At 40.5% G+C, this 121,896-nt stretch overlaps 1 protein-coding gene across 1 annotated transcript; it reads left to right on the top strand.

Moving 5' to 3' along the window:
• Positions 1–745: 745 nt before the first annotated feature.
• On the top strand, positions 746–68,441 carry NETO2 (neuropilin and tolloid like 2). Its single transcript, XM_065898795.1, has 10 exons — positions 746–751; positions 916–986; positions 12,726–12,782; positions 15,598–15,738; positions 16,400–16,648; positions 21,438–21,482; positions 21,566–21,693; positions 44,528–44,756; positions 66,603–66,716; positions 67,861–68,441. The coding sequence occupies exons 5-10, from the start codon at positions 16,576–16,578 to the stop codon at positions 68,439–68,441; spliced, it is 1,170 nt and encodes a 389-aa protein (XP_065754867.1). The 5' UTR covers positions 746–751; positions 916–986; positions 12,726–12,782; positions 15,598–15,738; positions 16,400–16,575.
• The last annotated feature ends 53,455 nt before the right edge of the window (positions 68,442–121,896 follow it).

The raw sequence follows: 121,896 nt of genomic DNA, 5'->3' as shown, positions 1-121,896 counted from the left end.
CAGGCATAAATATTCTGTTATGATAGGGCCTTAATCACGGATATTTCCCCAGCACCCATCACTGTTTTCTGCACATAATTAATGCTCAATAAGTATGTGTTGAGGGGATATATGAATGTAGCCTCCTTGCCCTCAAGCAACTTATATTTTAATAGTGGGGGTAAATGAGATACAGGTGATGAACAAAAATAAACAAGTAGATAGGCAAGGTAATTTCAGAGCGTGATAATCACTATAGAGAAAATAAAACAGAATACCACATACTACGCAGTTGTTTGCAAATTTGGAGATTTGCTATCAGCGGCGTCAGGCGACCCCATCAGCATGGCTTGCTGGTAAGGAGGACAGTCTCTGGAGGCAGATTTCTTGGGTTTACAGCCCTGCCTCCCTCTTTCACTGTGTGGCTCTGGACAAATGACTTAACCTTCCTGGCCTCCTTTTTCCCATCCTCCAACAGTACCTATCCCGCAGGAAGTGAATCGAGGATTACAGAATTGATATGGAAAGTGTTTGGTGCAGTGCCTGGCAATCTGGGAAGTGGTCCGTAAATCTTCGTAATCATTACCGTTGGTCAGGTTAACTCACTTGGCGCTAAACAGACCCGCTCTGCCCTGAGCCCCGCCCAGATCCGCGCCCCCTGCCGAGGCAGGTAGTAGAGAATGGCTGAGCAGGGCAGAGTTTTGACCTTGAATTGAGGTCTTAAGAGGCCATGGGGTCGGTGCCCCCCTTCCGTCTGCGAGGGCGGACGGAGGTGGGCAGGCGGACTAGGGCCGCCGAACCGGGTGGGCGGCGGGCCCCAGCCCTCCCTCAGGCGGCAGGCCTCGAGGGCTCGGACCCGCCCACCCCGCGGCCCGGGGCTGCGGGGCGCAGGGCGGGCTCTCCCTCTGCGCCGGCCTCTCGGGGTGCGAGTGAGAGGGCGGCGCCCCGAACCTTCTCGCCCCGTCCCCAACACAACGGTCGCCAGAGGGGAGCACCGCCCACCCAGGGTGCGAGGCCGCGGGCGGGCTCGCCAGGCGATTGGCCGGGAGGGTTGCGAGGGGCACGCGGGCGGGGGCGGGGGGCGGGCACATGCGCGCCGGCGGTGCGGCCGGCACGCGGCGCTAGCGCTCTCTGCTTAAATGAGCGTGGGCTCGCCGCGCCCGCCACTTCAGCGGGGCCTGCGCCGCGGCTGCAGGCGGACGGGCCCGCGGAGGTCCGATCCCTCGCGTCCGCGCTCCCCGGCAGCGAGGCGGTCGATGGGACGGAGCGCCGCGGAGCAGGAGGCGGCGCCCGTCGGGGGGCTGGGGCAGCGCGAGAGCCCGCCTGGAGGCTCGGGTATGGCGGGCCGCAGGACCTGAGTCCTACCCTGCGGGTAGCAACCTGGTGGCGGGCGATGGGGACGGAGCGAGGCTGCCGCCGCGCTGAGCCGTGAACGCCGCGCTTCCGCCGCCGCCTCTTCGTCGCCGCCTTGGCCCCTCGCGAAGCGCCGGGCAGCTCGGGAACATGGCCCTGGAGCAGCTCTGCTCGGTCCTCAAAGGTAAGCGCCCAGAGCTGCGGACTGCGCCCCCTGCGGGCGAAGCCGGCGTCTTCGTGTCCCTGCCCGGCGCCGGGCGTCCGACGCGCCCCTTTGTGTGGCGCGAGCGGATCGCGGAGCCCCCGCTCCCGCCGGGATCGACTCGCTCCGCGAGCGCTTCTCCCCAGCCTTCTGCGTGCCGTGGCGGGGGGAACCGGGGAGCTCAACGGGACGCGGCGGCTCGGCCGGCCCTCCGAGCTGTGCCCTCGCGCCTCTTCCTCGGAATTCCGCACATCGCTTTGCAAAGTTGTGGGGTTTGTGTGAGTGGAGCATAGGCCGCTCTTTTTCAGCATTAGTAACAAAGTCATTCCGAGCAAACAATAAAAACCCCAGCTGAGGCGTCGCGGAGCTGCTCTTGAAAAGCCCCGCGGTGGCGTGCGGCGGAACGGCCTCCCCGCCGGCCGGGTCCCACCTGCTGCGGCCGCGGAGGATGCGGCACCACTGCGGGCGCCGCTGCTCGGGGCTGTGCTTTGGCGCTTCCCGGGACCTCAGGATACCCTGCCGCCGGTATCTGGTTCTTTATGATTTGTTGTGCCGGGAATTAAAACCGTCGGCTTGCCAAGTACACAAAGCTCCAAAACGTACTACAGCTGTTTTGAATTTTCCAGGAGGTGTTATTTTAGATTAAAATTTATATACATAGATAATTAATATGGTGATAGAAAGTTGTTTCTGAAAATCGGAATGAATAAATCCTGTTTTCGGTCCTCGGAGGAAAAACACCACCACCAATAAAGGGCTTCCCTTTTCCGCTACTGACTTCGATTGAAAACTGAATAGCTGTGTGTTTGTAATGTTATGAAATATTCCCGTTTTTTAAATATTGGGTATGGAGTTAAGGCATTGATTAGAGCTTTTCATTGTATCTTGATATTTGTACAGTGAAAAATGTTGGGTTTTTTCCCACTCCATATTAACACTTTTCAAATTTGTTTTACTGGAAAATTCTGTATAATTTTGCTTTAAATTTTAATTTCACAAATTATCTACTGTTAAGATATTCCTAAATTCATAATTGATATTTCAGCAATTTAACTACCCACTGTATACTTATATGTACAGTTCGTGCTAAGGTAACCTAAGACTTTCTATCTGGTGATTGTTTCGCAGTCACCCCATAAATTATTAATGATTTCCTCATTGTATTAAAATTTTATATCTCTGAAATCAATTTCTGTAGTCTTTCCTTTCTGTAACTCTCAATTTATATCGCCATTCCTTGGAAATTAAGATTTTGTTTTACTTTTTCAAAATAAATTCTGTGCATAGTAGGGTTTCTGACAGTGCTCCTTATCTGAATTGCTTCGTTGTCCTCTTTGCCTTAGGGTGTTCAATAATAATGACATTCCATCTGAGTAGCCCCCTCTGGGGAGAAATCACGTAGATCTATTATACAGCTTTACCTGCAGAACTTGAAATTGAGCTGGATAGGACGGAATCTCTGATACTCCTGGAATGGTGAAGGGTTTTGCAGTTTTTCTGCCTTTGCCTTTGTCGTTGGTACACACTGCCCTCTCTGGCCACCGTGGTGAAGCATTTAGTTGTTGCACCTTTCAGGAAAGGATTCTGTGGTTGATGGCAGAGCTACAGTGAAAACAATGTAGTATCTGGCTTTTCTTTTTTTAATTTTACCCAACCTACACTATTTTTACATGCTGGCGTATTTTTAAAAGCTCAAGCTAACTTGTTACTGTTAGGCTTACTAGAGAGAAAGCCAGCTATTTTTAAGTCTTCTAAAGTTTATGTATATGTGCTTATAAATATGGGGAATTGGTCTGGAAAGATTCAAGAAATTAACAAAAGTTGATTCTGAGAAAGGGATCTGGGAGACTGAGAAGCAAGAGTAAAGGGAAGACTTCTGTTTCACTGCACACCCATTTGTATCACTTGATTTTTTTTAAACCAAATGCATTTGTTACCTATATAAACATTGGTGTTTTTAATTTTTAAAAATCACCTTTTAAAAAATATTGGCTTTTCCCAGTGCTACCATTCATTGTGTGCACCAGTGCATGAAAGAGTAGCCCTTAAGTATCCTGTAAGGTGTAAATTGTTTCAACATTGAAGAGGTTCTTATCAGAAGCAGTTATTTAACATTTACATAATTATGGATATTACCTACCAAAAGCCGCCTTTGGAATATTATGGTCAGTTTCTACTAAAACAAATCAGCCATAATGACTGTGTGAAATTTTAAGTAGAAGGTAACTTTAAGATGCCATTGATTCTTTGTTTTACTTCCAGCAGTGAGAACAAAAGGATAACTCTGCTGGGCTTTTAAACCTTTCATATATTGTTAAATCTGAATAATTCACTTTTAACTGTTTATGATCACTCCAGGTCTTATAAAATTTGATTTGCCTTCTATCAAAGTTAAGTATCATAGTCACATGAAAATATTACATTAGTTTTATAAACCCGTTTCTCACTGTTCATATTCATTCTGCACACTCGCTTCGGGAGGATCCTATTAGACGCAGTTACATTTAAATCTGTATAAGCTGTGGTTAATTTTATGGCGTTACACTGCATAACTATCCCTTGGCACTATATTTTAAAAATCTTATCTGAGACTGTGACAAATATTAACTCCTGTCCTTCATCCTTAAGCCTCTTACAAGAAATTAAACCATACAGAAATAAGTACCATAATGAGAAGTTATCCCTTTAATAGGGAAGTTTTTAAACATAGCCTTGGGAAAAATTAACTTTTTGACTTTTTCCCCCCCGAGTTGGAGAAAATATTTTAATACTGACAGTTGAAAAGTTATCTGTGTTTTGAAGCCAAACTCACCTTTTAGGAAAAACATGCAGCCCTGTAATACATGTGCATTACAAAACAAGTTCAAATCAAAGCCATTTTCAGTCCTTTTAGGAATAAGATAGAAAAAAGATAAACTATAAGTAAAGTTCATATCTAAAATTCTAAAAAATAATCCAAGTTCTGCCCTTGGTTACTACCCATTCAGCACAATCTCCTGTCATTTTAAAATTTATGATCCTGCACAGTAATTTTTTTTTTTGCCTGTGGCACGTGGGATCTTAGTTCCCCGACCAGGGATCGAACCCATGTCCCCTGCATTGGGAACGTGGAGTCTTAACCACTGGACCTCCAGGGAAGTCCCTGTTGGTTTTGGGGTTTTCTTACTGTGTCCCTGGGGCCCTTTGAGATCCTAGTTATTGTGGTGTTTGAGTTAGAAAGGGGAATCCTAAAAGGTGATCTAATCCAGTGGGTTTCCAAACTTTCCTTAACAGAACTCCCTCAGAGGAACTCTTATGAGTGGGTACTTAAAAACTAAACAAAGAACAGATAAGAGCAAGGTTGCTCTGATTGCTGAGGGCCCTCACCCTCTCAGTCGCTAATCAGAGTGGCCCCCAAAGAACTTAACAGTTTTTAGCATCTTTGTTCTCAAAATTACAGGGTGTACTAATCTGAAAGTTCAATTCGTCCAAAATGACATTAAAACATGTTGGTTTAAATATGCCTAGAGTAATGTATTGGAAGTTATAGCCTTAGTGGGTGAGAAGATATCAAATACTCTTCAAAATGTGACCTGGTCGTGTTAAAGTCTGATGGTAGTTGTTGTGGATGTCTGAGGATTCCTGTATAATTAGAACATACAAAACTGCCATCTCAAGAGCATTTGACTAACAAGAAGGTTGTCACATTCTGCAGGAAAGAGAAAGCACTTCTGCAGTTACTCTTTCTTATAAGTGATTGGCAATGTGATTAGCACGTGGAGGGTGGAGTGATCCCAAAGTTCACCAAGATCCATCTTCTTTCTTAACTACAAAGTAAAATGGAGTTTGATTAAATTAGGGTACTTTTCTGTTCTTTGGAACATAGCTAATGGAAAACAAGTTACTACTACCTCAAGTAGTATATGGACTCTAATTGAACTCCATTTTGCTTTCATTATAGAAAATAGGAGCAGGGAGACCAGTTAGGCAGTTCTTAAGTTATGGAGTCTCATGATAGGTTTACCAAACCTTATGTTTACTGCTTAGATGCTAAAAATAGGAAGGCTGAGAAAGAGGTACATTTAATTACTAACAAAGGTAAATTGAGTATTGAGTCAGCTTGAGAAAAGTAAGAGTAGTAGCATATCTGAAAAAGAAAAAAAAATCAATTCTTTTTCTGTCCCCTGATTTATGCTCAAATAAGCTGGGTCATCTCTGTGCCTGCTGTTAACCAAGATGTGTACTTGTTAATTTGTTAGTGGGGCTCTGTACTATATGTTATAGTTACAAAGAAAGTATAATCAGGATTTTGCTTAGTCACTTCATGTATTCATCTAATTTTTGTTGAGTGCTGTTATGGGCCAGCCAGTCTTCTAGTCGCTAGAGATGCATCAGTGGTTCAGAGAGACAAGTCCCTCTTTCTAGTAGGAAGAGACAGATAATAAGCAAGAAAATAGCAGGTAATATAAGTAATAATTAAAATATTACTTGTATAATAAAACAAGATGAAGAAGAAAATGTAGAGCTTCTTTAGCAGTCGGAGAGGCCTCAGAAGACCTGAATAACAGGAAGGAACCATCCATGCACAGAGAGTCTAGGCAGAAGGAATAACTAGTCCCTATGGCTAGAATTAGCTTGGTGTGTTAAAGTAATGGGAAGAAGAGCTGTGTAGCCATAGATGGTCAGGTGCCACACCACATAGGACCTCTGAAGTCAGAATAAGGAGTATGGATTTATTCTAGATGTAATGGGACTCTGTTGGAAGATTTTATGAAAGGCTGTGATGTGATCTGATTTATGTTTTGAAAGGATCTCTGGCTGCCGGGGACAGAGTAGGCTATAGGGGACTATGGCAGAAATAGCCAGTTTTCTTCCAGTATCCATTTTACCTTTCAGTGATTCTCTGAATTTTAACTAAGCACACAATCACCCAAAATAAATACTAGATTTTCCAGCTTTCCTTAGGATTAAGTGTGGCCATGTGACTAAATAAGGCTGACCAGTTAGATGTGGGTTCAACTTCGGGGAAGTGGTGGTATATCTGTTGTTCAGTTAAAATTTTTATTTTGAGATCATTGTGGATTCTGGGCAAAAGTTTTTAAAGGAAGGAGGAATGCCCTGTGTCATTTCTTCATTCTTGCTGACTGTAATGCAGACATGGTAGCTGTAAAGAAGATATGGAACCTGGCACTCTAGCATCTACATTGGACCATAAGATGAGCCTGGAAATGAAAGTCACGCACAACTGAGCAATAAGACAGAAGGAGCTTAGGTCCCTAGTAATGGTATAGCCACCACTCTAGCCCTTTACTACTTACCTGCACAGTTTGTTTACTTGTCAGAGAAATATATTCTATCTTGTTTAAACTACTAGTTTGGGTTTTTTATTACTCATGCCAGACCTTATGCTAACATAATAGGAGTGTGCAAAATCAGTGAAAGAAACAAAACCATACAGAGATAGAGAGTTACAGAAGTGAAAAGTATGAATGCTGTCTAATAAAATTAATCTTGGGAGAGTTCCTAGAAAAAGCAGGTTTTTAGCAGTGTGAACATTATTTTGTAGAAGCAGAGGGAGGTCCGTGGCAAGTGCAGATGTTCAGAAACAAGAGATATTTGTAGGGACATTATGAGAATACACACATGTATACATACATATATGTAGTAGAGCATTCACCAACATTTCCAAAATCAACTCATCAACTCCTTGTGCCCACCCTGTGCCCCGCCCCATCCATCTTGGCCCACACATGCTCCTACTGTCACCAAAGGAGAAAACAGGCAACTTCTTTCTGTTTCTTTCAGTGTACTGTCACTCTCCTGTTGTAGTGGTCTTCAAAGTGTTGTGCCAGGGCCAACAGCTTCAGCATCACTAGGGAATTTGTTAAAATGCAAGTTTTCAAGCCCCACCCCAGACCTACTGGATCAAAATCTCTGGAAGTAACCCCCCACCAAGTCTATTTTAATAAGCCCTCCAGATGAACGTGATGCACACTAAAGTTTGAGAACTACTGTCCCAATGATTCATTTCTCAAATCTGGAAGAACTGCTGAGTAGGATTTGTACATTTTTAAGCCTTGATATATATTACCAGATTAACCTCCCAAAAGCTGTGCCAGTTTACAATCCAGTGTCAGAATAAGTCAGTTTCCTATATCCTGACCAACACTAGAATCTACATTCTTTTTAATATTAGTAAGGCAGAATTTCTGCATTTTTTTGGGCACATTTTCCTGGTGGCATAATCTTTTATCCCATCTGTTTGTAGTTTTTATTTATGTTCCTGTCTTTTGTAAATGAAGGTGTTCTCCCAAAAGTATAAATATAATGTTTTTCTCAATCTGCTATTTATTTTCCTACTTATTGATAGCTTGAAGTAGGGACCTACTTTTTTTTTTCCAAATAATTAACAAGTTATGCCAGAACCATTTATTAAAACTGTCTTCTCACCAAGTGTTTCAAATATCACATATATTTTAATAAATTCTGGGATATGTATGTCTGTTTCTGAGCTTTTCCTCTTCCATTTTCTTATCTAAAGGCCCCTTGAGAATAAGGACCATGTCTTCTTGGTTCATTGTAGTTCCAGGGACTGACTCACTGCCTGAAATACAGTGGACGCTAGTAATGTTTGTTGACAGATCATCTATTTCTTCCTCTACCGTGGCTACATTTTATAATTACTGTAGCTTTATAGTAAGTATATTATTTTTATGTATTTTAGTCTTTTATTTTTATATTTTCCTTGGCCACTATAAAAAAGTATTTAAGATGACCATCAGAAGCATTTTAAGTACCAAAAAAACACACTAAGATTTTTATTAAAACATCATTAATATTGTATGACTTACTGGGAAGAAATGTTACTTTTACATTGTTTTATTATCCAAAACATAGTCTCCATTGTATTAAATTTATTTACTTACTTGTTTGTTTAATTTATTTTGGTCTTACTCTCTTCCTTTAATAGGTGTAATCATTTTCCAAGTAATTCTCTTGGGACTTCTAGGTTTTAAAATAACATTGTCTATAAATAATAATTTTGTCTCCTTTCCAGTATTTATTGCATTGGCCAGAGTTGCCACTATTAAGTAACAGTGGAAAGAATAAACCTGACCTTGATTTTTAGTTGATTGGAAAGTACGGCCTTAAACTGGAAGGTCTGGGGACAGGATCGCAGTAGAGAACTCTGATAACCGTGATTCAGGGTTAAAAGGAGTAGCTTGGAGGATTTGTATTTAATACCTTGAATAGCACCTGTCTTTATCATTTAAGCCTTCATTTTTAAGTCAGATCTGTACACTGGTTATTAAACTACACTACATTAAACTCCAGAACCAGAGGTGAGGTCATAAGTGGTGGACAGTACCTTTTTCCAAGTATCAGATCACAAGCGGTTCTCTGCATAACCAAACTCTGTGGTTGTGGAGTTTAGAATTTTTATTTTGGCATGGATTTCTGCCTTAAAGAATTAGTGCCTTCCTGGGTACGTTGTCTTTGAATTCAAAGTGTGAGGTATCTCTGGATTTGAGAAATTATTGATCCTTTTGGTAAGAGAAAGAAGGGAACAAGTGGCACATAGATTGGGATTAAGGACAGAACAGAGCACAACAGCACTGCTTCATGTACTAGATAATTCCAATGTTTGGCATCAGTAGAGTTTGTTTTACTGTCTCAGCCTGATTATAGCAAGCAGCTTACAAAGATCCTGTTATACAACTAAGCGAAAACTGTTTCTTATGATACCGAATTTAGAATGATTAATAGTCACCACTATATCACCACAGCTATCACTAAATATTTCTGTCCCTAACTGTTGTGCAAATTTGCCTTATTTATATATCATTTTTTTAAATTCAGTGGCAACAGTTCATTTGGTTGATAAGAGTTGTGAATAGCTGTTTTAAACATTTGGCAGGGGGAAATTGTGAGCAACACCCTAAATAAAGTAGAGAAGATTAATAGGGTTATTTGGTCTTGTAATTTTATTTTTAATGTGATTTTTTCTACCTCAGTTGTATATTCTGTGCAAATTCCATAAATCAAGTGTTTTACAAAGCCAAATTTTTATTAGTCATTATGTAGAATAATTTTCTAGGCACAATTCATCTTTTTACCATAGTTTTACTGTTGCTCTCCTGGTTTCAGTTTGTTGATTTCTTACTTTCCCTTTCTGCCTGGTTTTGTATTAGTTGCTTAAATACTGTGAATTATAAATTTAAAAATTGGTAAATTGTTACGCCCGTGAATCAGGAGGAAAGGTATAATCACAAAATTTTGACCAGTTCTGTATCACCTGACTGGGATGATATGCCTTGGGGAATAGTGTCCTCTATCAAGATACATTGGTACAGATGGTTGTCATATTTGCTGAATTGTCAAATATCTAACGTTACCCTAGATTTTTGTTGTTGTTGTTGTTGTTTTTGCGGTACGCGGGCCTCTCACTGTTGTGGCCTCTCCCGTTGCAGCGCACAGGCTCCGGACTTGCAGACTCAGCGGCCATGGCTCACGGGCCTAGCCGCTCTGCGGCACGTGGGGTCTTCCCGGACCGGGGCACGAACCTGTGTCCCCTGCATCGTCAGGCGGACTCTTAACCACTGCGCCACCAGGGAAGCCCCCCTTTTTTTTTTTTGGCTGTGCCTCATGGCTTGCAGGATCTTAGTTCCCCAACCAGGGATTGAACCCAGGCCCTTGGCAGTGAAAGCACAGAGTCCTAACCATTGGACTGCCAGGGAATTCCCTAGTTTTTCTTTTCTTTTTTTTAATGTATTTTATTTATTTTTATTTTTGGCTGTGTTGGGTCTTCATTGCTGTGGGCAGGCTTTCTCTAGTTGTGACGGGCGGGGGCTACTCTTTGTTGCGGTGCGTGGGCTTCTCATTGCTGTGGCTTCTCTTGTTGCAGAGCATGGGCTCTAGATGCGCAGGCTTCAGTAGTTGTGGCTTGTAGGCTCAGTAGTTATGGCTCACAGGCTCCAGAGCGCAGGCTCAGTAGTTGTGGCACACGGGCTTAGTTGCTCCACGTCATGTAGGATCTTCCTGAACCAGGGCTCGAACCCGTGTCCCCTGTACTAGCAGGTGGATTCCCAACCACTGCGCCACCAGAGAAGGCCCTAATTTTTCTTTTTGATCAGAAATCTTCTGGGTTTTTTGTTTTTTAAAAACGGTTCAAAATCCATTCCTCTAACTCTGATCCAGTGCCAGGATGTTAAGAGTTTGAAGGAAGGATTGTTCCTACATAGCATGAGATCTTCAACACTGCCAGCAACCAAAGAAAGGGAGGGGAAATTAAAGTTGTTGAGAGAAGACAGAGGAAACAAAGGTCAACAAGGATACGGGAAACCAAAGATGAAGATGTATGATTAGATTATAAGATGTAAACAGCGTAAGATGACAAGAACTCTTTGTATGTTGGTGACTTTGGGTAGTAGATGCTGGGTACATGCTACTGAGTGAACAATGGCTTGACCATCTACCAGTCACTTAATAGCAATCTCTTCAGTGCCTCCATCTCCCTCACCCCTAGACATCCTTTAAGTCACCAATTGCAGTTGACTCTATATCTGAATCATGTTATAAATATCTCCTCCTTCCCATTTACACTACCACTGCTCTGCTTCAAGACCGTATCATCTTTGCTTCCTAAATGACCTCTCTTTTTAAAAATTTAGACTCCACACAGCCATCAAGATTAGTGGTCTGAAACACAGATGTGATAATGTCACTCTCTAGTTTAAAAACTCACAGTGATTTCTCCTTGTAGTCAAAGGTCCAGACTCTTTAGCATGGTATTCAAGGCTTTTTACAGTTGGATCTCATCCTACTATTTCTAACCTGATGTACCGCTTTCCCCTCCACATGCTAACTGTACTACTGTACTCAGAATTTCACTAATATCGCCTATAGATAAGTGCTCATGGCTCCATGTTTTTGTCTAAGCTGTTTCTTTCTCCCTCTCCTGGGTAGAAGTTCTATCCAGTCCCACTAGAACATACCTTTTTTTTCTAAAGCTTTCCTCTATTCCTCTTAACCCCCAGCTGAATGAATGGTTCCCTTTTCTGCTTCAATTGTGCTTTCTGTTATGACCCCTGTTAAACTCCTTTCACCTTGTATTGTGGATTGTCTTTGACAATAGGTTGACTCCTTAAGGATGGCAGTTTGTCCTAAAATCTATCATTTATTTAGCAGAATGCCTGGCACATATAAAGGGCTTTGTGCAATGTGCATCACCTCATTTAATCTTCGCAACAACCTTGTGATGTTGGTGTTATTAGCACAACATCCCCGTTTTACAAATAAGTAAACTGAGTTGGAAAGGCGTTACAGCTGGTACAGAGCAAAACTTGAACCCCAACCTGGATCCACCAAACTCCTGAAGTCCATTCTCTTTTAACTGTTTTGCTGTATTTCTCCCCTGCCTCAATCTGTGTATCCTCGGTGCCTGGTATCCAGTAGGTACTCTGTTTGTGCTTGCTGACCGAATGAATAATAAAAACTCCAGTTTACACAGGAGGCTGATAGTGTGGTTTCCATTGAAAGGGAGAGTAAAAGATATCAGTGCATCATTCTTAAAAATAACATGTTATCTTCAAAACACAAACATATACAAAACAATATATTGTTCATTGGGTATCAGAAATGTTAAACTTGGGGGCGGGGGGTGGGGAGAAGCTCCATTTTCTAAATAATGCTAGCTTTCGTAATGCAGGACACAGCGCTGTACCGCACAGCTATAGAGTGTCTTAAATTGATTTCTAGGAAACTGCTGCCCCCTTACTTCTGTCTTTATTATGAGTGTTCTCACAAGTCAAATAATCTAATTGAACTTTTACTGGCATAATACATTGCAAAGCTAGCCATTATGCATGTAAAGTCTTTGAGGAGACAGTAAAATAAATACAGGATAATTGGGGTCAGCTTAGTTTGTTGTTAAAAAAAAAGTATGTGTTTTTTAATCCATCATAAATTGAAAATGTACTATTAGTGCTTGTATAAATGAGTATAATACCAATTACATTTTTTCTTGGGTTCTCTTAAGTGTCAAATAGTAACTCAACATAACATTTAACACTTAAAAATCTTGAGAGTGAATGTTAGTAAGAAATAGGGAGTTTTAGTTCATCTTTTTTTTGTCACCTGATTTTTCTTATAAACTTGGTAAAATCTAATGTAGATTCAACTTTTTAACTTCTCTTCTCTTTTATTTCTCTAGTGTTGTTAATAACAATACTTGTAGTGGAAGGGATTGCTGTGGCCCAAAAGACCCAAGGTAAAAGACCTTACAGTGCTAATTTACTGCATGTTCAGGACAGTGGGATGGCTTATTTGGAAGAATTTCAACTTTTGAGTACTATTTCCATAATCCCTCTGGGGTGTTCCAGTGACCTAAGGCTTTCCATCAACCTGTCAGCCTCAGTTCGGCTAGGTTCAGCTGCAGTTAGCTAGAGTAAATTGTTAACATAAAGTCTTGCATTGATAAATTTAAAAAATTGGCATAACTAGTGACTCCTAGAACACTATGGATTATGTCCAAAAATCAAATGAGATTCATGCTTTATCACTAAGCAAAAATAAAAATCCCTTTTTCCAGTGTAGACAAATGAAACATTTCCATCAATAGCTTATTCAAAGCCCTGGGGACCTGTTCTAATTGTCCTTGTTTATGAAAGAGGATTAGCTAGTGTGAGTTTTGAGTCAGATATTCATGTCAGAGTTTAGTACATTTCCTAAATAACCTGACTTATTTTTATTTTCATCAAAGTTATACATACACATGACAAAAGTCAAAGCATTCTAAAAAGTTAATTAGGAAAAATCAGTCCCCCAGCCTATCACCCCATTTCTCCATGGAGATAGCCACTCTTAGCTGATTCTTTTGGTATTTTCCTGCATACTTCTATTCTTCTATACTTCTATACTTCTATATACCATACAGCTCTTCTTGGTTATTTCAGTTTCAGGTAGTAGAAAATAATTTTCCCACCATGTGGGATGAGAATTGATCTGTTTCATGCACCTCCTCTTCACCACCTACCACATACAAGTGTTCTTTTAACTTTGTGCCACAGCACCCGCATCAGTATTGTTATAATTCTGGTTACATCTCTTCAGGGTTTACGTCAAGTCACCCGTTGGGCTTTTTCAATATGAAAATTTTGTCTTTGGATGTAGGAAATTTTTCTTTCCCTTTTTTCTTGTTTAATTTTTAAAATTCCCTTTTCTCCATTTTTCTCTCTTCTGTCTTCAAGGAGCTCTTATTATTAAGTTACTTTTTTAAAAAATCTTTTCTGTTTTCCATTTCTCTTTTAACTGTTTTCTTCTCAGTAGTCTACACTGAGACTTCCTCAACTTTATCTGCTAAACCAAGAATTGGAAAACTTTTTTCTATAAAGGGCCAGATAGTAATCATTTAAGGTTTTGAAGACCTTTGTAGTCGAAGGAGCACCTATTCAGATCTGCAGTTGCAGGGTGAAAACAGCCATAGACAGTACAGTACGCATGGGTACAGTATGAATGGGCATAGATATAGTCCAGTGAGCTTGATTTACAATAACAGGCAGCAGGCCAGATTTGGTCCAGGGCCATAGTTTATGGACCTCTGCTCCAAACGTGATATTTTTTCATTTCTTCTATTTTTAAAAGCTTTCATTTGTTTTCTAAATGTTCTGTTTTTTAGAGTATGCCTTGTACTTGTCTTATTGATACACATTTGACCCTTGAACAATGCAGGGGTGAGCGGTGTTGATCCCCACATAGTCAAAACCTGCCTCTGTATTCGCGGTTCCGCATCCTCACATTCAGCTGACTGCAGACCAACTAGTGAGCGCACCCACGCGGTTCAATCCCATGTTGTTCAAGGGTCAACTGTACTCTCTTGTTCTCTGAGGAGATTAAATGATCGTTTTGTTTAGTGCTTTTTTTTAATATTCTATAATCTTTGTATCCTCAGAGTTGCTTTTTTGTTTGTTTTTAATCTGTTTTTCATATTAGAGGCTTTCCTCAAATGTCTGGTGCTCCTTGCATGCCTTTCATAGTTATGAGAGGAGCATGCAGATCTTCTCGTTAGCTGTCTGCAAGTGTAGACAGGGCTTCTTTACTGCCACCCTCCCTGGTGAGTGACCAAGTCCACATCCTTGAGTCTTTTTCTTTGGGCTTATTAGATTCCCCAGAAAAGATTAAGATTCCATTTCCTGCTTAGAGGCTCTACATCTGATCAAGAGGCCTTTGGGAAGTTGAGTGGGGGAAGAGACGGGAGGTGTGGTTCAGCATGTTAACATTCACCTCATCTCCCTGTTTTCAGGTTGGTATTTTTACCCTCAGCTGTGCCTGGTGTCTCCTGGTCCAGCAACCCTGTTGTACCTTCTCCAAAGAAATAGTCTCATTTTCTGATATGGTGATAGAGCAGCAGCTACTTAGATTTGTGGAGTAGGGGAGGGTATTAGAAATCAGATTGATTCCAAAGAGACTTTTAACCAAGCCTCATGTTTTTAAAAAGCCCAGCTTCACCACCTCCTCGCCCACTGCCAGAGATACCTAGTGCTGCCAGTTGTTATTATTGCATCCACCTCTTTGTACTTATGGGTTTATGCCCTTAAAAAAATTGTTTACTGTCGTTTAAGTGGACTTTGAAGAAGGAGCAGAGCCAAATGCATGTGTTCAATCTACAACCTTTAACTAAAATAAAATCCCTTGGTAATCTTTGAATCTTATTTGACTTCGTGCTAAACTAAATGTAGAGGTACCACACCAGAGATAAATTCCTGGGGTCCTTTTATTTTTATGTCAGAATTGAATTTTATAGAGTTTTACTGATATATCAGATTCTCCCACATGGTTTTGCCCTTGTAAAATCTACGCATTTTATTTCCCCGTTCTTATACATGGCAAACTTGTCCTCTAGAGCAAATGCTTCTAGCCAGCACAGCATACCATCTTCACCTTCATTTCACTTCTATATTCAATTTGTTATGCTGAATTTGTCAGTGGTTCTTAAAAATTATATATATGTGTGTGTAACAGAGTGGGCAGTTGTTTGGGGAAGCTGTGGGGGGAACTATAAGTGATGTTTTACATGTTTCCCTAAGATGGACAAAATATTGGAATCAAGCACATTCCTGCAACCCAGTGTGGCATTTGGGTTCGAACCAGCAATGGAGGTCATTTTGCTTCACCAAATTATCCTGACTCATATCCACCAAACAAGGAATGTATCTACATTTTGGAAGGTATTTGACCAATTTCTGTCTTTCGTTGGATGAATTTTTACTTATTGTAAAACTAAATATATTGGTTAAGTGCCCTGGTTAAACCAGTTTGAACAAAATTTAAATATGTATTTTAATTAAACTGTAGTCATTATAAATATTTCTTAATACTGACATTAAGAAAATAATGGTTGAAATTTTATAGGAATTTTGGATCTCCTAAAATATAATTTAACTAGATGCATCAGTATATAGGAGAAACTTCTCTGATAAGAAACCTAAGCTTACTGGTATCTCTTATTAGCCTTTCTGCAAATTTATGTCCATAGTTACATTATATGTTTCTTTCATTTCTTCTGTTTTTCTATTCATCATGGTACATTGTATCTCATGAACTAAGCATTAACTTCTCAACTCTAATTTTAATCAATTAAGTACATTCAATTTAATAAATAACATATGCCAAAGGGAAAGATTACTGTAGTTCTACGGAGTAGCATTATTATTATATTATTAATATACAATATAACATTTATCATGAATTTTATATATAACAGTTCTCATTATGATCCTCATCTATGAAACAGTAGCAGAGCAGTTGTTGTGCTTTTCTCACTTGTGTCAGGCCATTTTTACTTTTTCTTGTTTGCGTTGCCCTAATTTGCTTACTCTTATTTTCTAGCTGCTCCACGTCAAAGAATAGAGTTGACCTTTGATGAACATTATTATATAGAACCATCATTTGAATGTCGGTTTGATAACTTGGAAGTTCGAGATGGGCCGTTTGGTTTCTCTCCACTTGTAGATCGTTACTGTGGTGTGAAAAGCCCTCCATTAATTAGATCAACAGGGAGATTCATGTGGATTAAGTTCAGTTCTGATGAAGAACTTGAAGGACTAGGATTTCGAGCAAAATATTCGTTTATTCCAGGTAAAGAAGTTATTGTTTCAGTGGCTAGGTCTCACTCTGGTTTTAGAATCTTAAGGCTAGAAAAGAGATAATTCAGTCAAGGTAATCAAATCAAGGCTTTAAAGAAGTTAGAAAGGTCAAAGGGAAATCAGTCCATGAATAAATAAAAACTTAACAAAAAATTAGAAATAAAACTATGTCACTTGAATTTTGAAGTATATCATAGATGGTGTCTCATTATTTCTTAGATTTCTATATGTTTTATAGCATATATCAAATGCCAAAGATATCACAAATAAATACATTTAAAAAATAAGTCAACAAATTGTCTTATTTTCATGATCTATACCAAAAATTATTTTGGCAGGTTTTTTCCATTGGAAAGATTCAATTACTCATTTGAATAAACAGTCTCTAGAAAATACTGAGGAATAGAAAGAATAGCACTCTGCACTTGGAGGCAAAAGATCTGGGTGTGAATCCTTTCTCTGCCACCTACTAGCTATAAAATTTACTATTAAGCACAGAGCTGTGCCTAAGAGTTGCTGTTGCTAAGATGGGAATATCTTCCTGAGGCCACCATAACTAATTCCCAGAAACTTGGCAGCTGAAGACAACAGTAGTTTATTTTCTCAGAGTTCTGGAGGCCAGAATCCAGCAGGGTCATCTTCCCTGTGGGAACTCCAGGGGAGAATCCATTCCTAGCCTCTTGCTTCTTGTGGCTGCCCCAGCATTCCTGGACGTGTGGCCTCATCACTCCAATCTCTGCCTCCATCTTCACATCCCCTGTCTTCTCAGAATCCTTAGCTTAATCACATCCTTTGCCTTAAAATGTAATATTCACTTTTTTTAATCTTATAAGGTAGTATTCATAGGTTATGATGATTAGGATGTGGACATATATTTGGGTGGTGGGAGAGCACGCCCACCTATCAGCATACTCTATCTTACCTACCACACGGTTATGTGGGAACACTTTATAGTCCTCAAAGCCTGTCTTCTGTAAAGATATGCATATCCCTAATGTGACAGCACAAAGATACACTAGTTATTGCTCCTGTCTTCCAAGAGTTTACAAACTTAATAAGATGAAAAAGTAACTTAAAATTATATAATCTTTTTGCTTTTATTTATGTTTTCGTGCAAGAAATTTGCTAACTTAAAAAAATTAAATCATATCCAAATGAAAATATCCATAACCTTATCACCCTGTAAATAAAAAACCGGTATTAACAATATGGTGTGTATCCCTTCAGATGTTTTTCTATATCTGTTTATTTTGTTTATTTTCTATAACAGAGATCATGCTGTTCTTTCAGCTAGATTACCAGCTTTTTTGCCTGAACAATGTAGTCACCTTTTTTTTCCCTGTTAGTAAATGTGTCAATGGTATTTTTAAGTGTCACTTCAGTATTTATGTCCTCAATGTCAAAACGATAACATTTTCAAAAAGTAAAATTTATGCTTTTTTTTTTTTAGAACAGTTTTTAGGCTCACAGCAAAACTGAGCAGAAAGTACAGAGTTACCATATACCTCCTAACCACCCACACACACACACAGCTACCTCCAAAACCTAAAATGAACATCCTGCACTAGGGGTACATTTGTTACAACTGATGAACCTGCATTGACACATCATCACCGAAGTCCATAAACAGAGGGTTCACTCTGTTTTTTGATTTTTTTTTTTTTCCAGCCATCCGTATACATATATCCCCTCCTTTTTGGATTTCCTTCCCATTTGGGTCACCACAGAGCATTGAGTAGAGTTCCCTGTACTATACAGCAGGCTCTCATTAGTTATCTATTTTACACATAGTATCAATAATGTATATATGTCAATCCCCATCTCCCAATTCATCCCACCACCCTCCCCCCTTGGTATCCATACCTCTGTTCTCTAGGGTTCACTCTTAGTGTCGTACATTCTGTGGGTTTGGACAAATGTATAGTGACATATGTCTGCCATTACAGTATTATACAGAGTATTCCCACTGCTCTAAAAATCCTGTGGGCTCCACCTATTCATCCCTCCCACCCCAACCCCTGACAACCACTGATCTTTTTACTGTCTCCATAGTTTTGCCCTTTCCAGAACGTCATACGGTTGGAATCATACAGTATGTAGGCTTTTCAGATTGGCTTCTTTCACTTAATAATATTTACTTAACGTTCCTCCATGTTTTTTCATGGCTTGGTAGCTTGTTTCTTTTTAGTGCAGAATAATATTTCGTTGTATGGATGTACTACAGTTTGTTTATCCATTCTGTTGAAGGATATCTTGGCTGCTTCCAGGTTTTAGCAACCACAGATAAACCTGCTGTAGACATCCATATGCAGGTATTTGTGTGGACAAGTTTTTAACTCATTTGGCTAAGTACCATGGCGTGCAATTGCTGGATCATATTAAAATTTGTCTTTAGTTTTTATTTAAATGGATTGTGCTGGTGGTGGCACAACATTGTGAATGTACTTAATGCCACTGAATTTTACACTTAAAAATGAGTAAAAGGATAAATATTATGTTATATGTTTTACTACAATAAAAATAAATTTTAAAAATTACAAACAGGAGTCTAAAAAAGCTTAATTTGAAAATTCAGATAGAAGACATATATATCAACCCACCAGAATGAAAAAATTGCTAGTCTAAAAGATCTCAGAATTTTTAATTAGCCTGTTTAAACCTATTTTAATTCACAGTTTATTGTATGTAACTGGTTGCTCAATTCTTGTTAAAATTGTTTTCTTTGTTGTTTTGGCCATGCCATGTGGCATGCGGGATCTTCCCAACCAGGGATCGAACCTGTGTCCCCTGCAGTGGAAGCGCAGAATCTTAACCACTGACTTTCTGCATGGTTATCAAAGTACATGTTGAAAAAAAGTAAGAGTAAAATTTTTAGCTTAATCTAGGATACGTCACAGAGACTGTTCTTTTTTAACTTAATAATCTAAACCCAACCTCCCTAAATAAAAGGGAGTGACAGCACTTCAGCAATTTTGCAGAGGAATGTCAAAGAGAAATCTAAATTTAAACAGCATTAGAGTAGAAAGTCATAGCAACTATCTGGCAGGTGAATCAGAATTTCTTCACAGGTAGGAAAGAATTCTAGGACATTGTCATTATTGCACTAAAATTTCCAGAATTATCCCAGTTACTTCCGGGACGTAGCAATCCATTAAGAGCCTCTCCCTCAACAAATATCACCAGTAGCTCAGATAATTTCATTTATTTAGAAGATACTAATTTCTCATCATCGTTAGTAAGTTTCATCCGTATTTACAAATACTTAGACAAAATTTACTTTATATGACTTTAAATAACTAGACAGCTATGATTTAGCTATTTATGAATTGTCTATTTATTTTGACTTTTTTTTTTCTTTTAGTGGTAAAATTGTGGTATCATCAGCCACACTATAAAGGCAAGAAAGAGTAAGAAAGAAAAATGTTACAGTAAGAAAAACTGTCTAGAGAATTAGAATCTAGTCCTGATGTTGCCATTATATGGTCTAAAAAAGTCATAATCTCTCTGATTCAGTTTCCTCATCTATAAAACAGAATAGTACATGATCTTCTTGATGTTATTGTCATTAGCATAATATTAAACATAAGGTCTGTAGAAACTCTGAAGTACTATAAAATGCAAATATAAGGTAATATAGTATAGAAATCCTTAGCATTTTATTATAATTTATATTTTAACCATAAGCCATATGAAGTTGCTCTCATGATACATAAAACTAATAGAAGAAAAAGAACTGCATTTCTTCAAAGAATCTTTACATATAAAGTTGCCTGGCTTTGTTTTTTAATATTTTTAAAAGCATTATTCAAATGATTAAGATGTTTGTTTTTTCTTTCAGGCAGTCTAAACTTATTTGCAAAAATCTGACTCTATATAGGACTTTGTAATGTCTTTTGATACTAAAGTGTCAATCAGTTCAGTTAATTGATTTAGTTCATAAAAATCAAATACCTGGCCAGCTTAATTAAATCAGTTATTTTGATATAAACTATTGGTTGTCAGTTTTCTATGAACTATTTCATAGGGCAGACTATCCTATATATCATCTAGTCATCTCTCTTTTTCCTGCCATTGTGAAAAAAACAACTTACTAGCTGCTACTGTGGTGGGATAAATTATATGTAACATAAAATTCACTATCATATACCTTTTAAGTGTACAAGTCAGTGGCATTAAGTACACTTAACAATGTTGTGCAACCATCACACCGTGCATTTCCAGAACTTTTTTTGTCATCCCAAGCTGAAACTCTGTCCCCATTAAACACTTAACTCCCTATCCCTCCCTCCCTACAGTCTCTGAATTCGACTAATCTAGGGACCTCAATTAAGGGAATCATATAGTGTCCTTAACTGTCTGGCTTATTTTACTTAGCATCATGTTTCCACAGACATCCATGTTGTAGCGTGTGTCAGAATTTCATTCCTTTTTAAGGTTGGATAATATTCCATTGTATTATTTATACTACATTTTGTTTACTCATTCATCCATCAATGGACTAGCTACTGCAGTTGACATAGAGTTGTGAGTTTTCAGGTAGCATAAATAAGTTTTTAGTTCATAATTGGATCAAAAGTATAAAGGTTATCATTTTTAAAATATCGATCCTATAAGTGAGCACCTCAGTATGCTCATAAATAGCCAGTGGTCTGTAGTTTACACAAATGAAAGCTTTCTCTTGCTTTGTTAAGTATAGCATTAGATATAACGTAAGACATTAATCCTTAAAGTAACGCTAAACTACCTCAATGCCAATGACTTTCTTCTTTTCTCTGTTACAGATCCAGACTTTACTTACCTAGGAGGTATTTTAAATCCCATCCCAGGTTTAGTATATTACCTCTTTTTCCTCATGGCATCTTTGATCAGTCTTATTTTCCTTTGAACATCATTCATCTGTTCTTTCTAGATTGCCAGTTTGAGCTGTCAGGAGCTGACGGAATAATACGTTCTAGTCAGGTAGAACAAGAGGAAAAAACAAAACCTGGCCAAGCAGTTGATTGCATCTGGACGATTAAAGCTACTCCAAAAGCTAAGGTAGTATTAAGTATGCAGTCACTTCGAAGAAGAACATAATAAGATGTGATTTGTATAATGTATTATTTTGGTTCATGCAGATACTTATTATTTAAACTGACGTTACAACTTTTTAAAAATTTTATTTCAGTCACATTATTGAACACCTAGCATCTCAGCATTGTTGTAGTTAAATAAACTACAACATAAACTTCAGGAATGTCACGCATACATTAATATTCTTATTTTAAGATTCTTAAAATCTGTGTGTTCCTAATTGGAGAGTATAGGTATTGATCAGTGTGATCATAGATTCATAAACACCTCTATGAGGAGGTAAAATAGGCCATAGACGTTAAAGTTAAGTATCATCTTAGTTCTCTTCTTACCATGCTGTCCTCTGCTAATCATATAGAGTTTTTATTGGAAAGTACCACAGGGAAGGATGTTTTTAAATAACTGACAGGTTGAGACTGGTTGCTGACTACTGCTTTTTTGCTTTTAGTTTGTACTTCTAGGAATAGTAACAGTTAAAATTATATTTATTGTTTATATATGTAACCAGAAAAGAAAGAGGGTAGGAGAATTTAAAGAATTAAGAAAATCAAATTTAAAGTTTCTGGTAATATGATGGATGAGATAACCTGAAAACCTACCTATTACAAAACACTTAGAAACATTGGATAAAATATAACAGATATCCTTTTAAAACCATAGATAAGCTCCAAAAAAGAAGATAATTCTTATGAACTAGAGTGAAAGAGCTATAAATCAGAGCAGTAAACTGAAATCGATGGTACAAATGCCCCTTGCTGATTTCAGTAACCTATGACTACTCAAGGGTAGATATTGCAGGAGCTTGGCATCACCCACACTGAGACAAATAAAAGGCCTAGGGTTCGTGTGGCCTTTGAGAGGACTGCCACATGAAGCTGGAGCCCTCAAAGGGAGATTATTGCCATGAAATGGTAGATTAGAAAAACTCTTCCACTAGCGCAAATTGGTAAAAAAGAAGCTTATCCTGGGCTCAGTCTTAAGATGCGGGTGAGGCTGAGGTCTCCCCTAACCAGTTTATACCTATATCTTTATTACAGTTTGGGATGTGAACTTACATTCCATGCTCAGCCCAGGAACCACTTAGCCCCAAAATGAACAAAATGGTCCTGGACTTATTAAACCTTTTGAGGCACCTGAAAAGATAAATACAAAATAACCATGTAGGCTACAGGATTGCTATAGCTAAAACACTGCTGAAGTAAGCTTACAACCTAAAATTAGAAAACATAGGTGAACAACCCACCATGAGTGAGTTAACAGGCATAACAGCAAGAAGTTTCTTAGATCCCCAAGAACTGAAGTCTTAAATATCCTACATTAGTAATCAAAAGAATGAGAAAGAAAAGTACCAAGTATGCTTTAAAAATAACCAAATGGAACTTACTCAAGTAAAAATTATAGTATTGAAAGACAAATTTGAGAAAATTACCCAGAAAGTAGTTTGAGGATGGGAGACAGTGGCAATTTATTAAGAAACTTGGAAGAAATGACAATAGAATTACGTTTTCAAAGTGCTAAGGAAAAAAAATTAACTGGCAATCTAAAATTCAAAAATTCCATGTCCAACTAATCTGTCTTTCAAGAATGAGGGCAAGGGTTCAAAATGGCGGAGTAAAAGGGCGTGCTCTCACTCCCTCTTTTGAGAGCACCAGAATCACAACTAACTGCTGAACAGTCATCGACAGGAAGACACTGGAACTCACCAAAAAAGATACCCCACATCGAAAGACAAAGGAGAAGCTGCACTGAGATGGTTGGAGGGGCGCAATCACAATAAAATCAAATCCCATAACTGCTGGGTGGGTGACTCAGAAACTGGAGAACACTTACACCTCAGAAGTCCACCCACTGGAGTGAAGGTTCTGAGCCCCACGTCAGGCTTCCTAACCTGGGGGTCTGGCAATGGGAGGAGGAATTCCTAGAGAATCAGATTTTGAAGGCTAGCACGATTTGATTGCAGGACTTCAGCAGGACTGGGGGAAACAGAGACGCCACTCTTGGAGGGCACACACAAAGTAGTGTACACGTCGGGACCCAGGGGAAGGAGCAGTGACCCCATAAGAGACTGAACCACACCTACCTGCTAGTGTTGGAGGGTCTCCTGCAGAGGCGGGGGGTAGCAGTGTCTCACAGTGACACAAGGACACTGGCAGCCGAAGTTCTGGGAAGTATTCCATGGCGTAAGCCCTCCCAGAGTCCACCATTAGCCCCACCAAGGAGCCTGGGTAGGCTCCAGTGTTGGGTCACCTCAGGCAAAACAACCAACAGGAAAGGAGCCCAGACGGAACCATCAGCAGACAAGTGGATTAAAGTTTTATTGAGCTCTGCCCACCAGAGCAACAGAGAGCTCTACCCACCACCAGTCCCTCCCAGCAGGAAACTTCCACAAGCCTCTTAGATAGCCTCATCCACCAGAGGGCAGATACCAGAAACAAGAAGAACTACAATCCTGCAGCTTGTGGAACAAAAACCACATTCACAGAAAGATAGACAAGACAAAAAGGCAGAGGGCTATGTACCAGATGAAGGAACAAGATAAAACCCCAGAAAAACAACTAAATGAAGTGGAGATAGGCAACCTCCCAGAAAAAGAATTCAGAATAATGGTAGTGAAGATGATCCAGGACCTCAGAAAAAGAATGGAGGCAAAGATCGAGAAGATGCAATAAATGTTTAACAAAGACCTAGAAGAATTAAAGAACAAACACCTAGAAGAATTAAAGAACAAACCAACAGAGATGAACAGTACAATAACTGAAATGAAAAATACACTAGAAGGAATCAATACCAGAATAACTGAGGCAGAAGAACAGATAAGTGACCTGGAAGACAGAATGGTGGAATTCACTGCTGCAGGAGAAAATAAAGAAAAAAGAATGAAAAAAATGAAGACAGCCTAAGAGACCTCTGGGACAACATTAAATGCAACAACATTCACATCATAGGGGTCCAAGAAGGAGAAGAGAGAGAGAAAGGACCCGATAAAGTATTTGAAGAGATTATAGTTGAAAACTTCCCTAACATGGGAAGAGAAATAGCCATCCAAGTCCACGAAATGCAGAGAGTCCCAGGCAGGATAAACCCAAGGAGAAACGCCGAGACACATAGTAATCAAATTGGCAAAAATTAAAGACAAAGAAAAATTATTGAAAGCAGCAAGGGAAAAACGACAAATAACATACAAGAGAACTCCCATAAGGTTAACAGCTGATTTCTCAGCAGAAACTCTACAAGCCAGAAGGGAGTAGCATGACATATTTAAAGCAATGAAAGGGAAGAACCTACAACCAAGATTACCCAGCAAGGATCTCATTCAGATTCGATGGAGAAAGCAGAAGCTTTACAGACAAGCAAAAGCTAAGAGAATTCAGCACCACCAAACCAGCTAAAGGAACATTTAAACAGATGCTAAAGGAACTTCTCTACGTGGGAAACACAAGAGAAGAAAAGGACCTACAAAAACAAACCCATAACAAGAAAATGGTAATAGGAACATACATATCGATAATTACCTTAAACGTGAATGGATTAAATGATCCAACAAAAAGACACAGGCTCGCTGAATGGATACAAAAACAAGACCCATATATATGCTGTCTACAAGAGACCCACTTCAGACCAAGGGACACATACAGACTGAAAGTGTCTACAAGAGACCCACTTCAGACCAAGGGACACATACAGACTGAAAGTGAGTGGATGGAAAAATACTCCATGGAAATGGAAATCAAAAGAAAGCTGGAGTAGCAGTACTCATATCAGATAAAATAGACCTAAAGAATGTTATAAGAGACAAGGAAGGACACTACATAATGATGAAGGGACCAATCCAAGAAGATTATAAATATATATGCACCCAACATAGGAGCACCACAATGCATAAGGCAGATGCTAACAACTATAAAACAGGAAATTGACAGTAACACAATAATACTAAAGGACTTTAACACCTCACTTACACCAATGGACAGATCATCAAAACAGAAAATTAATAAGGAAACCCAAACTTTAAATGACACAATAGACCAGATAGATTTACTTGATATTTATAGGACTTTCCGTCCAAAAACAGCAGACTACACTTTCTTCTCAAGTTCAGATGGAACATTCTCCAGGAAAGATCACATCTTGCGTCACAAATCAAGCCTTGGTAAATGTAAGAAAGTTGAGATCATATCAGTCATCTTTTCTGACCACAGCACCATGAGATTAGAAATCAGTTACAGGGGAAAAAAACTTTAAAAACACAAACACGTGGAGGCTAAACAATACGTTACTACATAACCAATAGATCACTGAAGAAATCAAAGAGGAAATCAAAAAATACCTAGAGACAAATGACAATGAAAACATGACGATCCAAAGCCTATGGGATGCAACACAAGCAGTTCTAAGAGGGAGGTTTATAGCAATACAAGCCTATCTCAAGAAACAAGAAAAATCTCAAATCTAAGCTTACACCTAAAGGAACCAGAGAAAGAAGAAGAAACAAAACCCAAAGTTAGTAGAAGGAAAGAAGTCATAAAGATCAGAGCAGAAATAAATGAAATAGAAAAAAAGAAAACAATAAAACTAAAAGGTCAATAAAACTAAAACCTGGTTCTTTGAGAAGATAAACAAAATTGATAAAACATTAGCCAGACTCATCAAGAAAAAGAGGGAGAGGACTCAAATCAATAAAACTAGAAATGAAAAAAGAGAAGTTACAACAGACACCATCAAAATACAAAGCATCCTAAGAGACTACTACAAGCAATGCTATGCCAATAAAGTGGACAACCTGGAAGAAATGGAAAAATGCTTAGAAACGTATAACCTTCCAAGACAGAACCAGGAAGAAATAGAAAATATGAACAGTCCAATCACAAGTAATGAAATTAAAACTGTGATTAAAAATCTCCCAGGAGGGCTTCCCTGGTGGCGCAGTGGTTGAGAGTCCGCCTGCCGATGCAGTGGACACGAGTTCGTGCCCCAGTCCGGGAAGATCCCACATGCCGCAGAGCGGCTGGGCCCGTGAGCCATGGCTGCTGGGCCTGCGCGTCCGGAGCCTGTGCTCCTCAACGGGAGAGGCCACAACAGTGAGAGGCCCGCCTACCACAAAAAAAAAAAAAAAAATCCCCCAGGAAACAAAAGTCCAGGACCAGATGGCTTCACAGGTGAATTCTATCAAACATTTGGAGAAGAGCTAATACCCATCCTTCTCAAACTCATCCAAAAAATTGCAGAGGAAGGAACACTCCCAAACTCATTCTACGAGGCCACCATCACCCTGATACCAAAAGCAGACAAAGATGTCACAAAGAAAGAAAACTACAGGCCAATATCACTGATGAACATAGATGCAAAAATCCTCAACAAAATACTAGCAAACAGAATCCAACATACACATTAAAAGGATCATATGCAATGATCAAGTGAGATTTATCCCAGGGATGCAAAGATTCTTCATTATACACAAATCAATCAGTGTGATACACCATATTAACAAATTGAAGAATAAGAACCATATGATCATCTCAATAGATGCAGAAAAAGCTTTTGACAAAATTCAACACCCATTTATGATAAAAACTCTCCTGGAAGTGGGCATAGAGGGAACCTATCTCAACATAATAAAGCCCATATATGACAAACCTACAGCAAACCTCATTCTCAAGGGTGAAAAACTGAAAGCATTTCCTCTAAGATCACAAACAAGACAAGGATGTCCACTCTCGCCACTGTTATTCAACATAGTTTTGGAAGTCCTAGCTGTGGCAATCAGAGAAGAAAAACAAATAAAAGGAATACAAATCGGGGAAGAAGTAAAACTGTCACTGTTTTCAGATGACATGATGCTACACATAGAGAATCCTAAAGATGCCACCAGAAAAGTACTAGAGCTAATCAATGAATTTGGTGAAACTACAAGGTACAAAATTAATGCACAGAAATCTCTTGCATTCCTATACACTAATGATGAAAAATCTGAAAGAAATTCTCCCATTTACCATTGCAACAAAAAGAATAAAACACCTAGGAGTAAACCTACCTAGGGAGACAAAAGACCTGTATGCAGAAAACTATAATACACTGATGAAAGAAATTAAAGATGATACAAACAGATGGAGCGATGTGTACCATGTTCTTGGGTTGGAAGAAACAGTATTGTGAAAATGACTGTACTACCCAAAACAATCTGCAGATTCAGTGCAATCCCTATCAAATTACCAATGGCATTTTTTATAGAACTAGAACAAAAAATCTTAAAATATGTATGGAGACACAAAAGACCCCGAATAGCCACAGCAGTATTGAGGGAAAGAAATGAGCTGGAGGAATCAGACTCCCTGACTTCAGACTATACTACAAAGCTATAGTAATCAAGAGAGTATGGTACTGGCATAAAAACAGAAATACAGATCAATGGATCAGGATAGAAAGCCCAGAGATAAGCCCACGCACCTGTGGTCATCTGATCTATGACAAAGGATGCAAGGATATACAATGGAGAAAAGACAGTCTCTTCAATAAGTGGTGCTGGGAAAACTGGACAGCTACATGTAAAAGAATGAAATTAGAACACTTCCTAACACCATACACAAAAATAAACTCAAATGGATTAGAGAACTAAATGTAAGACTGGAAACTATAAAGCTCTTAGAAGAAAACGTAGGAAGAACACTCTGACGTAAATCACAGCAAGATCTTTTTTTGACCCACCTCTTAGAGTAATGGAAATAAAAACAAAAATAAACATATGGAACCTAATGAAAGTTAAAAGCTTTTGCACAGTAAAGGAAACTACAAACAAGACGAAAAGACAACCCTCAGAATGGGAGAAAATATTTGCAAATGAATCAATGGACAAAGGATTAATCTCCAAAATATGTAAACAGCTCATGAAGCTCAATATTAAAAAAACAAACAAGACAATCAAAAAATGGGCAGAAGGCCTAAATAGACATTTCTCCAAAGAAGACATACAGATGGCAAAGAAGCACATGAAAAGCTGCTCAACATCACTAATTATTAGAGAAATGCAAATCAAAACTACAATGAGGTATCACCTCACACCAGTCAGAATGGGCATCATCAGAAAATCTACAGACAACAAATGCTGGAGAGGGTGCAGAGAAAAGGGAACCCTCTTTCACTGTTGGTGGGAATATAAATTCATACAGCCACTATGGAGAACGGTTTGGAGGTTCCTTAAAGAACTAAAAATAGAATTACCATATGACCCAGCAATCCCACTACTGGGCATATAGCCAGAGAAAACCATAATTCAAAAACACACATGCACCCTAATGTTCATTGCAGCACTATTTACAATAGCCAGGTCATGGAAGCAACCTAAATGCCCATTGACAGACGAATGGATCAAGAAGTTGTGGTACATATATACAATGGAATATTCCTCAGCCATAATAAGGAACGAAATTGGGTCATTTGGAGAGATGTGGATGGATCTAGAGACTGTCATACAGAATGAAGTAAGGCAAAGAGAGAAAAACAAATATCATATATTAACACATATATGTGGAATCTAAAAAAATGGTACAGATGAACTGGTTTGCAGGGTAGAAATTGAGACACAGATGTAGAGAACAAAAGTATGGACACCAATGGTGGAAAGTGGGGTGGAGGGATGGTGTGATGAATTGGGAATTGGGATTGACATATATACACTAATATGTGTAAAATGGATGACTAAGAAGAACCTGCTGTGTAAAAAAATAAATAATATTCAAATAAAATGAATAAAATTCAAAAAAGAAACAATTAAAATGCTTCAACAATGACAGTGTAACATTCAAAAGGTCATTTACATATATCCAAATATGTATCACAAAATTATGTTAAAATTTGAGGAGTTATGGTTCCCTCACAGAAAAGCATTAATACAGCCATAAAACATAATTTATTCCAAAATAAATGTTTCAAATGGTAAAATTGAAATAAAAACTGGAAACAGTGTGTGGATTAAAAAAAAAATGAGGGCAAAATTAAGGTATTTGGGGGCAAAAATAATAATTGGACCAACTGCTATATTTAAAATCCAAGTAAATCCTGTTTTAGGTTAACTAAAGGAAATTTTGAAAATACAGAAATAGGAATAAAATAGATACTAAAAGAGCTGATACAGCTATTAAAATTGAAATCAAGATTGTCACGAATTCACAAGGAAGATATATTTTAAATTTTATGTATTAATATAGCCTCAAAATGTACAAAACATGAATTGACAGTTTCTGAGGAAAACTGACAAATCCACAATTATAGCATGTAATTTTTTTTGCCTCTCAGTAATTAATCAAGCATGCAAAAAAAAAAAATGTCAAGGCTTAGAAGATTTAAACAACACAGTTTGCCTAATGGAACATGATATTTTGACTTGCAACATCCAGAGAATTTTCATTCTCTACAAGCATGCCTGAAACATTTATGGAAACTGATCCATACACTGAATGGAAAAAGGAAGTCTGCCGTACATACCAGTGCTTGGTATCATGCAGAGCATCCTCTGACAAAAATGCAATTAAATTAGGAACCAGCAACCAAACAATAACTTTAAAACCCCATATGTTGCTAGGAAAGTTGGGCAGCTGCTTGTAAATCAGTGACGTTAGAACACACCCTCACACCATACATACACACAAAAAAAGCTCAAAATGGCTTAAAGACTGAAACATAAGACATGACTCCATGGAACGACTAGAAGACATCATAGGCAAAGCGTTGTGTGACATAAATCATATGAATGTGTTCTCAGGTCAGTCTCCCAAGGCAATAGAAATAAAAACAAAAATAAACAAATGGGACCTAATCAAACTTACAAGCTTTTTCACAGCAAAGGAAACCATAAACAAAATGAAAAGACAACCTACAGAATAGAAGAAAATCTGTGCAAACGAAGCAACTGACAAGGGCTTAATTTCCAAAATATACGAACAGCTCATACAACTCAACAAAAAAACAAGCAACCCAATTGAAAAATGAGCAGAACACATAAATAGACATTTCTCTAAAGAAGAAATACAGGTGGCCAATAGGCATATGAAAAGATGCTCAACATTGCTAATTATTGGAGAAATGCCAAGCAAAACTACAATGAGGTACCACCTCACACTGGTCAGAATGGCCAACAAAATGTCTACAAATAACAAAGGCTGAATAGGATGTGGAGGAAATGGAACTCTCCTACACTGTTGGTGGGAATGTGAGTTGGTACAGCCACTATGGAGAACAGTATGGAGATTCCTCAAAAAACTAAGAATTACCATATGATCCAGCAGCCCCACTCCTGGGCATATATCCAGGCAAAGCTGTAGTCTGAAAAGATACATGCATTCCTATGTTCATAGTAGCACTATTTACAATAACGAAGACATGGAAATAACCTAAATGTCAGTCAACAGATGAATGGTTAAAGAATATGTGGTACATATGTACAATGGACTACTACTCAGCCATAAAGAAGAATAGGATAATGCCATTTGCAGCAACATGAATGGAACTAGAGCTTATCATACTAAGGGAAGTAAGTCAGAAAAAGACAAGTACCATATGATATCACTTTTATGTGGAATCTAAAATATGACACAATAAACCTATCTACGAAACAGAAACATACAGACATAGAGAAAGACTTGTGGTTGCCAAGGGGGAGGTAGGGTGGGGGAGGGATGGATTGGGAGTTTGGGATTAACAGATGCAAACTATTACATATAGAATGGATAAACAACAAGGTCCTACTCTATACCACAGGGAACTATATGCAATGTCCTGAGATAAACCATAATGGAAAAGAATATATTTTTCTTTATTTTAATATTTTAGGTTTATTTAGATTTTCAATCTCTTTTTGAGTTTAAAGTTATTTTTCTAGAATATTGCTCATGCTTTCTGGTTCCACATTTATTGGTATAATATTTTACACGGTATTCTTTTACAGTTTTTAAAACCTCAGTTCTATTTGCCATTTTAAATTTGTGCCTTTGCTCTTTTTTTTTCTTTATCAGTTTGCCAGAGGTTTGTTTTCAAGAACTGCTTTTTTAAAAAATCAACTCTCGTTTCTTTGCTTCCCATTTTCTCAATTTGTGCTTTTATTTCTTCTGCTTTCTTCGGATTTACCTTGTGATTCTTTTTGCAGCTTCTTGTATTGAATTCTTTGGTAATTAATTTTCAAATGTTCTTCTTTCTCTAACAGGTACTTAGGGCTATCAGTATGCTACGAAGTATTTCCTTAGATGTTTCATGAGTTTTGATATGTAGTGTCTTCATTGTTGTTGATATCTAACTATTTTACAATTTAAAACCGTTTTAAACATTTTTTATCTTTTTGTTTTTAACATCTTTTTGGACTATAATTGCTTTACAACGGTGTGTTAGTTTCTGCTGTATAACAAAATGAGTCAGCTATACATATACATATATCCCCATATCTCCTCCCTCTTGCATCTCCCTCCCACACACATATAACTGAATCACTTTGCTCTACAGCAGAAATTAACATTATAAATCAACTAAACTTCAACTTTAAAAAACCCATATGTTTAGAAATTTAATAATATACCACCTTGTAATTGATAGGTCACATAAAAAAATCAGGATGGAAATTTGTACACATTTATAAAAAACTTAGCAATAGTGAAAATACTACATATCAAAACTTGTGGGATACTCCTAAAAGTACTTTAGGGAATTTATGATCATAAATGCTTCTTTTAGGAGAAGAAAAAGATTTAAACTTAATGAGCTAAAATTCAACTCAAGAAGCTAAAAGAATGACCAAAATATCCAAAGAATGGGCAGTAATAAAAGAGCAGAAATAAGTGAAATTAAAAATTCACAAAAAGAGGGCTTCCCTGGGGGCACAGTGGTTGAGAGTCCGCCTGCCGGTGCAGGAGACACGGGTTCGTGCCCCACGCTGGGAAGATCCCACATGCTGCAGAGCAGCTGGGCCCGTGCGCCATGGCCACTGAGCCTGCGCGTCCAGAACCTGTGCTCCGCAATGGGAGAGGCTGCAACAGTGAGAGGCCCGTGTACCACAAAAAAAAAAAAAAATTCACAAAAAGAGTCAACAAAAGCTAAAGCTGGCCCTTTGTTTAAAAATAATAATAACAATGGACATACTTCTGGCAAGATTGACCTAGAAAAAAAAGACATAAATTATGTTAGAAGTGGAAAAGGTGGTAAATCAACTACAGCTGAGATTAGAAACCATTATAAGACAAACTATGAAGAAGACCTGCTGAACAAAAGAAAAAAAAAAAAAGCATTTCCTCAATAAATAAATTACAAAGGGAAAAAGAAAACCAGCAGGGGACCCTACAGATTAAGAAATGTAAGTCAAATGATTAAAAAATGTAAGTCGAATGAGTGAGTTTGGACTCAAACTAGAAAAGGGTGGGAACATTAAGAGACAATTAGAAGTCTGAACACTGGTATTTTATATTAGGAAATTATTCATTTGTTTGGTGTGATAATATGAGGTTATTTTTTAAAGTCATCTTTAACAGTACATATGGAACTATTTAACATGTGAAATGATATCTCTGGAATTTGTCCCAAAATAATACATGAGAGGCAGAAGTGGGGAGAGGTATAGATAAAGCTAAAGTTAGGGGATGGGAAATGGGTTTATGATACTCTTTTTTCTGCTTATGCATGTTTGAAATTTTCCATAATCAAAGTGCTTCAGACTGTTCTTTGTTAATACATTTGTAAACAGTCTAAGTGGACAATTTCCTGAAATATATAATGTATGTGTATATATATACAATTTATCAAAATTAAATCAAAGAAATAGAAAACCTAAATAAACTCTTACCAAATTGATGAAATTGATTTTGTACTTAAAGTATGTTAACAGAAAAACTAGCCAAATTAGATTTTACCAGATACTCAAGGAACATGTTATATAAACTGTTTTAGAAAACTGAAGAAGAAAGAACTTTCCCCAGCCTGTTTTATCAAAACTAAATAAATAGAATGAGAGAATTTTAAGCCAGAGAATTATAAAATGAAGGAGGGAAAAAAAAAGACTAAACAGTAACAAACTAAACCTACCAAATTTTTTTTAGAAATCATAACCGAAGATGGGCTTATCTTAGAAATTTTTGGACAGTTTAATATGAGAAAATCAAATGATGTAGTTTACCACATATGTAATTCCAACATAGGATGTATCTTCAGCATGATGAGAAATATCTACTAAAATCCTTAAAGCAAACATCATAGTTGATGGTGAAACCTTAAAATCATTTTCTTTAGACTTATGTCTATTGCTAGTATTTTATTGGTGGTGGTCAATGCAACAAGATGAGAGAAAGAAAAAATGTTCATGAGCTAGAAAAATAAATTGGTTTTCTGTACTACAGCCAAAAGCAGTTTGAAAGTAAAACTTAAAAAAAAAACTGAAAAGAACAAATCATAAGGTACCAGGAAGTAAATTTTTAAATTATATTGAAATACACAAAAGAAGGCCTACAGAAATGGGGGAAGAGAGAGACATGCACCATTTTCATGGATGGGAAGATGGAAATGTTTTTTGTTCCCTAATTAATCTATCAATTTAAAATTCCAGTCCAGATCCCAGCACGGCTTTCTGGGGAACTTGGCAAGCTAATTCTAAAATTCACAAAGAAGAGGAAAGGGTCCAGAAGAACCATGACAATTTTGAATAAAAACAAAGTGGAGTACTTACCCTTCGAGATAAAGTTGGGGTAGTTGGACAGAATGCATTTATCATTGGGCTATGCAAACTGATAAAACTGAGTAAGATTTCTAAAAGTAGGACTACACACGTATGGAAGCTTGGTATATAATATATAGCATGCCGGATCAAAAGGAGACACTTGATAATTGATGTTACAACAATTGACTATTGATGTGAGATCTCTGTCTTGCACTTGACATAAAATTCATTCCTAAATGTTAAAACTAAAACGTTTAGAAGAAAATACAGGAGTATAGTTCTAAATATAACCTTTGGTTAGGAAACGTTTTATTAAAAACAAAGAAGACACAAAGTGTAAACCATAAAGATAAGATTTATCAATTATACTACATTAAAATAAATGACTTCCAGAACCAGCCAAGATAGAGTAAGCCCACTATAGCTTATTGCTCTTAACTTATTATAACTGAGAACTCTGGATAGAACACTAAAAGCAATTGCATAAGGATTCTGAAAAGTAACCATTAGAAGATGGGTTTGGGAAGGAAGTAAAAACTTTAATAATCACCCCAAAAGGGTGAGAATCACAGTTTTTTTTCCTTCTCCTTTGTCTTTTGGGCTGATTTGTGGAACTGAAAGCAGGTACAGACAGAAGAAAGCGCTCTAGCCAGAAGACTGAGAAAGGGGCCCTTACAAACTGAGGGCAGAGGGGCGTCCCTGGTTTGTTTTTTCCCCTTTACTAGCTCTGCCCAAGGTCAGCACCAGTCACAGCAGCTACAGCAGCAACTGAAACCCCATCTCCTTAACCAGTAGAACTTGGAAAAGTATATGGTGATGTCTGGAGAGTATGGAGGGGATCCCCATTATTTTTTTTTCTCTTTGTTCTTAGTCACTCAGAACTCATAACAGGTTAAGAGATTAAAAACTGAGGAAAACTTATCTTTCTGGCCACCAGAGGAACCGAGAAGAGGAAACTGTGTTACCCAGAGAATGAGAAGTCTTGGAGAACAGGGAGGTAGAGACAGGTGCTAATTCTGGCTTCCTCCTGAGCTGCATATGCATGGAACAGGCCCACAGAAACATGGCAAAGGTGTTGAGGACCAAATTACATTATAAACACTATCCAAATGCCTGAGTAGGGCATGCCCTGGGCAAGTCTACATAGCACAGCAAAGGCCTTGAAAACTGAACCAACACTGGAACCCACACCCACAAAAAGAGGCAGTACATGCAGTCTGAACGTTTCTGGGTAGGTTGCCTGATAAAACAAGCAACAGAACTCGGCATTGTCCACAGATTTTTAAGAGGACCCAGAGTTTCAGTGTTATATCCAAAATGTGCAGGATATAATTTTAAAATTACCGGCAATATAAAGAACCAGGGAAATGTGATTAATTCTGAAAGGAGAAAGCAGCAGATCCCAACCCTAACAGGACTCAGATGAATTGTAGATTTTATAGCAACAATATAACCATGTTCCATAAGGTAAAGATAAACATTCCTGAAATGAGTGAAAAGATAGATCTTTTTTTCTTTTTCTTTTTGCGGTATGCGGGCCTTCACTGCTGTGGCCTCTCCCATTGCGGAGCACAGGCTCCGGACGCGCAGGCTCAGCAGCCATGGCTCATAGGCTCAGCTGCTCCGCGCCATGTGGGATCTTCCTGGACTGGGGCACGAACCCTTGTCCCCTGCATCGGCAGGTGGACTCTCAACCACTGCACCACCAGGGAAGCCTGAAAAGATAGATCTTAGCAGAGAAATAGAAACTATAAAAATGAACCAAGTGAAAATTTTAGAATGGAAAAAATATATCTTAAACTTCTAAAATATATTCACTGTATGGGCCAATAGGAGAGTGGAGATTATAGAGGAAAGTCAGTAAACTTGAAGGTGACTCAGTAGAAACGACCTAATTTGAAGTACTGAGAAAAAAAAATTGAAAACAAATTATACTAAAGTCTCAGGGACCTGTGGAACAGTTTCTAAAGGCCTAAAATTTATGTCACTTAAGTACCAGAAAGAGAAAAGTTTGTTGTAGAAAAAAAATTCGAAGAAATAACTACAAAAAAATTGCTGAGAGACAAATTTACAGATTCAAGAAGCATAGCAAACACCAAACAGGATAAAAACAAACATAAAACAAAGCCTACTCATATCAAATCAAGCTACTTGAAACCTAAGATCGAAAGCTTTGAGCTGTGACACAGAAAAATGATGTATTTTGTATAAAGAAACAATTTGAATGACTGGATTTCTCTTCAGAAATCATAAAAGCCAAGCATCAAAACCTTTAAGTGCTGAAAAAAGGAACTATGAACTTAAGAATTTTTGTGTGTGTGTGTGTGTGGTATGTGGGCCTGTCACTGTTGTGGCCTCTCCTGTTGCGGAGCACAGGCTCCGGACGTGCAGGCCCAGCGGCCATGGCTCACGGGCCCAGCCACTCCGCGGCATGTGGGATCTTCCCGGACCGGGGCACGAACCCGTGTTCCCTGCATTGGCAGGCGGACTCTCAACCACTGCACCACCAGGGAAGCCCTGAACTTAAGAATTTTATATCCAGCAAAAATATCGTTTCAGGAATGAGGGCAAAGTAAGTACATACCCTAATAAAAACAAACAAAGAATTCATTTCCTGCAGACCTGCTATAAAAAAATGCTAAGGAAGTTCTTTAGATAAAAGAGAAATGGCACTAGAAAGAATCTTGGAATTTCATGAAAGGGTACAGAAATGGTAAATATCTGGATGAATATAAACCATTTTACCAACGTCAGGAACAAAACAGAGGACCTCGCTATAGACCCTCCAGTAAAACAGTGGACCTTTCTGTGCCCCAAAATCAGATGACTCAAACGAACTGGACAAATTTCTTAAAAACCACAAGCTGCCCAAACACATCTAAGAAGAAATATGTAACCTGAACGGCCATATATTTATGAAATAAATTGAATTCATAGTTAAAAACCTTCTTACAAAGAAAGCTCCTAAATGGATACACTGACAAATTACAACAAACATTTAAAGGGGAAATAATGCCAGTTCTTTGCAATCTCTTCCAGGAAGTACAAGGGGAGGAACACTTCTAAACTCAAGACAAGCATCACCCTGATACCACCGAACACATTATAAGGAAATTACTGATCAATATTCCCCCTGTGAGGTTTTGCTCTGTAATAAGAAATATATATATATTTGGTCTTCATGCACATTTCTGGCTCAGAGCTCGCAAAACCCTTGGAATTTCCTGAGTGATAAGAGCAATGAGAGCATCTATTGTTACAATATTTGGTCTCTTGTTCCCAGTTCCTGAAAATGTTTCAGTGCCATAAAGTTGATATGGGTGTCTTGTTATTCATAACAAGCCCCTTTCAACCACAAGTGAGTTTATGTTAATGAGGTGACTTCTGGAAATCCCCAAGAGTTGGAGGCTTATTACCAGGGTAACAAATAATCTAGTAAGTAAACTGGTTTTCTGAGTCCTGTAAGCCACCTAGCAAATTAAAGGAACCCAAGAATGAGATCTTAGGAACATCAGATTTATAGCCAGTCAGTCAGAATCATGTGACAACCTGGACTCGTGTTTGGCATCTGAAGTGGAGGCCAGTCCCCTGGGAGCCCTCAACCTTCAGAATCGGATGATGTCTCTGGGTAGATGGTGTCATAATTGAGTTCAATTGTAGGACACCCAGCTGATGTTTGAGAATTACTGGTGGGGGGGGGGCAAAAAAGACCCACATGTTGGAATTGGTATCATAATTGTTATTCCAGAAAATAGTTGCAGGGGACTTCCCTGGTGGTCCAGTGGTTAAGACTTTGCCTTCCAATGCATGCGGTGCAGGTTTGATCCCTGGTCGGGGAGCTAAGATCCCACGTGTCTTGCAGCCAAAAGAACAAAACATAAAGCAGAAGCAATATTGTAACAAATTCAATAAAGACTTTAAAAATGGTCCACGTCAAAAAAAATTTTTGATAAGAAAATAGATGCAAAAATCCTTCAAGTATTAGCCAGTCTAATCCAGCAATATATGAAAAGTATAATACACCTAAGTAATCACAGCCAAGTGTGGTTTATCCCAGGAATGCAAGGCCAATTCAACATTTGAAAAATCAATGTAATTCATTATATAAATTAAGAAGGAAAGCTACATGATTATCTCAATCTTAAAAACTCAACACCCAGGGGCTTCCCTGGTGGCGCAGTGGTTGAGAGTCTGTCTGCCGATGCAGGGGACACGGATTCATGCCCCGGTCCGAGAGGATCCCACATGCCACGGAGCAGCTGGGCCCGTGAGCCATGGCCGCTGAGCCTGTGCATCCGGAGCCTGTGCTCCGCAACGGGAGAGGCCACAGCGGTGAAAGGCCTGCATACTGCAAAAAAAAAAAAATTTGAACTATACTTATATCTTAATATCTTACATAAAAACAAGTATATTGCAAAACTTTTAGAAGAAAACATAGGCAAAATCTCTGACTTTGGGTTAGGGAAAGAGTTTTTAGGTATGACATCAAAGGAGAATCCATAAAAGAAAATCTTATAAATTGGACTTCATTAAAATTAAAGATTTTTCTCTGTGAAGGACATTGTTGAGTGAAAAAAAAAAGGCACTAAGAGAAAATATTTGTAAATCATTTGTCAAAAGACTTCTTTAACCCAGAACTCAAAACGCAACCATAAGAAAAGTACCCAGTTTAAAAATGGGCAGAAGGTTGGAACAGACACCTCACCAAAGAAGATTTAGACATTTCAAAACTGAAAATTAAAACCACAGTGGGATAGCTCTATACCTCTATTAAAATAACTAATTTTTAAAAACAATACCAGGTGCTAGGAACTATGTAGAGCAACTGGGAATCTAATAACATTCCTGGTAGGAATGCAAAATGATATAGCCATTTTGGAAAACAGCTTGATGGTTTCCTATAAAGTTACCATGTTATTCAGCAGTCTCCTGACTGGGTACCCAGGAGAAGGAAAAATATGTTTACACACAAAGAACATGAATGTGAATGTTTATGGTAGCTTTATCCATAATGAACAAAAACTGGGAACAGTGTTAAGTGTTCCTCAGTTGTTAATAAGGTTTGGTACATCTATGTAGTGAAATGTATTCAGGAATAAAAAGAGACGAACTATTGGTGATGCAGTAGCATAGAAGAATCTCAAATGCATTGTGCTAATCAAAGAATCCAGACTCAGAATACTGTGATTTTATTTGTATAAAACTTTTACTTAGGACTTCCCTGGTGGTCCAGTGGTTAAGAATCTGCCTGCCAATGCAGGGGACATGGGTTTGATCCCTGGTCCGGGAAGATCCCACATGCTGCAGGGCAACTAAGCCTGTGTGCCACAACTACTGAGCCTGTGCTCTAGAGCCCACGAGCCACTACTGAGCCCACACGCCACAACTACTGAAGCCTGTGCACTCTGGGGCCCACAACAAGAGAAGCCATCGCGATGAGAAGCCCATGCATCACAACGAAGAGTAGCCCCTGCTCACCGCAACTAGAGAAAAGCCCATGTGCAGCAATGAAGACCCAGCACAGCCAAAAAAAAATTTTTTTGTTTATATGGGAAAGGTGGAACGACAGCAAAAGGTCATTGGTTGCCAGGAAACAAGATTGAAGATGGATTTTGACTGCTGAGGAGCAGCAGGAGGGAATTTGGGGGGTGATGGAACTTCTTGATTATGGTGGCTGTCGCTTGACTCTGCATTTGTCAGAGGATTTTATTATATATTACTTGAGACTTGACTGAATGTCTTGTGACCAAGTGTCAGCAAGGATTGAGGAACTGAAATTCTCTTAACTTACTTTGGAAGAATAAATTGCTACAGCCACCTTGGAAAGTCATTTGGTATGCTCAGGTAAAGCTGAAAATTGTTATGTCCTACAATACAGCAACCCTGCTTCTAGATAAATACCCAGATACTCATCATATGAGAGCATAACGAGAATACAAGAATGTTTACAGCAGTATTTAATATTTTAAAAAGTGGAAGCAAGCTAAATGTCCAAAAGGAAAATGGATAGTGACTCATTTCTACAGTTGATCCAAGATTTTAAAATACACAAAAAAGTAAATAAAATATACAAAAAATACTATATATTTTTACAGATACATAAATTTAAAAATCTAAAACTGTACATAGGAATTATAAAAATTATACTTAGGATGGGATGTGTAGGAAAGATAATGGGAACATAGAAGGCTTTAGCTGTACAGTTGACACTTGAACAACACAGGGGATAGGGCTACCAACCTGCTTGCAGTTGAAATTCTGAGTATAGCTGTATAGTCAGCCCTCTGTATCTGAGGTTCCGCATCCTCAGATTCAACCAACTACAGACTGTGTAGTACTGTAGTATATATTTATTGAATAAAATCCATATAAGTGGACCTGCACAGTTCAAACCCACGTTGTTCAAGGGTCAGTTGTGCACAGAATTGAACTGCACAGGTTCACTTATATACTGATTTTTTTCAATAAATATTATAGTGCTACACAATCTGCAGTTGGTTGGATCTATAGATGCAGAAGCACAAATACAGAGGGCTGACTATAGGACTTGAGCATCTGCAGATTTTGGTATCCAGATCAGGTCCTTTCTAGGACCAGTTCCCCATGGATACTGAGGGATGAATGTACAGAGGTGGGGGTTTTTGACCATATTTAATAGTTAAGTATTTAAATGCTTAAGTGAAATTAATACTTTAGATCTTGCTCTTTCTTGAAATACTTCATGAAGAAATGATTCTATATTCATAAGTTTTTTAGGAGTGTGACCTAGAATGTTGAATAGTGGAGAATGTTACTTTTTATTAATAAAAGTAAGTCGATTTTTTAAAGTTAACATAAAAAGTACTGTTCACAGTTGACATGGAAAGTGGATCAAGGGACTTCCCTGGTGGTGAAGTGGTTAAGAATCTGCCTGCCAGTGCAGGGGATACGGGTCGAGCCCTGGTCTGGGAAGATCCCACATGCCACAGAGCAACTAAGCCCGTGTGCCACAACTACTGAGCCTGCGCTCTAGAGCCCACAAGCCACAATTACTGAGCCCGCATGTTCTAGGGCCCGTGAGCCACAACTGCTGAGCCTGTGTGCCACAACTACTGAAGCCCACACACCTAGACCCTGTGCTCTGCAACAAGAGAAGCCACTGCAGTGAGAAGCCCTCGCACCGCAACGAAGAGTAGCCCCCACTCACTGCAACTAGAGGATGCCCACGTGCTGCAACGAAGACCCAATGCAGCCAAAAATAAATAAATTTATTTTGTAAAAAGTGGGTCAGATTTTAAAAATTGTGTTAAATAAGAAAGTAAGCAGATGATTTTATTTGAGTACCTTAAAAGAAAAAATATGAAACACCACCATAACCCTTGAGTACTCAAAATGGGGTAAAGTACTTAATGGGTGATGTTGAAGAAATATTCACTTATATATACAAAAGAAGTCATTGGTGTTGAGTATGTAAGTAGTGTTTTAGTCTATTTTTATCAGTGGCCTTTCCATAAAAATAACAGCTTTCTGAGGATTTCATTGCATTTCTTTTGGGGGCTCTAGTAAAAAGCGTTTTTTTCCCCACTGGAGTTACGAACCAGTTGAGAACATGAAGATTCAGACTAGCCCCTTTATTACACTAAAGGCTAGGGGAAGCAACTTAGTGAAAGAATCAAACTAGATTTGCTTATTCCCTACCCACTAGGTCCACCTACCTCAGTCTAGACTGGACCGTCCCATCCAGGGAAAGTGCATCTGCAGAAGAGACCCACTTACCCAGGTCACTGTTTCTCGTACTCGCTGGTCCAGGGAAAGAGGGAAGGAAAAAGGGACCAAATTTCCCCCCATCCAAGTGACTCTCTCCACTTCCCTGGGGAGGGTATAGGAGTGGGTAAGAGGCCAAGAGTGTTTGTGTTTACTAAAAGATCTCGTCTCCTGTAATTTAGGTGAGAGAAGAGTAGTTTGTGTACCCCTTCACCCATTGCAATTGGTCAGCCTCATATTGTTAGAAATATTTTCTGAAGATCAGTTGAATTAAACTATTAACCAGTATTTATCTGTATTCACAATAGAAAAGAATGTCATTCTTGTCATATGACTTGCCTTAAAACCTTGACTTTTAAAAGTTATATATTTAAAGAGCATTTACTATGGCCTTATACAAGTACCATGTTTCTTCAGTTAAAAAAAAAAAAAAAGTAAATACTTCAAACTTCCTGATTATTTTTCTGGTATTTAGCTCTACCAAACTAGGTTTTATAAACCTAGTCACTTTTTCATTAATTGCTGTCAGCAAGAATTGTACTGGATAGAATTAGCATGTGATACGCTCATTAGAAGACCGTACAATCTAATGGAGAAGACAAATAATTACAGTAGTAGTGATACTGCCAGAGAACCATGGGCAGTATGTTTTGGTTATATGAATGATGAAGAAAGTAATGAAAACAAATGATATATTTTAAGCAAACACATTGCTTCTGTGTTAAAATATATTTTTGGAGGTTTTATGAAATTTTGAAATGGAAATCCATTACTGGTGATTTTCCACCAGTCTCTTGAAAGTGGCTAATTGGTCATTTCAAATAAGCCAAAGTTACTAGTCAAAATTTAACTCTGAGCTGTATTTTTGAGTTTTTGTTCTTAGTTTTATGTCCTCAAGGTATTTTAGGGGGAAAAATATCTGACATTTTTGTTTTATGAAGCCCTTTAAAATAAAGAATGGGTGTGGCATCATACTGCTACCTCCAGGATAGCAACCAGCAGGTGAATACCCACTAGATGTCTCCAAAGGCAATCAAAGAAGTCTTCATTCTTCATTCACTAAAATATTATTTTAATTGTAGAGTTACCTATGAACAAGTAGAGCCAAAAGGTGAACTGTGTATGAGAGAGTGTGTGTGTGTGTGTGTGCCTGCACACATAGAAGGCATCCCAGGGAATGGGAAGAACGTACAGTTTAAGAGTCAGAGCAACCTAGGTTCAAATCCTCGCCCTAAGTAACCTTGGGCAAATTCCTTAATCCCTGTGAGCCTTAATTTCCTTCCAGCCCATAAAGAATAATACCTATTTCATTCTGTTCTTTTGGAGATTATGCTCAAGGTCTTTCTAAGCCTACAATCTAATGGAACTCTTCAAATAAGAATGGGTCAGGCACATTTTAAGAATAACTTAGTGCCAGGTAGCAAGCTGCCTATAAAATTTGAGGAAGGGGGATACTAAGCAAAATAGAAAACTATAATAGTGTGTATTTTGAAACTCCAGTTTAAATCTTTCTGACTGAAAATAGAAATTGTTAATTTATGGAGTAAAATCTTAAAACCACTTAAATGTGCAACAGTGAGATAGTGGGTAAATAAATGACAAGACATGGGCATGATTACAGTTATGAAGAGTATAGGTAGGTTTTGATGTGTTACAGCAAAAGCAGGATGTGTGTATCTTACAATTAAACTTAGGTTTTGAAAATGTGAAGAGCGACTTCCCTGGTGGTGCAGTGGTTAAGAATCCACCTGCCAATGCAGGGGACGTGGGTTCGATACCTGGTGCGGGAAGATCCCACATGCCGCGGAGCAGCTAAGCCCATGCACCACAACTGCTGAAGCCCACACACCTAGAGCCCATGCTCCGCAACAAGAGAAGCCACCACAATGAGAAGCACGGGCCCTGCAACGAGAGTAGACCCTGCTCGCCACAACTAGAGAAAGCGCGCGCAGCAACGAAGACCCAACACAGCCAAAAATAAATTTTTTTTTAGATGTGAAGAAAAAAAAGTTTATCACAATAATTGTTAGAGTAATAGAATTATGTTTCTTTTATTTTCCCAGTTTCTCAGTACCACGAGTTTGCTTTTATAACAAGGAAAACATGTAAGATAGTCATGGAGCAAAAAATTTCTCTTTACAGACACAACACAAACTAGGTTCCTTAATGCTTGGTTTCATTAGTAAGACAACCAAAGAAACAGACCATTAGTCTTAGTTCTTTTACTTACTTAGGCATCATCCTTTTAGTTATTGTTTTTCTGTCAGGTGTTATAACTCAATGCAGTTTTAACTTACATATTGATTGGATAATAGAACTAGAAATTTTAATGTATCTTTAAAAGCACTGTTTTTCTTTGTTTTCATGTTACAGATTTATTTGAGGTTCCTAGATTATCAGATGGAGCACTCAAATGAATGCAAGAGAAATTTCGTTGCAGTCTACGATGGGAGCAGTTCTATTGAAAATCTGAAGGCCAAGTTTTGCAGCACTGTGGCCAACGATGTAACGCTTAAAACAGGAGTTGGGGTGATACGGATGTGGGCTGATGAAGGTAGTCGGCTTAGCAGGTTCAGAATGCTCTTTACTTCCTTTGTGGAGCGTAAGTAAATAATTCCTATAGCATTGAGATCTTTTACTTAATCATTTATTCAGAATACAATTACAGAGCATTTCCTTTAGACAAAGACTGCTAGTCACAGAATGTAAAAGTAACTAGGTCTTAGTATGTATTCTTAAGGAACTGTCAGGCGTGAAAAAAGACATGGTAATGCATAAGTTGAAACACTACCTATTATAAAGATATAAACATGTGATAGTGCAAAAAGTGGAGACTTCTCAAGATTTTCAAAATTGAAAATAATTATCAGTAGTATGAATTCAGCTTGGTGAATAATGTGAATCCACCAAACCATGTTCCCCAAAGATTTAGATCGACTGTTTTTTTAAAAACTTTTAAAGTAATTTTAAGCTTATAGAAAGTTGTAAAAATAGTAGAGTTCTCCTGTGCCCTTCACTCAGATTCCCTTAATGTTAACATCTTACAAAACCGTTGGAAAACTGAATATTAACACTGATGGAATATTATTAACCAATATAGAGATCTTACTGAGAAATCAGTAGTTTTCTCATTAATGTCCCTTTCTGATTCAAGATCCCACATTGCCTTTAATTGTCATGTCTCCTTTAGTCTCTTCCATTTGTGACACTTCCTCAGTCTTTAATGACCTGGATGCATTTGAAGAGCACTGGCCAGCTACTTAGAATGCCCATTGATTTAGGTTTGTCCGATGTTCTCTCATGGATTCAATTGAGGTTATGCATTTCTGTCAAGAATACCATAGAAATCACATTCCACCTTTTTCAGTACATCATACCAGTGAGATGGGGTATGTAATGTGGTTTGCCTTACACTAACTTGGATCACTTCCTTAAGGTACTGTCTGCCACATTTCTCCACTATAAATAATAATTTTTCCTTTCTAATTAATAAGTTTCTTTGAGAGTATGCACATATCCTTTTGCTCACTAGTTTTAGCATCTGTTAATGATTTCTGCCTGTAATAGTTATTGCTTCAGTATTTACCTAATCGTGGTTTTCTGTTTCCATCATTCCTTCTACACTTAATTATAATTCTGTGAAGAAGAGCTGTTCTTTTTCCTTCATTGATTTATTCAGTTGTTTGTGTCAGTATGAGCTCATTTTACTCTATTATTTTATATATAATATATATATGTTACTCTATAATAAAAGTTACTTTATTGCTCAAAGTCCCGGCTTTGGCCATTGGGAGCTCCTTCAGGTTGCCTCCTGTACGCTTTGGATAATAAGCCCATTATTTTTTTTAATCACTTCCTTACTTTCTGTTCCGCAGGCTGAACCAGGCTCAACTTGTGTTTTCCTTGCCCAAGCCTTAGAACCAACCATGTTTCCAAAAAGCCCTTTCCTTCTCTTCTAGTGAGAAATCTGGCTCTAATTATCCATGGTATATTTATTTGTTCAATCCTAGGATACACATAAAGTAATTTTAGGATTGCTAACCCATATCCCTGTTAGAAATTTCCTAACAGAGTACACTATTTGTGTGCAGTTCTTTTTATCTTGAGCCATGCTGTCAAAATATGGTGTTCCATTTACTTAGGTTAGTTGTCTTCCTCTCTCCTTTGCGTGTGGTTCATCTGTAGTACACTTAGGTTCATTTGTGATTGTTGTGACTGTTTATATTTTGTTTTGTGTCCCCCCCACCCTCATCATGGTTACTTTAAATTGTTTTTATTTTCAGAGTACCTGGAATATTGCCATTATTCAAAGAGTGCTCTACAAAAAGATACACTCAAATATTGTTCCTTTCTCACCTCTCCTGTGCCAGTCCCACCCCCAATTCTTTGCACTCCATTCCTACCAACTCTCTACTGGTAACTAATCACATTAGTCCCTGGTGTATCCATCATGCATTTCTTTTTACACAAAAGAGCTGATACATGTGTATTTTCTCATAGCTTCTTTTTTCTTACATGACAAGCATATTATACTCTTTGCACTTTGCTTCTTTCACTTAACAGTATATCCTGGAAATCACTCCATATCAGTTCATAGAGATCACCTTTATTATTTACAACTCCATAGTTATTGGGTTGGCCAAAAAGTGCCTTTGGTTTTTAAGTAAAAATAAAAGACATATTTTTCATTTTCACCAAGAACTTTATTGAACAACATATTCATCCTTTTGTTCCACGACCTTCTGCCATTTTTCAGGCAACTTCATACTTCCATCTTCCCAAAATTTTTATCTTTTTGAGCAAAGAACTGTACCTGCTGCCTTTTACAGTCTTCCAGGGAATTGAAAGTTTTTCTATTAAGAGAATTTTGTAAAGACCTAAATAAATGGAAATCCGAAGGTGCAATGTCTGATGAATGCGGTGGATGAATCAGAACTTCCTAGCCAGGCTGTAACAGTTTTTGCCTGGTCATCAAAGAAACACGTGGCCTTGCGTAATCCTGATGGAAGATTATGCATTTTCTGTTGACTAATTCTGGATGCTTTTCGTCGAGTGCTGCTTTCATTTGCTCTAATTGGGAGCAGTACTTGTTGGAATTAATGGTTTGGTTTTCTGGAAGAAGTTCATAATAGAGGACTCCCTTCCAATCCTACCATATACTCAACATCACCCTCTTTGGATGAAGACCAGCCTTTGCTGTGGTTGGTAGTGGTTCATTTCTCTTGCCCCACGATCTCTTCTGTTCCACATTATTGCGCAGTATCCACTTTTCATCACCCATCACAATTTGTTTTAAAAACAGAACGTTTTCATTACATTCAAGTACAGAATCACATGTGGAAATACAGTCAAGAAGGGTTTTTTCACTTAGCTTATGTAGAACCGAAATGTCAAAGAAATTAACATAACCAGGCTGGTGCAAATGATATTCAGTGCTTGATTTAGATATTTTGAATATGTTGGCTATCTCCCGCGTTGTATAACGTTGATTGTTCTCAGTTAATCTCTCAATTTGATCACTACAACTGGTCTACCGACTGTGGAGCATCGTCCAGTGAGAAATCTCCAGCACAAAACTTCACAAACCGCTTTTGACATGTTCGATCAGTCACAGCACCTTCTCCATACACTGGCACAAATCTTTTTTTGCGTTTCAGTTGCGTTTTTACATTTCTTGAAATAATAAAGCATAATATGCCGAAAATGTTGCTTTTTTTCTTTCATCTTCAATATTAAAATGGCTACACAAAAATTCACCAATTTTGTTAAGTCTTTTTTTAAATGCACACTGATATGACAGATGTCACAATCTAACAAAATTGTTTCAAATGAAGTTAAAGACAACTAAGTGCTACTAGAGCCATCTTACAGAAAAAAATGAACCTTTTGGCCAACCCTGTAGTACATTGTATGTACATACTTTATTCAGTCTTTCAGTTTATGGGCATATGGGTTATTTACAGTATTTTGCAATTACAAGCATACTGTTACAATCAATAATGTTATGCATATGTATTTTCATATTCTTGGAGGTATATCCTCTGGATAGATTCCTAGAAGTGGGATTACTGATGTAAAAGGATGTAAATCTTTCATAGTTTGCCAAATACCCTTCCAGAATGGTTGTATATTTTTTTAAGTTATGATAAAATGTACCCTCAGCCATTTTTAAGTGTACAATTCAGTGGCACTAAGTACATTCACAACATCATACAACCATCACCGCTATTCATCTCTGGAACTTATGTAACATCCGAAATTGAAACTCCATACCCATTAAATAATAATTCCCATGCCCCTATTCCCCCACCCCCAGGTAACCTCTAGTCTGCTTTCTATCTCCATGAATTTCCCTATTCTGGGTACCTCATATAAATGGAATATTTGTCCTTTTGTATCTGACTTATTTTACTTAGCATAACGTTTCTAATAATTTCAGTCCTTTTCAAGGCTGAATAATATTCCATATGCGTATAATACCACATTTTTGTTTATCCTTTCATCTGTTGATGAACATTTGAGTTGTTTCTACTTTTAGGCTATTATGAATAAAGCTGCTGTGAACATTAGTATACAGTTACCTCTTTGAGTCTCTGCTTTCAGTTCTTTGCTGTATATACTGTGCCTAGAAGTAGAATTGCTAGATCATATGGATATTCTATATTTAAATTTTTAAGGACCACCAACCGTTTTCACAGCTGTGCCATTTTACATTCCCTCCAGCAATGCAGCAGGGTTGGTCCCCATCCTCACCAAAACTTTATTTTTTGTTTTTTTGATAATAACCATCCTAATGGCTATAAAGTATGATTTTTTTTTTCATTGTGATTCCAATTTGTATTTCCCTAATGATGAGTGATGTTGAGCATCTTTTCACGCTTCTTGGCCACTTGTATACCTTCTTTGGTGAAATGTCTACAGGCATACTTCATTTTATTGCACTTCACAGATACTACAGTTTCTACACGTTGAAGGTCTGTGGGTACCCTGCGTTGAGCAAGTCTATCAATGCCATTTTTTCAACAGCATTTTCTCACTTCATGTTTGTTTCTGTGTTACATTTTAGTAATTCTCATAACATTACAAACTTTCATTATTATGTTTATTATGGTGATCTGTGATCAGTGATCTTTGATGTTACTGTTGCCAAAAGATTATGACTTGCTAAAGGATCAGATTAACATTTTTTAGCAATAAAATATTTCTAATTAAGGTATGTACATTGTTTTCTTAGACATAATGCTATTACATAGTATAATACAGCATAGTGTAAAAATAACTTTTATATGCAGTGGGAAACCAAAAACTTAATATAACTTGCTTTATTGCAATATTTGCTTTATTGTGGTGGTCTGGAAGTGTGGTATGCCTGTATTTAGTCCTTTACTCAGTTTTTGACTTGGTGGGTTTTTTTTGTTAAGTTGTAGAAGTTCTTTATGTATTCTGATTATTAATCTCTCATCAGATACATGATTAGCAAGTATTTTTTCACATTCTGTGCATTATCTTTTCACTGTCTTGATTGTGTACTTTGAGATACAAAAGTTTGATGTAGTTTGTCTATTTTTTCTTTTTTTGTCTGTGCTTTGAGTGTCATAATCCAGAAATCATTGCCAAAGACAACGTTATGAAGCTTTTCCTCTATGTTTTTTAATTTGGTAACAATTTTTTTATTGATTTATAACATACGTTTCATGTGTACAGTGTTATATTTTGATTTCTGTATACCCTACAGCATGCTCAGCACCAAAGTTTAGTTTGCATCTGTCACCATACAGTTGACCCCCTTTACCCATTTGCCCTCCCCACCCCCCATTAACTACTACTCTGTTCTCTGTATCTGTGGTTTTGGTTTGGTTTGGTTTGATCTGTTCTTTGTGTGTTTCTTTGTTTCTTTGTTTTTAATCCACATATGAGTGAAATCATATGGTATTTGTCTTTCTTCATCTGACTTATTTCACTTAGCATAATACCCTCAAGGTCTATCCATGTTGTTGCAAATGCAAATATATATATATACCACATCTTCTTTATCCATTCATCCATCAGTAGGGCTTTAGGTTCTTTCCATATCTTGGCTATTGTAAATAATGACGCGATGAACACAGGTGCATAAATCTTTTCAAATTAGTCTTATTCTTTGGATAAATACCCAGAAGTGGAATAGCTGGATCATATGGTAGTTCTGGTTCTTAATTTTTTGACAAATCTCCATACTTTTTTCCATAATGGCTGCAACAATTTACATTTCTTCCAACACTGTATGAGGGTTCCCTTTTCTTCACATCCTCTCTAACATTTATTATCTCTTGTCTTTTTGATAATAGCCATTCTGATTGGTGTGAGTGATATCTCATTGTTTTGATTTGCATTTCCCTAATAATTAGTAATGTTGAGCATTTTTCATGTGCCTGTTGGCCATTTGTATATCTTCTTTGAGAAAATGTCTGTTCAATACCTCTGCCCATTTTTTAAATCCAGTTGTTTGTTTTTTGTTGAGTTGTATGAGTTATTTCTATTATTTTGGATATTAACCCCTTCTTGGATATATGATTTGCAAATATCTTCTATTCAGTAAGTTGTATTTTCATGTTGTTGATGGTTTTCTCTCCTGTACAAAAGCTTTTTAGTTTGATTTAGTCTCACTTTATATATTTATTTATTTATTTTTATTTTTATTTTTTTAAGGTACGCGGGCCCCTCACTGCTGTGGCCTCTCCCATTGCGGAGCGCAGGCTCAGCAGCCATGGCTCACGGGCCCAGCCGCTCCACGGCATGTGGGATCCTCCTGGACCGGGGCACGAACCCGTGTCCCCTGCATCAGCAGGCGGACTCTCAACCACTGCACCACCAGGGAAGCCCTCACTTTATATTTTTGCTTTTATTTCCCTTGCCTGAGGAGACATATCCAGAAAAACGTTGCTAAGACCAGGATCAAAGAGTGTACTGCTTATTTTCATCAAGGAGTTTTATGGTTTCAGGTCTTACATTCAAGTATTTAATCCATTTGGAGTTGATTTGTGTGTGTGGTGTGAGGTAGTGGTCTAGTTTCATTCTTTTGCATATGGCTGTCCAGTTTACCCAGTGCCATTTATTGAAGAGACTATTCTTTCTCCATTGTGTGGTCTTTGCTTCTTTGTTGTAAATTACTTGTTCGTATATGTGTGGGTTTATTTCTGGGCTCTCAGTTCTGTTCCATTAATCTCTGTGTCTGTTTTCTACAAGTAACATGCTATTTTGAATACTACAGCTTTGTAATATAATTTGAAATCAGGGAGTGTGATACCTCCAGTTGTTCTTTTTTCTCAGCATAGCTTTGACTATTCAGGGTCTTCTATGTTTCCATATAAATTTTAGAATTTTTTGTTCCGTTTCTGTGAAAATGTTCTTGGGGCATTTGATAGGGATTGCAGTGAATCTGTAGCTTGCTTTATGTAATGTGGACATTTTAACAATATTAATTCTTCCAGTCCATGAGCACAGAGTATATTTCCATTTATTTGTGTCTTCAGTTTCTTTCAACAGGTCTTATGGTTTTCACTGTAGAGGTCTTACACCTCCTTAGTTAAGTTTACGCTTAAGTATTATATTCTTTTTGTTGTGATTGTAAATGGGATTCTTTTCTTAACTGCTCTGTTAGTTTGTTATTAGTGTATAGAAATGCACCAGATGGTTGAATATTAATTTTATACCCTGAAACTTCACTGTATTCATTTATTATTTCCAAAAGTTTTTGGTGAATTTTTAAAAATATATATTTTTTTATTTGATTGCACTGGGTCTTAGTTGTGGCTTGCCAGCTCCTTAGTTGCAGCATGCATGTGGGATCTAGTTCCCTGACCAGGGATCGAACGCAGGCCCCATGCTTGGGAGCGTGGAGTCTTAATCCCTGTGCCACCAGGGAAGTCCCTGAATTTTATTTATTTATTTGTTTGGCTGCATTGGGCCTTCGTTGCTGTATGTGGGCTTTCTCTAGTTGCGGTGAGCAGGGGCTACTCTTCGTTGAGGTGCATGGACTTATTGCCGTGGCTTCCCTTGTTGCGGAGCATGGACTCTAGGCACACAGGCTTCAGTAGTTGCAGCATGCGGGCTCAGTAGTTGTGGCACATGGGCCCTAGAGCATATGGGCTCAGTAGTTGTGACTTATGGGCTCTAGAGTGCACGGGCCTCAGTAGTTGCAGTGCATGGGCTCTAGGGCATGTGGGTTTCAGTAGTTGTGGCGCGTGGGCTCAGTAGTTGTGGCTCATGGGCTCTAGAGTGCAGGCTCAGTAGTTGCGGTGCACGGGCTTAGTTGCTCTACGGCATGTGGGATCTTCCCAGACCAGGGCTCGAACCCATGTCCCCTGCATTGGCAGGTGGATTCTTAACCACTGTGCCACCAGGGAAGTCCCTAGTGAATTTTTTGGAGTATTCTATATATAAAATAATGTCATCCACAAATAGTTACAGTTTTACCTCTTCTTTTCCAATATGGGTACCTTTTATTTCTTTTTCTTGACTAATTGCTCTGGCTAGGACTTCCAATACTATGTTGAATAAGAGTAGCGAGATTGGGCATCCTTGCCTTGTTCCTGATATTAGAGGAGTAGCTTTAAGTTTTCATCATTGAGCATGATGTTAGATGTGCATTTGTCATATATGGCCTTTATTATGTTTTCGGTACATGCCTTCTGTACCTATTTTATTGAGAGATTTTTGTCATAAATGGGTAGTAAATCTTGTCAGATGCTTCTTCATCTATTGAGATAATCATGGTTTTTATCCTTCATTTTGTTCATGAGGTGTATCACATTGATTAATTTATGGATGCATCCCTAGGGTAAATCCCACTTGATCATGGTATATGATCCTTTTAATGTATGGTTTGCTAATATTTTATTGAGTATTTTTGCATCTGTGTTCATCAGAGATGAACCTATAATTTTTTTGTGGTGTCCTTGCCTGGTTTTGATATCAGGGTAATGCTGACCTAGTAGAATGAGTAGGAAGTATTCCCTCTTCTTTAATTTGTTAGAAGAGATTGAGAGATAGGTATTAAATCTTTGAATGATTGGTAGAATTCACATTGTAAAGCCGTCTCGTCCTGGACTTCTGTTTTGGGGGAATTTTTGTTTACTGTTTCAACCACTTTACTGGAGATGAGTCTATTAAAATTTTCTATTTCTTTATGGTTCAGTCTTGGAAGGTTGGATATTCTAAGAATTTGTCCATTTCTTCTAGGTTGTCCAATTTGTTGTCATACAGCTATTCATAATATTCTCTTACAATCCTTTATATTTCTGTGGTATCCTTGTTATTTCTCATTTTATCAGAGTCTTCTCTCTTTTTTTCGTAGTCTAGCAAACAGTTTGTCAATTTTATCTTTTCAAAAGACAAGCTGTTAGTTTCATTGATCTTTTCTATTGTCTTTTTGGTCTCTGTTTCACTTATTTCTGCCTTGATCTTCATTAGTTCTTTCCTTCTACTGACTTTGGGCTTTGGTCATTCTTCTTTTTCTAGTTCCTTTAGATGTAAGTTTAGATTTATTTGAGATTTTTCATGTTTCTCAGGGCAGGCCTGTATCACTATAACCTTCCCTCTTAGTATTGCTTTTGCTGCATCCCTATAGATTTGGTATGTCATATTTTCATTTTCACTTATTTTCAGGTATTTTTAAATTTTTCCTTTGATTTTTTTTGCTGATCTTGTTCAGTAGCATTTGTTCTTCACAAATTTATGATTTTTCCAGCTTTCTTCTTCTGGTTGATATCTAATTTCATAGTGTTGTGCTCAGAAAAGATACTTGATATGATTTCACTCTTAAATTTGCTGAGATTTGTTTGTGTCCCAGCATATGGTCTATCCTTGAGAATATTTCATGTGCACTTGAGAAGAATGCATTTGGATAGAATGTTTTGTACAAATCTATCAAGTCCTTCTGGTCTAACTTTTCATTTACGTGTACTTTTCCTTGTTGACTTTTTGTCTGGATGACCTATCCTTTGATGTATGTGAGGTGTTAAAATCCCCTATTATGGTGTTGCTGTCAGTTTCTCGCTTTAGCTCTGTTAATTGCTTTATATAATTTGGTGCTCCTATGTTAGCATATATATGAATAACTTACATCTTGATGAATTGTCCCCTTTATCATTATATAATGTCCATCTTTGTGTCTTGTTACCTTTTTTGGCTTGAAGTCTGTTTTATCTGATATGAGTATGGCTACACCTGATTTCCATGGCTGTCATTTGCTTGGAGTATCATCTTCTATCCCTTCACTTTGAGCCTATGTTTGTCTTTAAAGCTGAGTGAGTCTCCTGGAGGCAGCATATCGTTGGGTCTTGCTTTTTAATCCGTGCAGCCACTCTGTGCTTTTTGATTGGTGAATTCAGTCCATTTACATTTAGGGTGATTATTGATAAATCAGGACATAGTACTGCCATTTTATTTTTTGTTTTCTGGTTGGTCTGTGTCTCCATTGTGGGTTTTTTCCTTGTGTTTCTGTCTGCTATTTCAGTTTGGTCATTTTCTAGTATGTTTTCTCAGTTTCCTCTGTTTTTATGTTTTGTTGTTCCTATAAGGTTTGTATAAAATATCACATAGTTAAAATACTTTTTTTCTGTTGATAACATCTTGTTTTCATTTGCCTATATGAGTCCTGACCTTTTCCTTCTCCCCTTTTGTGTTTTAGATGTCCCAATTATTTCTTTTTATGTTGTGAGTTTGTTACCAAATTGAAGTAGCTATAGTTATTTTTACAGTTTTTTTTCCTTTAAGCCTTATGTTATGATCAAGTGTTTAACAACCTATTCTGATACAGAGTTGCAATTTTCTGATTCTGTCTATCACCTTACTCAAAGTTTTGTATACTTTTGCCTTTTCATTTCAGGTAGAAGAGTTCCTTTCAACATTTTTGTAAAGCATGTCTAGAGTTGATCAACTCCCTTAGGTTTTGTTTGTCTGGGGAAAAGCCTATATTTCTCCTTCATATCTGAATGATAATTTTGCTAGAAAGACTATTCTTGGCTGACAGTTTTTGTCTTTCAATATTTTGAGTGGGTCATAACACCCTCCTGGCCTGTAGAGTTTCTACTGAGAAATCTGCTGATAGCTTGCTTAATGGGGGTTCCTTTGTAGGTTACCATCTTTTTTTCCCTTTGGCTGCCTTTAAAATTCTTTCTTTGTCATTGAGTTTCAACAGTTTTAATATAATGTGTCTTGGAGAAGATCTTTCTGTATTGAGGTAATTAGATGTTCTCTTAGCTTCATGGACTTGTATGTACAGTTCCTTACCCAGGTTTGGGAAGTTCTCAGCTATTATTTAAATAAACTCTCTGACGCCTTCTCCTTCTGGGATACCCATTAGTTGCCCTTCCTAATAGAGTGAGATAGGTCTCATAGAATTTCCTCGTTTTTTGGTCTTAATTCTCTCCTTTTCTACCTGTTTCATTTCTAGATTTCTATCTTCGAGCTTCCATATGGTCTGCTCTCTTTCCAGTGCTTTCTTCATCTGATTTATTAAGTTCTTCAACTCCAGAATTTCTGTTTGGTTTTTTTTAGCGTTTCAGTCACTTTGATACAGTATTACCTCTGTTCATTACGTTTATTCCTGAGTACATTGAGCTGCCTTTCTGAGTTTTCTTGTAGCTGGTTGAGTTTCTTTGTGACGGCTAATTTGGATCCTCTGTCAGATCACATTATTTTGATACTTTAAGTTTGGTTTCTGGAGGACTTTAGTTTTCTTTTTGTGATATGGTGTTACCGTGATTCGTCATTGTGCTTGATGAGTTGTTCCTCTGATCGCACATTTGAAGTAACAAAGCTTTTTCCCCCCCGACTTTATTCTTTTTTTTTTTTTTAATATTTATTTATTTAGGCTGCACCGGGTCTTAGTTGCAGCACGCAGGACCCTCGTTGCTGCATGTGGGATCTTTTAGTTGCGGCATGCAGGCTTTTTTGCGGACTTCTTAGTTGAGGCATGCGGACTCCGAGTTGCAGTGTGCATGCAGGATCCAGCTCCCTGACCAGGGATCAAACCCGGGCCTCCTGCATTGGGAGTGCAGAGCCTTACCCACTGGACCCCGCCCCCCGCCCCACTTGATTCTAAGGGTTCAACAGGTTAGTAATTTGAGGCCTTTCTTTAGTTTTCCAGTAGGTGGCACTATAACACAAGTTTTTGGTTTCTTTTACTGGAGCTGCCTCCGGTTATACATTTGAGGATCGGCACTTTGTTCGTTGTCATCTTCTTTATTGTCATCGCTTGTGCCTCCAGGGTTGTTGGTGCCTTGCTGCTGTTGGCATCGCCACCTGGGGCACTGAGATTGCAGGCACCTCCACCACGTCCAGGGTCTACTGAGTTGCAGGCTCTGATACCATGGGAGTAGGGGGAGGGGAAGAAGGGAGCTGGGATTGCAGGTCCCAGTAACTTTGGTTCCCTGTGGCTGCAGGTACCACTGCAGCCAGGAGGCTGGTGTTGTATGGCCGCCTCCCCTGCCGCTACCAGGTTCTCGGGTTGCAGGCTCAGCCATAGAAACAAAGTGGCAGAGATCACAGGCAGTGACTCTGCTGTTCCCTGAGTGCTGCCTCCTCTTTGTGTTCCAGTCCACCCACCTTTACATATACAGATGTCTGCAATTCACCAGCATCCTGGTCTATTGGGCAGAGTTGAGTTATGGATGTTTTACTGGTTGTAGACTGAAGGGGAGAGACAAAGGGAGCACTTGCACCATCATCTTGCTGACATCACTCCTTTTCTCTATGTTTTCTTTTAAAAGCTTTATAGTTTTCACTCTTACATTTAGGACTTTGATCCATTTCATGTTAATTTTTAAATATGGTATAAGATAAGGGCCCAGCTTCATTCTTTTGCATGTGAATATACAGTTTTCCCAGGACCATTTCTTGAAAAGACTGTTCTTTCCCCTTTTAATAGTCTTGTTATCCTTGTCAAAAATCAATTGACTGTAAATATGTGAGGGTTTATTTGAGGGGCTCTTTATTCCGTTGGTCTATTTGTCTATTCTAATGCCAGTACCACCTGTTTTGATTACTGTAGCTTTGTAGTAAGTTTTGAAATTAGGAAGAGTCTTCCAAATTTGTTCTTTTTCAAGACTGTTTTGACTATTCAGTGTCCTTTGAGATTCCATGAATCTTAGAATAAGTTTTTCTATTCTGCAAAAAATACTTTTGAAATTTTGATGGGAATCACAATGAATCTGTGGATTGCTTTGAGTAGTACTGTCGTCTTAACAATATTAAGTCTTCAATCCATGAACCCAGGATGTCTTCCCATTTATTTGTCTTCTTTAATTTCTTTTAGCAACATTTTGTACTTTTCATCGTACATCTTATATCTCCCTGGTTAAATTTATTCCTAAGAATTTTCTTCTTTTCAATGTGTTGTAAATGTTCCATTTGTTCCTTGTTAGTGTGTAGAGATGTAACTAATTTTTGTTGATTTTGTATCCTACAACTTTGCTAAATTAGTTTATGTGCTCTGAATCTGTGTATGTGTGTGTGTGTGTGTGTGTGTGTGTGTGTGTGGTCTTTTAGGGTTTTCTACTTGTAAGATCATATCATCTGCAAATGGAGATAACTTTATCATTTGGATTTCCAATTCCAATTTCCAATTTGGATGCTTTTTATTTCCTTTTCTTGCCTAATTGTTCTGGCTAGCACTTCTAGTACACTATATTGAATAGAAGTGAAAGTGGACATTTTTGTCTTGTTCCTAATCTTAGGGAGATAGCTTTCAACCTTTCACCATTGAGTATGTTACTAGCTGTGGGGTTTTCATATATAGCCTTTATCATGTTGAAGAAGTGTTCTTCTATTCCTACTTTATTGAGTGTTTTTATCATGAAATGGTGTTCAGTTTTGTCAAATGCTTTTTCTGATTCACTTGAGACGATCATGTGGATTTTTCCCCTTCATTCTGTTATTGCAGTGTATTACATTGATTGATTTTTGTATGTTGAACCATCCTTATATCCCACTTGGTTATCATATTAAAATGTTGCTGAATTCAGTGCCAGTATTTTGTTGAGTATTTTTGCATTGATATTCATAAGGGATATTGGTCTACAGTTTTATTTTCTTCTAGTATCTTTGTCTGGCTTTGATATCAGAGTAATGCTGGCCAATAAGTGAGTAAGAACTGATCTCTCCTCCAACTTTTTGGAAGAGTTTGAGGATTGGTGTTAATTTTTCTAATGTGTCTGGTAGAATTCACCAGAGAAGCCATCTGGTCCAGGGCTTTTCTTTGTTGAAAGGTTTTTGATTACTGATTCAGTCTCCTTGCTAGTTAGAGATCTATTGAGATTCTTTTCTTTTTGTTCAGTTTCAGTAGTTTGTGTGTTTCTAGGAATTTGTTTCATCTAGGTTAGCCTTTTTTTTTTTTTGGTATACAAATTGTTCTTAGTATTCTTTTCTAATCCTTTGTATATGTGTAAAATGTACACTAATGTCCCAACTTACATGTCTGATTTTAGTAATTTGAGTCTTTTTAATCTCTTTTTCGTAGTCATTGTATCTAAAAGTCTGCCTATTTTGTTGATCTTTTCAAAGAACCAAGTTTGGTGGTTTTTATTTTCTCTGGTGTCTTTTTTCCGCTGTTTTATTTATCTCTGCTCTAATCTTTATTATTTTAATGCTTCTGACAAAGGCATGGAACTTTTAATTTAGTTTGCTCTTGTTTTTCTAGTTCTTTAAGTTATTGATTTGAGGTCTTTCTCCCTTTTTTGTCTCCTTTTTTTAGTGTAGGCATTTATAGCTATAAATTTCCTTCTTAGCACTGCTTTTGCTGCTTCCTGTAAGTTTTGGTATGTTGTGTTTTCATTTTCATTTGTCTCAAGGTGTTTTCTAATTTCCCTTGTGATATATTCTTTGACCTATTGGTTGGTTAAGAGTGTGTAGTTTATTTTCCACATATTTGAATTTTCCAGTTTTCCTTCTGTTATTAATTTCTAGTTTCATTTCATTGTTATTGGAAAAGACATTTTGTATTATGTCCATCTTTTACAATTAAGATTTTCTTTTTTTTTTTTTTTTTTTTGGTCTAACATGGTCTGTCCTGGAGAATGTTTGATGCGCACTTGAGAAAAATATATTCTGTTGTTGTTGGGTGGGGTTTTCTATACATGTCTGTTAGGTCCAATTGGTTTATGTATTGTTCAAGTCCTTTATTTCCTTACTGGTCTTTTTTTTTTTTGCCATCCTGCTTGGCTTGTGGGATCTTAGTTCCCCGACCAGGGATTGAACCCAGGCCCTTGGCAGTGAGAGTGCGGAGTCCTAACCACTGGACCACCAGGGAATTCCATCCTTATTGATCTTCTGTGTAGTTTTATTCATTATTGAAAGTGGAGTATTGATGTCTCCAACTGTTATCATAGAACTGTCTAATTTTCCCTTAAATTCTAACAATGTTTGCTTCTTATATTTTGGGACTCTGATTTTTGGCCCATATACATTTATAATTATTATATCTTCTTGGTGAATTGACCCTTTTATCAATGTACAGTGTCCTTTGTCACTTGTAACGGTTTTGACTTAAAGTCTGTTTTTGTCTGATAATAGGCATACCTTGTTTTATTGCACGGCACTTTATTGCACTTTATAGGTACTGTATTTTTCACAAATTGAAGGTTTGTGGCAACCCTGTGTTGAACAAGTCTATTGGCACCATTTTTCTAACATTTGCTCACTTTGTTTCTCTCTGTCATGTTTTGATAATTCTCACAATATTTCAAATATTTTCATTATTATTGCATTTGTTATGGTCATCAGTGATCTTTGATGTTACTATTGCAAAAAGACTTGTTCAGATGGTGGTTAGCATTTTTTAGCAATAAAGTGTTTTTTAATTAAGGTATGTACATTGTGTTTTTTAGATATAATGCTACTTGTGCACTTAACAGACTACAGTAAAATGTAAATGTAACTTTTATATGCACTAGGAAACAAAAAAATTCATGTGAGTACTTGAATACCTGCTTCATTGTAGTAGCCTGTAGCCAAACCAGCAATATCTCCAACATGTGCCTATATTTGTATCACCAGCCCAGCTCTCTTTTGGTAACTATATGTATGGAATATCTTTCTCCATCCTTTTACTTTCAACTTAATTATGTCTCTGGATCTAAAGTGAATCTCTTATAGAATATCATATAGTTGGATCTTGGTTTTTTTAATCTTTTCTGCTAATCTCTGCCTTTTGAATGGAGAGTTTAATCCATTTACATTTAAAGTAATTACTAATAAGGAAGGACTTCTGCAATTTTGCTGTTTGATTTCTATATGTCTTAACAGCTTTGTTATGCCTTATTTCCTTCATCACAGCCTTCTTTTGTGCTTGGTTGATTTTTTGTAGTGACACATTTAGATTTCCTTCTGTGCATATCCTTTAGACATCTTCCTTGTGGTTACAATGGGGATTTTGTCTTTTTCTGATTGCCTAAGTCTTTAAAGGTATCTTTACTGTTTTATGAGCATGTGGGAACTTTTTCATATTAAAGGATGTTGTAGCTCATGTGTAGACACACTGACCCAGCTTATAAGTGGAGAAACTTTGAGAACAGATTTTAGAATTCTTCCCTTAAACTCCTGGTAATTCAAGTGAACAAATCCTCACAAGGCAAAATGGTTCACTGCTTTTGTCTCTCCTATAAAAGTACAAGTGACTTGTCAGTGTTTCCTAATAATTATTTTGTTGATTTTGCTTATTGTAAGTGCAGATCATATTGCATTAGCTTGACAAAAAACTGCTTTTACACCATCATGTTTTTGACTTGGTTTTGAATGGCCCTTAACTTTAATCTACATTTGGGTAGGGCTGATTAGCCTGTTTAATGGGTTCCTTTCCTCACAGTCATCTCCTATATGAAAAAAACTACCATTTAAGGACTCACCCAGACTTCCTGGATACACTTGCATGTGTATGTTCCCATCACATATATTTGAAAAAATAAGTGGTATATAATATCTATTGTCCTCATGAGACAAATGTTTTAGCTTTTATGTCCTGACTGATGAGTATGGTATAATGGTAAGCTATATGATTTTTGCAAATCCAAAGTTAGTAAATATTTCAGTATAACAGTAAGATATTATCAGATATTTTTCTTGAGAAATTTGGGAATTACTAATTTTACCCTTTACTTATAATTTCAAAGTATTATATTATTATTCCTTGGATTCTATATTAAAATCATGGTTGTATGTGACCATATACAGTCTTTACTGTAGCTGAACTCTTCTATTTTTAATTTTAAAGATCTTTTTGAATTGCCAGATGGTCAGTTGGGTTATGAAGTTAATTTTAGCCAACCAGTCTTCCTACCTGCCTTCCATTCATTTATTTAACTTTTACAATATGAAGTGTTTGCTATAAAGATACAAAAATGGATGATACAGTCCCTGTCCTAAAGGATCTTACAGTCACTTAAGTGAGGTGGCATATATGCAAATGAAGTAAATACAGGATTGACTATGACAAAGACCATTTAAGACAGAAAACAAAGTGCTTTCTTATTAAATATCAAAGTTACTTCTAGTGGGCAGCATTGTTTATGAAGAAAGTAGTCCTTGAAGGAAGGTCCTTTGGGTTTATCCTTGAGGGTAGGTAGATTTTAGAAGGTAGAAATGTTAATTGAGGTTATTATTCCAACAGAGGTACTATAATGAAAAAGGTATAGAATCAGAGTTAATTTGGCCCACAAGAAATAGTGGAAAGGAGAACAAAGAGAAATGAACTGGGAAGGGTAGATTAAAGCTAGAATTTGAAGGCCTTTAAACTAAAGGCTTTATTTAGACAGGCATTGGGGAGTTTTGAAGCATGTTATACTACAAAAAGATATAATCAGAGCTGTACTTTTATTGGGGCATGGAGGCTACTTAGGAGGTTACTTCCATGATTGAGGTGGGAAACCAAGAAGGTCTGAACCAAAGAAGTGACAGTGAGGAGAAAGAAGAGTTGTGGAGACAGACTCCACAAGGATGCAAAGTGACAGTCACTTTCTGACTTGGAAAATGAAAACTGAATGGATAAAAGAAAGTGTTGAGTTATTTTGGGTGTAGTGAATTCCTCGAGCATTGGGAAATGTCAAGAGTTCAGCAGTGGTATTTGCCACAAGTAGACTGTGCTGTTGCTTTTTATCGATCTATAGATATAACCTCAGTTTGTTTCTAAAAATTGTTTTATTTTGAAAACTTTTCAAACTTGAAAAATAAGAAACAACCCTACAAAGGCTGTTTTACTGTTTCAAATAATTCAAATCAGTGCTTGATACAAAGATGCAGTTAGCAAGAAAGCCTTTTAGCCTTCTTACTTTTTCCTCAGTACATTTACTCCCAACATCTGTACTACCCATGCTGTCCAGTACAGGGTCCATCAGCCACATGTAGCTGGTGAGCACTTAACAATGCAGCCAGTCTACATTGAAATGTGCTATAATTACAAAAATAGATCCCAGAGTTCAAAGACTTGGTATGAAATAAAGAATGTAAACTATCTCATTAATAATGTTTTATATTGATTACATGTTAAAATGATAACATTTTGGATATTGTTTCAGGGCTCCCCAACACCACCCGCATGATGGGTGATTTGCTAGGCCCAAAGTACATTCGTCCTAACAGCGAAGATCATTACACTGAAAGGATCGGTAAGGGAAAAAGATTGTCTGAATCTGGAGAAGTCCTTTCACAGGCTTCATTATGCTCTCTCCTTCCCAAGTGGGGCACACTGAGTATGTTCATTTCTCCAGCAACCAGAAAATGCAGTAATATGTAAAATGTTTCTGCCCAGAAAAGCCCATTTAGAGATTCAGCACCCAAGGTTTTATATTGGGGGCTGTTCACATCGGCACTGTCTGCCTTGCGTATACCGAAATTCTAGATTCACAGAAGGAAAGCAAGTATTTGGCATAGATGACATTGTTAACACAAACTCTAGGCACCGTGAACCACCTTATCAGTCAGGTAATAGAGGAAAGCCAAGTTCCCAGATGCCAGCTAAGGGCCAGCCTTGCACACAGACCCTTCTAAAGGTAGCAGCCTTGGTCCTGCTGCGTTAACTTTTTGCACAGATATATTAGGTTAAGTAAACTATCAGCAGAATTAATTCCACCAGTTTATTTTTAAAGACTTTTAAATATGGCTACTTGTTCACATCCTTAACTCACATAATATTTATTTTGGCAGTGGTCTAAACTTATATGTAAAATTCTTCTCTAACGTGTTTTAGCTGTTTTCTCTATAAACACTAATGATTTCTCTTTAATACAAATCTGATAAGTAAACAGGTGACAAGCCTCCTTCAAGTGATATCTTTACACTAGTCACTAAAGGTCAGACTAATTGAAGGCTGCAGTAGACTTAGCTCCATATCCTAAATGTAGCTTTATTACCCAAGAAGAAAAAGAAAACCTCCCCTCCAAAAAAAGTGTGTGATCAAAATAAAGGATTTTGTGAATTTTTATAAAACAAAAGTCCCAGTTTAAGAACGTCCATTTGATAAGCACATTTGAGAGCTCCAAACAGTACATTTTTACATGCTTATTAATTCAAATTGTTAAACTCTTTTGTTCTCTAAAATGTTAATGATTTGTAATTATTATTAATCCATCCATGAAAATATTTATGAGGAGGTTTATATAAATGGACTAATTCTACGTGAGAGATTCGCTTCATTTCTATTCATTGTAGATTGCAGATGTGACTAAAATAGTATAACTTGGCTAAAATGAATGATACAGAATAGCGACCAGGATATGTTTGACTTCTTCCCAAGCACTGAATACTAATACATACCTCACTCTTTAAGAAAGGGAATGGTTTTAGGAAAGTAATTTCCAGGACTAGAACTGTGAAAGCAGCAGAAGATATTTTTGTTAGAATAAATCCATAGTGTGATTTTCAGTGACATACTGCCCTACGGGTCCCCTGCAGACCTAATTGAAGGAGAGAACCATCTTTCACCATCATTGCCACATCTCATCAGAAGTAGAGGGAAGCTAAAATCCTAACCCCCTCTTCTCTCCCACACCATGACCCATAGTGAGTAAAGGGGAAAGGAGAAAGTCCTCAGGCTGTAAGTAGAAGGTAGTTCATAACAGCAGTATTTTTGCTGTTACCTTTGTCCCTTATTTATAAAGACTTATAATTCAGCCATTTTATATAGTTTTGAATTGAAGCATGTCATTAGCAACCCATGTCAATAACTCATACATTGATTCTCATTATAAACAGCTATGCTTGTCCTTTGAAAATCCATAAAGCTTAATACATTTGTAATTTTAAATATACTTCACATTTCTGCAAAACGAAATCTGACAATATCAGTGCTGCTCTCTAATTGCTTTAAATAATGTGGAGAACAGTTATAAAGAACTCTATGGGGGCTTCCCTGGTGGCGCAGTGGTTGAGAGTCCGCCTGCCGATGCAGAGGACACGGGTTCGTGCCCCGGTCCGGGAAGATCCCACGTGCCGCGGAGCCCCTGGGCCCGTGAGCCGTGGCCGCTGAGCCTGCGCGTCCGGAGCCTGTGCTCTTCAACGGGAGAGGCCACAACAGTGAGAGGCCCGCGTACCGAAAAAAAAAAAAAAAAAAGAACTCTATGATAAAAAACTAAGGGTATTTTCCACTCACTGTTCAATCAATAAGAAACACTACAGAAAACCTGTCTTTTTTGCCACTTTTGGAACTATGAAGAGCCATCAAAGTACTGTCATATAATGTTCTGTTGATAAACGTTAAGAGCTGATGATAGTTTCACTCAGAAAATCAGAATACCTAGAAGCCACAGTGCTGTTTATACCTTCACTCACCCTGTCTTGAAAATAGCTTCTCTTCCCTGTATCCCCATTTGTGAACTGGATAAAATAGGTAAAATAAGAATTCAACATGTAATATGATATAGTATATAATAGAATTATGGTATGATATATAAACAAAAAACAAAACTCCAGTTTTTAGAAATGAGGAATTCAAAAATGTTATACGTTCTCTAGGACACTTGTTCTATTTTAAAGTACACACATTTGTGTAATATGATTTTATGATATATATGACACAACAGAAGTGGGTACACTAGCTAATTTTGTACTTGAATAAAATACCACCATACATCTTCATTGGCTTTTCTATCCTTAATCTAACAGCTTATGTATGTAACTAATACTTATTGTCCTTATGATGAGCTTTGAGACCATTAAGGTTTTTTTAAGAATTATATCAAATATGAAATTCAATGGCATATATTCCATATATCTGTACTGTTTAAAACATTTTTTTTTGAAATTCCAAAGAGTGCTTTTTTTCCTTTTTGTCTGTGGTGATCCATTCATCCGTCAACAGACATTTGGGTTGCTTTAACCTTTTGGCTCTTGTGTATAATGCTGCTATGAACAGCAAGTATCTGTTCGAGTCTCTGCCTTCAATTCTTAAGAGTATATACCTAGAAGGAGAATTGCTGGAGCTTATGGTAACCTATATGAACTTTTGAGGAACTGCCATACTATTTGCCACAGCAGCTGCACCATTTTACATTTCTACCAGCAATGCACAAGGGTTCAGTGTCTCCACGTCTTTGCTAACATTTTCTTTTAACTTTTTGAAAAACTGTACCAGGCTATGGCGCGGTGGTTGAGAATCCACCTGCCAGTACAGGGGACACGGGTTCGAGCCCTGGTCTGGGAAGATCCCACATGCCATGGAGCAACTAAGCCCGTGCGCCACAACTACTGAGCCTGCACTCTATAGCCCACAAGCCACAACTACTGAGCCCACGTGCCGCAACTACTGAAGCCTGAGCGCCTAGAGCCCGTGCTCCACAAGAGAAGCCACCACAATGAGAAGCCTGCACACCGCAAAGAAGAGTAGCCCTCGCTCGCCACAGCTAGTTAAAGCCCATGCACAGCAACAAAGACCCAACACAGCCAAAAAAAAAAAAAAATATATATATATATATACCGGGCTATATACTAGTTTCATAAGAACCATGGGAAATACAGTTGACCCCTGAGTAACAGAGGTTTGAACTGTGCCGGTCCACTTATACGTGGATTTTTTTCAGTAGCAAATACTATAGTACTACATGATCTATGGTTGGTTGAATCTACAGATGAGGAACTGGATATGGAGAGGCCTACTATGGGACATGAGCATCTGCACGTTTTGGTGTCTGCAGTGGGTTCTGGAACCAATCCCCCTCAGATACCAAGGGATGACCATATATTCATATTGTCATTACACTAAAAACAGTCTTTTGGTGCCCAAACTAAGTTCAGGTTTACATGAGTCAGCAACAGAGAATATTGGCCTTTGTCTTATTGTTTGTGTAGTACAGAGTGTGTTCACAAAAAAGCCTTTGAGGTAAGTTATTGACTTTATAAGAGTAAATGTAAAATAAATCAGGATGAGTTGTAATCTGTATGCTTTCAGTTCTTAGCAACAAAGTTTCCTTTTTTCCTACAGCTCCCTGCACAGGCAGCACTTTCTTTTGCCATAGCAACATGTGCATCAATAATTCTTTAGTCTGTAATGGGGTTCAAAACTGTGCATACCCTTGGGATGAAAATCATTGTAAAGGTGAGTCTACTGGCAAAGGCCAGCCTTTTTGAGAGAGGAGTATCCATTGCCTTTCATTAAGAAAAAATTAGAATGTCTTTTTCTACAACTGTGCTTGGCATAACTGCTTTGGCTGGAATAAACACATATAAAATAAATGTTCTCCTTAATGGATCATAGACCTCTGGGATGTGGTAAAAGTGAAGAAAAATATTTATTCTCACCAAAAGCATTTTTTTTATAGACTATGTTTTTTACCTTAAAGTTGTTCAAAAGTCATTCATGGTATTTCCTGCCCTTATTTTCTTGGTCATTTCTATTGTAAAGATACCTTATTCTCATAATAATTTAGATTGTAACCTAGAGTATTCTTATTTTTTAAATTAAATGAAAATACTATTTAATAAAAATCAACTGATGGATTCAGTCTTACAATGTAAAAACAGAATCATTATAAGGACTGCTTTTTTTATTCCATGAATTTCCTATACTATATTTCCAGTATATACTCCCTGGAAGATAAATATGGCTTGTGGTAATACTAGTTGAATGTCTAAAAACTGGTTATCAAATCACTGTTTCAGTACTAAAGTTTATCTCCCTTTTATTCTCCCAAGAGTTCAATAAATATCTTACTATGGAAAGTTAATGTAATCTGATATGGCTATCTTAAGTATTTGAGAGAAAGTATTTTCAGGTAATCATTCAAAAACAGTAGACCATGATAACATACCTGAGTGGGTTAGTCAGATCATTTTCGTTCTCTCTTGCTTATGGCCATCAGTAGAAAAACTATGGGTATACTCAAAACTACCATAGAACAGAAAGCTAAACTTGATAGAACAAGGGTATTTTGTTTTGGCGTTTTCTGTATTCATGTATTACTTTGATCTGCAAGCTATGTATTCATGTACCTTCTGAGTAAAGAACCAAGTCCTTTTCCTTTTTCGTAGTCTGTCTAGCTGCGTTACGATTGGTTAGTTTAACCAGAAGTCGTAATGGGATTATTTTGTTTAAAAACCTAATTTTAAATTGCATTTTCTGTGTTGTATTTGAAAAAGAATACAGAAGTGTTCTGCTTTACTTAAAAATACTTTACCAATTTGTGACAGGACTCATGAACGAATTTTAAAAGCCTCATCGTTTTTCTTTCTCTTTTCTGCAGAAAAGAAAAAAGCAGGACTGTTTGAACAAATCACTAAAACTCACGGAACAATTATTGGCATAACGTCAGGGATTGTCTTGGTCCTTCTCATTATTTCTATTTTAGTACAAGTGAAACAGCCTCGAAAAAAGGTCATGGCTTGCAAAACTGCTTTTAATAAAACTGGATTCCAAGAAGTGTTTGATCCTCCTCATTATGAACTGTTTTCACTGAGAGACAAGGAGATGTCTGCGGACCTGGCCGACCTGTCGGAGGAACTGGACAGCTACCAGAAGGCGCGGTGCTCCTCCACGGCGTCGCGGTGCATCCACGACCATCACTGTGGATCGCAGGCACCCAGCGTCAAACAAAGCAGGACCAACCTCAGTTCCATGGAACTTCCCTTCCGAAATGATTTTGCACAACCGCAGCCAATGAAAACATTTAATAGCACCTTCAAAAAGAGTAGCTACACTTTCAAGCAGGCACACGAGTGCCCTGAACAGGCCCTAGAAGACAGAGTAATGGAAGAGATTCCCTGTGAAATTTATGTCAGAGGGCGGGAAGATTCTGCACAAGCATCCATATCCATCGATTTTTAATCTTCTACTGAAGGTGACATTAATTATTAAGTATGTACGTATGTAGCCTACAGAGCACCCATACTGATTTCAGCAGCCAACCCTTTTCTCCTGTCAGAGCCAGGAAGATCTTCATTTCCCATTAACCTAATTAATGGTGAAGTTTTTATTATCTCAGGCAGTCTATATATGTTAACCCAACCTGGGAACTTACTCCATTCAGTAAAAAACAAAAAATAAGCCTCTATTGCTCAGTGTCCTACAAACAAAGCACCAGTTACATAGTAGCATTTGGAGAGATGAGGGGTGGTGTTGCGCCAGGCTCAGCTGCCTGCGGGTCTTAGCAGCAGGAAGACCGCTCCTGATTGATACAGCTCTGTCAATGTTTTGATCCCACAATGTTTAAAAGTAAGATTTTTCTTCACATTCCTTTTATTTTTTTCTTTTCTCTAAATTTAATTTGTTTTGTAAGCCAGTAATTTTACCCTTTCAGTTTCTTATATAAGTGGTTCATGTATCACACGTATTTCAATATAGGCATTTGTTCTAGAATTTGTCAAAATATAACTAGTTACTGTGATAAGTGCCAATTAAGACACAGAGTTGTGTTTTGTCCATCTGTTTCTTCTTGACTAGTTTCTATACTGCTGCCTTTTAATTACTGGATCCTTAGTCTTTATTTTCTGTGATATGATTTAGCACCTTTAAGTCATATTTTGTCTTAGTTATACGAAAAAGTTTCATAATCCTGGGATGTATGCACCATTGCCAGTTATACCTAAAAACTTGACAAAGATTAAAATTTTTAGAAATGCTTTGAAATTTCCCAAGTTTTATTACATTCAGTGATAGCCCATTCATTCCTGTGAGCAAAAAGTCATTTACTGCATTTTGGGGGAGGCCTATCATTATATTTATTTCCAGTGTTTCTCATTACTAGATCTGTGTTTTGTATTATTTTTATAAAAAGATTATTTTACTCCCTTTGTATTGGTTTTCTTGTAGGATATGGTAACCAAGGTTGTTTGAGAGTTAAAGGAAAATGCCTAAGAAACTGTATAAGCCTTTAGATTGCTTCTTACTTGGGACAGTACGTTTTTCTAGTTCTTACCAAGAATAACAATTTCCACTTTTTTTTAAACTGCACTTTTGACCTTATTTTTTTTTAATGGTATATAAACAATAATTTATAAACATGATATAAAAACTCATTGTGTTTTTTTAGACTTTTGATATTATTTGATACTGTACAAACTTTATTAAATCAAGATTAAAGAGCTACATGACAGATTTCTTTCAGTGTTTGCATTAGTGACTTTGTATACAAATATGCTGTGATGGAACTGTACACTATAATTTATTGTAAAGACCTTGGTAATGTGTACATAAGCGTTTGTTTCCTCTTGTTATTGCATTTAGTTTATGATAAATTTTTCACTGTGTGATATTTATTGTTCTAAATCACTACACAAATCTGATATTAAAATATACATTGTTACATGATTCTTCAATCATGTTATTTATGGCACTGAGATTTTCTATCTTAAGATATATATGGAAAGGAATCCATTTATTGAATTATAACTAAAAGATAAATTCTCATTTTTAATATTTTTTGTAGTTAAATTCTCAATGAAATGAGAAATTAAAGTTTCACTGGATTTCATTGATTTTTTTAAAGTATCACATCTGTATGTTTTCTCAGATTAATGAAAACTGTGACCTTAAACATGATACATGTATAATACTCCTTCAAAATGCTTATTATATCACATTTTTTATTTTTAAAAAAGTATATACTATCCAGAAGATAGGAAAGCCTACAAATAGTATTGTCTTGATTTAAGTTTTTTTTAAGTCAGCATAATTTCCTGTTTTAAAAATATAACTTGGGAAGGTAAAAAGACTTACCAAGACTTACCGAATGTAGTATTCAATGAACTAATGAACCAGAGCCAGATTAGGTAGCTAAATTCTTTCAGTAGCTGAAAAGGCATTTTAGTAGGTAACACACCAGACAATATTCAGTAAATCCTTAATAAAATAATAACTGTGATCTCATTCTTAATGAAAGGAAAATTATCATATTTTCTATGTAAAATTATATCCATTAAAAAAAACTATTAAATCCTCTTTAACATCTATAGTAGAAAATAATACAATATGCTTAACTAGTCACTTGTAACTGTATTTTTTTTTTTTTTTTTTTTTTTTAGTGGTACGCGGGCCCCTCACTGTTGTGGCCTCTCCCGCTGCGGAGCACAGGCTCCGGATGCGCAGGCCCAGCGTCCACGGCTCACGGGCCCAGCCGCTCCGCAGCATGCGGGATCCTCCCAGACCGGGGCACCAACCCGCGTCCCCTGCATCAGCAGGCGGACCCTCAACCACTGCACCACCAAGGAAGCCCCTGTATTTTTATTTTTGAAATTTGTATCTTGCTGTCTCTTAAAAGGGTATGAAGAGGCCTACAAAATACAAAGCCTTTAAAGAAGATATTTAACATTTAAAAAAGCACAGAAGTACATGATTTCAGGCAACTCAGCAAAGCTTGGACAACAAATTTGATTCTAAATTTTCTTGCTGCTAAAACAAATGAAATCTTTGTTTTTCATGGTAGAAAACTCAAACTTATATGCAAGAGGCTAGTTTTCTCTTAAACTAAAGAAAGGAGGGTCTTCATATTGAACGACATTTCCTCGTAATTTAAAGAAAATGCAAAATACAGAGAGAGGCCATAATGGTAAATCTTAACCCAGTGAAGACACATCATCTCAGTGTAGTCTAGGAACTAAAGAACCAGACGATCAATAGCTAAGCTAGCCTGAGACTGGCTTATTATTTTATGTTATTTTGAATTCTATTTTATTTTTTTATACAGCAGGTTCTTATCAGTTATCTATTTTATACACATCAGTGTATACATGTCAATCCCAATCTCCCAGTTCATCACACCACCACCACCCCCGCCTCCACTTTCTCACTTTGGCGTCCATATGTTAGTTCTCTACATCTGTGAGACTGGCTTATTATTATTCATTGAACTATAGGTGGGTATTAGATCTCATTTATTTCTTAGTTAAACATTTGGCAGTATATGATATGAAGAGAAGAGAATGAAACTAATAAATTTTAGGCATTATTTCCAGAATAATGCTAATTGCTGTATATATAGTCTTTCATCTTTGAGGTAATGAGAAAACTTTGCAAATTGTTTACTAATGTGAAAGCCATAAATTTTAGTAATTTAAGAAGAAATTTAGCCATCTTGTGGAAGTTATTACACCCTTCACAGAGAATATAATACCCAGTGTTAAACATAGAACAAAAAAGGCAAATCTGGAGGAGAGAATATCTTCAATTCAGAAGCAGCATTAGGTGCACTTGTACAGCACTGTCATTTGTGACACCACTGATCCCAAATTTAACACAAGGTATTAATCCCCAAGTGCCCTCAAATTTCAGGAAACTTACTAATCCCAACATCTGAAGTATGTAGGAATAAAGTATGATGTATCTTTTGTGAGGGGAGATGTTCACCCCAAAGGTTTAACAAAAAGCAAAGGATTTTCCACATTTCAAATCACAAAAGAGATCAAAAACACTCCTTTTATTTTGACTTGTTAATAGCTTGTGTCAGTGTCTTTGTCACTTTTCATATGATTATTAGGCATTAAAAGAACCTCCTAAATGCCTGAACATTTTTATAGTTCTGCTATTGTCTGGTGAGGACGCTTCCTTGTTTCAGGAGTGTGTCAACTGATGAACAGCATAGGAGAAGCCTAGTTGTGACTACAGGAATAATTCCCAATCAGAGAAGAGTATGCTCTCTTACGGAATGGTGTCTGCTGTATTGTTCATGATCAGAAGGAACCTTGAGATTTTGTTTTTTTTTGAAGATCCAAGAAAGATTATCTGCTCCAACTTTATTAATGAGAAGACTGAAGCACAGAGAAGAGAAGGCAGTGCCCACATCTCAGAGCTAGTCCAGCACCCTTTCCTTGCTTTCTGCTCTCTCCCTGCTTTAGCTGGCTATATGTTTTAAAAGCCACTCTAAACAGCAGCCCAGATGTTTCATGTAAGGCTGTCAATTACTCTGATTTAAAATGTAATTTATTCTACAACAATTTCTTTCAAAGCATTATATTTTACTTTTATTTTTCCTTATGTAGCACTTTGTTATTCTGCAATTTTGTTGCCACGATTTCTTGGCACCTGCAAATTCTACAAGACAATTACTGTGAATTCTTAATAAACAATGTTTGTTAACAATTTATATCCTTGACACTGGACAGAAAGAGCTTTCAGTGTTTTGCTTTTGTGATCTTTTTAAATCTAAAGGAAAAAAGTATACTCTAGAAATTAAAACACTTGTGTGTGCTGTATCTCTTGAGTTTGGAGAATGATTTGAGTTCTGAGCTAAATAATATGACAAGTTGACCTCGGATATCTTTTTTTTAGCTTTCTGCAAAATCAGTTGTCCATGTTTTATATACCTCTACTAATAACAAACTCGTAATTCTGAATTTGCTTTTTTTAAAGCAACTTTTCCATGTATTTCTGTGATTGGTTTAATGACTATAAAAGCCCAGGAAGCTAATGACTGGGGTGCATGTTTAGTTTGTACTGTCTTGAGTATATTCTTTTGAAGCAATGATTTTTCTTTTAGAAGTGAACTTCCAGACCATATAAGACTTCTCATATGCTTAATACTCGATTTGATACATCACAGTAAAGAATTTGACCCTTGAACTGGGAATAAAACTTGTGTTTTGATTTCCTGGCTTGCCTCAATTTCCAAAGTCTCTAGAAGTCGCAAAGAATCCTAAATTCCTTCCCAGGCAAAGTTGGCATTTCCTATCTGGTCGCTTCCAAACTAAAATAATCATAGTTACGATAAAAAATAAAAGCTTCCTCAGGTTATTACACCATTTTAAGTTTTCAAATAAATCTTCAAGTGAGGAACTTAAAACAAAAAAATAGAACAAGATGGTCTTAGGTTGCCTGCAGTATCCAGGCTGCTGCCTCTGGTCACTGAAGTGGCTCTGAGATCTTCCACAGAGTGGGCTGTCAGAACACGTTGTCCTTTTGAGGTACACAGCCAAGCTTAGTAAGGGTGGGTGGGTAGACCTCATGAAAGGTGTACCCTGAGAAGAAAGCAAAGAAAGCCAAAAACTCTTGAGTCTTTCAGTCACACAGATCAAGGAGCAAAAGGAGAAGAAAAGAAAGGTAGCTACCACTGGTCTGTCTCCGCAAATAGTTACAGAGCAATTTTACTTTTTGTGTTATTTAGGATCAAGAAATAGCTTTTATCTAAAAGTGGTCTCACCCTCCAAGCTTTGTCATACTCTGTAACATCTGGTGCTAGCAGGCCACTTGAGCCGGTACCTTCTTTATTGAAACATTTTGAGTACCTGCTGATTGCTAGAAGGAATTTCCATCAAAAAATCTAGGTTTTGAACATGCTTTTCAAATCTTGTTCTATTCTTCCATTGATGACATTGCCTAGGATTTGTATTAAGCTTTGTATTAAGTGGTGTTTCAGAGAAGCATTCACAAATTTTGAACCCAAAAATAGTCATGTGAATCGTAGGGGAGTTTTCTCTACCTTTGAGTAACTCTATCAGTCTGTTACGTGTAACGCCTCAGAAGACAATTTAGCTCTGAAAATGTGCACAAGTAACTTGCTGCAACTGACTCAAATATGTGGCCTCTGCCTTTCATTCAGCGTCTGAAGGTAACCTTACTTTCTCAGTCATTAGTTTTTAATACAAAAAAAGAAAGAATAACACTTTAAATAAGTGGTAGGAGGCTTCCAAGATGGCTCCCAGCAATTCCTACCTCCCAGTATTCACAATCCTCTATCATCCCCTGACCTTGAATGTGAGCTGGACCTAGTGACCTGCTTCTAATGAACAGAATACGGCAAAAAGGACATGTCTCTCCTGAGATTGGGTGACAGAAAGACTCTGTCTTCTATCTGGCTCACTATTACTCTTGTGCTTTCCTGCTCTGATGGAAGCCAGTTGCCATGTTCTGAGATGCCCTATGGAGAGGCCTATGTGACAAGAAACCAGGGTTTCCAGGCAACAGCACAGAGGCCCCCAGTACAACCACCTGCAAAGAACTGAATCCTGCCAGCAACACGTGACTGGGTCTGGAAGAGGTTCCTCCCCCCACTGGAGCCTTGAGATGACCACAGACAACACCTTGATTATAGTTTGTGAGGGACCTTGAGCCACACCCAGATTACTGACTCAGAAACCCAAGATAGTATATGTTGCATTAAGCTGCTAAACTTAGGGGTAATTTGTTCTGCAGCCAGAGATAATACGAAGCTAGAAAAGACAATGGCATGTCCCAGTTTCACTCCTGGGGTAAACATATTGATGGAATCTAACATGATGCTATATGTTTGCAGAACTATCAGTGCAGTGGGCACATCTTGAACCCGGCAGCATGGAATGAGGAGAGCTAATCTTCCCCTTACATGAGTACCTGTCAGCTATTTTAGCCTCCCCAGCCACAAATAAAAACACTTAACTAAATCCATTCTCTCTCAAGTATGGCAAAAGATACTGAAATTTGATTCTGCATTTGAAATGTAAATAAGATTACAATTAAATCCTAACTCTCTAATAGTGCCCCTTTTAAATCACTTATCAAGTCTCCTTTGAGTAAGATAAAATTATCTTAAAATGAATAAAGGATAAAATTCTATTCAAATTCTAGATAGTATTCCCATAATTCAGTCAAAATCTTTCATATTTCCAATCACACTAACACCCAGTTTCCTAGACTGCAGAGCTAGTTATAGCTCTATCATTACTCCGCTTGAAAAGGTGATTCTTGGGAAAGCTGATTAAGAAAGCAGTAGAACACACCCCCACCCGCAAAAAAAAGAAGGTTGAGGGGACTGCACTGAGAAATACAAATCTTTCATGTCCAGAACCACTCTACCCCCAAAATGAGAAATGTAGCCAAAACATTTCAATACAGAGATTTTTCTGTTGTGATGAAAAATAATAGATTTCCTGGAAGAGAATGCTCTTTTTTCCTTTTTTTTTTTTTTTTTTTGCTTTGCTTTGCTTTGCCTTGGTTCGCTTTGCTCTGCTTTGGTCAAAATGATCGAAAAACCAACTCTGCAAAGTTTTTTTTTTTTTCTGAAATTGTTTTCAGCAGCTGACTGACAGCCACAGCTACCTGCTACAAAGATAAACTGTATCTTTCATTGTATCTGTGTATAAATATTTCCTTTGAATTTGAAGCTGCTGTTGCTGACATTGTTTTGCCCCGTGGGTAGAACTGTGTCCTAAATCCCTTTCTAATATGAATGCGTCAAACCTTAGCCTCTAGAAGTAGGATAGTACCTGTTGCTTTGGCAGCTCCACCTTAATACCCTGATCTCTGGAAGAGAGGCGCCAAATGAATCTCTAGTCTTCCCATCCTGCCATTTTTAATTGCTAGATGGCAGGCAGTGACTATACTGCTTGAAGCTTTACGTTGTTTTCCTGCGGGATTGGGAGAAGTGCCTGCCTTTCCACTAGGAGCCTTGTGGATAACCTCTCTGTCATTTAAAATAAGCATACCCACACATGCACTGTCCAAAAACTGTCCTCTCGTGCTATCGCTACCTTCTTTCATGAGGATCCAGTGTTTTGTTTTGTTTTCCCATTACTCACAAATGCTCACACATTTCTTAAGGAAATTCTACAACATCAAACCAGGTTCTCTGAAGAAACTCCCAAAGTTTGTCTGTGAAAATGAGGGACCTTCCCTGACCAGTGCAGGTCAGTGCTAGGCTGAGAGGTGTACAGAGAAACTGTCTTTATCAAAAGCTATGTCTTAAAGGATGTACCAGGGAATGCTTCTGTTTTAAGCTGACACTTTCACCTCTCCACCCTAGAAAAACAGCTCGCTTCTCTTCCCCTCATCAGATAAGCAAAGAAAGTGATTGCCCACTTTTTAATTGTAGGTTTACATAAACGCAGAATTCTAGAGCATTGATTTTTTGGGGCCGTAATCCACACTTTAACACACTGAGCTGCATTTGGCGGCATGCCAGATGTGTAAAGTTGGAATTTAATGACATTTCAGTAGCAGCCCCAGAATTTAGTACAGCACCACTGTCAAGTACTAATGTGCCAGTAGCAAGAAAACAAGAACAGAAACAGCTTCTTTCTCAGGTACCTTTTTTGCCTGTCTTGGAGATGGGGAAACTGAAAGCAATGAACAATTTGGTGGAAACTTCAATCTCATAAAGAAACTCCAGTCAAAAGCAACCCATGGTGGTCGCTATGTTCGGGGAACTTTATCAATGAACCAAAGGTAAGTTCATTTTTAATACTTTACAATGTTAATTATACTACCTATATATGAAGTTTGTGTTTTTCCTGAAGATGTTATCAAGCACTTTTGCTTTCTGAAAATAATTATGGACATCAGAAGGATTGTGACTGGCATCACCATGTGATAACATCATTTCTGCTTCTCATGACTTACAAAATGGAGTTCCATTTCCTTTTAATTAGAGGAGAGAGTGAGAAAATCTAATTTTGAAAAAATGAATTTTCTTATCCTAAAGAATGGGATTTCTCGAACTCAGCACTGTTAACATTTTGGGCCGCGTGATACTTCGTTACAGGGAGACCACTTTGTGTACTGTAGGATGTTTAGCAGTGTCCCTGACCTATATATACTCCAGTAGCACCACCCCCACTTGTGACAGCCAGAAGTGTCTCCAGATATGGCCAAATGTCCCCTGGAGGGAGGGGTCAGAATCAGCCCAGGTAAGAACCACTGCTATAACGAGATTAAAGGGTTTCCAAAAAGAAAAAAACAACCAAAAGCTGTTGAATTCTATTTTAAAGAAATACTTCAGCTACTCAGCCATAAAAAAGAATGAAATTTTGCCATTTGCAATGACACAGATGGACCTGGAAGGTATTATGATTAGTGAAATAAGTCATACAGAGAAAGACAAATACTCTGTGTTATCACTTATATGTGGAATCTAAAAAATAAAGCTAATGAATAGGGACTTCCCTAGTGGCGCAGTGGTTAGAAATCCACCTGCCAATGCAGGGGACACGGGTTTGATCCCTGGTCTGGAAAGATCCCACGTGCCGCGGAACAACTAAGCCCATGCTCCACAACTACTGAGCCCATGCGTCACAACTACTGAAGCCTGCACATCTAGAGCTCATGCTCTGCAACAAGAGAAGCCACCACAATGAGAAGGCCGTGCACCCCAATGAAGAGTAACCCCAGCTTGCCACAATTAGAGAAAACCCATGCACAGTAACAAAGACCCAACGCAGCCATAAATAAATAAATAAATAAAAACTACTGAATATAACAAAACAGAAACAAGACCCACAGATATAGAGAGCAAACTAGCGGTTACCTGTGGGAAGTGGGATGAGGGAGGGGCATAATAGGGGTAAGGGATTAAGAGGTACAAACTACTATGTATAAAATAAATAAGCTACAAGAATATATTGTACAGTATAGGGAATATAGCCAATATTTTATAATAACTTTAAATGGAGTATAATCTATAAAAATATTGAATCACTATGTTGTACACATGAAACTAATATAATATTGTAAATCCACTGTGCTTCAATTCAAAATAAAGAGGGACTTCCCAGGTGGCACAGTGGTTAAGACTCTGCACTCCCAATGCAGGGGGCGCAGGTTTGATCCCTGGTCAGGGAACTAGATCCCACATACATGCTGCAACTAAGGAGCCCTTCTGCCGCAACTAAGGAGCCAGCAAGCCACAACTAAGGAGCCTGGCTGCCTCAACTAAGTAAATGCAGTTGATTTTTGTGTATTAACTTTATACACAAACTTTCTAAACTCACTTATTCTAGTGACATTTTATAGATTCCTCTAGATTTTTTATATATGCAAACATAACATCTGTGAATAAAAGCAGTTGTACATTATGTATGCATTTTATTTCTTTTTCTTGCCTTGTTACACTGGCTAGGACATCAGTATGATGTTAAATAGAAATGGTGAGAGTGGATATCCTTTTATTGTTTTTTTTTTATTGTTATTTTATTGTTTTTCATCTCAGGGGAGAAAGCATTTAGTCTTTCACCATTTAGTATTATTTAGGTACACATTTTTCATAGATGCTTTTTATCAAGTTGAGGAAATTCCCTGTTATACCTAGTTTGCTAAGAGATTTTATTTTGTATAGGTGTTGAATTTTATCAAGTACTCTCTCAGCATCTACTGAGGTAATCATATGGTTTTCCTCTTTTTTATATGATAAATGACATTGATTGATTTTTCAAATGTTAAATCAACCTTGCATCCCTGGGATAAATTTACTTGGTTGCAATGTATTACACTTTGTATATACTGCTAGATTTAACTTCTAATACTTGCTAAGAATTTTTTGCATCTACATTTATGAGGAATATTTGTAAGCCTCATGATATGAGTTTGGAGGTAATTTACTTTCTCCTGCATTTTCTAATTTTGCATAGAATTGGTATTTCATCCTTAAATGTTTGATAAAATTCACCAGTGGAGCCATCTAAGCCTGATATCTTATTTGTCTGAAGATTTTTAATGGGAAATTTATTTTTTTTAATTGTGATAAGGCTGTTTAGTTTTCTGTCTCTTCTTGAGTCCATTCTGGAATGCAAGGAATTTGGGCACTTCATTTAGGTTGTTGATTTTTTTTTAATTTAATAAATTAATTAATTTTTAAATTTTTGGCTGCATTGGGTCTTCGTTGCTGTGCATGGGCTTTCTCTAGTTGCAGCGAGAGGGGGCTACTCTTCGTTGTGGTGCACAGGCTTCTCATTGTGGTGGCTTCTCTTGTTGCAGAACACGGGCTCTAGGTGCATGGGCTCAGTGGTTGTGGCATGCAGGCTTAGTTGCTCCGCGACATGTGGGGTCTTCCTGGACCAGGGATCGAACCCGTGTCCCCTGCGTTGGCAGGTGGATTCTTAACCACTGCACCACCAGGGAAGCCCTAGGTTGTTGATTTTATTGGCATAATATTTTCTTATTATTCTTTAAATATACATAGAATCTACTGTGATGTCTCTGCCTTCATTTTTGATAATAGTAATCTGCATCTTTTCTCCTTTTTTTAAAATCAGTCCAGCTAAAATTTACAACTTTACTGATCTTTACCAAGGCCCAGCCTTCGGTTTATTTGATTTTCTCTATTATTTGTCCATTTAAAAAATTTTATTGATTTCTACTTCTGCTGTTTTGTTTTCTTCTTTGTACTTAATTTGGGTTTATTGTTCTTTCTAGCTTCTTAAGGTGGAAGATTTATCATTGGCTTTAGACTTTTCTGTTATTAGCAATGTTTCTATTACTGATTTCAAATTTAATTCTTTTGTGGTTAAAAAACACATCCTATATGATCTCTGTCATTTTAATTTATTAAAACTCATTTTATGACCCAGCATATGGTCTCTCTTGGTAAACATTTCATGTGATATTTAAAAGAATATATGTTCTGAAGTTGTGTGTAGTATTTTAAATCTTAAAAACAATCAGAAAAATAGGCAGATTTTATACATATATGCGTAATGTTCTAAACAAATATCATTAAATTGTTATAATCTTCATTACATTATTTAAATCTTTTACATATCTGTTGCTTTTCAGTCAATTATTAAGACAAGTGTTTTGAAATCTCAAACTATAACTTTAGACTTACCTATTTCTCCATTCATGGAGTTTGAAGTTCTGTTGTAAGCATACTCATTTAAGATTGTCTTCTTGTTGAATCATTATAAAACTACCCAGTTTGTGCCTGACAACATAACCACGATAGACCTGTACATTGTAACCCTGACAATGTAGACCATTACATTTAATATAATTATTTTTAAATTAGGTTTCAATTTACCATCTTGCTAGTTTTTCCTGTGTGGCCCATCTGTCCCATATGCTCTTTATTACTTTTCTCTTTTCCTGACTTTTCTGTATTAGGCTTCTTTCCCCCATCATTCCATTTTTATCTTGACTTAATGGCTTATTAACTATGACAGCTTTGCTTCTTTTTTAAGTGGTTTGCTCTAAGGTTTTCAATATACATCCTTAACTTATACAGTCTATCTTCAAATAATTTTATTTCACTTCAGATGTAATGTCAGAACCTTACACCAGTAGGTTTCATCTTGTCTACTATTATTGTTATACATTTTAACTCTACTTAGGCCATAAAGCCCACAATACACTGTTATCACTTTCACTTTAAGAAATCAATTATCTTTTTTTTTTTTTTTTTTTTTTTGCGGTACGCGGGCCTCTCACTGTTGTGGCCTCTCCCGTTGCGGAGCACAGGCTCCGGACGCGCAGGCTCAGCGGTCATGGCTCACAGGCCCAGCCGCTCCACAGTATGTGGGATCTTCCCGGACCGGGGCACAAACCCGTGTCTCCTGCATCGGCAGGCGGAAGCCCGAAATCAATAAGCTTTTAAAATTTTTTCAGTGAAGGGAAATCTCTTATATTTACCCACATATTTACTATTTCCTGCACTCTTTCTTCCTTTTTAAAGATCCAAATGTCTGTTTGATATCATTTTCCTTCTGCCTGAAGAATTTCCTGTGCCATTTGTACTACAGTTCTTATGGCATTTGTTTGTCTAAAAAAAGTATTTTTGGAAAACATGTTTGCTGGCTATGTACTAGTTCTAAGTTGACAGATTTTCCTTGTCTTTTAGCATTTTAAAGATGGATTATTATTGTCTTCTGGCTTGCATTGTTTCAGACAGGAAGTCTGTGGGTATTCATTGTTTCTGTTATATGATGAGCCTCTTTTTCTGACTGCTTTTAAGATTTTTCTCTTTATCACTTTATCATTGCATTCTAGTGGGGTCCACCACGTCTGCTGACCCCATGGAGCACCAGAGAGGCCCAGCAGAGCATCAGTTGGAAGTCTTGGTTACTTTTTTGTTTAAATATGACTAATGACTCATCTGTAGTAAAGTTGTCACAGTATCATTTACATTTGCAAATGCCAACAAATCAAGCCAAAAGTCTGTGTGGGCACCTGCACATTATTGTTTATTTATGTGAATATTTAAAAAATCCTCTGCCCAATGTTAAAGAAACACAGAGTCTGACAATTGTTAAAGCAGTAAACACACATTTCATTCAGGGACTATTGCAATAGAGGAAAAGAGACTTCCGTGTAGAACTGGGCTCAACTCCAAATACAGCATGGAATAGTGAAGATTTATAACCAAGGAGCAGGTTGGGGTTCAGTGGATGAAAAATTACTAAAAGGAAACATCAAGAGTAAGGGGAAGTCCTATTCAACAGACTTAAACAGTATTCTTGGTGAAGGCAGGGCAAGGTGATCGGACGTTGCCTGGGGAATGGTGGGGATGTGAGGAATTTGATCAGAGATTGAGGGTGATCAGATATCAAGGATGGAGGAATTCTCTCTAAACTAGCTGATAGTGATTCTTGCTATAACTGGGTGATGCAGGCCCAAAAAGGACAGATGCCAAGGTCAGGGCCTGGAGATCTTAGAGGAGACTGAGTAAAGTTTAGTCGAGGAAGGAGCCTCTGTCACCAACAAGAGCAGATACACATCTCCTCAAGTGCACACAGAACTTTCTCCAGGATAGACCACGTGCTAGGCCACAAAAGAATTCTTAATAAATTTAAGAAGAATGAAGTCATACAAACGATCTTTTCCAATTGCAATAGAATGAAACTAAAAATCAATAGCTGAAGGAAAACTGGAAAATCCACAGAAATAGGCAAATTAAATAATACACTGTTAAACAACCAATGGGTCAAAGAAGAAATCACAGGAGAAATTATAAAATATCTTGAGACAAATGAAAATGAGAATATAACCTACCAAAACTTATGGGATGCAGCAGAAGTGGTGCTAAGAGGGAAGTTTATAGCCATAAAAGCTTACATTAAAAAAGATCTTAGGGCTTCCCTGGTGGCGCAGTGGTTGAGAGTCTGCCTGCCGATGCAGGGGACACGGGTTCGTGCCCCGGTCCGGGAAGATCCCACATGCCGCGGAGCGGCTGGGCCCGTGAGCCATGGCCGCTGAGCCTGCGCGTCTGGAGCCTGTGCTCCGCAACGGGAGGGGCCACAACAGTGAGAGACCTGCATACCGCAAAAAATAAAAAATAAAAAATATCTCAAATCAGCTATCTAACTTTATACCTCAAGGAGCTAGAAAAAGAAGAACAAACTAAACCCAAAGGTAGCAGAAAGAAGTTAATAATGAAGATTAGAGCAAAGGTAAATGAAATAGTAGCGAAAAAATCCTCTTTTATTTCTTCTTATGAATTTTGTGAAACTAAAAACCTTAAATTGGTCACCCCTCTCTCAGTCTTTCTATCCTAGAAAGTACACACCACAAAGTATATTCCTTCCAGTTCTATTTCCTCAACTTGATGATGACATGCTAGACATGCCCCAGCATCTTTAAACTGCCCTTGAGCCCCTTATTCCTTGTTATTTCTATGATGTTCTTAAAGGAAATCTCAGCATACACTGTTCTTGTCCCCAAGTACTATACTGAGAACTCAAAGAAATAAAAGGGCACATGTAAGAAACAACAAATGCTGGATTTACTGGCACTGAAAGGAATTAAGCCAGAAGACCTCCTGAAGTGTTCTGGGCACTTTTCAGAAGGAGGAGAGAGACAACCTGATGAGAAAGTGGGCAGACTTCCCAAACAAAGGGAAGACTCAGATTGCAGGGGCACTCATGAAACTGACAATAAACTGGGAGCCTGTTGTGTGTCTGAGTAACCGTGAGCAGCTCTCTTCTTGCACCCCACCAGGCAGAGAGGACTGCACGGGCCTCCCTGGAAGGTTTCACCAATCTGGGCACGTTTTTTAAAAAAATTATACGACGATGAAGGGAGTAGAGTGTGGGTGCCACATTATTAATCCTGATTGCTCAGAATATGTCTGTATACTTTCATATACATCCAGAGTCCAGGACTGCACAACATCACACCTTTTCATAGTGCTGAGCTGGAGATGAAAGGGAATAGAACAAGCGCCAAAGAAAATAGAAGAGATTTCTGTATTTCTTCAAATAACTCTGAAGACTTGAGAGACTCAAATTCTGCTTGATGGAGTGAATGCTGCAGATCACATCAGCAACCAGTAAGACCAAGTATATCTCCAGAGAGCTTTGAATAGGAAATCAATGAGCCCTAACCCCAAAAGACTGGGGTTCCCATGATCTTGGTCAGTATGATGGGAAGGCTACCCACTTGGGGAGAATGTGCCTTCTCACCAGAGTCAGAGTGGACAAAGTTATGAATGATCACACAACCACCTTCCCACCTTTACAAACAAAGCGTTTGTATTAGTCAGGACTCTGACTTGGAAACAACAACAGCCTAATACAATTCATTTAAGTGAAAAGTGGGAATTTATGTGGCTCACACAGATGGGAAGAATACTGGGAAAACTCACATAATACAGAAGTTCTGCAGGAACCAGGGCTTCAGAGGCTGTAACTTGGGACCTGACACTTCCAGGTTCATCTCTGCACACATCTGCTTCCCAGTGTTGAACTCATTCTCTCTCCCTGCAGGCAGGCTTCTTGCACATGGCAAGTACATGCTTACATTCTCCGAGCATCTTTGTTCCAAAGATCAAAAATATTCAAGGGAGAAATCACACGGGCTGATTACCATACCACTTCCTGAGGCCACTGGGTCGGCATATTATGATGGGCTAGGCCTGGGTCACTTCCCTCCCCCTTGGCTTTGATGGACAGCCCCATTTAAATCACCCAGAGTAGGAGAAGTCTTTCCCAAAGGAAAAGGGGGTGAGGGTGCTATTACTGGGAGAGGAGAGCAGACACAGCTGAGTGGCTGTGGTCCAACATGGCACTCTATCTGCTCCTACGTGCGTTTTGTCTTTTATGCTCCCCACACTTCCCACCCAAATTGCTCAATATAACGTCCTAGATGTTTGATTTACTTTTTAGGGCATGCAGTGGGTAAAAAAATTATTCCCAGGATAAATGGATGGTATCCCAGAAGCCCAGAATTGAGATGAGAAGTTGCCTAAGGAATTCAGGGGAAGAGTTGGGACTGACAGATGGCAGCATGGAAAGGGCATAAGATATTAACAAACTTCAATATTTATTGAGCACTTACTAAGATTTATTAAGTACTTACTGTGTTATAAACTTTGCTCTGCCTTTTCTTCACAACACCTCTATTTTACAGGTGATATAACTGAAGCTTAGAGAGGTTAATCAACATTCAAAAGTCACACAGCTCCTACGTGGTCATGCAAGAGTTCCAGAGCCCATTCTCTCAATCAGTTTTCCGTATTGCCTCCCCAGGTGAACTAGATGTCAAAAGACTGAGGTTTAAACTATAAATGGGTGGGTTATTGGGGTGAGTGCTTTTTACTTTCATATATTTTCTAGATTTTGTTTCATACATGTATATTACTTCTATAATTTAAAACAAAAATACCTTGTACAGAAAACAGAGAAACCTGGGCTATAGTTGTGAATCTGCTCTTAAATCACTCCCCACCCCTAACAACCTTTCTTCCCCGCCCTCCCCCCAGCTCTGGGCCTCTGAGTTCTTGATCATATCTATGGCTGCTGACAGCTCAGATTTCCTGAGATCCTTGTCTGATCTCCCCTCCCAGGCAAGCAAGGGGACAAGTTTCTGGAACTAAGTTAGGTAAGAAGCCTGGACCAATGGATGCAAAATGCCAGACAAAGAGGAACCAGGTCAGGGTGGCCCAGGAAACCAAAAAGTTCCAGGCATAGACTCCAAGGCACAGGGAAAGGATAACCAGCTGGTGTTGAAGGAAGGGCTGACAGGGACCAGGTGAGACAGCCCAGCCGGTGCAGGAGAGGCTCCCACTCAGCCGAGCTGAGGCTGAGTGCAAACATCCGTGGACACTGCCTTCCCTCTATCTGCACACTTTCCTCTGGGGAACCACCCGTTGCCCACTGCATGCAGTCTTGATGGGGCCTGTCCCTCCTGAGCAGTGTTAGAAGGACTGAGGACAGATGAAGCTCATGCTTCCTGGTGGGGACACCTCACTGTTTCTGATGTCACATCCCCAGAGCTGTGCTGATTCCCATCTGCCCCAAAGATTGCTTCTTCCACTTTTCCTTCAGTTAAGTGTTTGCTTAAGTTCACCAAAGTCATTTTCTCTCGCTTGTAACCAGAGAACCCTAATAGATACAACTCTCTCTGTTTGGATGACCTGCTGAGCTGCAGGACCTGGATGGCATCCAGGTGACCTGTCTTGCACTTTGGGTCGTGGGAGCACTTGCTGCTCTGTGCAAACACCCTCCCAGCCAGACCCAACCCAGTGCCCAGGATCCCATAACCCCAGCCCCAGGGGCCCGTCCTCATTACATTCACTTGAATGTGAAACAGACACATTCAGGCCTATCATCCGGGATGTCTCGAGCCAGCTGGAGAGGTGAGGATGGCCCCTGCGGAACAAGAGAAGCTTCCTGGGGGCTGATAGTCTCGTGCTTTGCTTCGTGGTGCCTCAAGGTGTTAGAGAAGGGTCAGATGAGTTGTCAAAGAAAGCTTCATCCAGCACCTAGCAAACAAGAAGCAGGTGGTAACTGTTTGTTGATTGATGCTTGTTCCCAGAGCTGGGCCACAAAAATAGACGGTATCTTGACTATGCCAGGCTTCACCCGAGCCGGCCAGCCCTCAAGGAGCACTGCGTCAAAGAAAGGGGTGAGATGCCCAGACTGAGAAGGTGGAACTTGAGGGGCCACCCTGGCACGTGAACTCTGCTTACACGTTCATCCACCTCCCTCTCTTCCCCTGACCTGGTTTTAACTTCCATTAGCCATTTTGTCTCCTGTTTCTTTCCGCCCCTCTCCCCTCAGGGCCCAGTCTTTTCTCTTTATGAGGACGTTGATCCTGCATCCTCCTGGCTCCCTAGAAGAGAGACCCAGCCCTAGGCTCTCCCCGAGTCCTTCCCTTAAGGGTGGTGCCACCTCTATGCTCACCTGAGCCCTCCAGGAGAGCCTTGGGCCACAAGGAGGGGGGTTCTGAGGAAGTGTTAAGTCTTCCACGGGAAGCATTTAAATGTAATCTTCCCTGTAAACTTGTATTGCTGAGAAAACTTGTTCAGACCAAAAGCAATGTGATTTTTTTTTTTTTTTTTTTTTTCAGTATGCGGGCCTCTCACCGTTGTGGCCTCTCCCGTTGCGGAGCACAGGCTCCAGACCCGCAGGCTCAGCGGCCATGGCTCACGGGCCCAGCCGCTCCCCGGCATGTGGGATCTTCCCAGACCGGGGCACAAACCCGTGTCCCGTGCATTGGCAGGCGGACTCCCAACCACCGCGCCACCAGGGAAGCCCAAGTTTTTTTTTTTTTAAAAGGTTACAAAAATATCAGAACTGATATTTGCACAATGACACTCAAGAGGAATGGAAACTTCAATTTGAGATGTAACTCAGAGTAATACTCATATAAGTTTCCCCCATGCCAACACAGCGCTGGAAAATGAAAATAGCATGTGGCTAGTGGCCAGAGACAGACTCTGGCTGCCCTGAACCAGCAGCCAGGCCAGCACATCCACAAGTAGGCCAGCCCCATCTGGTACCCAGTGGTCATCTCCCATCAAATTATCTCATTTCTCAAGCCAATATCATTTCAGCCTGAGGCTGAAACAGCCAATGGAGGAAGGGACACTATTGAGATGTTAATCTCACTTGCTGGGGGTGGCGTGTGGAGGAGTTAGCCCCCTTCTCCAGACCACTGCCCTCCTGGACCAGGGGGAGGCCCACCTTTACCTCTACCACAGGCCTTTATGCATTGTTTTAATAATCTTTTATTACAGAAGCAAAACATGTGAGTTTTAGAAAATGAAAAAAATCCTGACAAGCAAAAACAAAAAGAACACATTTCCAACCACTCAGAGAATACCACTCTAGCTCCTTAGTATATAGCCTTCCAGATTTTTTCCATGTTCAAATTTGTACATGTATTGTTGTTACCAAAATGAAGTCATATTGCACATTGGGTTTTCTTCTCTCAACTTTTAGTTTGAAAATTTTTAAACCTACAGTAACTTGAAGAACTAGTATAATGAGCATCCATAAGCATTTTCCCTAGAATCATAAGTTGGTACCATTTTGTCACGTTTGTTTTGTCTCTGTCTCCCTCTGTCCCCCAATATATAAATTGCTATATATCTCTATCCAGATATAGATAGATATGTATATATCTCTATCCAGATATAGATATGTATATATCTCTATCCAGATATCTATATAGATAAATAGAGCAATATAGATATATAAATACATGTAAAGCATGTGGAGTACGTTGCACGTAGCATGGCCCTTTCCCCCCAAATTCCTCAGCATTTCTCCTAAGAACAAGGACAGTAACCTATACCACCACCATACAACCACCACACTCAAAAAATTTAACGCTGATACGATGCTATTAACTAATATACAGACCATAGTTCCCTAATCGCCCAATACTGACCTTTATAGTTAGTGTCACAGGTTGTGTTCTTTGGAAGCCAACACATATCGACATGGAGTTTGGGGTGCAAGATGCTTACCAGGCATCTGCACCTGTAAAAGGGAGCAGGTGGAAGCAGGATTGGGCAGAGGAAGAAGTTGAACCACACAGGCCTGGCAAAGTCTTGGTCTACCGAGTGGGGAAGCTCTGGAAGGAGAATTGCCCATCAGAGTATCCTGTATGAAGCCAACATGGCTCCACAGCCCCTCCTGGGTCAGTCACTCCATGGGGCTGCCCTGGGAAGGGCCTGACCTGGGGTAAGGCAGCTCTCTCAATGGAGCAGATCTGAAGGCACTGGCTGCTGGCCACTCGCTATGGTTGGGCAGCATGAGGGGTTCGGGTTAGGCTTAGGCTCAGGGGGTCTGCGAGGCACGCCTCCTGATCTTCCGGAGATGGACTTGTAGTGCCCTTCAAATTCTGGATCCAATCAAGGGTCACTTGTTGCACTAAGCTGTAGTGCCTCTTAAGTGTCCTTCAAATGGTAACATTTCCCCTGCTTTTTTCTTGTCTTTTAGGATATTAACACTTTGAATGGCCCAGTCAGTTGTTTTGTGGAATGTGTTTCAATTTGGATTTGTCTGATACAGACTTTCCCAACCTCCTTTGTTCAGCCAATAGTCTCCCTTCCATTTTAATAAATTTCATGTTGTGTAATACCCAAACAACAATCAAAATTTCCCAACTGATCAGCCACTTCATCCAATCAGTGTCCAATCCTGGATCACAAATTGCATCTGGTAGTTACGTTCCTTAGGTCTCTTTCCATCTGACACAGTCTCCTTGTCATGTGGAGGTGGTGTCTGGTGGAGGGCCCAGACCACCTGTCTTGCAGACCCTGGGCTCTGAGCTCTCTGACCGCTTCCGTGTGGGTGCTCTACTTGATGACTTCCAGGTAATCATGTGGGCTATAATTCATCATAGGTGGTTATCTATACTTTGTGGAACGCATATTAGCTGATCAATAGGCATTCTGGGGCTTCCCTGGTGGTGCAGTGGTTGAAAGTCCGCCTGCCGATGCAGGGGACACAGGTTCGTGCCCCGGTCCGGGAAGATCCCACATGCCGCGGAGCGGCTGGGCCCGTGAGCCATGGCCGCTGAGCCTGCGCGTCTGGAGGCTGTGCTCCATAGCGGAAGAGGCCACAACAGTGAGAGGCCCGCGTACAGCAAAAAAAAAAAAAAAAAAAGGCACTCTGAGTCTTGAGACATGAGTCTCTCACCAAGTTGCCAATGCTCACTCTCCCCTCTCCTGTTTTCACAGCTCCCTGTCCTTCTTCAGGTACTTATAGAAGTGGATGTGCTCTGTCACACCTGTGCTCCCAGCAGGGAGCATCAGAGCGGGAATGAGGGAGGAGGGCAGCAAGGCCAGCACTGGGGGCAGAGCCTGTGTTCCCACCCTGACTGTGTTCTCACCTTTCTGTGTGACTTCAGGTAATGCCCCTTGACCTCTCCTCTTACTGAACACACAAATACAACATTCCTTGCCCTGCCCAGATTAAGGCAACTCTCAGAGAAGTTCACACAACCAGTCTGCTTCTGCCACCCCTGCCGAACTCGCCCTCCATTCAGTGACAGGCAGGCCTGAGCTCAAAGACTCAGCTGATGTGGCTCAGGAGGGCAGCCAGGTCTCTCAGGCACCACTTCAGACCCAGCACAGAGGCTGAGGTGGAGTGAGGGTACGGGAAGGGCCCACCTCTGCCTTGTGCCTGGCCCAGAAGGAGTCACCAAGAGCTCCCTACTCCCAGTCCTGGGACCCCAGTCAGCAAAGACGCACACACACACACACATGCATGTATGCACGCATGCAAGCACACATGCACACACATGCACACACACGCATGCAAGTATACACACTAGCCCCTGCCATCATCACTTCTCAGCAGCTGCAATACAATTAGGGCAACATTCTGGGAACTAGGCACTCCTTGAAAAGGAAAACAGCTATAAATGATTGAGAGCAATTTTCTTGATAAGAACTCATCAGGAGGCAGAGATGTCAGTTAATTAAAAGAATAAAGTGGAGCCTTCTCTGAGCTCAAGCCAAACCCAGTGTGGCACAAACAGTGAGATTCCCAGAGCCCTTTGCAGGCACTTACTTTCTGGAAGGAAGGGAGAGCTGTGCTCCCATGGCCGGGGTTACGGGGAGGGGGGGGAATTAAAGACAGACAGATAGAAAGAGGCAGAGATGAAACCGTGCAACTCAGATTGGGACTTGAACCCATGGTCTTTTAACTGAGATCACACACCTGGTTTCAGGACTTAATGAAGCTCAGGTTGTTGATGTCTCATCGCAGAAAGAATTCAGTGAGAGACAAAGTGACAGGTAAGAAGTGGATTTATTTAGAGAGAAACACACTCCACAGACAGAGTGTGGGCTATCTCAGAAGGTGAGAAAGGCACCAGGGTATGGGGTTGTCAGTTTTTATAGGGGTGGGTAATTTCACAGGCTAATGAGTGGGAGGAGTATTCCAGCTATTTTGGGAAGGGGTGGGGGATTCCCAGGAATTGGGCCACCACCCACTTTTTGATCCTTATGGTGGGCCTGGGAACTCTCATGGCACCTGTGGGTGTGTCATTTAGCTTGCTGATGTGAGCATATACTGAGGCTCAAGGTCTAGTAGAAGTTGTCCACCATATTGGACCCATTTGGTTCTAATCAGTTTATGCCATGTCCTCGGGCTACGTCATTCTTTCAAAAGTTGTGCCCTGCCCCCTTCCCTCCTGTTTCACCACCACATGATCCCAGGACTTCATGTTGCCTAAGGAGGGCAGCCTGAGACAGGGACATCAAGGAGGGGTGTGGGGTTCCCAAAGGGAAGGCCAGCCAAAGGCCTCCACACCCCAGGATGCCATAGCTGTGGCCTCACCTGTCTCCCAGTCACAGTTTCAGCTGGCTGCCTGCATCCCTGCAAGCAAGCAATATGCCTGCTGTGCACAGGGAGGGAGTAGGGAGAGACCCCATCAGTCACAAGTGTGCTCCCCATTCCCTCCCAACTACAGGAAGGCAGGGACCACGTGCTATTCATTTCTACGCCAAGTGGGGCAGGGGGGTGCACGGTGGGTGAAGTAGGGTGCCCCTAAAGACCTGAAAGCAAGGAGGAAGGTCACTTTCTGAGACTTAAAACTATGAAATTAGCTCAGAGCAAAGCAGAACTATGCATTGTCACCCTAGAGAGATAGATGGACCCTCAGTCCACAAGACCAACCATAGCCTTGTAACCATAGCCTGGTTACAAGTACTAATAACCTGTCTAAAGACAGACTGTCTCTATCACGGGGGTTGGCCAGCTCTGAAAGCATAGGAAAGGGGAGTCACCAACAGACAGACCAGGCCCTCCTGAGCAGTGCCCAAGGGAAATGGTGGCCCCATTTCAGTTGATCAAAGAAAGAAATGCCTTTTGCAGGAAGACAGGGCCACATTAGGAATGGAAGTTGCCTCAGACCACCATTTCGCAATGCACAAATCATCGCTGTGCGCCCACCGTCGTAAACGCAAGTTCTTGTGCCTGACGCACAGTGAGGCCAAACCAAAATGTCGGAGTTTAGAGCAGAGAAAGGTTTATTGCAAGGCCGTGCAAGGAGACGAGGTGGCTCATGCCCTAAAATGCCCTGAGCTCCTCGAAGCCTTTCGGCTAAAGCATTTTAAAAAGTCAGGTGAAGGTTGGGGGTGGTGGGCGGTGGGGGCGGTCGCAGGGCATGTGATCAGCTCATGCACAGTTCTCTGATTGGCTGATGGTGAGGTAACAGGGCGGTGTCACAGCAATTAACATTTTCAGTCCTTCGGCTCCAGGAGACCTGGGATTATGTGCTCATGGTTATCAAGTAGTTAATACCTTGCATTTGGTGGGGTGTTTTCACATCTGCAAAACAGCTCAGGAAATGCACATCAACTACTATTATCTAGGTACTTCAGAGAGGAGCTAAAGCAGAGGATATGGGGGAAGGCCTGTCCCAGGAAGGCACCATAGGGTCCTGCTTGGTTACACCAAGACCCCTTTTGATAACCAGGCCTGCCACATGACTGGCCAGCAGGAGGGAAGGCACTGGTCAGGCCACACAAACCTCTGCCCAGCAGTTAGAATTCTCACTGGCAATTCATCAATGGATGTATGATTCTGCCTCAGTCTTCCATGTCTTTGGAGGTGTGGGTTGGCTTCCCGGAGTCCCGTGGGCTTGAAGATACTGACCAGGTGCAGACTAAGAACTGCCTTACAGATTCAGCCTCTCCCCCAGTATCTGCATGCACTTTCTCTACCCAAAGTGGGTATTTGGTTTTAGATGGATGAGGTGTGACCAAGTCCAAGCTCACTCACTCTGCTCACCACTCAACAGGCCAGTAAATCGGGAGACGAGGTGTTGAGGCAAGAAATAGCAACTTTATTCGTAAAGCCAGGTGTCTGAGAAGATGTCCTAGAGTACCATCTTATCGGGGTCTTGATACTAGTTTCTTTTATAGAGCAGAGAGGGTGAGGAGGTGAGGAAGTAAAGTAAAAAGGCCATAAGTCCTGCAAAACATCTCCTGGTTTGGCCAACCTTGGGGAGGGGATGTGTTAATTTCTTTTTCTCTTGCAGTCGTTCACAGTTGGGCAGGTTCAGAATGCTTCCCTGTGAGCTGAACAAAGGCACTTTAACATTTAGGCAGAGAGGCAGGTTTCCCCAAGGGAGGCCATTATATATGCCAATAGCTATAGACAACATCCTTTTAGTGATTATAGTAACAAAAAGTAATGGAGAGCTAAGGTTAAAGTAAAAGAAACAGATCCAACATGGAGTCAGATTTTGTTCTTCTCTGTTACAGAGGGACAGTTTGACACACCCGTAACAGAAGAGTTACTGCAAGATTAACCCTAATCTTCTGGCCTTGAGAGCTGAGCCTTGCTCACCATGATGGACATCTCTTTGGCTGTATGTTCATTCTTTCCTCTCCCAGCCGTGCCTGGCCCAAGCTCCCGCTAACATTTATAGAAGTTTTGCAACAAAGGAGTCCAGCCGCAGGGATGGGGCCAGTGAGCTTCATGCAGTGGAGGAGGGGGTCCTATCCTCCTCACTGGGGGACACTTCCTCACCCCTGCCAGCTCTAGAAAGTAGGAGGGGGTGGGATGCAGGACCCGTTCCTCAAGACAGTACCACATTCCATAGACAGCCATCTTCTGGGGCCACCTGTGGCTTGTGACACAGGAGATGGGAGTGTTTTAGAGTTTGTTTGTTTTAGTAAACAGCATAAAAAGGTCTCCACCAAGCTCTGGACATTGTCTGGGCAGTCAGGGTGGGCAAACAGCTGAGAAGTGTTTCCTCCCCAGGGCAGTGCTCAGTGTGTACCTGACAGCACCTCCCCCAGAGCTAACCAGGCACCCCCAGGACCAGAGGGCAGAGGACCAAACTTCTCAAACCACGTTCACCTTCATGCTTATCATGTTCTGACCCTCCCCACTGCCCCTTCATTGTTCCTGGGCTGCTCTAGGGGTGGAAGGAACTGGGATTTTGGAGTTCAGAGACCATGGTTCCAGTCCAGCCAGGGCTGTGGGTACAGTTGTATGACTTGTACACCAAGATAACTGGTAGATGGAGTTCTGCTGCCAGCTGTGTGCCTACAGGACTGAGTTCACCCAGAGGTGTTGATACAGAGCAGGGCCCTGTGGGGCTCCTGGGCACAAAAGCCTTTCTGTGTCCCCCATTTCTTGATTGCAGGAAATAGGCTTCATTCAGCCTCCAGGACTTTCCCTGGGCTCCTGTGAGCAGGTTCAAACAGTTGCTAATCAGGGAAGGGAGGGGCTGCCGAGACAAGGGAGGGACAGTCAAAGGAAATAGCGCATCTTTGGGGCAGGGTCCTGGTTCCACCTCAAGGGATACACTTAACAATATCTTTGAGCTGTTTTGAAGATACTGAAACCTCTACCAGGTGGGAGAAGTTAAGGGTATGCTGCCCACAAGCACGTAGACCCCAGACCGGCTGGAATAAGAAGGTTGATGATGCTGACTCTCACTCACCTCACCACCAACAGAGTCAGAAGAATGTCCACGAGCTGATCACGCCCTCTTTGAACCATTACTATGAAACCCCTCACTACACCCTCCAAGTAGGGACACACAGTTTTGTTTTATTTTTAATTAATTATTTATATATTTGGCTGCGCTGGGTCCTAGTTGTGGCATGTGGGATCTTCGTTGTGGCTTGCGGGATCTAGTTCCCTGATCAGGGATCGAACCCAGCCCACTGGCCTTGGGAGTGTGGAGTCTTAACCACTGGACCACCAGGGAAGTCTGAGACACACAGTTTTAAGAGCATTAGTGTGCTGTGGCCCCCTTTGCCTGGCAAAGCAATTAAGTTATTCTTTTATGCTTCACCCAAAACTCCGTCTCTGAGAATTAATTTGGTGTCAGGGTACAGAGGCTGGCTTCAGCTTCAGTGCCATATGGGCTTGTAGGGGCCCCAGTCAAGTCCCTGCCATTACTCAGCTGTGTGAGCTTAGGAAAGTCATGGCATCTCCTCCAGGCCTTGGTTTTCATACCTGTAAATTGGGGGTAGTAGTGATACTTGTTCTGCCCACTTGGCAGGTGTGGGTCAGTGACACATGGGACCTAATAGTGCTTTGTGAACCATGAAGATGTTGGCCCTCCTCCAAGTCTTCCCCGTGGCCCTGCCCTGGCCTCCTAGTGTGCCAGTGTAACAGAGCAGGACCGTGTGGGGCCTTCCCCGGGACAAGCCTTCCGGCATGTCCTCTGCTTTAGCTCCTCTCTGAAGTAACTAGATAGTAGTATTTGATGCATATTTCCTGAGTTGTTTTACAGGTGTGAAACGCCCTCACCAAATGGAAGATGTTAACTATTTGAAGACCATGAGCACATAGCCCCAGGCCTCCTGGAGCTTAAGGACTGATAATGTTAACCCCTATGACACCACCCTGTTCCCTAACCAACAGCCAATCACAGACTTGTGCACGAGCTGATCACATACCCTGCAACCCCCCTCCCACACCTGGCTTTTAAAAATACCTTGCCACAACCCTTCAGGGAGCTCGGGGCTTTTTAGGGCATGAGCCAGCTGCCTCCTTGCAGGGCCCTGCAATAAATCGTCCTGTGCTCCAAACCCCCATCCTGCCCCACTCACCGAAGTCAGCTTGCACACACACACTCAGCGGGTGTTGGTGGGGAAGGGAGGAGTGGAGTGTATACCACAACGCCCTCAGCGTGGAACTCGGGGAGCCCTCGGTCGCCTCTGGGCAGCAAGGTGACCAGCATTTGCTGGGCGCCTGACGCTGCTGCTCACGCCCCACCACCGGGGGATGTAGGTGGGGGCCTCCTGGTGCTGTGCCTGTGAGGGAGCTGCTGACTGGGGTGCGCTGACTGCTTTTTCTGAAATGCCAATAAATCACCAATCTCTGTCTGACTCACCAGGATAGATTCAATCACTTTATAAACTCTAACCCTCAGAAGCACATCACCCCCTTCCCAGTGTCATTATCTTCCCATGGCAGTTGACAAATAAAACACCTCGGTTGGGGGTGTTGACTAAAAAAATATATGCACAACCTAAAAGTTGAGAGTTATGTTTTATTCGGGGGACATACTGAGGACTTCAAGCCCGGGCATCTCAAGTGATCATGAGAGAACTCCTCCCAGGAGGCGAGGTGGGCAGCTAGGATTCATGGAATTTTTGCAGCAAAGGGCAGGTAGTAGGAACAAAGGATTACTGTTAATTAAAGAAAACCAGACATCTCAAGTTAAGGAATTTAGCGCTTTTCTGTGTCTGGGAAGATGCAAGTCTGGGCTCACTGAAATCATTCCTTCGCCAGTATCCTGTGTTTTCACACCCTGAGTTTCCTCAGGGCTCACCAGCTCACCATTGTGATTGTGGCGGCTACTATCGCTGATGACTGTGACATCCTTTGTTTACTGATATGGCAGGCAATATTCCATTTCTCAAGGGCATGCTAGGGCTCTGGGTGTGGGAGGTGAGTGCACTGTCTCTGGGTCTTTCCAGGAGGTAACTGCTGGTCAGAGGCGCCTGGCTTCTGGTCCCAGCCTGTCCTGGCTGCAGTGCGACCTTGGGCAAATTGCTTTCCCTCTCTTTACCTCAGTTTCCCCATCTTTACTAATCAGCATTGATTGAATTCACTGGGCTTTACTTGTAAATGCACTTTATTGGTAATGTTTTTGAGTCCTAATGCTCATTCCTTAAGGCAGGTACTTACTTTGTCATTGCCCTTTTTTTGTTGCAAATTAAGACACCTGAGGCATGGAGAGGTCAAAGGACAGCCCTACAGGGCACAAGACCAGCAGGTGTTAGAGCCAAGATTTGAGCAGTCTAAGTGCAACTCCCACACCCCTGGGCTGCCCACTCAGGAAGCCAGAAAGGGGATCCTTCTGCCCAGCAGGAGCCCAGGGCCTTATTTTCACAAGGGGCTTGGGGGATGGGGAGGAGAGAGCCTGAAAAGCACTTGCTGGATTCATTCAGGGAGGCCCAGGAGTGGGCAGGGGAAGGCAGAGGACACTCCAGGCTGATTGGTGGAGTGAGAGCCCCCAGGGTCTTTCAGAGGCAACACAGGCTGGGCCCAGAGCAAGGACCAGACAGAGGCTGCTTCGTGGACAACTTCACCTCCCGCACCCCTCATCCCAAGATGGCCGTGGCTTCCTCTCTCTGAAAATCTCAAAGCCCCAAAAGGCTAGCTCTGCCAGCTGCCCAAGCATGGGGGTGGTGTGAATGAGCCCTGTGCTACCCTAGTGTAGTGATTTGGGGTTTCAGCCGAGGACTCAGCCTCAGCTCACTAGCCCTTCCCTGGGGCTCCTCTATAGGCAGGGGACCCACAGACCCCACTGCCGGGGGACACCAAGAACTAGTGGGCTGCCTGGGCTGTCCCCATCCCCCTAGACATGTCCTGAGAGGAGAGGCCCAGGACGCACTGGACACTCTGGTGCAGAGGGAACGTGACTTCATTCCCTGCCACACACATGCTTCCTGGGGGACCCTGGGCAAGCTTAGGACTTGTGGTTTCAAGAGAGAGAAACCTGAATCCAACCAGCTCCAGAAAAAGGGGGTTATCAGGAGGATACTGGGCCTTCTCACCACCCATGTTCCTCAGGGACAGCTAGAATAAAGGACTCAAATACCACAGGGGCTGCTCACCCCTCCCTGCCCTGTCACTATATCTGCCTTCTTGACTCCCTCCACGTGGGAAGAATAGGGCTGCCATGGCTCCAGCCATCACCAGAGGGGGACTGCTCCCTTGCCTTACTTCCAGCCTGTCAAGTCCCAGAGAGGGGCTTTGATTGGCCAAGCTTGTGTCAGTAGCCCATTCCTAGCCCAGTCAGGTTTGCCAAAGGGGCAGGGCAACATGACAAATTCTGAACCATTGACCACCTGTGTGTCCAGATCATTCCCACTGAGGGCCTGGAAGCCAATCCAGTCTGTTGCACCTCTGTGAGACAGTTTCCTCACCAGTGAATTGATGCTGTTGTTGGTTACCACTCCATGGGTGGCTGTGAGTTATTGATGAGAGAGTGCATAAGTAAATCGTTTGGTGCCTGGAAGTAATCCACAAATATTAGCTTGATTATCGTTGCTGTTGTTGTTAATAGGATTTGCTTTAGCCAAGTGAGGACTGAGGTTCCCACTGAGAAGGCTGTGGATGGAGCAGGGCCTCAGCTATTGGTCCTACCTGAGCGCTGGTCCTCCTAAGGTCACTCACTGGCCCATGAACATGCCAAGGCAGCAGAGAGGAAGGGCTCCCTCCCTAGCTGCACCCCACCCCACCCCCATCTCGGTTTCAAATGGACGATAATTCTTTGCTACAGTTGGGAGGAACATGCAAGAAAAAGTGAGAAGAGAGAACTGCAAAGTCTTATTAGCACTTTATTGCTGTTGTTATTAATTATCATCTCCAGAAAACTGCTGGGATTACGAGCCTGTGTTTTCCTCACGTTTCCTCTAATGGCCATTACGAGGAGGGAAGCCAAGCAGACTTAATTTGCTAATGCCAACTACTAAATTATGCAAAACCAGATCTGCTAATGATTCTCTCCCCTCTGACTGCTGGTGCTGATTAGTTTGGGGTGCGTTATTGGAGGGAGAAGCGGGGAAGGGGCCCGGTACTCACTGGCCCTCTTCCATACCCAGCAGCCATCCGCCTGTGCACGCCCCCAGATGAGGGCCTCCGAAGATGTGGCTCTCTATCCCAAGAGGCCTGGAGGGGGCTGAATAGATTCTTTGGTTTTTGATTAATCTTAATTCAAGATGGTTTTTGATTTTTTCAGTTTGAAAAGAATCAAATAGCTTATCTCAGAAGGAAGAAAAGGACACCTTTGAATTAAATGTAAGCCCACGAATGACTTCTCTTTCTCTGCTCTATTTCTGATGACTATTTATAGATCTGAGTCCCCTCACTGAAAATGAGGGAACTTTTCCTCCTCCCCCAGCCCCTACTGCTTCCATACCAGCTCCCTGAGGGTGATGGTCATTCGGGGATCTCAGCTGAGGCTTCCCTCCTGACAAGGAGCTCCTCCAGGACAGCGGCTGGGTCTGCATACCCAGGGCCAGGCTGAAGCTGGGCACAGGGCTGGCCTCATATCCATCTGTTAATTGGGTAAGTCACGGCAAGCTAAGGGATTTAGGCCAAAGAAGGTAGTTTACCAGAAGCATGTAGGCAGCTCACAGATGAAGAGAAAGACTTGAGTGAACTTTTCCAGCCTTGGAAAGGGCAAGAGCTGGGGCAGCCTGGGGTGCCAGGTACTGTATTTTTAGGGCACAAATCCTCTCCAGGTGTTCTTAGCCAAGGTGGTTCAAATCTCTCAGTACCAACCCACTGTGTGATCTTGGACAAGTTTCTGAATCTCTCCGGGGCTAATTTATTCTGTGAAATGGGGCTTGCAAAGCCTTCCTCCCCATCTCTCACAGTTGCTGTGTGTGTAACCCAGATGCCAGCTGCAGTCATGCTCTTCTTTGAAATTTAAATTAAATTGGCTGGGACCTCTATCCCTTGTGAACAGGAAATCCAAAGTTTTCCCCCCAGATTTCTGTGACTCCTGGGGATGGCTGCGCTCAGGGCCACCTCCTGCCCCTGCTGGTGTCTCCAGGTCACCTGTGTCTCACCCCAGTGGCTGCTGTGGCGTCTACTCAGTGCTGATCTCAGCATGCAACGCAGCCCTCCCTAGAGGCTCCCGGGAGACATTTATGTGGAAGAGTCTTTACTGAAAATGGGGCGGGGGAAGAGGGGGGTTGCACTTCCAATCACAAACAAACAGAAAAAGAGAAATCAGCCTCCTGGCATCTTGCCCTACTGTTGATGAACATTTGGGTAGTTTCCACTTCTTTGGACATCCTAGTAGATATTTTCAGCACACATATGGATGTATTCCTGTTGGGTATCTACCTCGGAGTAAAATTGCTGGTTCATAAGGTATTCATGTGTTCATTTAAAATAGAAATTGCCAAATATTTTTCTTCCCACTGTCTCTTCTGAGTATCTACTACTCTCAGGTCACATTCTGCCGGTCACATGCCTATGGAACACGCTACACAGCAGTGCTGGGATTTGAGCTTGTGCTCAGAGTCTGACCTCCTAACCACTAGGCAACACAGCTTTACTGTGTTTCTGAGAACAAAGGCTCTAGTATACAATAGAAAGTTGTGTGTATTTTGCAATGTAAACCTCCAAAAGAAGAACCTGGAACTTAGGGGAACAGAACATTCTGTAATGTGCAATGGGCACATCTTTACTCCAGAAGGAAACGCTATCACTCACTTGCTGTACGTGGGCCCTTCACTGTTATGGCCTCTCCCGTTGCAGAGCACAGGCTCCAGACGCGCAGGCTCAGCGGCCATGGCTCACAGGCCCAGCCACTCCGCGGCATGTGGGATCCTCCCGGACCGGGGCACAAACCCGTGTCCCCTGCATCGGCAGGCGGACTCTCAACCACTGCGCCACCAGGGAAGCCCACACTATCCCTCACTTCTAAGGTTGTTTGCTATTCAAACATCCTAGAAATGGTCATCTGGAATAAAGGCAGTCAGTGCCTCTGTTCACAAAAGGTGCAAAAGTGCGAGAGACCCTAGAGGATCGTCTCCTAACACCCAGCTGCTCTGCCTGGAGACTGGGCTCTGGCCACCCGTGGCATCTCTCACCTCCATCACCAGCAGAGGTGCTGGGGCTGAAGAGGGTCTGGGAGGCTGGCCTGGAGGGGGGACTGCGGTGCCATCTGGTGGCAGCCTCTGAGCAGTGGCGAGGCCAAGCTGGGCCAGCCTCGCTGCGGGCTCTGAGGACACCAGCTGCTACCACCCTGGGGGGTCACACAAAGGCCTCAGTCCAGGCCCCGCAGGGCTCACCTCCATCTCTCTGCCCTTTGCCTCTTCCTCCTTCACCTCTGCTCCCCTGGACCCTCTCTGTCTCCCTGTACTTTATCCTCTCTTCTCCTTTCCTCCTTCTTGCCTTTCGTGTATCTCTCCTACTTTCCTTCTCTTGCTTCCTCTCTTGATGATTTTATCTCAGGGGCTGTGGACAAACTTTAAAAAAAAACAAATTAAACAAATACGAACCACAAATGTGAGGAAACAAGCAAGTGAGGCCCACCCACAATCCCCCACCCAGAGATAACCACCGTGAACAACATCCCCAGAGTTTTATACGCACACGTGTCCACACATATCAGCACGCTTCCCACCAGACTGGGATCCTACAAAGCTCACACTTCCCAGCTACTCCAGAGACAGGGAGGCCTGTGGAGGGGGCCTGGAGGAAGACTTTCTTCCCCTTAAGAAAAGGAACGAGAAGGAGCCCAGGACCACTGCTGGCTGCCCAGGGCCTTGAACGTCCAGGACGCAGACGATCCTGAGTCCCCTCTCCTAGCCCATTCCTGTCAGCAGGGTGAGGCAGAGGGCAAGTCAGGCAAGTCAGGCCTTGGCAGTGAGGGTCCTTGGGGATGGGGCCTGGGGCAGAGACTACCTGGGCACCCCCAGCCCTGAGCAGTGGCCAGATTAGAGGGTGTGTGTGTCGGGCAGGAAGGTAACATGGCTGGTACATGTGTGCACGTACTCACACAGCAGCCACGGGGGGCCCTGACACGGACGCACAACTCTCTTTCCTTTGACTCAACTCTGGACTGATTCTCATTCTTGGATGTGCCTCAGCCTCCAACCCCATCCCAGGCTGGGCTGGGAGGGCAGCCTGACTAGGTGGACTGGGAAGACCTACAGGGTTGGTGGGGGGCATTTGGGTTGTTTCTACATTTTTACTGTTACGAACATTACATTTCCAAGGTTTTTAAAGGATAAGGCTTGTTACAAGAAACTCAGACAGTAGCCAATACCAAAGAGTAATGTCAGACATTCTCCCTAACCTCCCCTACTCCAATTCCACTCCCTGCAGGTGACCACTGGAGATGGTGGCTAGTATCCTCTCAGTTATCCCTCATATAAACAAAAATATGAGCCCACACATTTTGTTCTTAGTGCACTGGTCCGCAGAGTTCCACGACTTCCTTTTGCACTCACTCATCAAGGCCTCGTGGGCATTCTGCCAGGTCAGTACACCTTGAGCTGCCTCGCACTTGGGAGGGCTGCCCAGAGAGAACCAGTCAGGACCCGGCAGGGTAAGAACCTGTCGGCCTTTCCGCAAACACCGTGAACACCCACAGGCACTGAGCACTGTTCTCAGGCTGAGCAAGAGTCAGAGAGACCTGCGCTCAGAGCCCTCACCGCCCCCCCCAGCTGTGTAGCCCTGGGGAGGTGTCTCAACCTCCCTGAGCACTTGCCTGTGTTGCTGTTGTGGGGATTAAATGATCATCTGTGTGGGAGGCTTGGCAGAGTGGCAGAGCACAAAGGGCCCACCGTTGTGGAAGCCACAATGATTACCTCAAAAACAGACAAGCAAGGGGAGCAGTAGCTCAGCCTCCCGTGGGCCGGAGGCACAGAGCCTCTTCAGTTTTCCACAGTTCTCTCATTTATTCCACAAACAAGACCACTTTCTCCTGATATGTTTATCAAATCACTACATTTATACAGTTTTAGTCTGAAAAGAAGCTGTTAGTCTGACCACTTACTGTGGTCACCTGGAGCAATGCTTGGGGTCTCTGGACCTTGCCTCCTGTCTCTAAAATGGAGAAAAATCAATCCCATCCCTCAGCTGCCTAGAGGACAAACGAGAAACCTCCTGTAAAAGTGCTTTGTAAAAAAAAAAAAAAAAAAAAAAAAGTGCTTTGTAAACCAAGGTGCTGTAGACCCTCGAGGGAATTGTGTGGGGTACAGGTGGTGCCCCACTAGAAGGTTCCCTCCTTTGAGGGCGGAAACATGGGCTCAGTAAATGCTTGCTGGATAATGAATGAATCTTTTCACCTTAAATAAGAAAATTAAAGCCCTGGGTCCCTAGAATGTTTAGCAAGGGGACAGGAGGGAAGAGGAAATGCTGACCACACCCAGAGTGTGTCTCCTGTCTTCTCTCCTCTCCCTCCTTCCCTCCCTTCCTTTTCCTTTGATTCAATACAAATTCTCTCTCCTGACTTTTTAGGGGGAGGAGAGAGTAACAATGACACTGACAACAGCTCCTCATTTCCTTCTTTTTTTTAACATCTTTATTGGAGTATAATTGCTTTAATGGTGTGTTAGTTTCTGCTTTATAACAAAGTGAATCAGTTGTACATATACATGTGTTCCCATATCTTTTCCCTCTTGCATCTCCCTCCCTGCCACCCTCCCTATCCTACCCCTCCAGGCGGTCACAAAGCACCAAGCTGATCCCCCTGTGCTATGCAGCTGCTTCCCACTAGCTATCTATTTTACGTTTGGTAGTGTATATATGTCCATGCCACTCTCTTTGTCACAGTTTACCCTTCCCCCTCCCCATGTCCTCAAGTCCATTCTCTAGTAGGTCTGTGTCTTTATTCCCGTCTTGCCCCTAGATTCTTCATGACCTTTTTTTTCCCTTAGCTTCCATATATATGTGTTAGCATACAGTATTTGTTTTTCTCTTTCTGACTTACTTCACTCCGTATGACAGATTCTAGGTCCATCCACCTCACTACAAATAACTCAATTTCATTTATTTTTATGGCTGAGTAATATTCCATTTTATATATGTGCTACATCTTCTTTATGCATTCATCTGTTGATGGACATTTAGGTTGCTTCCATGTCCTGGCTAGCACAGGCTCCAGACGTGCAGGCTCAGCGGCCATGGCTCACGGGCCCAGCCGCTCCGTGGCATGTGGGATCTTCCTGGACCGGGGCACGAACCTGTGTCCCCTGCATTTGCGGGCGGACTCTCAACCACTGTGCCACCAGGGAAGCCCCTGCATGACTCTTTTTGAATCATGGTTTTCTCAGGGTATATGCCCAGTAGTGGGATTGCTGGGTCCTATGATAGTTCTATTTTTAGTTTTTTGAGGAACCTCCATGCTGTTCTCCATAGTGGCTGTATCAATTTACATTCCCACCAACAGTGCAAGAGGCTTCCCTTTTCTCCACATCCTCTCCAGCATTTATTGTTTGTAGATTTTTTGATGATGGCCATTCTGACCGGTGTGAGATGATATCTCATTGTAGTTTTGATTTGCATTTCTCTAGTGATTAATGATGTTGAGCATTCTTTCCTGTGTTTGTTGGCAATCTGTACATCTTCTTTGGCAGCTCCTCATTTTTGCACACACCTCACAGTTTACAAAGCACTGTCACATGATCACATCTGTTTTCTCTTTTGATCACTGAAATTCAAATTTAACTAGGCTGTCCTGTATTTCGTCTGGCAACCTAATACGCAGCCCCTGGGAGACCTCCCTCAGCACCCGCAGGCCCTCGGCCCAGGCCCTCCCAGGGACTGCTGGTTCCTGGTTTATCTGGAATTCATTGATCCAGGCTTCAGAAATAGCCTGAGCGTCCGTCCCCCGCCCCCCTCCCCCACCAGCCCCGTGAAGAGAGTCCTGTGCCAGACTCTCACGGGGTGAGATGACCTGGCAGGAGAACCCCCCAGTTCCGTTTCCGTAGCAGAGCAACAGTGTTACAAGGTAGGAAGTTCCTAAAAAGGAGGTTACACGATCTCTCTAAGTGTGAAAGCTGTGGTATTCCTCCACTGCTTGCACCAACCCCCTCTCTTCCTGAAGTGTTTCCCTTCTTTCCTGTGCCCTCCTACCCCTTCTCCTTCCCAGATTTCCCTCTAGACCAACCATCAGTAGTACCCTGAATGTCTGGAAGGAAAAGTCTCTCAGTACTTCCCTTCCTAGGGGCCATTCATTCTCTCAACCAGTATTGTGTGGCAAGCTCTGGGCTGGACGCACCGAGGTCACCATGTGGGTCCTGCGGGTCCCGGGCCAGCAAGGATGGCGCTCCCCCTCTCCTCCACCCCGCCTTCCTCTTTCCTCCCTCCCCCTCCCCCCATTCTCCCTGCCCACCGCCTGAGCAGGCCTCCCACTCGGTGCTCGGTGCTCGAGACACACCTCTGACCTCCTTGCTCTCACGGGGCTTTCAGAAAGACCCTTGCTGTCACAGAGGAGGGGATGTGCCCACGGTTTTCTCTCCTCTTTGATTTAGTTTCAGAGCAAAGAAAGAGAACCTCCAACCTGAGGGAAACGCGGGTTGTCTTCCTCCTGATGGTGGAGGAAAATCATTTCACAAGCCAGTCCGCCCTCTGGTGGCCAGCGTCGGGGACCGGCCGTGTTTGCGTTACCCCGACGTGCTCGGGAGGCTGGGACCCCCGCGGCGTCGCTGGGCCCTCGCTTCCCCCTCGCTCTCCCGGCCACCTGGTGCAGCCCTCCCTCTGAGTCCCCCTCCGAGATCCCCTGCTTCTGGAGCCTTCCTTGTAACAGTGTTGCTGTGCTATGGAACCGGGACCGGGGGTTCTCGGGGGCACACCTTGCCAGGTCACCTCACCCCCGGAGAGTCTGGCACAGGGCGCTCTTCACGGGGGGCGCTCAGGCCATTTCTGAAGCCTGGATCAATGAATTCCAGATAAACCCGTAATCAGGCGTCAAGGGGAGGGCCTGGGCCGAGGGCCTGCGGGTGCTGAGGGAGGTCTCCCAGGGGCTGCGTTATTACTTAGTTTGTCAGATAAAACACAGGATGTTCCAGTTAAATTTTAATTTCAGATATACAATAAATGAAAAAACACATTTTGTTTTTTTGGTATAAGTATGTCCCAAATACTGCAGGGTGCATACATACTTAAGCTAAAAAATGATTTTGTTGTTTCTCTGAAATTTGAATTTAACTGATGTCCTGTATTTTATTTGCTAAATCTGGCAACCTTACTGAGTGGAGTAATGGCCATAGGAGCCCATCTGGACAAGGTGGGGGTGGGCCGGAAGGAGGCTGGGCAGGCAGGTCCCCAGAGAGGCTGGGGAAGGGCAGGGGGTCTGGGTCTAAATCCAGCTTGGGGCCACAGAGAAGAGAACAGTAATGCAAAATTCAAAGCATTTTTACCTGGAATTTACGTCCACATCATGGTGGTGAGGTGAGGGTGAAAACAAGGAGAACCTTGCCTGTCCTCAAGTCTCTGCTCAAATGCTGATCCCACCCCACCCAACTACTCCACCCGCCTTCCCTAGGGCTGCAACCATACATCCATTAGCAGCATTGTTACAAGGCTAAATACGAATACATTTTACAGATGTGGAACCTGAGGCCTAAAAAAAAGTTATACAATGCCTGTAAAGTCACACACCACAGTTGAAAGGCATGGTATTATTCCTCCACCACTTTGGCCATTCCTCTCTCTTCCAGAAGTGTTTCCCCTCCTTCCTGTCCCCTCCTACCAGTGGCCCTCCCTCCAAGGTCTTCAAACTTGAGTCTGCAGGACATACCAGCATATACCACACCCTTAAGGGTGGAACTTGGCCTCCTCCATGTTTCCCCCAAGGCACCTAGAAGGTATCAATAATTGGTGTGAAACGAATGGATTTAAAGAGGAAAAGTCTGGGACTTCCCAGACTTTTTGATGGTCCACATCAAAAAAAAAAAAAAAAGAAAAAATCTTTTAAAATAAATAAATAAAGAGGAAAAGTCTAACTTGGGAGCGGCTGCCTCCAAGCCTAACTTATAAGGTAGTTAGTTGGTGTAAAGTCCCTAGAATGATGCCTAGCAACAGTGTCAGGACTCTGTAAATGTCAGTGCTTTCCCTTGTGACAACTGCTGAAACACTGCTTCCTGGGAGGTGTCTCCACTGATTTTTCTCCTGGAATGGTATTGCATTCCAGTTCTTTCCCACATGTGATGGCACCCTTGACAATCACAAGACATTTTGGGGAGATTTCCTTAGCTTTCTGAAAAAGGGTTCAGGTGGGTGTCGAGAGTGGGATGTGATATCATATTCTCTCAGAGAAACTACCTCTTGGCCTCATTTCCCCGTGACCATAGCTGTGCATCTATGTTTCTAGCAATATTAGAACCCATTTATAATGATGTATGGTAATTACACTGGACAGGAGTTTGATGGCTATTAGGCCTCTTTATTTGGCTGAAAAACATTTGAAGCGTGAAGCTGCGTGAGACAATCAGTGCCAGCACCATCACGAAGCATCCTTGTGTTTGAAACAAATTTAGAGTGTCATTTTTGCTATCACAGATTACCCATCTTCAGATTCCAAGTCCTTAGGATGTGTGTTCTCCTGCTCTGGTATCAGGAGGACAGCCAGCGGCAGCAGGCCTGCCCTGGGAGTGGGCAGCCAGGCTGGCACCAGCCCTAGGAATTGAATTCCCAGGGGATGCTGGGTCACCTAACACTCAGTTTTTTCACCAGCATCATTCCACCTCCTGCTTGCAGCAAGATACTAGGACAAATGGAAACACTGTCTAGTGTGTTGCCCCAGCATGCCCTCCTCTTTGCTTCACTCACAGAATGAAAAGGCTAGCTAGGACTGCTTAGGCCAGCACACACCAGTGCCGGCTGTTTGGGGCCAGCATTCATGCCAGACCTGATGTTCAGGGTTTGAGTATCACTCCTGAGTAGAACAGTCATGGAATTATAATAAATAAGAATCTCTCAAGCTGTGACTGTGTCATGCCAAAATAGCTGGATTAAAAAGTAGAAAATTCATCAACAGGCCAGATGTTTAATTTTCCACAATGACAAATAGAACACATTCCATCTAAATGTTTTCATGTAGATATATACTCTGGCTTTTTTTCAGATCACTGTAACCTGCCCACACCAACACCTAGGAGATGGTTTCATATATGTACATTTTTATAATCATGGGAAAAGTAGAGTCTGCCCAGGAAGAACTGAAATAAGGCCATGAAAGTGCAAGACTGACCCAGAGCCACTGCTGCTGTCCTGACTCCCTCACTGTTTCCAGGGCCCCCTGGGAAGATGTCTCTCTCTAAAAGCAAGAACAGCAGGTGCCATGTGACTTGTCTGACCATCGTTTTAATGAGAAAGAACAATAAGGGAGCAATTACTAGGCTGAGGAGCCCAGGGCTGCCTGGGCCTGGCAGGTCTGATTCATTCATCCTCCTCTTTGTTGGGAAACTTGGATTGACTTTAATGATGAGAAATAAAGCGGCTTTCAGGAGGCTCTCTGGACACTAATGGATCCTGGGAACCCTTTCTTTAAATAGACATTGAAATATGCAAGAACACCAAAGTCATCTGAATGCCCACGGACCAAGATTTGTACATTTCAACTGCTCTTGGTAATTGGATTCTGTAAAACTCCAGCCATTTCTGTCTCCATCTGGTGGCAGGGGTGGTGAGGCATGGGGGGTGGGGGCTGGGGGGGTGGGGACTGGGGGGTTGGGGTTGGGGGTGGGGGGTGGGGGGGCTGGGGGGGCGGAATTCATTGTTTTAATATCCACTGGTAAACTTAGGGTTTTATTTGCACAGAGAAAACCCATGAAACAGAAACTGAAGATAAGGATGGGAAAACTACTTCAGTGTTTGTGCAGGTGACTTTAGAACTTCCCTCTCCCTCTCTTTCTGCCTCTGCCCTGGCTGGGGGAATGCGCACGGGACCATCAGACACTGATGGTTTTAGGCCATCTGCTTTCTGCTTCTGCTAAGGCTGGAACAGGAAGCCATTTACAGTAGCCTGGGGAGGGTAATGATTCCAGCTTCCCTCCAGAGAGAGAACACAAACCTGGAGGCAGGTGTCCACCTGAGTGCCCTGGTCTAGAGGCTGGGTTCTGAGGAGCAAGGGCTGAGGGAGCAGCTTTCTGCTTTAGTTACTAAGCACCCTCTGTGCTGGCCTGTGCCCTGGCCCCAGCTGTGCATTGGGTGCCTGGCATTCTAGAGCCCTCTGCTCTCCCTCCCTGGTACTTCCATCCCCACCCGCAGCCAGACATTTCCTCTGAGCCTAAGAGCCAAAACTCCTACTGCCTTCTTGACATCTCCACGTGGATGAGTCAAGCTCAACACATTCAAACCAAACTCCAGTGCTTCCCCTACCTGCTCCCATTCCAGTGCTCCCTGACTCCAGGAAGGGCACTCTGCCCTTCCAATACATAAGCCAGAAACCTAGAAGGCACCTGTGTCCCCTTGGAGTTATCCTTGTCTGACCCATGTCCGTCAGTGGCACTGGCATACCTCCAACTTCCAGGAGCTGCATAAAGAAGTCAGGGGAAGCCATTCTTCTAGGTAAGGCAGTCTGGAAATGCCAGGAAGCTAGAATTCTCCAGGAGCAGCCTTTGACCAGTGACTGATGGCTCCCTCATTCCTCTGAGATGCGTGTTTTATCTCATTTCACCAAGTTTCCTGCAGGATTAAGCTCCATTTGCCCAAGGCAGGATGGGCTACATGGGCTTGCAATGTGTACAGCTGCATGGAGCCCCATTGTTTAAAGGGCCCTGTGCTTGGCTGAATACTCTGCTTTTGTCGTTCTGAATTTCTCAATAATTTATAAGCCCAAGGCGTCACATTTTCATTTTGTACCAACCCTGCAAATTGCACAGCTGGTCCTGCCCAAGGGGTAGCTGGTTTGAGGAGACACTGGCTGCCTTCCCTCCTTCCTTCCCTGTCTCTTTTCTCCACTTGCCTGCTGTTATTTCCTGACCCCAAATAAACTACTTGAACTCAAATCCTCGTCTCAGGGTCTGCTTCTGGGGGAAGCTGACCCATGACCCCAACATATCCATTTCTCCAGAATCTGTCCACCGCCCTTGGTTTATCCTCACCTCGCCATGACACTCTCTCTCCTGGACCACTGCGGTGGCCTCCCAGCTGTTATTTGCATGTCCACTTTGTTCCCTCCAATTCCTTCTCCACAGTAGCCAGGAGGTTGGTTGGTTTGAATGTAATCATGTCACTTTCCTGCTTGAAACATTTCAAGGGTTAATTACTGAAGCTGAGTGATGGTATGTAGGGATCTGTGATCTTTTTCTTTCTACTTCTGCATATATTTTTAAATTCTATAATAAAAGCTAAATTAAAAACAAAGTCTCAATCACTTCCCAAAGCTATTATGAGAACAGACAAAATCACGGTGGCCCATGAGACCTGCAGGAGCTGGCGGTCCTTGTTTTTTTGCTGTCTGTACATTAGCTATAATGGCCTTTCTTTTCCTTAGATGCACTGTGCTCCTTTTGGCCTCAGGGCCGCTGCACATGTTGTGCCCTCTGCCAGGAATGCCTTCTCTCATACTCTTACTCCCTCCCAACTTAAATCTCTCTGTTTCTCAGTTTTCCCTCATCTGTAAAACAAAGATGATACTAGTACCTACTACACAGTGTTTTCTCATAGAATTGTTATTAGGATAAAAGTGCCTGGTACAAAGCAAACACTCAAAGAACACCAGCTATTGATACTGTAAATATAACACTGCTGGGCTTCCCTGCTGGCCCAGTGGTTAAGAATCCGCCTGCCAATGCAGGGGACACAGGTTCAATGCCTGGTCCGGGAAGATCCCACATGCCACAAAGCAACGAAGCCAGTGTGCCACAACTACTGAGTCTGCGCTCTAGAGCCCACGTGCCACAACTACTGAGCCTGCACACCTAAAGCCTGTGCTCCGCAACAAGAGAAGCCACTGCAATGAGAAGCTGGAGCACGGCAACAAAGAGCAGCCCTCGCTCACTACAACTAGAGAAAGCCTGTGCATAGCAACAAAGACCCAACGCAACCAAAAGTAAATAAATTATTTAAAAAAAAAAAAAAACACTGCTTCCTCCAGGATTTGAATAAAATTGACAATCCAGGAAGCCTGGCCATGTTTTTACTGAGTTCCCTCGGTGTCTGTACCTCAAGAAGACCCTAAGCCAGCCAGTTGCTGTCTACCCTCCACTTGTTATGGTGAGAATCAAATGAACCTTAAAGATATCGAGGGCCTACAGGCATGAAGCATGATTATTGCATGCTTGGGGGACCCAAGAGGAGCAATGTGGCTCAGTGAATCAGAAGCCCTTAGCTCTGCCAGACTGCTTAACTGGTTCCTTCTAGCTGATGTTGGCCTTTGATTGGGCAGCCATACATTCCATCGAGTTCAACCTGAGGTTATCAGAATTAACCAGATGTCAAACACTTTCTCTCTGATTCAGCCAGCTTCTTGACCTGCTATGTGGCCATCTGATTATGGTTTAAGTGGGTATCATCATGTCCACAGGAATCCCAGAAGGCATGAGGTGCTGGAGTTAGGAAGGAGAGAGCAGCCCACGGTTCCTATGGTAGACTGAATATCTGTGTCCCCACAAAATTCACATGTTAAGATCCTAATTCCCAATGTGATGGTATTTGGGAGGTGATTAAGTCATGAGGATGGAGCCCTCGTGAATGAGACTGCTGCCCTCATAAAAAGTACCCCAGAGAGCGCCCTTGCCCCTATGGCCATGTGTGGTTATACTGAGAGGACTGCTGTCCATGACCCAGGAAGCAAACCCTCACCAGACACCAAATCTGCCAATACTTTAATCTTGAACTTCCCAGCCTCCAGAACTGTGGAAATAAATGTTTATTGTTTAAGCCAGCTAGTTTCTGGTATTTTTGTTATAGCAGCCCGAATGGACTGAAATTACCAAATGCCCAATAATGTCCAGTTTCTGTGGCAACCTTTTGAGACTCCTCATTGAGTCATCCCAAAGTTACTCTTCTTAGGAGTTCTAAGGTTCAGAAGAGTCTGGAAACTTGCTAAAGGTCACACAGGGAAGATTCAAAACCAGATTTGCGTGGCCCTAAGCCTGAACTCTTTCTCCAAGGTTCAGCATTTCCCAAACTCAAGATTCCTAGGCCCCATCCTCCCACTGCTAATTCAGTAAATCTGAGGGCAGGCCTGAGAATTTGTATTTTAAAAGTGACTCTGAAGATCATCTAGGTTTGAGAACCATTTATAGGGAGCCACTGTATTTCCCCAAATCCAAACAAAATGGCCCCATGAGGCTCAATTTGTGAGCTGGGCCCAATTTCACCACTTGCTTTAAACAATTAGTTAACCAGTCTATTTTACATCATGCCTGTCTTATTTCAAATCAAGCCTTTTAACATCTAAACATATAAAGTCCTTTATTTATTGACCAAATCTCTGTCCCAAGACAGCATTTATTCTGTGACTATGTGCACTGTAGACCCCTCTGGTCCTCTGCCCTCTCTTGTACTGTAACCTCCTAGAAACAGAAATTGAGTATCTATCATTTCATCCTGCACAGAAAGACACATAATACATGCCTCAGCCCAGCACATGTGGCTTGATAGGAAAAGATGTCTGCCTTGTCATCCTCCAATTTTAGTTCCTGGAGTTCTATAGCCTCCTTTCTGACAGGAAAATTAGACCAAGAGCTGCTTTAAAGATACAGTTCTATGCCCTCCAAGGCATTAATAAACTGGAATCATGTAGGAGCTTTCTGGAGCAGAACCATCTCTGCAGTCAGAGCTGAGAGTCTGAACTAATTCAGGAGAGAAGTTGCTGCTTATGAAAAGGAGATTTGCTGAGCTTATAAATGGATTTTTTATGAACTTCTTGTCCTGCCTCTGATTTCAGCACTGGATCATGCTAGATTATGCTTCTAATGCCTTTCCCAATTCAAAAATTAGGCTTACAATAGCAACCACTTTTAATAAGTCAGGGAATTTATCTAAAGAATGGCTTATTTCATGCAGACTGTATTTCTCTCTATTCAAACACTATAACCCTCTTGTTCCACTACCCTCAACAGAAAGCCTCAGGGAGCAATAGCTAACTTAATAGCTAAAATAAATGTTTAAATTTTCTGTGCAAAAAATAATAATGTAGCTAAACTTAAACATAAATTATTGGCTTTCCTTCAGAGTTGGCCAGAAAATGTATTAAAAATGCCCCACAAAGAATTTATTTTAAAAATGCTGGGAAAGGCAGAGAAATGATTATGACAGTATAAATGATGACAAAACTTTTTAATGAAGAGCAAAACGTAGTCAGTTAACTCTTGTCTACACCATGTCAGGAAATGTGTTTAATCTTTCCCCACTGAACTGTGTTTCTTCTTACTAAACTGATTCAATTTGCCTGACTGGCATCAAGACTATACGTGCAATTTGGTTCTGTTAGGGCAGTTAACTCAGTCCCTGCATGTATGGCAGAGACGAATACTGTGTGGAGTGTGGTGGCCTTGCTTGTCTGGACACCTCATCACTTAGAATTGGGGACCAAAGACATGCCAGGTGACAGCCCCAGGATTTAGCCACTGTGACTTTTTCATTAGGGTCCCTAGACAGACACTATATGGACATAAACCAAAGGCACACTGAGGAAGGGGCACAACTGAGCCTGGGATGAGGACAGGTAGAGAGGTTTCACCAAGAGGGGACTTTGCAGCCATGTCTTGAAGGATGAATAGGAGAACAACTAGCAGATCACATTGTCTCGGAGACCCAATAACCAGCTAACTGCTGCATAATCTCTTCATTACCTGCTGCAGAGCCGGTGCGGTGCTGAGTCCTCTCTCCTTGCAAACATCCTCTCCTCTTAAAGAAAGTGTTACTGGCAGGAGATTTCTGCTGGGGCACATGCTCAACTTTCCATTTCTCAGTTTCCATGATTTCCTTTGCTAACCCAGTGGACTGGCTCGGGCAGCACATCTGCGGCTGTGGTGACAGGGAACACCTCCTTCCGCTCCTCCTAATGGGGGTCCATCAGCACAGTCAGCCCATGGTCGGTGCAGTACTACTCAGGCTGCTGTCTTGTCGGCTTGACTGTGTCCCTCTGTCCAGCACTCATTTTCAGCTATTCTAATCTTTCCTATATCAACCTACAACCTTTTAATCCCATGTCCTACGCAGACCAGGGAGAAAAGACATCCAGAGGGCCACCAAGGCTTGGAGCTCTGGTGGTACAATGAGGGATCCTTCAGGGTAAAAGGAGTTTCAGTGGCCTGAGTCTTTGTGGTCAGGGAATGCCCAAAACCATTCCCAAATGGCACTCTTTGTGCATGATGGGCTCCACTTTAAGAACACTCAAATTATGAAAACCTGAATTGACAAATACCTCAAGGGCACATGTGTTTCACTCAGCATTAGGGGTGCTTCTTCAATCTGAGACTCATGTACTTCATCAAATCTGACTATTCTCTTTTTTTTTTTTTTTTTTTTTTTTTTTTTTGCGATACGCAGGCCTCTCACTGTTGTGGCCTCTCCCGTTGCAGAGCACAGGCTCCGGACGCGCAGGCTCGGCGGCCATGGCTCACGGGCCCAGCCGCTCTGTGGCATGTGGGATCTTCCCAGACCGGGGCACAAACCCGTGTGCCCTGCATCGGCAGGCGGACTCCCAACCACTGCGCCACCAGGGAAGCCCCAAGTCTGACTATTCTTTTTTTGTAGGGTCATTTCTCATGTTGCTTAACTATCTCAAATTCTCAGGGGCTCTAATTCTTTTGTGGCTGTGTCTGCTGATATTCTCTAATGGTCTATGAATTTTGCATGAGCTCATTTTTCCTGGGGGCACATACATGTGTGTGTGTGTGTGTGTGTGTGTGTGTGTGTATGCCCTCACACATGTGTTCTGTGAACTCTGGAATGTGGAAATGTTCCCACAGAGCAGGTCTGAGTTCCCCTCTGCCGAATACCCAAGTATTTCACCTGTGATTAGTTTTCCTCTTAATTTATTGGCTCTCGACTGCTACAACAAACAGGAAGAGTAAATTTGCGTTCCACATCCTTGCATGGAATAGGTTTGGGGTTTCAACTTCTCAAGAAGGTCTTTTTTTTTCCACCCAGAGTCCTGATGAGATAAACTCCCATGCTAGGGTCGGTGTGCACCTAATCACAGAGGTGCAGCCATTCCAGAACCCAGGTTTATGCAGGTGTCAATTCCAGCTCCCCACCACTCGTGGCTGAAGGCCATGTGTCCTATCCCACTGTGGCCAGTAAACTGTTTGGGTCAGTATCAAGGTCTGCTGTCCCTGGCCCACCATGGCACTGACTTTCATGGGCACCAATGTGGTGTGAACTCCTCTTCATTGCTGGCACATGGGGAAATCTGTTTATTTTGAGTTTGTCATTGAATTTGAACTTTTCAAAAAACATTTTACTCTACTGTTTAAAGCAAGAGGGAGGTCCACATCAGTTCATCATACTATATTCTGAAACCCAAAGTAGAGTTAATATTTTAAAAGTAGGATAATCCAACAAACAAAATACCAGGACCAGATAGCTTCACTGGTGAATTCTACTAAACACTCAAAGAAAAATTAATACTAATCCTTCGCAAACTCTTCCATAAAATAGAAGAGGAGGGAACACTTCCAAACTCATTTCACAAGGCCAGCATCACTCTGATACCTAAAGCAGTACTCACAAGGAAAAAAGAAATTAAAGGCCAATATTCCTCATGAACAAAGATCCAAAAATCCTCTGCAAAATATTATCAAACCGAATTCAACAGTACATTAAAAGGATCATACAGGGCTTCCCTGGTGGTGCAGTGGTTGAGAGTCTGCCTGCCGATGCAGGGGACACGGGTTTGTGCCCAGGTCTGGGAAGATCCCACATGCTGCGGAGCGGCTGGGCCCGTGAGCCATGGCCGCCGAGCCTGCGTGTCCGGAGCCTGTGCTCCACAACGGGAGAGGCCACAACAGTGAGAGGCCCACGTACCGCAAAAAAAAAAAAAAAAAGAGTAAGACAAGGATGCCCACTCTCACCACTTTTATTCAACAAAGTATTGGAAGCCCTAGCCATAGCAATCAGAAAAGAAAAAGAAATAGAAAGCATACAAATTGGAAAGGAAGAAGTAAAATTGTCACTATTTGCAGATGATATGATACTATACACAGAAAATCCTGAAGATGCCACCAAAAACTACTAGTGATCATCAATGAAGCCAGTAAAGTTGCAGAATACAAAATTAATATACAGAAATCTGCTGCATTTCTATACACTACAACAAACTATCAGAAAGAGAACTTAAGAAAACAATCCCACTTACAATCATATCAAAAAGAAAAAAATACCTAGGAATAAACCTACCTAAGGAGGTAAAAACCTGTACTTGGAAAATATTAAGACACTGATGAAAGAAACTGAAGATGCCACAAACAGATGGAAAGATAGACTGTGTTCATGGATTGGAATAATTAATATTGTCAAAATGACCACACTACCCAAGGCAATCTACAGATTCAATGCAATCCCTATCAAAATACCAATGATATTTTTCACAAAACCAGAAAAAATAATTTTAAAATTTGTATGGAAACACAAAAGACTTTGAATAGCCAAAACAATCTTGAGAAAGAAAAACAGAGCTGGTGGTATCATACTCCCTGACTTCAGACTACAATACAAAGCTACTGTAATCAAAACAGCATACTACTGGCACAAAAACAGACACATAGATCAAAGGACCAGAATAGAGAGCCCAGAAATAAATCCACACTCTTATGGTCAATTAATCTACAGCTAAGGAGGCAAGAATACACCAGTCTCTTCGATAAGTGGTGCTGGGAAAACTTGACAGCCAGATGGAAAAGAATTAAATGAGAACATTTTCTAACACCATATACACAAATAAACTCAAAATGGATTGAAGACATAATGTAAGACCATAAACCATAAAACTCCTAGAAGAAAACATGGGCAGAACACTCTTTGACATAAATCATAGCAATATTTTTTTGGATCTGTCTCCTAAGGCAAAGGAAACAGAAGCAAAAATAAACAAATGGGTCCTAATTAAACTCAAAGCCTTTTTCACAGCAAAGGAAACCACTGACAAAATGAAAAGACAGCCTACTGAATGGGAGAAAATTTTTGCAAATGATATGACTGACAAGCGGTTAATATCCAAAATATGTAAACAGCTCATACAACTCAATATCAAAACAAACAAACAAAAATCCAGTCAAAAAATGGGCAGAAGACCTGAATAGACATTTTTCCAAAGAAGACATACAGATGACTAACAGGCACGTGAAGAGATGCTCAACATCACTAATTTTTAAAGAAATGCAAATTGAAACCACCATGAGGTATCACTTCACACCTGTCAGAATGGCTATCATCAAAAAGTCTACAAATAACAAATGTTGGTGAGGATATGGATAAAAGGGAACCCTGGTTCACTGTTGGTGGGAATGTAAGTTGGTGCAGCCATTATGGAAAATAGTATGCAGATTCCTCAAAAAACTAAAAATAGAACTACTATATGACCCAGCAATTCCAATCTTGTGTATATATCCAGAAAAACCCCACTAATTTGAAAAGATATATGCACCCCAGTGTTTTGGCTATTCAGGGTCTTTTGTGTTTCTATACAAATTTTACAATTATATGTTCTAGTTCTGTGAAAAAAAAGCCATTGGTATTTTCATAGGGCTTGCATTTAATCTGTAGATTGCCTTGAGGAGTATGGTCATTTCAACAATATTAATTAATCCAATCCATGAACACAGTATATCTTTCCATTTGTTTGTGTCATCTTCAATTCTTTTATCATGTATAGCTTTCCAAGTATAGGTCTTTTACCTACTTGGCTAGATTTATTCCTAGGTATTTTATTCTTTTTGATGTGATTATAAATGGGATTATTTTCTTAATTTCTCTTTCTGATAGTTCATTGTTAGTGTACAGAAACACAATAGATTTCTTTATACTAATTTTGTATCCTGCAACTTTATTGAATTCCTTTAGTTCTAATAGCTTTTTTGATGGTGTCTTTATGATTTTCTATATATATTATCATGTCATTTGCAAACAGTAACAGTTTTACTTCTTCATTTCCAAATTAGATGCTTTTTATTTCTCTTTCTTGTCTGACTACTGTGTCTAGGATTTCCAATACTATGTTGAATAAAAGGGATGAGAGGGCATCCTTGTGCTCTTCCTGATCTTAGAGAAAATGTTTTCAGCTTTTCATCATCAAATATGATGTCAGCTGTGGTTTTGTTGTATATATGGCATTTATTATTTTGAGGTATGTTCCCTCTACACTGGCTCTGTTGAAAGTTTTCATCATAAATGGATGTAGAATTTTGTCAAAAGATTTTCTGTATCTGTTGAGATGATCATATGATTTTTATTCTTTAATTTGTTAATGTGGTGTGTCACATTGATTGATTTGTAGAACCATCCTTGCGTCCCTGGGATAAATTCCACTTGATCATGGTGTATGATCCTTTTAATGTATTGTTGAATTCATTTGCTAATATTTTGTTGAGGATTTTTGCATCTATGTTCAGAGATATTGACCTGTAATTTTCTTTTTCTTTTTTGAGGTGTACGGTTTTGGTATTAAGGTGATGATGGTCTCATAAAATGAGTTTTGAAGTGCGCCTTCCTCTACTATTTTTCAGAAGAGTTTGAGAGTATAGGTATTAACTCTTTAAATACTTGGTAGAATTCACCAGTGAAGCTATCTGGTCCTAGAATTTTGTTTGTTGGGAGTTTTCTTACTACTGATTCGACTTCATTATTGGTAATTTGTTTGTTCATATTTTCTATTTCTTCTGATTCAGTTTTGGGAGAATGTATGTTTCTAGGAACTTATCCATTTCTTCCAGGTTTTCCATTTTATTGGAATATAATTGTTCATAGTAGTTTCTTATGATACTTTGTATTTCTGTGTCAGTTGTAACTTCTCATTTTTCATTTCTGACTTTATTGAATTTTCTTGATGAGTGTTGCTAAAGGTTTATCAATTTGGTTTATCTTTTCAGGAACTAGCTCTTAGTTTTCCTTGATATTTTTTAATTTATTTTTATTTAGGCTCTTTAGGCTGCTTATTTGAGATTTTTCTTGTTTCCTGAGATAAGCCTATGTCACTATAAACTTCCCTCTTAGAAATGCTTTTTCTGCATCCTATAGATTTTGGGTTGTTGTATTTTCATTTGTCTCCAGATATTTTTTATTTCCTCTTTTATTTCTTCAGTGATCCATTGGTCGTTTAGTAGCATATTGGTTAACCTCAACCTGTTTCTGTTTGTTTTTTTTTTTTTAATTTTTATTTATTTATTTATTTTTGGCTGCATTGGGTCTTCATTGCTGCACACGGGCTTTCTCTAGTTGCAGTGAGCGGGGGCTACTCTGTTGTGGTGTGCAGGCTTCTCATTGCGGTGGCTTCTCTTGTCGTGGAGCATGGGCTCTAGGCACCCGGGCTTCAGTAGTTGTGGAGCATGGGCTTAGTTGCTCCGTGGCATGTGGGATCTTCCTGGACCAGGGATCGAACCTGTGTCCCCTGCATTGGCAGGCAGATTCTTATCCACTGCGCCACCAGGGAAGCCCCTGTTTCTGTTTTTTGCAGTTTTTTTTTCCTGTAGTTGATTTCTAGTCTCATAGCTTTGTAGTCAGAAAATATGCTTGATATGATTTCAATTTTCTTAAATTTACCAAGTCTTGTTTTGTGAGATAGCAAGTGATCTATACTGGAGAATGTTCCATGTGCATTTGAAAAGAATATGTATTCTGTTTTTGGATGGAATGTTCTATGTGTGTATAAAGTCCATCCGATCTAATGTGTCATTTAAGGCCAGTGTTTTCTTATGATTTTCTGTCTGTTGGTCTAAGTGAGGTGTTAAAGTCTCATAGTATTATTGTGTTGTTGTCAATATCTCCCTTTATGTTTGTTAATATTTGCTTTATGTATTTTAGGTGCTCCTATGTTGGGTGCATATATATTTACAATTGTTATATCTTCTTCTTTAATTGAACCCTATATCACTATGAAATGTCCTTCTTTGTCTCTTGTTTATTTGCCTGATATAAGTATTGACACCCACACTCCCCCCCCCAGCTTTCTTTTCATTTTCATTTGCATGTAATACCTTTTTCCATCCCCTTCACCTTCAGTCTGTATGTGTCTTTAAAGTGAGTCTCTTGTAGGCTGCATATATATGGGTCTTGTTTTTTTTAATCCATTCAGCCACTCTATGTCTTTTTATTGCAGCATTTAGTCCATTTACATTTAAAGTAATTATTGATATGTATGTTTTTATTGCCATTTTGTTAATTGTTTGGGGATTGTTTTTGTAGTTCTTTTTTGTTCTTTTTGTCTTCTTTTGCTCTCTTCCTCTGATTTGATGACTATCTTTAGTGTTATGTTTGGATTCCTTTCCCTTTTTGTGTGTAATTATTATAGATTTTTGGTTTTTGGTTACTATGATATTTATAAATAGCAATATATAATTATAATTTTATAATATATATGATTATTTTAAGTTGATCTCTTAAGTCTGAATGCCACCTAATAACCCTGCATTTGTACTTCTCCTGACTCAAACTTTTAATGTTTTTCACATCACATTTTACATCTAATTGTTTTGTGTATCCCTAATAACTTATTGTGGGTATAGATAATTGTACTTATTTTATTGTTTAATATTTTTACTACCTTTATAAGTGATAGATCTACTACCTTCACTGTATGTTTGTCTTTACCAATGGGATTTTTCCTTTCTTAATTCTCATATTTCTAGTTGGGTCTTTTCTTTTCTTCTTAGAGAAGTCCCTTTAACATTTTTTGTAAAGCCAATTTAGTGGTGCTGAACACTTTTAGCTTTTTCTTGTCTGTAAAACTATTTATCTTCCCTTCAAATCTGAATGATAGCCTTGCTGGGTAGAGTATTCTGTTTTAGGCTTTCTCCTTTCATCACTTTGAGTATATCATACCACTCCCTTCTGGCCTGCAAAGTTTCTACAGAAAAGTCAACAGATAGTGTTTGGGAGTTCCCTTGTACATAATTAGTTGCTTTTCTCTCCTGCTTTAAAGATTCTTTATCTTTAATTTTTGCCATTTTAATTTTATTGTGTCTTGGTGTGGACCTCTTTGGGTTCATCTCATTTGGGAGTCTCTATTCTTCCTGGACATAGATGTCTGTTTACTTTCCCCGGTAGGAAGTTTTCAGCTATTATTTCTTCAAATAAGTTCTCTGCCCCTTTCTTTCTTTTTTCTCCTTCTGGGACCCCCATGTGAATGCTAGTATGCTTTATGTTGTCTCAGAGGTCTCTTAAACTACCTTCATTTTTTTTAATTCTTTTTTTTTTTTTCCCTTCTGTTCAGCTTGGTGGTTTCCACTACTCTGTCTTCCAGTTTGCTCATCTGTTCCTCTGTATCACCTAGTCTACTGTTGATACTTCTAGTGCATTTTTACCTCAGTTACTGTATTCTTTATTGCTGTTTAGTTCTTCTTTATATTTTCTAAATCTTTGCTTAACTTCTCACTATGTCCATTTGTCTCTTAGTTCATTGAACATTTTTATGATCACTACCTTGAACTCTTTGCTGGGTAGATTTTTTATCTCCACTTCACTTAGTTCTTCTTCCAGGGTTTTGTCTTGTTCCTTCATTTCTAAAATATTCCTCTGTTGCCTCATTTTGCCTGGTTCTCTATGTTTACTTCTATGAATTAGGTAGGTCAGTTACATTTCCTGATCTTGGAGAAGTGGTCTTAGAAGGAGACATCCTATAGGGCCCAAGAGCACTCTTCCTTCTAGTCACCAGAGCTATACGCTCTAGGGGTGACCCCTATGGGGGCTGCATAGGCCATTCTGTTATGGTGGCTCTACCTACTGTGAGTGTGCTGGTAGACAGGACTGGCCACTGGCCCAGTTAGCTGCCAGGCCCTGCCTTGTTGTGGTGGCTGCTGGCCCGCTAGTGGGCAAGACCAGGTTCCAGCGCAGCTGACTGTATAATCCAGTGTCTTGGGGCTGATGCTGGCCCACTGGTGGATGGGACCAGGTTTCAGGGTGGCTGGCTGAGAAGCCTGTGAGGTCCCAGGGCTGGTGCCAGTCCACACATGGGCAGGGCTGGGTCTTGGGGCACCTGGATGTGGGGGGGCCAAAGGAGTCTTGGGCTAGTGCCAGCCCACTAGTGGGCAGGGCTAGGTGTCAGGGTGGCTGGCTGTGGGAGCTGGGGTCCAGGGATTGTGCTAGCCCACTGGTGGGTGGGGCTGGATCCCACGGCTGCTGTTGGCGCATTGGTAGCAGGGCTGGGTTCTGGCGGCTCATGTAGGCCCACTGGAAGGTGTGTAAGCCTCTGGAGATAATAGGCTAGAGGGAAGACTGCAAAATGGTATTTGCTAGCACAGTGCTCTCATGGTAGAACAAGCTCCCCCAAATGGCTGCTGCCAGCATCTGTGTCCCTGGGGTGAGTCCCAGTTACCTCCTGCATCTCCAGGAGGCTCTCTAAGATCAGCAAGTGGGTCTGACCCAGACTCCTTTCAAATTACTGCCTCTGTGCTGGGACTCAAAGTGTGTGAGATTTTGTGAGTATCCTTCAAGAGCAGTCTGTTTCCTACAGCCCTCCTGCTCTCCCACACACTCCCACTGACCTTCAAAGGCAGATGTTCTGGGGGCTTATTTTCCTGCTGCAGGACCCCTGGGCTGGAGAGACCAATATGAGGCTTGGACCCCTCACTTCTTGGAAAGAACCTCTGCAATTGTGATGATCCTATTTGTGGGTCGCCTACCTGTGGGTTTGGTCTTGACTATGCTGAGTCTCTGTTCCTCCTACCTGTCTCACATTTCCTTCTTTATATTTTTAGTTATGGAAAATCTTTTCTGCTAGTCTTCAGGTAGTTCTCATAGAGAGTTGCTCTGTAAATAGTTGTAATTTTGGTGTGTCTGTGGGAGGAGGTGAGCTCAGGCCCTTCCTACTCTGT

Source organism: Phocoena phocoena, chromosome 20 (assembly GCF_963924675.1).
Source record: "Phocoena phocoena chromosome 20, mPhoPho1.1, whole genome shotgun sequence".
NCBI lineage: Eukaryota > Metazoa > Chordata > Mammalia > Artiodactyla > Phocoenidae > Phocoena > Phocoena phocoena.
Note: the sequence above shows the minus strand (reverse complement) of the source record. Positions and strands in the feature narration are given on the sequence as shown.

What these genes read in the sequence shown, in the direction of transcription:
- NETO2 (XM_065898795.1), top strand. Translation starts at nt 16,576, where the DNA reads ATGTGGATTAAGTTCAGTTCTGATGAAGAACTTGAAGGACTAGGATTT. An exon ending in TATTTTAAATCCCATCCCAG is followed by an intron (nt 21,483 to 21,565) that starts GTTTAGTATATT and finishes TGTTCTTTCTAG; the next exon opens with ATTGCCAGTTTGAGCTGTCA. An exon ending in CTTTACTTCCTTTGTGGAGC is followed by an intron (nt 44,757 to 66,602) that starts GTAAGTAAATAA and finishes TTTTTCCTACAG; the next exon opens with CTCCCTGCACAGGCAGCACT.